Genomic DNA, 144179 nt, shown 5'->3' on the forward strand with positions numbered 1-144179 from the left:
GCTCAACTGGCAGCCAGTGTAGCTGTTTAAGGCCAAGCCTGACTGACTGCCTCCTAGGTATGTTCAAAAGGAGTCTGGCCGCCTGGTTCTGAACCAGCTGGAGGCGTTTAAGCTCTCCCATTTGGAGCCCAAGGTAAAGACTGTTTGAAAAGTCCAGCCTGGACAAAACCAGGGAGATGACAACCTGTGTGAGGGCCGCTGTGGAGAAGAAACGAGCTATTTTTTTTATTTTCTTCAACTGAAAAAAACTGGAGGACACTACTGCTCCAACCTGTTTTTTTAAAGAGAGGTCCTCGCTAATGAAGATACCTAGGCTCTTGACCGAAGATGATTTGGATGGGGGAGTGCCCATGCTGGAGGGCCAGAAGCTGGGGTTCCAACTGAGTGTACTCTGTCCAGGCAAGACCAGTTCGGTCTTGCCTGGGTTGAGTTTCAGATGATTGCAGCTCATCCAACTCAGAATGTGGGACATGGTGTTTTGAAATTCAACCACAGAGTCCTCGGTGTTCAAAGGAAAGATGAGCTGCAAATCATCAGCGTAGTTGAAGATGGTTGCCTTTGCATTCCTAAGGGAGTACAGGAGGGGGCGTAGGTACAAATTAAAAAGCAGGGGAGATAACGAGGAGCCTTGAGGTACTCCGCAGGTGGTGGGTATAGCAGGAGCCGTATAGGAGCCCAATCTGACCGATTGTGTTCGGCCCGTAATGAATGAGCGGATCCAACTCAGCGCAGGGCCCCTGAGACCTGCCTGCTCGACACGGTCGACCAAGATGGTATGGTCGACCGTGTCGAACGCAGCAGAGAGGTCCAATAGCACCAGAGCCTGATGGATCCCCACATCCGCGTTCCGCCTCAGAGTATTCTGTACCGAAAGAATGACCGCTTCAGTAGAGTGGCAAGGGCGGAAGCCAGCCTGGTTAGGTGCAAGATACTCCGATTTCTCCAAAAATGTGGAAATGCTGTCACAGACGTGAGACTCCAGAAGCTTGGCGCAGTATGGCAGTAACGATATCGGTCTGTAATTGAGCGGATCAAGCGGGTTGGCTCCTGCCTTTTTTATAAGGGGAATGAGGAGGGCTTTTTTAAAGTTGTTTGGGACTTTACCCTGTGTAAGTGATCCATTCAGTATGGAGAGTAAGCACCCGGGGAGATTGGTGCCCACTTCTTTCAAAATGTGAGGGGGGCAAATGTCATCAGGGGAACCAGATTTGACCTTAGTAAGGAGTTTGGATAAATTAGCGTTTTCAATAGGGGGATAGGAATCCAGAGTAACATCATTATGACAAGTGTCTGCAAACAAAAAAGAAGGCTGGGTGGTAAGGATACTTTGTTTAATGGTGTAGATTTTGTAAAAAAAGAAGGAATTTAGTGAGTTGCAGAGCTCCTGTGTGGGGACCATCGGAAGAGAGGTTCTGTCACTGGTGCTGAGGTTTTCCACAATATTAAACAATTCTTTTGATTTATTTTGAGCCTTGAGGATTTTTTCCGTAAAGTAATTAGTTTTGTGTTCCAGAATGAGCTTTTGATAATCCTTGCGGGCCTTGCAGTAGTTAACCCTGTCCTGACCTGAGTAGGCTGTCCGCCACTTTCGCTCCATTTGACGAACTTTAAGTTTAACGGTTTTCAAGTAAGGTGTAAACCACCTGTGAGCGTCGTTGGGGCGAGAGCGGGGAAAGTTGGTGCAAGGAGCATGAGCATCAGCTGCCTGAAGTAGCCACTCAGAGAAGGCTTCTTCCATTCCTTCAATGTCCTGATCAGGTAGGGGAGCGGAGGAAGTTAAGCACCCTATAAAAGCAGGGATGTCAACATTCTTCCACATTCTAGTCTTACCTCCTAGCTGGGGCAAGGGCTTTCTACTTCTTTCAGTGGTCATGGTAAAGCTGATCAGAAAATGATCTGACCAAATACAGGGCGTGATGGACTTAATAGCCAAGGAGATGTTTTGAGACCAAATTTGGTCTAGGCTATGCCCTTTCTCATGAGTTGAAAGGTGAATATGTTGGAGGAGGTTCATATCAAGGAGGGTCTCTTTCAACATGGCTGCCTGGGAGTCAGACTCAACCGAGTCCATCCAGAGGTTGAAATCTCCCAGCAGCACAATTTTATTGTGGGAAATTATCAAGGGGGCAAGTTGTTCTGCTAGAGATGCAGTGAAAGTGGGCATATTTTGAGGGGGGCGGTATATGAGGATCAAAAGTAGTGAACCAGTGTTCATATCCATTTTAAAAATCAGGTTGTCCGATCCTGTTAAACAAAGAGATGGTAAAGTAGAGACTTTGTGGGTGCTGCGAATAATCGCAGCAACCCCTCCGCCCCTTTTACCAGCTGGCCTGTTGACATGCAGTATGTAGTAGTTCGAAGGGACTGCAGCTAAAATGTCAGGCAAGGACCCCTCATTAAGCCAAGTCTCTGAAATAAATAAAAAGTCTGGTTGTTCCGCTTGGAGCAGAAGGAAAATATCCAAGTAGTGCTTAACCATGGACCTGGTATTTATATATAAACACTTAAGGGTGGTTTCAGAGTCATGGGGGGTTAAAGAAGGGCACGAGGGTTTTGGCTTAGAAGCTTTTTCAAGAAAGAATTCAGGCTTCAAAATACCATAAGTGGCGGCTCGCTTTAAAATGTAAGCGGGTGGGGCGAGTCCAGCGCTGTCAGAGGGTCTAAGTGACAGCAACGAAGCGGAGGAGTATATGTAATTTGGACCAGGGGTTCTGACCCCTGGCCCCGGTGACCATAAGGGGACATTGCATAAGTAAACATGCCGGAATACTCAGGGATATTAGGCAACAGCTGCAGATGGTAGAAAGGGACATCCAGACACTAGAGTTGGAATATGCTGACACCCTACAAGACTCCATCCTAGCGGATATTCGCAACAAGGTGAACAGATATCATGATTATGCGGACACAGAGATAAAATATCTATCCAAACAGCACAGAGCTAGAGCATATGGGGAGGGAGGGCGACCAGGCAGGGCACTGACGCAAACAATCAAGCCGATGTCAGGCACTTCCTTGATAACGCAAATTGCCGACGAGCAAAATGAACGGATATATGATACCCCATCTATACTGGAACAGTTCCGCACATATTATTCAGCATTATACACCACTCGAACAACGCATACACCACCAGACATACACGAATACCTAGACAACGTGGGGCTAGCCTGGCTGTCGAACGCTCACAGGGAGTATCTGGGACATCACATTACGGAAGAAGAATTTAAAGAGGCGATCGACTCACTGCCAAATAACAAAGCCCCAGGGCTGGATGGGTTGCCTGGGGAATTTTATAAGGAATTCAAGGACCTACTGATACCACAGCTGGCCCAGATGTTAGAGGAAGCATATGAAGAAGGAGCCCTCCCGCTAAAGCTGCGAGAGGCGCTATTGATAGCGCTTCCGAAGCCGGGAAAGGACCCCACGCTCTGCGAATCTTACCGCCCTCTTTCTCTTATAAACTTTGATGTAAAAATACTTGCCAAAATACTAGCTGTCATATTACAACCGCTGTTGAAGATGCTGATACTCCCAGACCAGGCGGGATTATTACCCACGCGATCCACAACCCAAAACATACGAACTATATTTACAATGTACCATAGTCTGAATCCTGAACTGCCGGCAGTGGCCGCACTGCTTGACGCGGCAAAGGCCTTTGATTCAGTGGAATGGGACTTCATGATGACTGTACTGTCCAGGATGGGTTTTCCACAAGCCCTTCTAAAATGGATCGCGCTCCTTTATGTAGAGACGAGAGCTAGAGTACGCATTAACGGGCATACCTCACAGCAATTCACGATAAGCTGTGGAACAAGGCAAGGATGCCCGCTGTCGCCGATCCTATTTGCACTCACACTGGAGCTGCTGGCCTGTAAAATCAGGCAGAACCATCCAGAAACAGCACTCCAATTTAGCCTTCGTCCCGTGAGCATATCGCTTCATGCGGATGACATAGTGCTGCATGTCAGATACCCGGACACAAACCTGAACCCGCTGATTAGGGAATATATTAAATTCGAACAATATTCAGGTCTCAGCATCAATTGGGATAAATCTGTAGTGATCCCCCTGACGCCGGAGACATCGGAGCCACATATGGATTATCCACTGAAATGGAGCTCGGACCCGGTTAAGTACCTGGGAGTCTGGGTACACCGAGACCCGGAGACGGTCATCAATGCAAATTACGGAGTGGCAGTGAGCAAACTGGAGGACCAAATTGATAGGTGGATTAAATTGCCGTTGTCAATGGCAGATCGCATAGCACTTCAGAAAATGGTGGTCTTACCCCGATTTCTGTACCTGTTCTGGAATATTCCACTATGGCTCACACAAGCATTCTTCACAAGACTGCACACAGCGCTGCAGCGACTTACATGGGCTGGGAAACAGCCATGGGTGAGCTGGAAGATCCTCACTAAACCTTATCATCAAGGGGGCTTTGCCGCCCCTGACCTACAGCTATACTATTAATGTGCACAAGCACATCATGCGCACTACTGGACGCAACCGCACTCTCGCATTCCGCACATAGCTGTGGAAACGGACAGCGTTCACCCAAACAAATTGATAAAATACATATCAGACCCGGTAGGGAACTACGCCACCGACACAATACACCCTGTCAAGTGCACCTCTAAGGCGTGGCACACACTAGCATCACGAGCGCAGAAATTACCACTTTACGCACCGGCGCTACCACTGGCACATCATCCTAAACTATCAGTCACACTAGAACAGAACATGAGGGGGCTTCTGGGCGAGATGGGACTAACAACGCTAGGCGCGATATTCCCGCACAACACCTTCATTTCCCTCCGGGACCCGTCCATGTGTGCACATCAAACACCACTAAAAACGTTTGCATACTTCAGATTGAGGGCGGCGGTGAGAGATTTATACGACGAGTTTCCGGCCGAACCCATGCCATTGCAAGCTGTCCAAATACTACTTACTGCACCAACACGGATAGAGCTGGTAACTAAACTATACAATGCATCACAGAATGAGCAACACACAGTCCAGGACAGGGCACGGGCAAGGTGGGAGGAGACGGCCGGGTCTGCTATATCTGAGGAAGAGTGGTGCTATAGTTGCGCACAGCTACACCTACTTACGCCGAATTGCAATCTACGCATTATACATTTCAGATATCTCCACCAGACATATTACACGCCGACGAAACTATACAAATATGGACTTAGAACAGATGATAAATGTGAAAAATGCTCCGCCCCGGGAGCTGACTTCCTCTATACAACATGGGCGTGCTCTGCACTAGAGGGGTATTGGCGGGAGGTGACGGACGCGCTAACCCAAATGCTGGCCAAGCCAATCCCAAACACACCCACAAACTGTCTATTAGGAACCTATAAGCTTAAACAGAATAGGCGGCGTAAACTGTTGGCAGTGGCGCTCCTGTTGGCGAAAAGACGCATAGCCATGAAGTGGGGTAGCAAGCGACCACCCCGGTTCAAGGACTGGCTGTCTGATTTAGCATATTGCAGAGAGACACTGAATACATATGAGGAAGAATTGCCACAGGCATCTAGGCCAAAAGACTTTTGGCAGCCCTTTCTGGACTATTTGCAGCATCAATCAGACGTCCTCTCAGTGGAGCATGGGGGGGAGACGGGAGTTGCTACCTCGGGTATGGTACCGGGGGAGTTGAGTACAACCCACGGACATATATAACAGGTCAAATGTAATGGTGCCCTAGTTTGTTGGCAAGTACCTGAATTCATCGGAATGGCAGAGATGTCTCTGGTAATAAGTTAATCTGCTGGTGACATCAACGAGATGATGTAATGTTGTCATAGGAGGATACATTGAATACAGAGAAATGTATTGTGAACTGTACACATATTGCAATATGATACTAGTCGGTGTAACTGTAACTACTGCTTGGTGAACCCCCAAAAAATATATATATATTTATGTTTCTGTTGGAGTGACCTCTTTTCAGAACTTTGCCCATCAGCCACTCTTTCTATGGTTCCTTTGTAAGCTAGAACTCTATTTGTTGCAAAGCTTTTTCAAGGTAAATACCTTTTTTGTCAGCTCTTTTAGGCCTGGCGGCGCCCACCATAGATGAAGCTCAGTTATCTCATGAGAACTGCTCGATGTGAGGTGCTGCATCAACTATTTTGTTTTATTTAGAATAGCGCAGATTCTTGGCTGAGTTAAGCTATGATATTGGCAACTGATTGGCACTCACTTTTTCAATCTCATGCGAAATGGAAGAGACACTGGGCATCAAATCTAAGACTTGTCATCACACATTAAGTTAATCCACAAACTTCAATGTTCTGAGACCTGCAGATGTGTGCGACCTCAAACAAGCATTTGCTGTAATGTTCTGATGAGCAGACTGAAAATATACCTTTGATCAACAGTTAGACAGGAACGTCTTTCGGAAGTTGAAAATATTTCATGAGCTAATCATTTCACAGTAGGAATTTTTTAAGAAATTGCGAAAAGGGTCGTCTTAAAATGACTCCAAAAAAACGGGTTCTAACGTGCTTGGGATTGAAAACTACGGAAGCTGCTTTTCTGTTGCCTCGCTCGTTCCCCTTTTTGAAGATCTCGGTCCCCAAGTTCCGGTTTAGTTGCGCCCCTGCTTATCAACATAGGGTCTCTTCTAAGGTTCCATGTTGTATCATAAGTTTACCTTACACTGCGGTGTTCACACAGATACAAGAGAAAGCCAGCAGGACCCTTTACTGTAGGCGCTGTACTCTGACTAGCCAGGCTTGGACTTTCACTTTGTATGTATCCAGACCGCCGAACTCATACCCAGCTTTTTCCTTTGATCAAGACAAATATCGTCTGTTTGTACACAGTCTGCCGCATTTCACTTCCATTCTACAGCAGAGAGCCTGCAGCACACTCGCATCTTCTTCCGGGTAGAAGGAGGCGGGACTTCCTCTAGTCTAACACTGTGAGCGTGTAGTGGTTTATCTGAACGGATGGGCGGGGCTTGGAGTGTAGTGGGCGGAGCTCCCTGAATAGGCAGTCGCCGAGGGGCGGAGCTGAGAGGTTCGCTGTCATAGGGGGCGTGGCCATCGCTCCGGGAGAACAGAGCGGCCTGGAGAGCCTGCCGGATGCAGCGCTTGCGGCTCGGTGAGAGGGGCGCCGGGTACCGGGGGAAATCCCCGATGGGGTTGTACCGGGGTGACACAAGGCAGCCGGGCAGGTTATGGGAATGGCCGCTCAGAGCTCAGATGGGAGGGGGTGGTGACGGCGGGGGGATTTTACTTGCATGAGGCCGGGGGTCGCGCTCAGTGGCGGCCGTCTGTGGGGTGCAGTGTCTGCACAACGGTTTAATGCGAGAACGGGCAGTGGAGCTTTTGTGTGGGGTGTCCGTGCTGTTCTACACCCTTGTCACCCCTGGAGTCTGGTCTGTGTGATCATCAGTGTCTGGTTTTGTTTCCTCTGCAGACTTGACCTCACTTCCTGCCCGGGGGGTTCCTGCACACATACTTGTCCTGTCCAACATGTCTGTAGGTTGTGGGGATCTTTTCCCTGCGCACACAACGCCCTGTTCAATATGTCTGATGATTATGGGATGTGTCTGCACACAGTACGTTTGTTCCAGACGCCTCGGGCTGTGGGGTAGTTATTCCTCTACACTATACTATAATCTGTATGTATTGGGGAAGTGAGGGGTTATGTCCTTCAGCCTGTGCCATGTTCCGGATGTCTGCGAGTTGTGGGGCAGTTATCTGCACAGACAACACCCTGTTCTGTGTGCCTGGGGGTGTGGATTTTTTCTAACAGCCATAGGCTCCTGCTACAAAGGCGAGGGTCTTTAATCCACAGTGTGTCATGTTTCAGATGTCTTGAACCCGTGAGAGTCCTTTTGAGCACAGACAATGCTTTGTCATATATGCAGATCGTGGGGGCTCGTCCTGCAGATGTATGACCATGCTAGAGATAGACGGGCCTTTTCTCCATATCATGCAGCCCGGGGGCTTGTCCTGCACACAGTGCCCTGTATAGGGGCGTTTTTCCTCCGTATAATAGTGCCTTGCCCTTCTTTTATGTTGGGCACCCTGCTCCAAGTGTGTAAATGAAAGTTTTGCTGCAGATGTGAATAGTGCCTTTTTCCACGAGTGATTTTAGGGCGCCAGAGAGACTTTTCCTACAGATGCATTATTTTGTCCACATGCGTCATGTGTTTTGGGTGAACCGGGGTGTTGTTCACAGGCACAGATTTTGCTGTGCCTCACGAATTAAAAGGACGGATCTTACCTTGCATATATAGTGTCCTGTCGCAGTTGTGGACGGAGGCTTTTTCTTCGTATTGTGACTGACCTGTCCGATTTGTAGGAAGGCTAAAAATAGCTTTTCCTGTCACCTCCTTTGAATGCAGAGGGTTGACTTTTTCAGCTCATGCAGTGCTCAGTGAACGCGTTTAGTATATTTCTTGCTCGCACACACGTTGTTACAATATATTTCATACCTGACCAGTGTAAGAATTATAGACTCCAAAGCTGGGTACACACATGTTGTACTATTAACAGTTTTAGTACACTCTCTTTACAGTCTGTTGGTTGTGATATTGTGTGTGTTCTAGGTCCTTTGTGCATTTTATTGAAAGGTGGAACATTGTGTTTTTTTGGTCTTTCAGTTGTTTCTGGTATTCACTCAAGGAAGAGGCAGTTTTGCCACTTCCTTTCTATTCAGGAAGTTCTTATTTTCCATGCAGGACATGTCTACAAATATGTATATCTTTCCTGGGGAATGAATGTGTCTATATATTTATATGGTGGCATTTATAAAGCGCGAACCATGCAGGACATGGACGTTAAATGTCTACAAATGTGTATATCTTTTCCTAGGGAATGAATGTGTCTATATATTTATGTGGTGGCAGTTATAAAGTGCGAACCTAGCAGGAAAGCAACGAGGCTGTAAACAAAGCCATGGCTAGAGACTTTTTTCTCTCTGATCACACAGTTTGCAGATTTTGGACTCCCTCTTATCATCTGCTACAATTATTTCCATTTTGTGGTCCATCCTGTATTGGGTAACCATGTGACTGTGGTTTCGTTGGTGGTCATGGTTAGTTAATCTCATGCTAGTGGTCTTCTTTCTAGGGCATGTGTTTGGTTAATTGGAGGTACTATTGTATGTGTGCTGTTTCCCATGTTGTGCACTATTATAACCATTTTCACAGTTCTCAATATGTGTATTATATGACATCACATTGCTTCATAGTGTGATGTTGACAGTGGTGCTGGCCTGTGGCTGAGTTTGGTGTGGGGTGTGCAGGGAAGGTGTACATACTGCCACTCACTGAATGTGAAATAACTTCTCTGGAAGGAAACTTTTTTGTTTTTTTAGCAGCTAATAATTGGAGAGAGGGAGTCTGACAGATATTATGTGAAATTACCTTTCCTGCAATTCCATACGTATGGGTGGTGCTCTCAAAAACACCCAAAGCTTTAGCTCGAGACTGAGTCAGCTTTCGACTTGAATCAAACAATTGAATTTGCAACTTTTTCCAGAAACCTACCAAAGTCTATTACAGAAGGGGTCGTGCATACTTCAGATGCCAGAACAGGAGTGTATGAGCTGGTTTTGAGAAGGGATTCTGCCAAGGCTAATAACTATTTTTAGCGTTTGTTCCCAAGGACAACTCAGTCGCAAAGCAGTCATAGCTGTATGGGTTGTGCATTTTTTTCATTTAATGAGCAGCAATAGCATTTTGAAAAGGAACTCTGTATAGCAGAACAATTAGACAATTGGGTCAGTATTATTTTAATTGAGACTTGGTACAAGGGTCACCCAGTCACCATCTTTGATGACCTTCCTCTACTGGGATAGAAAGTGATATTCAGAAAGAGAGAATCATAAGAGAGGCAGGGTTTCATTACTTTTCACTTCTCATTCTTGAAGCACATGCAAATTATAGACCTGAATGTTTTATCTTTCAAATGTGTAGTTGCATGCTCTAGGGAACCCCTTTTTAACAACACAGCTCAGTACCATATCAACCTCTTACTCTTCTACCTCGCCATTCTCTGTCTTCTATTTCAAACCAGTGTCTAAAAGAGGAAGTGACTAATCAGATCAATAAAGTCAAAGCATCTGGGCCTCTGTGGTTGTCCAGCTGCAATCTTAATTTTAAACTTCCCATACCCAGCTAGATCTTGAAAAGAGAAATTACCAGATATGCGCAGGAATTAGCAGAGCAGAATAACATCCAGAAGGACTGGCATTTGGGTTGCAGAGGAGGGTTTTTGTCACCCTTGCAAAGGCTAACCTGTGGTTTGGATTCTCATCTCAAAGTTGCCTGTTATACAGTAAGCCACACCCTCCTTTTGAGCAGCCGCGAGGAATGTGTAGGGTTATTGTGGTCATGCCTTGAATGGACTCAAACGTTTCTTCACAACCATAGCCGACAGCGGTTGGGGGTTTTCTTTCATCATCCCACTAGGTAAAAGGAGAACTCCCATGAGGATTCCTCATTTCCCTGCTACTTTTTAACATCTGCTTGCTTCCTCTTGCTTCAAGTATTACACCATGGGTACTCTTCAGAACATGTACAATGGCCGCCATCATTCAGTGAGCGAATTACTTGAAACACTGTATAAAAATTCAAAGTGAATTAATAATCAGTTGTGTTAGACGTAACAAAAGGGTGTGAGATTGAAGTGCAGACCATGTATTCTGTTGTTTGCGGGGATGAACACATATATTTATGCTTTAATTATCGCGAGATATGAGTGACAGGGCTGGGTAAGGGAACACTGCCTTTCGGTCCATGCTGGTGAAATTCTTGGCTCACGCAATGCTTTTGAGTCAGTTTAGATGAAACTGGTCAGAATGAGAATAACCCTCCGGGGAATAACAGTGAAGCGATTTAAGGATGGAAAACGATCTACAGCAAGGCTGTGCACAAGACCATGCCAGCATTGTGAGCAGATGTTGACACATTGTAGTGATTCAGCCGAGTTGTAGTGGGTAAGGAGCTATGAGACTGTGGTTGGGCGAACTGAGCGAGATGTTTGGACGCAGTTCAGGCCCGAGCCTTGCACGGCTTTTGCTCACGCAATTCAGTCAATTTCGAGCCAGGGAAACATGTGCGGAGACTGCCGAGTAAACTGAATCTTCAGCTGCTGAGTTTCTTGTACTCAAGAAAAACTAAATGTGCGCCAATAAAAAGTTTTATAGCCCAAACCCCGCCCTTCCTTAATTTTGGAAGGGTTGTGAGGTGAAGATTTCCCTGTAGCCATGCACATACGTGAAACGTGTTTTAGAGAATGAAAGGAGAGAGAAGGGATCCTGTATGCGCCCATGCTGCCCTTTTGCACAGGGTTTTTGCTTGGGTGCAAGGCTCTTCATGCACACATGCTGTGCTTTGCCCTGGGTGTTGCATTGTGGGATGGAGGGTATTCAGGGATATATACCTTTTCAGATATTCTTTTTTTGTTATTCTTTTTTTTTTGTTATTTTTTTTTTTTTTTTTGGACTCGGTATTGGTTTTCCCACACATACACCAACCGCTACATACACATGATACACATCTAATAAGTGGTTCCAAAGTAGACCCTTATTAATTCGCTTGAACAGTGGTCTTCAAACTTCTTAATACTGTGTATATTAGGTTCACTCGGGTCCCCTAAAATGACCAACCTATATGCTCACCTTTATTCCATAAAATGTTAAATACTATAAGCGAGCTGAAGAATTACATTGAGGCTTGAGGGCACACCTTCTAGCAAATAAAAACAAAACAGATGTGCACCGGTGCCTTTTAATTCACCAGAGTAAACGTGTATTTTAAAGCATATATGTTCATTATTTCTTCTCTTTTTTTTCTCGCTATCATACCCAGCTTGCAGTTGATCCTATGTCATATGTAGCACTATGAGCTAACCATGTCTTTTCAGCAGAAAGCACTTTGCATGCTGATTTTTTTTGATCCCCTACATATATTGTTAAATGTGAAGCTACAAGTCTCAAAATGTAATGTCCTCTGAACTTGAGACACAACATGGTACTGGGCATTTTTATCATTTCAAATATTGCAATTCTGTTCAGTGAACCTTTTTTAGAAAGCACGTTCAAAGGCATGATTGCCAGTATGCATTGGGCAGACACTTCACTATAATGTTGTCCATTAAGTGATCCTTGAGCAGAATTGATGAGATGAGGACTTAAGGGTAATATGACACGCATAGCAAAAGTTACTGATTACCTATTGGCCTCTGTGTTCTTTCACATTATCACAACAATGAGCGATGCTTGTCTATATTCTCAGAATACAAAGATCCTTTTTATCATAACTCTGCACCTCACCCACACACCCCACCTTCACAACCAGTCGCACCCCCACCCTGGGCATACCCCAATGTTTGAAGGCTACTGCATTTGAAGATACCTTTTCCCCTAGTAGAGGCGGTTTGTTTCAGATTTCCCAGTTATTGCAAAGTTCATGTTTTATGCAGAATCTCATTTTTGATGAGATGCGTGGGCATAATTTGCTGCCATTTCAGCGGTTTCTGTCAGCACAGCGTTTCTTCTCAGTTTTACTTGCAAAGGTATGCTTGTCTTTTTTTAAATAGTTTATTATGTTTCAGACTTATTTATCAAACAGCACCCTGCTCCAGTCAGCCTTCCCCAAAAACCCATGATAGTATCAATTGATATGTTCTACCTCAGTGATAGGATGTGCAACTCATTTCTTGCCATATTAGTGCTAGACTTGCTTTTCTTTGCACAGGTTTGGGGAGGGTGGGGTGTTAAGTATCTCAAATGTCTTTGTATGTGTGTCGGTTCGGATTACCGGCCTTGGTCTTCCCTTCTCCCACTCCACACTATTTGCCGAATTTGTCATCTGGGTTTCTAGTCGATTTGTGCTTGTCAATCTCTATTTCAGCCTTCAGTCGCTTATCCAGTCTTTGGTGAGAGTTTTCCATGTGTTTTTTAGCCGAGTGTTTTTTTTCCTATAGTGCAATATGGTGTCCAATAAGATTTTGAGGTCTGAGTGCACATTGTATACTGTCAAATGTTATGTTCCTGTTCACTTTTGTCGTCATCGCTTCAGTGCCACTTGGGGCAATCATTTACATCGGTGCTCCGAGCACGGGGTCGGAAGTGCTTTTTTTTTTTTCTATTTTCAGAAATGGTAACCTTATTTGCTGAGCATTATGTTGCAAATTGATGCGGTCAAACGTGCTTAATCGATGGTGAATCTTAGAGGTAGCACTAATACTAGCAGGAAAGGGAGTTATAGTGATTACATGTCCGTTGTGATACTGTTGGGCTTCAAGTTGTTTTGTATCTTGCATCTTTTCCCATTTCTTCACCCTGGTTCTCCTGGGCAAACTTATGTGTGCATTTGTGGAATGACCAGACTGAGTGCGTCTGTCATAGAACCAACATTGGACTGGTTTGAATACGTGTGTGTAATGTTGTTATTAGGTGATTGTTAGAAATTGGATTTTTGGCCGGCTAGGGCATGTGCCAAAGTCAGGCAGAAACAACCACTCTAGTCAGGATAAGGGAGTTCCACTCCCTAAAATAACCCCTGCTCACCCCCCTTGGTAGCTTGGCATGAGCAGTCGGGCTTATCTTAGAGGCAGTGTGTAAAGCATTTGCACATAACCGACAGTAATACAGTGTACACACTACAAAAGGACACCACACCAGTTTAGAAACATATATAATATTTTTATATACTTAAGACCAAACCAAAAACGATAAAAAATCCACAATACAGTACATAAAAATCTTCAGTTATCAAAATATGCTTGAAAAACAGTTCCTTGATGTCGATAGCTCCGTCCGAGGCTATCACTGCGTCGTGAACAAACAAATCCAGACAGTTCTGCGTTGCGACATAGCAGCGTTGCGGGCCAGCTGCAGTGGCGGGAAGGTCCGCAGACTACCTTTTAGAAATGCAGGGCATCGACGACCTCTCGTTAAGCTTCCGAAAGAACGGCGTCCGCAGGCGTCTGTTCCTGAGATCGGTGCAGGAGTCGTCGGGGCCCTTGAAGTCAAACGTGTTGCAGATCGAACTCCTCTCTAGTGAAATCAGGAGCGCTGGCAGGCATCCAGTGCTGCTGTGCAAAGTGCAGCGGTGCGGCATGCGGTGCCCTGAAGTCACGGTGCAAGCAGCGGCCCGCTGGCGGCGTCCGATGGCATCGTCAGTGAGACCAGGGTTGTGGTGCGAAGTGAATGCTGTGCTCGTCGCGATGCTGGCAGGTTGCAGTGTAAGCAGCGTCGTCGTTGCTGAAGGCGCTGTTGTCTGCTGACAAACTGGAGTCGATGGCGTCGGTAGGCCAAGGCTGGGGTGCGGTATGAGGGCGGTGCGCCGTGTAACTTTACGAGCAGTGCCCTTGAACCACAGTGCAACTAGCAGCGTAGATTTCGGTGTGGAGCGGCGGTGTCGGGGATACCAAGGCTACGTTGTGAAGCGAGGCGTTGCAGTGCCCTCAGGTCACGGTGCGAGCAGCGGATCAGTGGCGGCAGCAGCCCGCATCGTTGGTAAGACCAGGGTCGCATGCGGCAGTGCCTTCAGGGCACGGAGTCGGCAGTGGCGTCGTAGGCGTCGCTTAGTTGCTTTTCTTCTGTTGCAGCACAAAACACATAGTTCCCAGTGCTGAGGGCAGAAGAGCTTGAAGTTGTTGCTGTTCCTGAGACTTCATGAACAGGGGGCAAGCTCTACCTCAAGCACTTGGAGAAACTCACAAAGTAGATTGCAGAAAGTTCAGTTCAGTTCTTTCACTGCCCAAGACAGAAGCAGCTACTGTAGGCCAACTCAGCAAAGCATACATCAAAGTGGTAGGTCCCTCTCACAGCTTCTCCGGCTCTTCTTCTTGGTCAAAAGAGTTCTGAAGTTCAGGGGTCTGGGCCCCAATATTTATATCCCAGAATCCTTTGATCTCTTAGGCATAGAGTGTCTGTGCCCAGCCAGAACCAGTACTGCCTTCTCTGGTGTGACTTCCTGGCAGGAGGTGGAGACTGCATTGTCAGAGGCAGGCCAGGCCCTTTGAGGTGCGAGGAAATCTCCTCCCCCTTTCCCAATTGCAGCCCAGGTCTATTCAGCCCTTCCCTGACTCGCCTAGACTATCTAGAGCCACTCCTGCTCCCCAGCCTTCTGTCATCCAAACACAGACAGGTAATCCACATTCCAGCAGAGGCACTTAGATGACCGAGCAAGAAAATACCTACTTTCTAAATGCGGTATTTTCAAACACAGAATTTAAAGATCACCTTCACTAAAAGATGCATCTTTAGATTCTGAGTTCAGGCATACTAAACTTTAATATACTACCTAGTTCCCTGGGCCAGTTATGTTTATAAAATGTTATAAACAAACTTCCCATTCTGTCCTATGGGGAACAAGTAGCCTTGCAATAGTGAAAAACAAAATTGGCAGTAATTCTTTATCAGGACATGCCCCACACACCAGGGCATGTCCTACCTTTCAAATACACTGCACCCTGCCCAAAAGGGTACCTTGGGCCTACCTTAGGGGTGGCTGACATGTAAGAAAAGTGATGGTTAGGCCTGGCAAGTGGGTGCACTTGCCGAGTCGACATGGCAGTACCAGACTGCGCACAGGCTCTGCACTGGCAGGCCAGAGCACATTTACAGTCTGTTTGGGTGGGTGGCACAATTCAGCGCTGCAGCCCACCAACAGCATTTGATTTACAGGCCTTGGCACATGCAGTGCACTTTACTAGGGACTGACCAATGAATCCAATATCCAACCATGGAAACACCTTCCCATAACTCAATTTACTACAGGAGCACCTGCATCTTACCATTCCCTCTACATGGCACCGCTCGCCCACGTTGGCACGACCTCAACATCCTCTCCTACGCCGATGAAACCCAGCTGATCCTCTCCCTCACCAAGGACCCCCACACCGCCAAAACCAACCTCTACGAAGGAATGAAAGCTTTCGCAGAGTGGATGAAGAACAGCCGACTGAAGCTGAACTCGGTCAAGACGGAAGTCCTCATCCTCGGCTCCACCCCCTCGGCCTGGGACGACTCCAGGTGGCCGACCGCACTGGGAACAGCTCCAGCATCCACCGACCACGCACGCAACTTAGGGTTCATCCTCAACTCCACTCTATCCATGACAAAGCAGGCCACGCCGTCTCTTCCTCCTGCTTCAACACGCTCCGCAAGATCTACAAGTGGATCCCCACCGAAACTAGAAGAACGGTCACCCAGGCCCTCGTCAGCAGCAGGTTGGACTATGGAAACACCCTCTACGCAGGAGCCTCGGCCAAACTCCTGAAACGACTTAAACGCATTCTGAACGCATCTGCACGTCTGATCTTCGACATCCCTCGCCGCAGCCGCATCACACCCCACCTGAGACCTGCACTGGCTCCCCATCAACAGGAGGATAACCTTCAAGCTCCTCACCCAAGCACACAAAGCTCTCCACAACACCAGACCAGAGTACCTCAACAGACGACTCAGCTTCCACACCCCCACCCGCCAGCTTCGCTCCGCCGACCTCGCCCTCGCCACAGTCCCCCGCATCTTAAGAACGACTTCCGGCGGCAGATTGTTCTTCCACCTCGCCGCCACTTGGAACACCCTCCCCATCCCTCTATGACAGACCCAAGACCTGCTGACCTTCAGAAGACTCCTCAAGACCTGGCTCTTCGAGCAGTAGCAGCATTCCCCCCCAGCGCCTTGAGGCCCTCACAGGTAAGTAGCGCGCTTTACAAATGTATTGATTGATTGATTGATTGACCACTGATCAGCAGTGCAAAAAGTGCGCAAAAACGCTACGCCAGCAAAAAACAGAGTAAAAAACCGGGAGGTCAGAAAGCAAAAACTCAGGGGAAACGTGCCAAAAGATGCCTAGTCTAATAGTGATTTCTTCTCATGTGGTGGTGTTATGAATGTGTGTTATGGATTTTATGATTCCCTAGCCTAATCCATGAGAGTAGTTGGTTTATGACTAACACCCTCACCAGACGGGTGTCCTGCGTGTGCCAGGGTGAGTCACGAAGTAGTTGGCAGGCTACTACTCTACTAGATTAAGACTGATCACCCTACTGTCCCCACACCTCCCAGGAGTCCAAACATTTATTTTAAATCCCCAGTGGCCCTCGCAATATTGTGTCTAAATTAGAAGGAATCCCTTCTAACCATAAGGGAGGAAAAACAAGTTGGAAACAGAAGTTGTAATCAAAGTGAATAACAAACAAATGTTTACACTTAATCGCAATCTTTAATTTTGTCTGATTGTATCCATAACCTTTAGCCTAATTGTAATAAATTTGGATTAAATGGACTATATCCACTTTTTCTCTCGTTGTAGTTTCTTATTGTATATTTAAGGAAAACTTATCCAAAGGGACCTGGGGTATATAATTGTTACAGAAATCAGGGCTCCCTAAACTTATGTATACATTAATTACTTAATATATGCTTAATGGCAATTATTTAGAACGTTTTTGTTAAAAATATATATTTATTATAATTATCAAGTAATCAAGACTCTCTTTAAATATGAAATACCCTAGACCATGACACGTGATATGCCCAGCAAAAAACTAGATAGGGACCAGGCTCAGATGAGCTAGTCAAGGATGAAAGCGCATTGGCTGGATGGGTCGAAGGGTTCAAACATGAAATTCAAGTGGCATTCCAGAGCTAAGAAGGCAGGTTTTTGTGAGGATTAATACCTGTGTCCACAATATTGCCAGGTTGTATTATGCAAGGGTTATTAATTCCAGAGCTAAGAAGGCAGGTATGTGATGTGTAATACCTGTGGCCATAATGCTAGTGATTTCCTATTGAGCATATATACAATGGAAATTTCAAATAAGCATTGTCACATCCAATATCTGTGGTCTTGGCAAAAAAGTATTTTTTTTTGTTGTTGTTTAAATTGAGTTCCCCAGCATCTCAGGTACATCATTCCCCACACTTAACTGTACTAGGTTCCAAGTCATTATGCACACATGTGAAAGGATGAACTGGACCAACCCACTCATGCTGTATGATGACGTGGGCAGAAGCAGAATGTGAATGACACTTGAACAGACATATGAAGAGGGGTGACTGAAAGCCACTGTATCAACGTATACACATTATGGTTTTTCTTTTTTTAGGAAACATGAGGCTGGCAAGACAGGCTATCACTAGGTCAGAATTAAAGAGAAGGCCATAGTAAACTAATTGTGTCTGATACTAATTAAGGGTCTGTGACCATTCCAAAAAGTAAGAAATTTTCTGGTGGCAAGATCACCCCACCCATAACATACTTCTGGTCAATCATAATTTAGCGATTTTAAAAAGAACAACAACATTTTTCTCTGAATATCAAAACATTAATTTCCAATTGTAGTTTTCTTACGTGGATGTTAAGCAATAAGCCCATTCTTGTATAACAAATATATTTGTCAAATGTACGGGAGACAAGAGTATTTGCGCAATTTTGGGTGATCATACTGTAGAAATGCCTTCCTCTTGATTCAGTTGATTCCTTCTAGATCCAGATAATTCAATCATTCACTTTAAAATGTCTGTGGCTCACTTGTGCTTCCTTATTAAGACGGTAATGATGTAACATGCAATCTCATAAGGGAGTGCCCTGGGACAAATGCTCTACTTTGGTCTTGTATGGCGTGGGCATATGGTGAATATGATATCCCTCTACATTGGCTTGATTCTCCATCGATATTAGGCCTAATATAAGAGACTGTACCATGTTACTGATATAAATAATTGTGTGACTCGTACATAGGGTCTTATTGCGATGTCGGGCGGAAAGTCTCCAACTAGCGGTCGGAGGCTTTCCGTCCGACATTGCAGGTTTACAGTCTAACCGCCATATTGGGATGCCGGCGGTCGGAGGTAAACCTGCAAGGGGGGGGGGCAGACCACATAAACCCTTAATGACTGCTCCGCCGTCAGGATTATAATGTCGTTTTTTGACAGCCATTCCATGTTGGCCTTTCCAACATGGCTGCCGGAAACTGACATTGGAGGCCCTAGTAGGGCCCCCTTTCTCCCTGACTCTTCGCAATTTGGCCTGGGGGGCATGTATGGTGCCCCCCTAAACACGAAAAGGTGGAATGGACACTAGTGTCTACTGAACCATTAGTTCAAAATTGACAACCCTCATAGGCAGCCTGATTTTGCGATGCGGTATATCTGTTTTTCCGCCCCATCAGGTGTCATGGCATATTCATAGGGTAGTCAAAAGTGTGGTATGCCTGCCTCACCCGAGGCTACCTCTGGTCCAGGTAGAAGTATCCAGAAATGATAGGGAGGGTGAAATGATTATAAAAGCAGTGTATCTCCAAAAAATATATTTTAATGAGAAAGGGGGATAACACTGTCAGTTAAAAATAAGTCGATATAGATGTAATCGAGTAACTAGATTACCATATATCTATGTATATATGGGTGCGTCGTCTGACGACGCACCCATATATACATAGATATAGTTACTCGATTACATCTATATCGACTTATTTTTAACTGACAGTGTTATCCCCCTTTCTCATTAAAATATATTTTTGGGAGATACACTGCTTTTATAATCATTTCACCCTCCCTATCATTTCTGGATACTTCTACCTGGACCAGAGGTAGCCTCGGGTGAGGCAGGCATACCACACTTTTGACTACCCTATGAATATGCCATGACACCTGATGGGGCGGAAAAACAGATATACCGCATCGCAAAATCAGGCTGCCTATGAGGGTTGTCAATTTTGAACTAATGGTTCAGTAGACACTAGTGTCCATTCCACCTTTTTTTGATTAACTTCGGATCTTATCAGGGGAACTGAATGGACCGCAAATCCTCTTCCCTCCTTCTTTGATAGAAGCCCCCCTAAACACCTCTGCACAGTGTGTCAGGCACCACATGGTGCCTGCCACATGGAGCACGGATGGTTCAAAACCTCCATTTCGCAATGGAAGCTTGTGCTGCCGGCCTTTTTTGCCCGCCGAACAAGCTTCCATTGTGAAATGGAGGAGAGGTTTGCGACAGCATCGTGGGTGGTCGCATCAAACTACTGTGGTCGGGCGGTTCCTTTCCACAATGGTGTCAGCTGCCCAACATCTTAAGGCCCATCGTTGAGGCCTGTGCTGTACAATTACTTATTCACGCATCTTATTTATTGCACTAGAAGCACATATTTCATGGAAATTCACTTCACGTTTTCTGGCTCTTTAACACTTTTGTCACTGCTTGTGGTACCTGCTGTCTATTTTCACTATTTGCTATTGATTTTAGTGAGGTGAAATTCTCCTTCCCCTTTAACTTTATTGCTTTCATTTTCTGGTCTGGAGGCAGCTTTATCTGTCTCACCGGCCTCATATAACCAATAAATAAATGGGAAAACATCTATAGATACCTAGAGGGGCTTTGAGTCCGTCCTCTTCATCCATTGGTCTGCTTGGGTGTTGTTCACATTTGTTTCCTCTCTTCATAGCATACACCATGTGGCAAAGAGGGTCAGCCCATTTCGGCTGTTGAATTTTGCACTGTGAGAGACGGTATTTTGCATAATGACATATGCAGATCCATCTAAACAAAAGTGCCCGTCAGTTCCATGGCTAGTGGGCGTAAACTTTACTTTGCAAATACTTTTTTCTTTTCTTTCTTTAACCTTTTACTATTTTCTGTGATCATCATTTCGTGTTGAAGTGGTCTTCAGGTTACAAAAATTCAAAGCCAATATTACAGTTCTTTGTGCCAACAAAGATAATATTTTCCTGAGTTTTAAACTAATACGTAAACTGTTTCTATACCTCTTTTAAGTACACCTGCTAGCTTAGAAGCTCCCTTACTGTTCTGTTAAATGTTTATTCTTTGGCTAACTTATTTATACGTCTTTATTGCAAGCAGTTAGCCATCACTTGTAGGCAGCCTATTTTCTTTTTCTTATTTTGGCATACGCTTTTCAATAAAAAAAAACATTTCACCATTTGCTAAGTGCATACCTATTGAATTTGCCAAACTTGCTTTTAGTGGGAGATGAGATGTCAGTACAAGAGTTCGTCACAGTGTAGCAAAGTGCAAGGTCAAGTTTGGCAACAGCCCATATTTAGGCCTGGTTTGATAATTACTTTTCTCTGCAGACCTATTACTACCAATCCTGTGAAATATAGATAGCATGAGGAAGAGATGCTACTTTGGCAGAGCTAAAACCCACTCTATTTGGCGTATCATTCCACCTCCTATGCAGTGCTTACAATGTAACGCAGAAGGGACTAATTTACATCTCTATACTGAATTATCACGCATTAAATTCTTTATTGCATGAATACATTCTATACAGCAATTGCTTTTGGCTCTTTCACTACATGAGACTTTAAAAAAACTAAGGGTTTAAAATGCAAGCTAGACCCATTGGCTATGCAATGCTTGCTCTATATTACCACAGCGGGCCTCTTTTCTTCCTTTGGTCCTTCATCAAGGTTTTTTTCTCGGGTCCTCTGCTGGTAGGTGGGTGGGGGGGTGTAACTTTTTGCCTAGCAGCCATCATAGAGCTGTGTTTGTGACTCTTCCGTTTCCTGAATGGGATGTACTGTTCCTGAACTAGTATTAATTTGAACCAAGGCCATTCTAGTTTCTTTTTCCATTATCTCTTTTTAGTTGAGACAAATCTGTCCCCTTTACGAACTTGTTTCTTTTGCCCTGAAAACCTTTCACTCTGCGTCATTCTGTCTGATCTATTTCTGCGCGATGCCACCTTCAGTTTTGTCCCTCTTACACCACATGTCCTCTTGCTTCTCATGTTCCAGTAAGTAGTCTGGGGGACCCTAGTTTCCACGGACGGTATCCTGGTACCCGACTCCTAGAGTTGAGTGCCTGTGTCCCGTGCTGCAGTGTATGAGACAGAGTGAAAGGGGCGTTGCAGAGAGAGCCCGATCGGCATATATGGGGTATCCAAGGCCTTGCGTTGCTGTCTGTAATGACTGCGGGGTGGCTGTCCCGTGCAGTGCACATGGAGGATATCTCTGCAGTCCCAGCCACTTGAGTGTTTCGTGTGGTGCTGATGTCTCGGGCCCGGTTCCACTGCTGCCATGGGACTGAAGGGGCAGGCGGGGCTCGGGGCTGGCGCGAGAATTGACCCCATAAGACCCTGCTGTGGGAGGAGAAGGGTCTCTGGGTCTGAGAGAGGCCCTTGTCTGGGCGGAGCTCTGATTTCATTTCTGACAGCGGGCTGTGCACCTTCCAGCGTGAGTGCACCCTGTCAGAGATGCGACTACTGCCGATGCTCTGGGGAGAGCGCCAGGAGTCGGCAGAGGGCTCTGGCTGCAGAGGTCTGTCCGTCCCAGAAAGGATGCCCCCGCTCCAAGGGAGAGGTCTGTCCGTCTCCGAACGGATGCCCGCGCTCCAAGGGTACAGACGCTTGCTTCGTGCAGGCGCACTTGCTGCGCTTCGGGTCACGGCCTCGCCCTCTGTGGTAAAGGTTTTCAAACCCTGGCTCCTTTGTACTTGCGCCGTGGTCCGTGAGGCACTCGAAGAGATGAGAGCAGCGCCGCCCTGGGGGCGTCTGTTAAATGTGCTCGTATTCCCGAGCCCCCAGGCCGGCATCCAGCGTTCTTGTAACCATTGGATGGCTGCACTCGGGCTGTCCCTGCCTCAGCCTCCCCTCAAACCCCCTTCCCAGCAGGAAGCAGGCCAGCAGTGAGACTGGGCTCTGTGTGAGCCTCCTGCCTGTCTCTGTGTACCAGCAGTGCCCCCATCACCTCTGCCTTCTGAAGCTTGCTCAGTGAGCTGGCCACTCTTTGCAGTGGCTTTATGTTCAGTCGTTTCATAGATGGGCGGGGGGAGGGGGAGGATTTAGCCACAGTGGTAGTTCTGAACAACTTTTGGTGTTGTACTACCACACTTCGACGCCTCGCCAGGGGTAGTAAGCGCTATATAAATGCAATTACAATACAATACAACAGTGTCACTCTGCGTTGGGCGCTTTAATAATCGTCAGCTCGCAGAAAACACAGATTCGTTTGAGGCAGGCTGACTTCAGCACTATGCATGAGCGCCCAGTGCACATAATGAATGCACATCACATAGCAGCCATAAATTTCAAAGCAAGAAAATGGACAAAGCAGCTGGACTGGTGCAGACTGGCACAGTGGGAGCTGCCCCTACGGTAGTGACGCCAGTTCGAGAGCTATTACTTCTGCAGAGGCTGAACCCTACTGCAGTGACACCACACTGGGTCCTCTCCTCACACTGAATTGACACCATTTTGGGAGCAGCCCTTACTGCAGTGACAACACACTGGGTCTCCTTCCCACACTGCATTGGCAGCATTGGAGGAGAAGCCCTTACTGCAGTGACACCACCCTGTCCTCACAATGTAGCAACACCAGTTGCTGTCTTCACTGCTTTCACACCACACTGGGTCCTCTCCTCACACTGCATTCACAGCATTCTAGGAGCAGCCCTTACTGCAGTGACACCACACTGGGTCCTCTCCTCACACTGCATTCACAGCATTCTAGGAGCTGCCCTTACTGCAGGGACACCACACTGGGTCCACGCCTCGCACTGCATTGACAGCATTCTAGGAGCAACCCTTAATGCAGTGACACCACCCTGTCCTCGCAATGCAGCAACAGCAGTCGCTGTCTTCACTGCAGTGACACCACACTGGGTCCTCTGCTCACACTGCATTGACAGCGTTCTGGGAGCAGCCCTTACTGCAGTGACACCACACTGCATTGACCGCATTCTAGGAGCAGCCCTTACTGCAGTGACACCACGCTGGGTTCTCTCCTCACACTGCATTGACAGCATTCTAAGAGAATCCCTTACTGCAGGGACACTACAGTGGGTCCTCTCCTCACACTGCATTGACAGCATTCTAGGAGCAGCCCTTGATGCAGTGACACCACACTGGGTCCTCTCCTCACACTGCATGACAGCGTTCTGGGAGCAGCCCTTACTGCAGTGACACCACACTGGGTCCTCTCCTCACACTGCATGACAGCGTTCTGGGAGCAGCCCTTACTGCAGTGACACCACACTGGGTCCTCTCCTCACACTGCATTCAGAGCATTCTAGGAGCAGCCCTTGCTGCAGTGACACCACCCTGGGTCCTCTCCTCACACTGCATGACAGCGTTCTGGGAGCAGCCCTTACTGCAGTGACACCACACTGGGTCCTCTCCTCACACTGCATGACAGCGTTCTGGGAGCAGCCCTTACTGCAGTGACACCACACTGGGTCCTCTCCTCACACTGCATTCACAGCATTCTAGGAGCAGCCCTTGCTGCAGTGACACCACACTGGGTCCTCTCCTCACACTGCATTCACAGCATTCTAGGAGCAGGCCTTACTGCAGTGACACCACCCTGGGTCCTCTCCTCACACTGCATTCACAGCATTCTGGGAGCAGCCCTTACTGCAGTGAAACCACACTGGGTCCTCTCCTCACACTGCATTCACAGCGTTCTGGGAGCAGCCCTTACTGCAGTGACACCACACTGGGTCCTCTCCTCACACTGCATGACAGCGTTCTGGGAGCAGCCCTTACTGCAGTGACACCACACTGGGTCCTCTCCTCACACTGCATTCACAGCATTCTAGGAGCTGCCCTTACTGCAGGGACACCACACTGGGTCCACGCCTCGCACTGCATTGACAGCATTCTAGGAGCAACCCTTAATGCAGTGACACCACCCTGTCCTCGCAATGCAGCAACAGCAGTCGCTGTCTTCACTGCAGTGACACCACACTGGGTCCTCTGCTCACACTGCATTGACAGCGTTCTGGGAGCAGCCCTTACTGCAGTGACACCACACTGCATTGACCGCATTCTAGGAGCAGCCCTTACTGCAGTGACACCACGCTGGGTTCTCTCCTCACACTGCATTGACAGCATTCTAAGAGAATCCCTTACTGCAGGGACACTACAGTGGGTCCTCTCCTCACACTGCATTGACAGCATTCTAGGAGCAGCCCTTGATGCAGTGACACCACACTGGGTCCTCTCCTCACACTGCATGACAGCGTTCTGGGAGCAGCCCTTACTGCAGTGACACCACACTGGGTCCTCTCCTCACACTGCATTCAGAGCATTCTAGGAGCAGCCCTTACTGCAGTGACACCACCCTGTCCTCGCAATGCAGCAACAGTAGTTGCTGTCTTCACTGCAGTGACACCACCCTGGGTCCTCTCCTCACACTGCATGACAGCGTTCTGGGAGCAGCCCTTACTGCAGTGACACCACACTGGGTCCTCTCCTCACACTGCATGACAGCGTTCTGGGAGCAGCCCTTACTGCAGTGACACCACACTGGGTCCTCTCCTCACACTGCATTCAGAGCATTCTAGGAGCAGCCCTTGCTGCAGTGACACCACCCTGGGTCCTCTCCTCACACTGCATGACAGCGTTCTGGGAGCAGCCCTTACTGCAGTGACACCACACTGGGTCCTCTCCTCACACTGCATGACAGCGTTCTGGGAGCAGCCCTTACTGCAGTGACACCACACTGGGTCCTCTCCTCACACTGCATTCACAGCATTCTAGGAGCAGCCCTTGCTGCAGTGACACCACCCTGGGTCCTCTCCTCACACTGCATGACAGCGTTCTGGGAGCAGCCCTTACTGCAGTGACACCACACTGGGTCCTCTCCTCACACTGCATGACAGCGTTCTGGGAGCAGCCCTTACTGCAGTGACACCACACTGGGTCCTCTCCTCACACTGCATGACAGCGTTCTGGGAGCAGCCCTTACTGCAGTGACACCACACTGGGTCCTCTCCTCACACTGCATTCACAGCATTCTAGGAGCAGCCCTTGCTGCAGTGACACCACACTGGGTCCTCTCCTCACACTGCATTCACAGCATTCTAGGAGCAGGCCTTACTGCAGTGACACCACCCTGGGTCCTCTCCTCACACTGCATTCACAGCATTCTGGGAGCAGCCCTTACTGCAGTGAAACCACACTGGGTCCTCTCCTCACACTGCATTAACAGCATTCTAGGAGCAGCCCTTGATGCAGTGACACCACACTGGGTCCTCTCCTCACACTGCATGACAGCGTTCTGGGAGCAGCCCTTACTGCAGTGACACCACACTGGGTCCTCTCCTCACACTGCATTCAGAGCATTCTAGGAGCAGCCCTTACTGCAGTGACACCACACTGGGTCCTCTCCTCACACTGCATTCACAGCATTCTAGGAGCAGGCCTTACTGCAGTGACACCACCCTGGGTCCTCTCCTCACACTGCATTCACAGCATTCTGGGAGCAGCCCTTACTGCAGTGAAACCACACTGGGTCCTCTCCTCACACTGCATTAACAGCATTCTAGGAGCAGCCCTTGATGCAGTGACACCACACTGGGTCCTCTCCTCACACTGCATTCACAGCGTTCTGGGAGCAGCCCTTGCTGCAGCGACACCACCCTGGGTCCTCTCCTCACACTGCATTCACACCATTCTAGGAGCAGGCCCTACTGCAGTGACACCACCCTGGGTCCTCTCCTCACACTGCATTCACAGCATTCTAAGAGCAGCCCTTACTGCAGTGACACCGCACTGGGTCCTCTCCTCACACTGCATTCACAGCATTCTAGCAGTAGCCCTTACTGCAGTGACACCACACTGTCCTCGCAATGCAGCAACACCAGTTGCTGTCTGCACTGCAGTGACACCACACTGGGTCCTCTCCTCACACTGCATTGACCTCACACGAGGGTGAGGCTACTGTGAGCTGTCCTTCCTCCAGTGATGCCACGCCAGAAGCTACACTCCCTGCAGTGACACATCACTCAGTCTTTTCTTACTGCAGAAATATCACATGGGGGAGCCGCCATCCCTGCAATGGCATTGCATGGGAGAGCCACTATTCCTGCATTGATGATTTCACTGGGAGCTGCTCTGTGTTCTGACATTGCACTGGAAGCCGCTCTCTGCAGTTTCTCTGCAGTGAGAATTGTCTTAATTGCATCAGCAATATGTAGAACAGGAGTCGCATATAGACCTAAGTGGAGAAGGATACCTTTTATACGTGCAACCGAGTCCAACAATGTATCATTTAAGAGCTAAGTCTCACCAGTCATGCAATATTTGCCCTAGTCTCTTAAGTGAGGGGTTAGAGTGTTGCTCCTATTCGGCTTGTCGTGGTGGTAATTATTGATGTTTAGGAGGGTTGTGCTGAATGAGTAGACTACAGTTGTTGATCGCTGGGTGATGTTGGGTGGGGTTAGACAACTTTTTCTTGTATGGAGGGCACTGACTTAGTTCGTGGGTTGGTGCTTGTTGGATGGTGGGTCACCACTTGGCAGTGTGTCTGAGAGCCATTAAAAGAAGTGAATGCTTTTGGAATGCACTGTCTTGATGCTACGTTGGTCCAGTGGGCGAAGGAATGGAGGTTGGGGGGCGATATTGCAGATATGCTGCAAAACCAGCCCCAGAAACAAAAATGATCCCCCCCCAGGTGTCTATAACTGGCCCCCACCCTGGCGGCCCACCGAGGAAACGCCCAGTGCCCGCTACAGCCAGTCCGGCCCAGTTTATAGGCGTTGTGGGTCTTGGTGATATTCATGTGTGCATTTGGCTCTGGTTGGATAGTATGACTGATCTCCTGTGCCTTTAATATCCCTCTGTTCCGCTCCTCAGGTGATGGCGTCGGAGGCTGTGGATGTGCAGCAGCTCAGCGCGGATATGGTGACCGGAGATGGTGTTCTCGATCTGGGAGTGAGCCGGGAGCTGCTAGGCCGGCTTCGGGAACTGGAGGTATGTGTTTCTGGAATGTTAAGGGTACAATAACTGTTTAAACTCCCTCTCTCTGAAAGCACAGCATTGGAAACCCCATGTAAGAGTACCTTCATATGGAGGTACTTTCGTGGTTTAGGAATCACTAGTCCAAACAGACTTTGGCCTGGTGCAATCTGTAGACACAGCCTGATGTCATTGCATAGTAGTGGTAGCTGATGGATGTATGGGAGGAGAAAGACTGGAGTCAAAACATTTCTCCAACAGGCTCAAAGTAGCCTGTACTGGTTTTAGTAAATGTGAAATCAATTATTGGTATTTTGGGTCCTCTGCACCTTTGATTGAGTCAGCAAGCTACTAATTGTAAACGACTTTCAAACAAAGCAGTACATTCTTCATACGGAGTCTCTTTGCCCCCATTATCAGCATTTAATTTGTAATACCAGAGTGAATGGTTCTGCAGAACTTAACAATTTCCTTTTCGAATTGGTGATGCAGAAACAAAGTAATAGTTTTATATAACTTTGATAGATATGATTCAAAGACCAAGACTTGATGGCAACATGCCAGTTGCTTGTAAATTCCCACTTTTAACATTTTAGGACCAATTCTTTCCAGCGGATTTATTTTCATAAGGTTGAGAGGCTTTACACAACGCACCAAGGCATGAACAAGCACATTGTATAAGAATACACTCTTATGAAATTCCTCAAACACACAAGGAGTTCCCTTGTCCAGGGCTCTTAAAATAGTAGGTCACAGAAACAGTCATATGTGGAGACTTAGAATACAATGCACAGCAGTTCTCTTTTCATCTCACTAAGGGCGTACTGTCCTGATTACATGCAGCATGGAAAATATGCTTCCTCCACTAATGTGGTGGAAAGCACTGGCAATTCTACTGACACTCAACTACTTTCCAACTCCCGCCACTGTAGACTGTACCCACCTCCTCAGCAGGACTCCCTGTTTTGGTTTCTTAGCCAACTATAGTAATTCCTTTGATATAGGTTGGGCTTTTTGGGTTACCACCCACTCTTCCAAGAAGCTCCCTTCTGGTTAATTCAGTCTCACCACCCTATATTCTCTGCACTGTTCACCAATTGGTACCCATTAGAAGAGGCGGATAACAGGCCATAAAACAATTGCAATTGCAGGAAAGTAGAAATGGAAGTAAGCTTGAGGTAGGTATTGACCCATGCGAGTCAGCCGCTATTTCCATCAACAGCCAGGCACACTGAAGCAGGAGTCATCAGATATGCAAAAGATTGAGTTACACAACACATGCAGCCATGGCATTTTCGGTTCCTCTTCTCCCAGGTTTCTGCGGCCATTAAACTGAACCCACAGCCTGTTAACAGATTTTTATAGCAATTGTAGCAGAGTATTGCCAATGAGGAGCCTTTAGGCCTTGCCATGTTATCTTGTACATATCTGAAGATTTGTAGCAAGGATCGTTGTAAGAGATGGGTTTAACAGGACTGATGATTACAAGATCTAAGGAAGGTTTCAAGACGGAGCGGTCGATGTCTGGAGCGGCTCCGGTGTGCCCCTTGGTGTGTTTTTAGCAAGGATTCGACGGAGGACCTCCCCCCCCCCCCCGCCGTCCAGTGGTTCGGTGAGTACCGAATGGGGGCATCTGGAGCGGCTCTGGTGCGACAGTGTTTGGATGCTTGTGGCAGCGTTTTGGGCGGGAGGCTTCCCCCCCTCCCCCCCCTCACACGGCCGGTATGCTCTGTTTACCGGTGTGTTGGGGGCACCCTCTGCGCAACTTGGGAGAAGCCTGATGGGAGCAGCAGCGTCAGTGGTGATGTCTAAGGTAATTGTACGCTGAGCTATCCACCAAAGTTCCATTGCAGGTCTTTCCACTCCCTGCCTGGAATACAGCACACAAAACTTTTTAGACAGCCTTTGGGGCGACGCGAAGGGCAACTACCTGTATTCACATCATATCAAACATTCATGCAGGCTTTGTTTTACGCTTTGCCCGGACTTCTATGTGACTGGTATTTGCGCGGGCTTTTCACTCTTCATTGCTAACCTGGCTGGGGCCATAAAGCTGGAACCATAAATCGCCCCCCTGCCCACCATGAAGCTACATACCAACGCGGTCAGGGAGCAGCAACACAGAGATAAGCCACCATCTAGCAGCATAGAAGCTGAACTCTGCTCCCCCCCTCAATCAACATGGAAGATGGACTAATTCGACATCCCCAGAGTAGAAAGAGAAACCAAACTCTGGAATCCTTGCATTTTGGCTGCCATCTTAGACTGGTCTCTCCCTCTCTCTCTACCTCTGTCGGCCATTCTGGACTAGTCTTTTTCACCACTTGAACTCACCCTTGGGAAACACTCATTAGGCTAATTTTAACTAGCGAATGTTTGCCACTTTGCAGTAACATACCTCCAATCACTCTTAATGCACCGATAGTTAGCCCATATAGCATCCTAAGAAATACTACTATTAATTAGAAAGACTACTATTAATTAGCGTGTGAATGCCTTTTTTTGTAGTACTATACTTCTATTTGTTTATAATGCACCGATCGTTAGTGGCGCCGCGGCCAGGGCGACTGACGCTGGAATCTGGGGACCACGGTTCGATCCCCGGCTCCGGCGGCAGGTTAGCCCAGCACCATGTGACTCTGGGCAATAGCTCGCTTAATCTTCCCGACGGCCCCCCAGCGCCTAGAGACCCTAACGGGTGATTGTGCGCTTTACAAATGTGGACTTTACTTTTACTTTATATAGCACCCTAAGAAATGGCCTATGTTAGATTATTATCAACTAGTGAATGTATGCCTTTTATTGCAGTATTATACCTCTATTTGTTTTTAATGCACAGATCATTAGATCATACTGCACCCTATGCATGACCTATCTGATTGTACTGATTGCTTCTTTTGATTTATTTGTTTGACGATGTTTTATCTCTGAACTATGATCCCTCATGTACTCCTTCCATGTAAAGCGCTCTGATATCCGCAAGGATCTTGTCCGCGCTATATAAAACTTTCAAAATAAAATAAAATAAATAAATAAATAAGATCCTTTAGTCTGGATAGAAGAATGGTTGTTTGTTGTGTCAAAGACTGGTAAGAGGCTGAAAAGAAATGCTATCTCTGGGCTGTTAGTGTCGCCTTTTAACATCAGGTCATCTTACATTGACAACGATGATGGCTCTTTGCCCCGCTTTGGTTGGGAACATGTTAGGTAGGGATGGAGTCGTTTGCTTTGAGGAAATGTGCTAAATGATTGTAAATGGGTTGTACCAGGAGTTTAGCTGGGTATGTTATTTTGAAGATGGTTCTGTAACTTAGGGTGCTGATTGGGGTCTAGTGTGGTGTTTTCAGTAGTGTCGAGTTGGAACAGAGTACAGTATTGTTGTGTGATAAAGCATCAGCAAAGGAACTTTAAAAAAAATTCTAGTTGGCACAGATGAGGGGCGATCCCGCCGGCCCTGTTGACTTGCCAATGTCTAGTAGTTCTTTCGATTGGGTTAACCCCGTGTGATTTGTGAAGTATGCGAGAGGAATAAGCACAGGGCTGGAAACTGTCCCTACTCAATTACCCATACTACAATCTTGTAGCTACAACAGAAACTACTCTTTAAAGCTACAACCTACACCAGCACTTTACTCCTACACCAGAATGTTGCACATAAACCATTACATTATACTACCATTTACACGTATCCTTTCCTCTTGCATTTTTACTTAAACATATTTGCACACTGCCACACTCAATCACCTACAACTTAAACATTTACGCTATACATTATTATTTACTATTGAATGCATAATTCTTGCAAATGATGACCTTACTAATCGGACTACAGTGACCTATGATGATATTTGTAAAACTTTTCACAATATTAATCATTTCATACAGCGATCCGCAATCCATTCATTACTGGTAAAAAAAAAATTATTAACAGAATAGTGACCAAACTTCTTATCCTAGCTCTTGTCCTGAATATTTAATAGATTTATTAAAGATTTTTCATCAAGATTAAACAAGTACGGTATCCTAGCATCTAGATTTTTTTATTAAAGCTCTATACAAACAATTCTTACAGTTTTTGATTGCTTTCTGCCTATCAGATATATTTCTTCTGTTCAAAGGAGCTCTTGACAAATGCCCACAAGTACCAAAAAACAAGAAACATACCCAGGCTAAATAACATAAACAACTATTTTTATTTATTACTGAATAGAATACTTCCCTCTAAGTAATTGTCAGGCAATTAATTGTCACGTGGAGCATTATATTCCAAGTGTACACATAGTGTATGTGTGTGTTCACATACTCTGTATCTAACTGGTAGTCGTTTCCTCCTCCCCCCCCCCACTCATTTAGCTCTGCATCTTTTTATGCTGCTTTCTTTTGTTAATGTACCTTTTGAAGACCGATTGTAGGGCATGGAGTTTTATCCAGTTAATTTTTTGACTAAGCCGTAGTACCTTTTTAAAGTCTTATTTAAATATGCAGGTGACACCTGACTTTAAGTAAAAGTCTCATCAGAAAATGTAGTGCCCTAGTTCAACGATTACCTCACCACAATGCAGGCCTCCATGTCAAACTCTAAATTGAAACTTAACTCCTTAAGGCAGAGTTTGTGTTAATTTCCGGCACAAACCAACTGGAACATGTGCAGGAAAGGATCTCTACAGTAAAGCATGACATTCACCCCTTAAAGAGGCCATCTTTCCCAAAGACCCAGGTTTCCATCTCAGTACATCCTCTGCCTCAGAGCACACGTCTCCTCCTGCTTCCAACTCTTTACTCCCACAAACCAGTACTTACAACTATGCCATCCCCTACATTCTCACGTACACTTCCACAAACACCCTATATGCCCCCACACTATCAGCAAATCTCAAGGTAGGGGTAGTTCATCCTTCGCCAAAATGGCCACCAAAGGTTGACCCAAGTGGCTGGTAGTCTTGTCGCAGGAAGACCTGAAGATCAGCTGTTGGTACCTTCACACACCTGTTAGGGTGTCATGCTTCCTCATTGGGCGCTCCTCGTCAGTCCGACGCTGCAATGCCTGACTGGCCTGGGGGCTCTTTGTCAGAGATCTTTTGATCTGAAGACGCCGTATGGATGAGTGCAAGTGAGGGAGCTAACTGACCGGGTAACTAGTGGAGTGAGTGAGTTTGTGGCTAAAATAGGCTCTGGTATCCTAAAAACGAATTTTTATAGAGTAAGGGTACCAAGTCTAAATAAAAACAGTGGTGCTATCATGTGGTCTTTAAGTACCAGGATAGCTTTTAGTGAAGAGTGGTCAACATGTGTCGTGCCTCGAGAGCCAAAGGATCTGGCGGCACTTCATCAGGACCAAACAAAAACAAAAAAGTCTGCCCCAATCTGGGGCTTCAGGTCTCCCTTTTAATAAGGAATGACTTAACAATGTTCACCAGCTTACCCCTGAATGTATGCCTTATAAGCAACAATGTCTCATCCGGATTTAATGAAAAGATAGATACACAGTTATGTATGCGACATTACAAGGTAGCAAAGAAAGGAGAGACTCCCGGTATTTTTTCAAAAGTGCTCATTGCATCCTGTATTTAAAAATAATTTTTCACAGTTCATTTAGGGCAGTTATAACAGCTCCGTTAGCATGAGATGCGAAGGCAACCCAAGGGGGCTTTGTGCATGTAGTTCTCTTGGATCAAACCGTGACGGCGCGAGTGGCAGGTGGAAAAACATCGGGGGACGCAAAGTGACGAAGTGAAAAATAATTATATACAAAACAATGGTTCCTCTTCAAACATTGGGAGACAAATGATTATTCATGAACCAAAGTTGAGGCTGCGCCGTAAGTTGCGCTGTATGATCGGTTGATGGCGTTTCGATCCTCCCAAGTTAGGATCATCATCAGGACCGGGTTGCCTTATTTAAACGTACTGTATAAGAGAGGAAAAGGCAAATTGAGGGCCAGGGAGTGGCAAGATGAAGGTTGGACGAAGCTGGCAAGGTGGCGGTGAGAGTGGGAAGAGGTGATGGGACGGTACAACTGGGGAACTGTAGAGGGGGCAGTCCAAGGGGGAGAGGAGACAAGGAGTACTAGATAGAGGAAGGGGGGAGTGTGCGAATAGGAGCTAGGGCGGAGGGAGGCGGTGTCTAAGGGATGGGAGAAGGACAAGTGATTGGCCCGTGCAGTGTCTGGAGTGGCAGGAAGGGGGGGGGGGCTTGGGAAGGACCTAGGTACGTATGTATGTTGGCATATGGTTCCATCTCTAGAGAGGCAGAATACTGCTCCTTATGAGAGATGGAGGGTCCTGGTCAATTTGAGGGACACTTGTTGGTGGTCAGGACTCTGTGGTCTCACCTACCCTCCACCATCATCCCCCACACTATTAGCTACACAATTGCTCTACGTGAGCACCTGCACAATGCACCACCAGTTACATCATTCATATCTACATCCCTCACTACATACCCAAAGCATATCCCCATCTACACCCTCTCTACCTCCCCCACTACACCAAATCATATCCTCTGTTAACCACTTAGGCCCTACCTCACGATTCCTACCCACACTCGGCTAACCGCCTCAATTATCCAACGCCTGGTGCCATGCCACGTGGCCCTGCACCACCTGTACCCTCTACCATTCAAGACCTACACTTTCACTCCTCCACCATCATCCATAAACACTGTACTTCCTGCCCCGTAGGTAAATGGTTGCTACCGAGCCACCCCGAAACGGACCCACGGACCCTTCGCCTGCCAAGCCTGCCGTTTCACCTGCCTCCGGACCTGCACCACCCCCGCCAAGCCAGACACCAGCAACAACCACCTCAAGTGCATCTTGCTCAACACCCGCTCCGTCCACAGGCACGCTGTGGAACTCTGGAACCTGCTCGACACGACAGCACCAGACGTCGCCTTCCTCACAGAAACCTGGATGAACGCCTCCTCAGCACCCGACATCGCAATAGCCATCCCGGACGGATACAAGATCACCCGGAGGGACCGCGTCAACCAGACGGGAGGAGGCATCGCCATCGTACACAAGAACACCATCCGCATCTCGACCAACTCCGACGAAACCTTCACCGCCGCCGAACACCTCCACTTCCAGATACACACCAACCCCAAGACCACCCTCATCTACAGACCCCCGGGACCACCACACAATTCAGCGAAGACATCGCAGACTTCATCAGCTCGCACGCCCTTCCCTCCGTCGACTACATCCTCCTAGGGGACCTCCACTTCCACCTGGAGAACAACAATGACAGAAACACCACCACCCTGCTGGACAACCTCGCCAACCTCGGACTCAAGCTACTGGTGAACACCCCCACCCACTACGCCGGCCACACGCTTGACCCAGTCTTCTCATCCAGCAAGCACATCTCCTTCAGCCACTCCACCGGACTCTACTGGACCGACCACAGCTGGGTCCACTTCAGCTTCAGAAGGACCACGACCCACCACCACGTGCAACAGGTTCCCCGCCGGAGCTGGAGCAAGATCACCGCCGAGCAGCTCACCGCCTCCCTCAGCCAGAACACTCCCACCAGCACAACGGACCCCAACGAAGCAGCCAGCAACCTCACCAAGTGGCTCACCAACTGCGCTGACGACCTCGCACCACTAAAGAACCCTCCCAGCAGACCCGGCAGCAAGAAAACCCCCTGGTTCACCGACTAACTCAAGATCTCCAAGAAGAACTGCCGCACCCTTGAGAAAGCCTGGCGGCTCGACCAGACCACAGACAACAGGACCGCCCTCAAGCACGCCACCCGCAAACACCATCAGCTGATCCGCGCCACCAAGAAGACGGCCCTCAAAGAACGACTGGATAACAACGCCCACGACAGCAAGGAACTCTTCATCATCGTCAAAGAGTTCTCCAACCCCAGCGCCGGAAACAACGACATCACTCCCTCGCAAGACCTCTGCAACTCACTCGCCTCGCTCTTCCACCGCAAGATCACCGACATACACAACAGCTTCAACGCACCAACCACGCACCCAACCATCGAACCAACGACCGCCACCACCACCCTCTGCAACTGGACCCCGATCAGCACCGAAGACACCACCCGCACGATGAACTCCATCCACTCCGGATCACCAACCGACCCCTGCCCACACCACGTCTTCAACAAAGCCGACGCCATCATCGCACCCCATCTCCGAGACGTCATCAACACCTCCTTCCACACCGCCACCTTCCCGGAGAGCTGGAAGCACGCCGAGCTTACCGCCCTCCTGAAGAAACCAACGGCGGACCCCACCGACCTCAAGAACTACCGTCCCATCTCGCTCCTTCCTTTTTCCTGCCAAATTCATCGAGAAGACCGTCAACAGACAGCTCGCCACCTTCCTCGAGACGAACGGATCCCTCGACCCCTCGCAGTCCGGGTTTCGGGCCAACCACAGCACCGAGACCGCCCTGATTGCAGCCACCAACAACATCAGAGCCCTGATCGACAACGGGGAAACAGCGGCCCTCATCCTCCTGGAACTCTCTGCGGCGTTCGACACTGTCTGCCACCGCACCCAAGTGCAACGCCTCAGCAACATCGGAATCCAAGAGAAAGCACTAGAGTGGATCATCTCGTTCCTCGCCGGAAGAACCCAGAGAGTCCGCCTCCCCCCGTTCAGATCCGAGGCCAGCGAAGTCATCTGTGGCGTACCACAAGGATCTTCTCTCAGCCCAACCCTCTTCTACGTCTACATGAGCCCCCTCGCAGCCATCGCACGCCAACACAACCTCAACATCATCTCCTACGCCGACGACACCCAACTGACCCTCTCCCTCACCAACGACCCCGCCACCGCCAGAGCCAGCCTACACGAAGGGATGAAAGACGTCGCCGATTGGATGAAGAACAGCCGCCTGAAACTGAACTCAGACAAGACGGAAGTCCTCATCCTGGGATCATCACCCGCCGCCTGGGACGACTCCTGGTGGCCCCCTGCCCTGGGCACCGCTCCCAAGCCAAAGGACCACGCACGCAACCTGGGCTTCATCCTGGACTCCTCCCTCTCGATGACTAGTCAAGTCAACGCAGTTTCCTCATCATGCTTCAACACCCTGCGCATGCTCCGTAAGATCTTCAGATGGATCCCCACAGAAACCAGGAAGACCGTTACCCAGGCTCTCGTCACCAGCCGACTGGACTACGGGAACACCCTCTACGCCGGAACCACAGCCAAACTTCAAAAAAGACTCCAACGCATCCAGAACGCCTCCGCACGACTCATCCTGGACATCCCCCGACAAAGCCACATCTCCGGACACCTGAGAGACCTGCACTGGCTCCCCGTCGGCAAGAGAATCACGTTCAGACTCCTCACCCACGCACACAAAGCTCTCCACGACCTAGGCCCCAACTACCTCAACGACCGCATGACCTTCTACACGCCAGCTACGATCGACCAGCCACGCCCTCGCCACCGTACCACGCATCCGCAGAGCCACCGCCGGAGGTAGATCCTTCTCCTACCTGGCAGCCAAGACTTGGAACTCCCTCCCCACCCACCTTCGGTGAACCCAAGACCACCTTTCCTTCAGGAAGCAGCTCAAGATCTGGTTGTTCGAGCAGTAACATACCCCTCTCCCCCAGCGCCTTGAGACCCTCCCGGGTGAGTAGCGTGCTTTACAAATGCCGTGATTGATTGATTGATTGATTGATTGATTATGCACACACCACTCTCACACCAGGGCTGCTTCAATCTAATATTTTTTACTGCATAAAGAAAGCAAGTGCTCTTTATTAAATTGTTTTTAAATTACTTAAATCTGGGTTCCTTAGATGTTTAGAATAACTTGCTAAAGAAACCTAGTTTATGTGAAAGGCTAAACTGATAAACCTAAAGGAATCCAAAAGATTTGGGGAAGGATGCCTCACCCACAACTTATCATGGCATGCTTGATCATTGGTCATTCTCCACACGTGGGTAGGTAAATGCCACCTCAGCGGACTCAACCATTGCTAGGAGTTATTATATAAATGCTTGCTGGATTGATTGCAGGGGTCCAGATACATATTGAAAAAGACCTCAAGGTAGACCCAAGGGTTTACCTTTATTGTTGAGTACCTTTGGTATGATTAAAAAGAAGTATGCTGGGCCTGTGGTGAGCTTTAGTGACTTATCTAGCCCTACTTTCATGTCAGCATGTTTCGGCCAACCCAAAAAGCCCAGGTGGGTTTATGGTCTTGTCAGGGCACCAATATTCCCTGCCTGTCTATGCATTAATTCCATGCAGCAATCATGAGGCCTAATGCTTTCATACCTTTTAATGTCTAATGATGTATGGTCAACTCCTGTAGAAATAACAGGAAGAGAAAAACGTTTGTTCCTGAAGAGAAATATGAGCATCACTCACCAACAGCAAGTAGGAATTCACAAGATTATCATGCATGTCACCTGCTTCCCGTTGATGAATATACCATTATATCTGTAGCCACCTGTGCTGTGAAAAAAGGGTAAAAAAAAACGCAGCAAAAGCACTCCACATGTGGGCATGCCATAGTGTCCCTCACCATGCATACATGTATTCTTGTATCCAACACTTACCCTAATTTTTGGATGGGTTCAGAGACTTTCCTTTTACATTGGGGAGGCTTCTCACTGTAGTTACAAACTTTGTAAAATTAAGATTTCAGGATAACTTTGAAGGACATCATAAATCCTGTTGAGATAATGGTATAGTTGTTTTTATTGAAATAGCTTTTTTATATTGAAACCCATATCTACATATTTCCTAAGAGAGTCTATTAGTCCACACTGGGTAGGATCACCAGGACTAACATAAAAAAACGCTTAACAGACTGCTTGTTATGCTAGCTCTCCTTTCTGTTAGCCAAACTAAGAGAGGCTCTTGCCCTACTGTGTGTGTGTGTGTATATATATATATATATATATATATATATATATATATATATATATATATATATATATATATATATATATATATATATATGTTCGAGGCATGTGGGCTGCTGAATTTATATCTATGCATAGATCGCCGCCTAGTGTTGGGTCCGGATGATTGCACATTGTTGTCCTGGAAGAGTATTCGAAGTATCACGAGATAGGTGGCTCCTCCCCTGGACTACAGTGCGCATGGGCATCCTCTCCATGCTCAGATTGTTTTTTTCCGCCATTGGGTTCGGATGTACCTTCTTAACTCAAGTTCGGAATATATATAAATACTCTTTCTTCAGGCCAAAAGGCCTTCGGGGCATCTGTATTGTCTTTCGTTCGGTGTCTTCTACTTGTTTCGAGTTTCTTGGAACACGACGTCGAAGACTGATTGCCTTTCGACACCAAAGGCCCATCGACGATCGACGATGGAACGGAGTCCGTTCAAGCGCTGCCCCGTTTGCAACTCAAAATACCCTCACATCGGTGTACACCCGGTGTGCAATAAATGTCTATCACCGGACCACGACGAGGCCAGCTGCATGGCCTGTTCAAAATTCAGATCGAAGAAAACTCTTCGTCTTCGACGCGCGGCTCGACAGCGCGGGAGTCGGCACCCGATCCAGAAAACATCTTCGGGGGTGACGGCGAGGAGGGTGTACAAGAAGAGGATCCTGCTCAGCACTCTGATCCCGCATCGGAGCAAGACTCACCATACAATGAGGACGAGGAAGAACTCTACGTCCATGATGAAGACATCGTCGAGGTAGGAGACGACGTACAACCTCTCGGAGCCGTCGACGACGACTCAAGCGAGGAGCTAGGCCCAACCGCAGTAGCGGGGCCTCATACAGACTCTTCCACGGCTCAGGTCAAGGCATCGCCGGAAGGCCTTAGCCAAGATCTTCATACAAGTTCTCTAGTCCCGCTTCGAGGCCCGACTAAGAACATTTCTAATGAGCCATCGGTCGAACGCCCACAGTCAGTGGACAAACAGAAACCGAAACATACAGACACTAAAACAACACCGAAAGTGGTGAAAACTACCATCGGCTCGACGACTTCGGAACCTACCAAGTCAAAACGTGTGCTCGACCCCTCTGGGTCGACAGGGGGCGTCGACCCGAAGATCGGAGCGACAAAGCCCGTGTCTGCAGTTAAACACGTCACGCTCACATCGACGTCGACGTCCGGCTCCAAAGATGGCGACTCTTCCAAGGGACTCAAGGCACAAAAAGCCATTGAACCGAAGATTCAGAAGCCGCAGTTAGTCAAGGCCTTCGAGCCGAAATCCAAACTCGGCCCAAAGGAACAGACCTCGTCGAAGCACACACGCGTATCTGCTGCGCAGCAACGGCCCGAGTCGACAAAGAGCCACAAGCCCACGGACCTGTCGGAGTCAGTCGGATCGAAGACCAAGACTTCCAAGCAAGTAGGCTCATCTCCTATGCTTCCGGCGCCGATAAAATATGGCCTGCCACCCACGGCACGGCCTAAAACTGTCCAACTCCCAAAGGCTGCCAACTCATCCAAGTCCACAACGGGAGATGCACCCACCCAGCCTCGGACGGAAGACGTTCTGTTCCAACCGCCGTCCTATGACGAACAGTCAAAATTGTACATCGACTCCGCTTCAGGTCGACTCACCGTTTATAAACGAAAAATCAGGCCTGAAACTCCCATGGAGTCTTACAAAATACCACTAAAAAAAAAGAGGGACTCTACAGCCTCTCCTACACTCTTTGAACCCATACAGCCCTATGGGCAGGACTATGCCTACTCTCCCACACCTGTCACTGAGGATGTGGAGGAAGGGGACAATGAGGACCAGTTTAACTATCCCATTGACACAGATCAGGATGAGTCCCAGCCATGGGCTGACACTGTTGACCCTGATGAACCACACACCACCCCTGACACTCAGTCTTATGCAGTCAAAATTTGCCTACTGAAGATACTGCTGCGTTTAACGCACTAATTGAAAGGGCAGCCCTTAACCATGATGTCGACATGCACGCTGACCCTGTGGAGGAAGACTTTCTCTTTGATACGTTCTCAACATCGGAAAGATCTGTAAAGACTCTGCCTATGCTCAAGGGTGTGCTCAAACATGCTAGCGACATTTTTAAAGAGCCCACTAAAGCGAGGGTGGGGAACCCCAGGATTGAACGGAAGTACCGGCCTGCGCCAGTGGACACTACGTATATCAGAGGCCAACTCCCCTTAGACTCCTTGGTGGTGGCTAATGCTTGTAAAAGAGCAAACTCTCAGACAACTGGTGATGCTCCTCCTCCGGAAAAAGAATCCAAGATCTTAGAAGCTTCTGGGAAGCGTATAGCAGCACAAGCAGCTAATATTTGAAGGATCTCCAATACACAGGCCCTGTTAGCAAGATATGACAGGGTCCACTATGACACGTTAGAGCAGCTCCTGCAAAACCTGCCAGATGCTTATAAGGAGGGAGCAGAAATGCTTATACAGGAAGGGAAGTTGATCTCCAACGCCTGCATTAAGTGTACGTTGGATGCAGCGGACACAGCGGCTAGGGCCATAAACACTAGCGTAATGCTCAGAAGGCATGCCTGGCTCCGCATCTCTGGTTTCAAGTCAGAAATCCAAACTACTCTACTTAATCAGCCAGTTAACCCTGACTTCCTGTTTGGTCCAGAGGTAGACACCACTCTGGAGAAGATTAAAAAAGACACTGAAACTGCTAAATCCATGGGAGCTCTGCAGTTTCAACAGTTCAGAGGCAGTTCCTTTCGTCGCTCCGGTAACAGGGGAGCTTCTAGAGGTCAAACGTCGCAACAAGCCCAATACACCAAGGGAGGCACACAATCCACCTATAACAAGAACAATAGGGGTGGATACCGTGGAAACAGAACCAAAGGTAGAGGACGTGGAAATAATAATGCCAGATCCTCCGCCACTAACAAACAGTGACGTCTTGTCACTGCCCCCGACCATACCACACCGGTCGGGGGGAGACTTCAGCAGTTCCTGCCAGTCTGGGAAAGCATTACCACGGACAGGTGGGTGAGACAACTTATGCATCACGGCTATTGTCTAGAATTAACCTCCACTCCACCCAACATACCCTCAAGGCACTGTCCTATGTCCGCAGAGCACATGCACTTATTGCAGCAAGAAGTCATCTCCATGCTGCAGAAAGGGGCCATAGAACTCGTGCCTTTAGAACAACAGGGTACAGGGGTGTATTCACTGTACTTCTTAATCCCAAAAAAGGACGGGTCTCTCAGGCCCATTCTAGACCTCAGACCCCTAAACCAATACATCCCATCAGAACACTTTCACATGCTCACTTTACAGCAAGTTCTGCCGCTGCTCAGTCAGGGGGATTTCCTAGCAACCCTAGATCTGAAGGATGCCTATTTCCACATTCCCATGCACCCCAGTCACAGGAAATATCTCCGGTTCACCATCAACAACCAGCATTACCAGTTCAAGGTCCTGCCTTTCGGGTTCACTACTGCCCCCAGGGTGTTTACCAAATGCTTGGCGACAGTGGCCGCGCATCTTCGGAGACAACACATCCATGTCTATCCGTATCTAGAATACTGGCTTGTCCAAGCAAAATCGGCCCAGCAGTGTGCCAGCCACATGTCCCGCACAATTCACCTCCTACACAGTCTAGGATTTTCACTCAATTACCCAAAGTCTCATCTTCAACCCGCCCCTGTACAACAGTACCTAGGTGCGGAAATAAACACTCTCACTGCCACAGCGCGACCAAACTCAGCGAGAGTCAACAGCATGAAGGTGCTGATTAAAAAATTCAGGCCACAACACTCACTCCCTGCACAAGTGTTCATGCAACTTATAGGCATGATGGCCTCCTGCATCTTTATAGTCCCTCACGCGAGGCTACACATGCATCCGCTTCAGGAATGCTTAGCACACCAGTGGAACCAGGCTCACGGACAGCTGCAAGACCTAGTGTTGGTGACCGGTCGTGCATACAACTCTCTGTATTGGTGGAACACACAAAGCCTTTGCAGGGGACGACCGTTCCAGGAGCCTGTACCACAGGTGGTGCTAACAGCGGACGCATCTCTCCAGGGCTGGGGAGCTCATGTCCTCCATTATACTGTGCAGGGACTGTGGACCACACAGCAGAAACGGTTGCACATCAACCTCCTGGAATTGATGGCAATCTTCATGGCGATGAAGGCATTCAAGTTGCATCTCTGCAACAAAGTCGTGCTTATCCGGACGGACAACATGACTACAATGTATTACATTCAAAAGCAGGGAGGGACGCACTCTCCACAGTTGTCCCACCTAGCACAGTGCATGTGGAAGTGGGCCATTCAGAGGAACATGTTCCTCATGGCGGAACACCTCCCAGGCAAGGACAACCAGATGGCGGACCTGCTCAGCAGACACAGCCATCAGATGCACGAGTGGGTGATCGATCCCTCAGTGCTACAACCGTATTTCCAGCAGTGGGGTCATCCAGAGATAGACCTCTTCGCCCCACCAGAAAACGCAAAATGCCACACCTTCGCCGCCAGGTTCCCACACCCGCAGTCTCAGGGCAATGCGAGATTTGCGTACGCTTTTCCTCCGGCACCACTCATACCGCTAGTGGTGCGCAAACTGAGGCAGCACTCCATGACACATCCTAGTTGCTCCAACGTGGGCGAGGCAAGCCTGGTACACCACGTTCCTAGAACTTTCAGTGGTGCCCCATCAGCGACTAAAACTCACACCCAGGCTCCTCACTCAGAGCCATGGAGACATTCAGCACCCAGATCCGCAACAGTTAAGCCTTGCAATCTGGCTCCTGAGGTCATAGAGTTTGGCTACCTAAACCTGCCCCCTGACTGTATGGACATCATCAAGGAGGCTAGAAGACCTACCCCCAGGGCATGCTATGCGGCGAAATGGAAGCGTTTTGTCATCTATTGTTCCAATAATAACATTAATCCACTAGATGCTTCCACGCAAAACATCATATGTTACTTGCTGCACCTATACAGATGCAATCTAGCGTATAGTTCCATCAGGATACATTTAGCTGCAATGGCCGCTTATCTTCAAAATAGACAGCATCTCTCCCTTTTCAGAGTGCCAGCCATTAAAGCTTTTACGGAGGGACTCAAAAGAGTCATTCCTCCAAGACACCCGCCTTCGCCTGTCTGGAACCTCAACATAGTCCTCACCAGGCTCATGGGTCCACCATTTGAACCTCTTCACTCTTGTGAGATTCAATTTCTCACATGGAAAGTGGCTTTTCTGGTGGCGATTACGTCGCTCAGACGGGTTAGTGAGCTGCAAGCACTCACTATTCAAGAGCCTTTCATTCAAATTCATGCTAATAGGGTCGTGCTGCGTACCAACCCTAAATGTATGCCCAAGGTAGTGTCACAGTTCCACATTAGCCAAACTATTGAACTACCAGTATTCTTCCCAAATCCTGATTCAGTAGCAGACAGAGCACTACACACACTAGATGTTAAAAGGGCTCTCCTGTATTACATAGACAGGACTAAAGGTTTCAGGAAAACTAAACAACTGTTTGGGTTGCCCTTGTGCTGTGTAGAGAAGGCAACAATTTCAAAATCAGGTATAGCCAGATGGATTGTTAAGTGCATACAGATCTGTTATCAAAAGACTAAACGCACATTAACAGTTCCCCCAAGAGCGCATTCCACACGCAAGGTAGGGGCATCCATGGCTTTCCTGGGTAACATTCCTCTAGAGGATATCTGTAGAGCACCCACATGGACCACCATACACACATTCACCAAACACTACTGCGTGGATGTACACTCAAAACAGCAAGCTGCTGTAGGTCAAGCTGTTCTCAGAACTCTTTTTCAGACTGCTGCAGCTGGCACAGGCAACCGCCGCTAGGGAGGGTACTACTATTTATTCTATGCATAGATATAAATTCAGCAGCCCACATGCCTCGAACGGAATATGCTACTTACCAGTATGCATCTGTTCTTGGCATGTAGGGCTGCTGACATTTATATCGCCCACCCTCCTCCCCGGTGCCTGTCGCAGCTGTAGCACTCAGAATTATTCACAAGCATGGTCATCACTTACTGTATCATACTCCATCTCTGGCACAATGGCGAAAAACAATCTGAGCATGGAGAGGATGCCCACGCGCACTGTAGTCCAGGGGAGGACCCACCTATCTCGTGATACTTCGAAGACTCTTCCAGGACAACAATGTGCAATCATCCGGACCCAACACTAGACAGCGATCTATGCATAGATAAATGTCAGCAGCCCTACATGCCAAGAACAGATGCATACTGGTAAGTAGCATATTATATATATATATATATATATATATATATATATATATATATATATATATATATATATTGCTTTACTGATGCAAATCACCTTGTGCTTATTGTTTGTGTAAGCTGTATGAAAGTAGTTGGACAAACAGACAATACATAGGCAGGTGACATGCATTTCAAGAGAAAGCAGTGTTTTCAGTGTACCACTGTCAGTGCACAATTCTGACTTAGGAACCTTAATTACTTAGAGGCACCAATTCGATTTACTGATTGCATATGCTTTGTGTCGAAACCCCAATTATACTTTAGTTGCGTACCCAATAGTCAGGGGGCGTCCCCACAGGCACAACAAGGCCCAATTATCTCACTGTGATGATTGAAAAGTCACTCGTCTATCAACTTAGTTGAATCAGAAAAAAAACCCTCCCCCGCGCAAGCATGCGGGAAGACATTATCCACTACAATTGTTAAAAAACCCAGAGCCCGCCTTATTTCATCAACAGAAAATGCCTTCTGATGCACCTATTGGTTCCCTCCCCGCCGGTCACCGAACAGTTCCAGACAGTGGGTGATACGTATTTCTGTGTTCCAGAGTGGGCGTGTAGGAGATGACAACATCAACGTAATGACGTTTGGGGCAGCGCCGCATATTCTGGACGCTAGACCGCTACTACTCAATACCATTGCACATAGAACAGAGCCCACGTTAACGTGGTGACGTTGGCCCAATGTTCGTTATCTTGACACTAGGCCAATAACCACTGGTCCTGCGTGGTTAATCTTCGTAGAAAGTATAATGATTACTCAGCTCGGAGGCCCCTAGTTTGTTGATGCCCATACAGAGCCAACTGCCTAAAGGTTTCAGACAGGAAACTAAATGTATCTACTTGGGGAAAGAATGAAATACTTACGTTTGGAAGAACGAGTGGAGCCCTTCAGACAGACCATGACAAAACATTAAGCATTACGGATCTTCAGTGCCTCCAGGATCCAATTGGGCCCCAGGAAATATGTTTCAGTACTTGTATAAAACCATTGAGGAATGTGTATCCTATGGAATGGCAACTCAAAAATATTTGAAGAGAGGACATACATGTCATTATCAAAATAGCTAGGCTGGGCTGATATAGACTGTTTTTAGTGAACTCTTCCTTACATGTGCGTACAGCTGAAAACTGGAAGATTGAGCCGTCAAACATAAAATTAACGTTGGTCTCTTATTAGCTGTAACCATTGAATGTCTTCATTCAAACCTGTGGCTGAGCTATTGAGACGATGTATCCAGCACTGCTAACAACGGAACAGTCTTGCTTTTGTATTGTTTCCTCCAGGGGGAACTCCGTCTATAACATACTATTCTAAGTCCATCTCCGTGTTGTTCTTTCCCAGAAAGTGTCTCATCAATTTAGTCACCGTCCTCCTGCATCTTATTGTGCTCCTGTGCTCATTTATCCTAATTCAAACTTTCTCCGTTGTCATTCCTATATATTTAAGGCGGCACAGGCAGATTATCATATTGATGACATTAGTCGAGTCACAGTTGGTATGGTCTTTCAAGATCGAGGGAGTTTTTAGACCTATATCCAGCTCTTTCACTTTGCTCATTAAGGGCAGACATTACAATGTACACATGGGAAGTTTCCGAAAACTGGAAGAAGATTCTACATTGTCCTCAAAGGATTGTTACATGAAGTTACTTTTGGTTTAGTATGGACCAAAACATATTTAATGACTTGCCTTTTTTGTATGTGAATATTGGTTTTGCTAAATTTAAAGGGCCATATGGGAGTATTCCCCATTTTTATTAATTACCCTTCCTACGTTATTTGAATGTGTGTTGTACGTGGTAACTCAAATCAGACCATCACATTTTGGTTTCTAATAAGTTTGAAGTGCTCACAGGGGTTATTAAAGCCTCTTTTCATTGTCTTTTGAATTATCTTAGTGGGGTGTATCTTGTAATTTTTTTGTTAAGTAGGCCTGCATAGTAATTACAGTTATTTTTGTTAGTGCAATTTCTTCTAAGTCTGAGGAACGGTCTATTGGTAAATAATCCCGTAAGGCTCTCGGGTGGAAGCTGTCATACCGCAGAAAGCTATTTTGATTAGTTGATTGGTAAAAAAAACAAAAACTTTGCATATCAAGCTGGGGTCTCGGGCCTGCATACGCAAATCTATGAAAGACATTTACTTTTTGTTTAAACTCATGGTAAATCTTTAAACTTGTTCTCTGTTATTATCCCATTTGCAAAGTTTTAGGCCGCACTCTTGCTCCTCCTCCATATGATAAAAATAGAAGCAATTTTTAGCACTTTTATATTTTGATATTTGTTAGAGATTGAATGGGTTAGAGTGATTGAGGATATGTGTCACCTCAAAAAGACAAACTATCCTAGGGGCGAATGTGCTGACCATGAAAGTTCTTTGTACTGTAGGTAAAAATCTTCCTCAAACTTGAAGTAGTTCATTGTCGGCCATATGGATGCAGACTAATACAAAATCTAAAGGTATGATTGAGTCCCATAATGTCTCTGATAATAACCTGTAGAGAACCTTTAATGACTCTTCTTGTGGAATACTTTTATACAAAGCTTCGATATCCACTGTCATAAGTATGTCATTTGTTGGGTCTAACTTCATGTCTTCCAAAATGTTCAGGATGTCTTTCGTATCTTTTTTTTTTTATTATTAATTTTTTAAGATGAACATACATCTTAATAAAACACACCAATTCCACATGTAATCGGCATACACAGGTGTCACACATCCTAGATCAGAGGTACATAGGCAGTGCACAGTAGCAATAGCATGCATATATTCAGAGCTTTAGCATACATATATCCATGTTGAACAACAGACTGAGAGGGGGTTCACTGGTCATAGCTCAATCACTGGCCTGTCCAGAAGACATTGACTGAGTCCCAGCAGGATCAGGCCCAGCAAAGGTAGGCACTTATCGGTTCCCATATGTCCCTTGGTCGTGCCATAGGCAGTTGTTGCTCCGCATTTTGTTCTTCCATATTACCACAGTAGGCCACCAATCGTAACCATGCTGTTGCCACAGGACTCCTAGAGCTGAACTATACCATTGCCACCTCTCTTTTATCCAGGGCGAGTAAGATGGATACTAAACGTCTGTTTGCCGCAGACTGCGTATCCGCTAACACTGCAACCGGAGGAGAAGATTTAAGTGCAGTGCGGACAATTTCATGTAATACTTGAAAAACATCTTACCAGTATTGGCGCTCGTTCATACAAAACCAGGACACGTGTAGAAAGTCTGCAGCTTCTAACCCACACCTTTTACATGCACTATGTTCATTACCCCCAAATCTTAACAAACGTGTGTGTTTATAATAAAATTGACGAAGAAACTTAGTGTATCAATTTATGCCTATAATTCACAGGAGTATATTTTACCTGCATGCAACAGTATGCCCATTTTTTAATCTAGAATTTCATAGCCCAGGGCTGCCTCCCACCTCCCGCTGGCCTCTGCCAGGCTGTTCTCCGTTCACTGTGAGGACAACAGAGTATAGTAAGGATATGGAGCAACATCCCTTCACTTAATATATGCAGTTAAAACCAACATTTCAGTTAATTCTGCAGTATGAGTAGTGGAACTGGCCTTCACCGCAGATCATAGTCTATGGTCAGCTAAGATCGCCATGGTAGACTTGTCTCCTCAAGCCATGAAGTTTGCCAAGGACAAGAAGCTTCAGTTTTCAAAGAGATTCACACGCGTCACTAGATTGACTCTTCTCAGCTGAGCTTTGATGCCATGTTCACAAGTTGGGGGCAGCAACAGGTTATTTAACTGGGGGAAGAGAGGCGACTATGGATAGTCTAATTGGAGCCTCTACGCCTGGAGCCACCATGCCTGGATCGGGCTGGCAAGCAATATCAGCATCCTCCCTCACCATACTGGGCTGAAGGGAGATCCGAGCCAACACATCCCTAGATCTAGCAAGTGCCCTCAACTCTGCCATGCGTAGCAGATGGTGCAGCAGGGGTCCATTAGCGCAGGTAATGCGCCTGTGCAACTAAACCTATTGTTTACACCGAGCAACTCAAAGTCCACAAATTAGTTTTGCAATTGTAGTGGTTTTTATTTTCTGTTCTTGAAGTGTTTCAATTCACATCTTCATGGAAAACATTCTTGAATAATTTCTTTAATTCACATGCAGCCAACACGTGTTTCGTCTGGTCATATACGACCCAAGACTTCCTCAGGGCTGCAACCCAAACAAAGTATAGCAACCATTAAATTTTAAACCATCATAGTTCATGGCAAAACATTATAAACAAAAAGTCAAGAGGGAGTAAATCCCAGAAGAGTAATCGTGCCCAGTAAAGATATGAATCATAGTATTGAGCTTTTCACCAAGTAATAGCTTAAATCACCAATAAGTGATATTATTGTAGGGTGGGAGAAGTAGCCTCCACCTATTCTAATCATGTTAGGTTTATTACACCTTGTCAGTTATAGTAGATCAAGAACGGAGTAAAAGTAGCGACCATATAGCAAGACTTCATACCTATATGCCTCCACGACACTCAATTCTGTTTGTAAAGTATAGTTCCAAATTCATAAATATCTATGACAATCGATATGAGCATGGTGTCACATGGACAGTATTCTTAACTGAAGGGGGATATTCGTAGTAGTAATGAACATTCAGTGCTTTGATTTAACTTTATCATATACAATTATTACACACCTGCATCAATTAGCACAAGCTTACATATCTGTAGTTAATAATCATGATATGTAATATTTAATCGTGCCCATAATAAATGTTCAGTCTGACTTATACTAGTCAATTATCTAACCTATTTATTCTATGGTGATATCTCATATAGTGGGCCTCAGTGTCAGGGTACCATGTGTAGCTATTAAGGATCAGGTTCTTCTATAAAAACAATACACAGAAGACTAACATATCTGTTTCACCTCGTGGCCATTGTAGCTTACAACAGGTGAAGAACATGCAAACGTTTCTTCAAAAGATCTCTCATAAAAAGGTTCGTAGAGGGGTCTAAAAGAATTGCCCCTCCCCAGGAACAGCTCCAGCCCCCATGTGAAGTTTTAGTGCAGTCCTCACGTAACTTATGACAGAACCATTTGAGCTCCTGCATAAAGCAGATCTCAGACACATCCCTCTGAAGACCGCATTTCTAATTGCCATTACATCTTTAAGAAGAGTAAGAGAGCGACAAGCGTTAACCATACAAGAACTATATATGCAAATCCATAAAGTACGAGTTATCCTAAGAACTAATCCACAATTCTTACCAAAGGTTGTGTCCAAGTATCACTTTAATTAAAGCATTCTCCTACCAGTCTTCTTCAAAGACCCGCAAACAATAGGGGAAAGGAGCCTCCATACCCTGAATGTAAGGAAGGCTCTACTGTTTTATCTACAGAGAACAGAACAAGCTCGCAAAAGCAAACCGCTGTTATTTGCCTACTCACATACTAAAACAGGGACGCCTGTCACAAAAGCAACAATTTCACGATGGATAGTTTAACCGCATGCGTGCGGCCGCTATTTTTGCGCTGCGCGGCTTTTTTAAAAAAGCCGCGTTACATGACGAGCTGAGCTCGTCATCAGCGTGCGAGCGGCACAACTCATGACGAGCTCAGCTCGTCATGAGCGCAGAAGGGGTTAAACCATCCAACTTTGCTATGCCACCACAGGGAAAATCCTAAGCGTACGACCACAAGGTCACTCAACTAGAAAGAAAGGAGCAACTCTTCAATTCATGGCCAATGTGCCTATAGACACTATATGCTGCAGCAACAGGGGCATCCCCACACACTTTCACCAAGCATTACTGTGTGGACATGCAAATAAATAAGGAAGCACAAGTAGGACAAAAGGTACTTCAACACCTGTTCGCATGTTCTTTCTCTTACCACAACCTCCACAAGGATTGAGAAACCGCTACATAATCTCATGCACAGCATGTGAATCCAAGAAAAGGAATCGCGCTGCAAAATGAAATTTTTACTTACCAGTAGGAGTAGTTTTGCAGCGTGAAGAGTTTTCTGGATTCACATACGATCCATCCAGCCTCCCCTACAAGGAAAACAAACAGGTGGGGTAACATAACTAACAATTCTCTAAAGTACCATCTAAAGGACTAAGATAAAACAGAAAAAAGAATCAGAAGATGGCTACCACATACAACGACCTCCAGGGCGACGTCTGATGTCATGCAGGGGACGTACCTGGCACCCAAATGGTGTTTGGCGATGCCCAGTAGAAGAAAAAAAAACCAGACTATTCCGGACCCAACCACTAGATGGTGGAATAAAGCACGGCATGTGAATCCAGAAAACTCTTAAAGCTGCAAAACTATCCCTACTGTTAAGTAACCATTTCGTATTGTCCCATATCATAGATTCAGTTCACTTTTTGTCAGTGCCAGGTGACAGGGTTGCCCAAAGCAGGCAGAAGTTGCTCAATAAAATTCAAAGCCTGCTCAGGGTGCAAGAAGACGCGTGTCTTTCCCTTATGTTCCAGTCGATGCTTAGCCTGATATAGCATAGAGTATTTAAGGCCCCTTCCTCACAACTTTCATTTAAACCTCTGTAAAGGTGCACCTCACCTATGGACAGCTTGGGTGAAATCCAGATAAAAGAAGATGGAGGAGTTCTAAAACTGCAGGTCAGGGTTGACACTGTTGATCCTCAGAACGAGATCCCCATTCCTGTAATTGAGGAGCCTTGCAATGATAGGCTGAGGAGGCTGGCCTGGTTTGGGAGCCGGAACCAGGGAGCGATATGCTCTCTCGACAACAAAAGCACTGAAGAAATGGAAGTGCCCAAAAAGGGATATTGAGCTCCTCCGCAAAAACTTCCATACGGCCAGCTGTGTCTGGGCCAGGGACCCCCAGAATCCATGCATTGTTTTGCCTCGAGCGGTCAGCCACATCTTTAATCTGGGCGTGAAGTATTTTCAGTTTGCGCTGCATTTGTGTCAGGGCACCCTCCATGCGGTGCTGAAAATCTTCCACATCTGATATCCGAGCTTCTGCCTGGGTCAGCCTGGAGTCTTGAGGATCCATCTGCTCCAGGAAAACCACCAAGCCGGGCTGCCAAGGAGTCAATCTTTGCATCAATGACACGCAAACTAGCCTTCACATCCAGCAGGCCATGGATGACATGATCCGCCTGCCACAGATCCGTCTGAAACCTGCTCAGGACTAGGCATGGTTGTGCTCCTTTTGTCAGAAGACTACTTTTTCTGAATTCCGCATCACGAAAATACGTGGCTCGTTTGTTACTACAAGTCCCCGTAGAGCTGCATGTACCTTAAGGTTCACTGTCATAACTGCTCTATTAAGATGAGTTTTGACTTGGTTTCTCTTGATATCTGTTAATGACTCCCTTCTGCCATACATTTGTCAATGCTAAATTAATACTATGGCTGACAGTATACTGAGGATTTTTTTCAAATATTTGCCTTTGGGTCTCCTTGAACTGGTAGTGTCTGATATTTTTATCAAGAGGGTTAAAAATCTGTCCCATGTCTGCCTCTCTTAACCATTGTTATGTTATTTTTTTTAATCTGCAGGCAGAAAATTCAGCTCTGGCCCTGGCCAATGAGAATCAGCGAGAAGCTTATGAACGCTGTTTGGATGAGGTAATAGATGCTCATTCGGGGTAGAGGTCCACTGTACGGCTCCCTATTGGTGATCGGATCCGATTGGGGGACTTTGGGAGGGGATCTGGAATGCTAAGAGAAGGGGACACTAGGTAGTTGCATGAATCAGTTAATTATTTCCGTTTACCATGGTCTCTAACACTGTCCCTCTGTTACAGGTTGCAAACCATGTTGTCCAGGCACTACTGAACCAGAAGGTAAACACCGTTCATATAGTCAAGTCAAGTCAAAGAAGTCTTTATTCGATATTTCATCATAAGACATACTACACCGTTCATATAATTCCAGGCCTTTGATACTTTTACTTCTAATCCGATTTGCCGAAACATGGGGAACTTGTTCTGCCACACTGAGTCGTCTCCCACTAGTCCTGATACCCATTTCTTGGACTTGCGCATGCCCCACTGTCTCAAAGGTCCACTTGCTGTTGCTAAATCTAGTGTTCATACAAAGCACATTTGGAACCTGTGCTATTTTTGCTCTTAAGATGCTGTCACCCCGTCTCCAACGCAAAAACCCTTGAGGATTAACAGGGCATGTGCTTTGTCTGTGCATCAGAAGGGGTAAGTGCTATTTCAGAGCACCTTCATGAAGCTTTTTTTTTATTCACATAGGACCTGCGAGAGGAATGTCTCAAGCTGAAGAAGAAGGTTCTTGACTTGGAGAGGCAAAACAGGACGCTCAACGACCTATTCCACCAAAAACTGCAGTTCTCGTCCGGGGCAGTCCCACAGGTAAGAACATGAGTAGCCAGGGGAAGCACTCTTTGCAAGACACACATTAGAATCTACTGTCAGCACATTACTTCCTACCTAGTGTGTTCTGGAAAGCACCTACATTGTATGTTTTGGGCATCACCAATGAAACAACATGACAATTGAGGAGCAAAACGTTGACTGTGTGTTGTAGTGTGGTACTTGCCCATGTATTGACAAATACTTGATCGCAAATCTATGTTTCAGCTCCAGGCCTGTCCACCGCTTTCCACGGATCCTCAAATGGGAGTTTTGGAAACGCATCTGGTTTCTGCCCCTGTGGGACTTTGCACACCCCAGGTAAGATATCAAACCCGGGAAGAGGGGGAGCAGCAGTGTTACTGTTGTGCTGTGAAGTATTCAAATGTAACTTTCCATCTACCTGCAGCCTTTCTCAGCACACAACTACAGATGTTGTTTTTGCCCAGAGCTGACCAGCGAGGGAGGGGGTTGTTGAGTGTGCTGACTTGGTGAGAGACTTTCTGGAAGCATTGGGAACTCTGTGAAGGATATGTTCTGTTGATCTCGATCTGCACTACGCCCGCTTCTTGATCTGGTCTTTGTCTACTGTTCTCTGTAGTGGAGAAGATTAAAACCCAGGATGAAAATTATTCTGCACTTTATAGTGGATGCATTTGAATGCCCTTGTGAGCATGTGGACATCCAGCTAGTACGAATACCTTGTAGGAAGCTCCTGATTCCCCATTATACAAAACTGCTCTATCTTCATACAGTGGTCTTGTCTTTCGCCACCAATCAACATTACCCCACCCATCCAATCTGTGGTCTTGTCTCTGTCCTTCACCCCTCACAAGCTCTTCAACCTCCTGATTTCCCCAGATTCTTCTTATTCATTCTTTGCATGAACACTAGCTTAAACTTCAAAGTCTGTAAGAGCTTGTGACCGACTCTGTAAGCGTGAGGTACGATAAAGCAGAAACATTATGGTTTTGCATGAATTTGGCCCAGTCTTTAAAACACACTGTAGGAAGCTCGCTCTTTATATAGTGGAACAAAAAGAGGAGCACTGTGTAAAGAGTCCAAGCTAACCACAGAGGAATTATAGAGGCACAAATGACACCCCAAATGCTCTCTTTTGTGGTAGTGTGGGCGAAGAGTTAGGCACATCAGAGGGCAATGTTAAGCATTTATTGCACACACAAAGGCAGTAAATGAGACACATACGCAATAAAGAAATCTTACACAATTTTATAAAAATAACACATGCTTTTATATGAATTTAGATACCAAGATCATCAGAATGAGGTAAGTACTTTTCCAGATATTAATTTTTACAGTTTTCAAAAGGTGATGCTACAATTTTTGGAAGCAGTATGTTAGCCTATGGGGTAAAAACATATACTGCATTCCTGCAGTTAACAGTGACTTACAGGACTGCTCTCCAGGACTTAAGGTGAGTATGAGGCAAAGTCCAAGGCCACACCAACAGGTTATCTCGGGAGGCTCTGAGGTGTCTGCATGCAGAGGTGTGTCACAGCTTTGTGTGCTCCATTCACTACAACGGGGAATGGTCTGCTTGAAAAGAGTCTGCAAGCTGGGGCTGGGGGGGCCAGTCTGGGCAACCCACAGGGAGACTCGACCCTTGGGATGCTCGGGTATGTGGGGACACCTTTCGTCCACTTCTCCTCAGGCTGTGGGGCTCTGGTGCAGTGGTGTCTTCTGGCATCAGGTCCTTTGCTTGAGTGTCTCATGGTTGGAGGGGACCTGCAGAAAGAGGCTCCAGGTGGTGATTGGAAGTCCAGTCTGGCCAGACTCAAGAATGGGCTCGGCTCTAGTGGTTCTGTGGACCCCGGTGGCACCGTCACCTACCTTGTGCTCGGGCTGCGGAATGCATGTGCACAGGTATTTTGAGACGTTTGGTGGCACGGTTGCAGACTCGCTCTTTTTGTCTTTGTTTCTGCTGCAGGTGGGCAAACAGGACAGCTGGGCCACTCTCATTGTGGGTCTCACTGTCCCTGGATGTGCATGTTGGTCGTCCTCCGCGTTAATGTCCGGACTGGACACAAGCCTTGACTACTGCAAAGGGTCCAGTACCCCAGATATTGTTGCCGTGCGGCTCCTATCGGCCCTGACGTCCTCACACTTGGAGGGAGGAGAGATCTGACATATAGGACCACATCTTCCTCTTTCTGGGCGGCTGCTGTGTCAGTGGTCCCCGTAGGCAGCAGGTCGATGTACCGGGTGTTGCTTCTTTGGTGCACGCGGCTGCAGGAGAGAGTAGCTCCCCTACTCCAAGGGAGTTTCTTTGGCAATTGGCAAAGCACTGGCAGCTCTCAGAGTTTCTTGGAGTCTGCACAGTGGCAGGGCGAGTCGGTTGCTCCATGAGGGTCAGGTGCAGCAGGCTGGCTGGCAGGGTTGGCGCTAAGTCAGTCGTGCGCCTTGGTTCTGCAGTCTTCTTCTTTGTCCACTTCTTCTTTTTGTCCATCGAAACCTTAAGTCCTGGTATCAGGGTGTCCCCTAAGTACTCAATTTAGGAGTGTAAAGGGGAGTGAGGGTAATAGTCAATGGGCTATTTACTCATGGGGTTGCTACAATTCCTAGATAGTCATTTCCTTTGGGGAGTGGGCATCACCTTGTTCTAGAATTCCTAATTCCACCATAGACAAGATGGTGGAATCTCTAAATTCGTGTTTACTTCTGACTTGTTCACCCTAGAGGTGTGTCAAGCCTGGCAGTGCATCATGCCTCCTGCATAGCTAATTTTCCCACCTACCCTGGCGCCAGATGGGCCCAGGGCAGGGGTTATTTATTTATTTATTTATTTATTCAAGAGTTTTATATAGCGCTGGCTAGACCCGGAGGTATCAGAGCACTTTTCATGAGGTTCCACAAAAATTACATTACAAGATTACATCAGTTGCTAGACAAACAATTGCGAGAGTATAGACGGCGAGATAATTGAAGTGTAGAGGGGAAGAGGGTAAGGGTAAAGGGTTAAGAGGGAGATACGGCAGAGAGACGAAAGGAAAGTCTGTGTGGGGAAGCCTTGGGTCGCACATCAGAGGTGGCAGAGGCCTTTAAAGCCTCCTGCTTTGATATGTTGATTTACCATCTTTCCTGGAGGAGTCAGTGATAATGCCTCTCTCCAGAGCAGGCATTGTTCCTGAGAGGTCTCATCCATGGGTGTCAGAAACTCGACTGTGGTGGCAGTCTGGATAGGACCAGTCAGCCAGAACTCTAGAGGGCTGGTAGGTTTCAGGGGGTACCTCTAAGGTATCCTCTGGGTATGTGTATTAATAAACCCATCACTGGAATTATTGTGGCTTTAATAATACGAGGTGTTTGATAACAAACACCATAGGTTTCAGTTAAACCATTATGTAGCTGGAAAACTCGTTTCGACCAGTGCCCAGTTCATACCTTAAGATAGCTTCCCTGTTCACTTGTACTGTCAGTAATTGAACTGACCAGCCCAGGGGCATATCTGCTCATGACTATATGTCCTCACATGTGATATAATGCACCCTGCCTTAGGGCTGCAAGGACTGCTGTAGGGGTGACTTATAAATATTACATGCAATGTTAGGGGACAATGCACACAAGTGTGTGTGATATTGTGTTTTCACTTTTTGGAGCCCTCTTTCACACAGCCTGCAGTGGCAGTCTGTATGAGTTTGTTGCTGGGCCCCTTAGAGTTGCACAAGTTATGCTGCAGCTTTTGGGGACCCTCTTCTGTACCCGTGCCACTGTTTACTAGGGACTAGAAGTGCTAAAGGTCTGGTCACTTCGGGATCAAGTTATCAGTTGTCTTGTTTTGGGGAAAGAACACTGGCACAGGGCGCCTGGTTAGCAGGAACCCAGGGCACTACAGTCAAAGTTAAATCAAATATCAGGCAAAAAGTGGGGGGCTACTGCAAAAAAATCCAGTTTCCTACAAACACCAGCAGTAGATTAATATTCAGCAGTGGCGAAAGAGCGCATACTTTGAAACATATCAGCAGTAGATTAATACTGAACAGTGGAAAAAGCATAACATCCTTTGAAATACTCCAGCACTAGATTAATAGTCCGCAGTTGAGAAATGTTGAGATCTTCTGAAACCTGCTAGCCCTTGATTGATTAAGGTATTAGAGTTCAGGCACCTCCTTAACTGATAAGTTGGGTGAAGGTGGCCCTTTTTCATTCTGCAGGCTATAGAAAATGCCAATTAAATGTGCGAATGTAAGGGGAAAAAGCAAATTAGCTGAGCTTCTACTTCTGATTGCAGACAATGTATTGCATGACTGCACACCCAGGGTCTCTTGTAGCCTGAATTTAGCTGCTTATTTAAGAGAATATTTGTCCTCTTATGTGTCTGTTATGGCACCACAACAGTGGCAATGATATCCCAGATTGATATGAGAAAACAAAGCAAATACATGCGGTTATATAGAAATACAAGACTCTGTGAGGAGGTGGACTGAACTGTGATTGGTTCAGAGCTCTAATCCCCTTACTAATTTGCAGGTTAGGTAAATTAAATCCCAGGCATATAGTGGGTTTATTTCTAGAATGAGGCTTGTTGGTGTGTTGAAAAAAATGTTTCTGGCAATGTGAGTGATAAATTAAATGTCATGCTAAATGCTAGGTTGCGTTCTCAACCCAACTCCGTCTCCTACCATAAAACACTCCACATGATCGAATATCAATTTGAGCTTAGATTTATACTCCCTTACCTCCGACACACTCCAATTCAATGCTTTTAGTTTGGTTTCACCCCTAGATGCTATTCTAGCTTTGGTCTTTCACCTACCCCCTGTTTTGAGCTTCAACTCAATCCAACTGTCCTCTGATCATTTTCCATTAGTGCCTTATCCCCTGCTTTGGGTATGGTCTCAAAAACAACTCACCTGCTCATAGTCTTAACGACATCCCGTGTAATCATGGCTACCAATGCCCTACTGCGATCATGGTCTTGTTAAAATGTGGATTGCTTTGCCCATTGTCCTCCATGTATCGTGTGCATCTTATGTTGGTGTAGCTCACAGGAGAGACTTGCTCTAACGTTAGGAGGCATTGAGCCGCTTCAGTGTAGCTGGGTGAATTTATATAGAACCTCTTTCTGTACAACTGCCATGATTTCACCGTGAACCCTGTGGTTCTAATTGGACATGTCGGTGGGGCAATGAGGGGCAAGACCGGAAGCCACAGACTCCTTGCCACTGCACAACCCTTGCAGTGGAGCATGCAATTTCAGAAACTTGGGGAGAGGTTTCATTGCAACCCACCCCATTCACCACATTCTCACTGATGGTGGAAACCCAGCCCCAGGAATAAGAGGGTAATTGCGACGTATCTTCTGTCTCTCCTTCCCCGGTATTCTCTGTACAGAGCACAGTGTATGGAGGAGGGGAGCAGTCTGCAGAGTTGCATGAGCTATGGGAGTCTTCCTTGCTGATTTTCTCTTTGGAGTCTCCTAGGTCTTTGCCAAACAGTGTGCTATTTATTAACCTTTTTCACACAATTTCACCTAAAATATCCTTCAATATTGATCAGTCTGCTGCCTGAATCTATCTTCTATTCTCCTCTGGCCTCCGTGTCTTCTGATGGCTACACCTTGAGACAATTCAACTTGAAATTAGTTGCAACACAAAGCTAACATTGAGGCTACATGAGACTGTGTAGTTTAGTCAGGCAGACATGTTACTGCTCTCTGAATGCACCTTACTGCATTGCTAATAATGAATGTCCTAAAATATAAAACAAGTTGTAAGTGCCTAACGTGGCTTAAGCACTGAATAAATAAACTGCTAGTGTATAACCATGACCTCTTCCATCCACCTCCTACTCTGTATCTCTGTCAATCTCTGTTCTGAATTTGATCATAGCCCTATTCTCAGCTCTGACTTTGGTATCCTCTACACTCCACCTATTCTGGTTCTGGCCGTGCTGCATGTTTTGCTTTTTTCTTGGGCTTCTCTACTTACCAAATGTTCCAGATTTGTTTACTCTACTTTCCCCATGTTGCCTTTCTACCTTTACCCTACTTGGATAGTGTTCTATCCTGTTTACCCCTTAGCTTATTTTATCCTACCCCTTGCTGTAATCTTTGTCTTGCCTCTCAACCCTCTGCTTTTGCCAGGGTACTCTGATTTCACTAGGAAACACTTTCTTTGCTTTTATTTGGGCTGGTGATTATGTCTCTCCAACGTATCCTCAGCTCTCAGGCTATGCTCTCTAACCTACACCTTGCTCTGATTTTGCTTCTTGCCACATACCTCTTGCTCTGATCATTGTCTCTACCATCTTCACCCTTGACCTCACTTTTCCCATGGTCTGATTATTGTTTCACCCCATCAATCACTCGAATCTTGTTCTCAATCCCCACTTATGACTCAGTATTGATAGGGTTCATTCACTCTGTGACCTCCTCGTAGCCCCCTAACCCTGTTGGCGTTGGTAGAGGTTACTCCTGGAACATATCCAAAAACGTTACCTTACTTGCTTATGTCCCCTGTGTATTATTTTCACATGATTGGCCTTTTGCTGAGTGTCACTCTTACTTCTGTCTTTCCTCCAGGGGAGCCGTGAGAGGGCCCGCGGTGGCAGCCATGCCTCTTCCTCTTTAGATGCGCTATCTCCATTCCTGAAGAAGAAGGCTCAGATCCTCGAGGTGCTGCGCAAGCTGGAGGAAGCGGATCCCCTTCTAACATGTCCTTCTTCACACCTGCCCCTGGCTGGGCATACTGACTTCTCCCTGCAGTGGAAAGCGGAGCGACGCTGGGAGCTTTCCACCACCTCCCCAGGTTCAACCCCTGCGGATGGAGTGGTACCGTCCATCACCTGTGGCCCTGAAGCCTGGGCGTCCCGTCTTCTCGTAGCTCAGAATGGCCTGGAAGATCTGTTGCGGTGGAAGACAGCAGGGCGGGGACCCACTCAGGAAAACCTTACAGTTGAAGGCAGCAACATTATAGAGCCAGAGAGGGCTGATTGTGGGGACATTGAGCCATCTGAAATGATGCTTCTGCCTTCTCACTGTTGTCATGATTCATCAGGCCCCAGCTCCTCTTCCTCATCCGATGACAGTGGTGAGCAGGGGGACATGACTGCACCAGAAAAGGATTCACCATTGTCTCTGCTGAGCATCATCTCTAAGCAGGAGAGTGACTTTCTGCAGGGTGCTGACTCCTACCTATCTGTCATGATTGAAAATGGCATTCGTGGCACTGTGACCGGCGACCAAGACATGGTCATCACTGGAGAGAGCAACTGTGATACATGGGCTTCAAAGGGCGGGTGTTCACTTGCAGGCTCACTGAGCAGAGCCCTAGAAAGGGAGGTTCTGCGAGAAATCTCCAAAGCAGGAAAATCCAAGCTGGCCCAAGAACCTGAGGGAACCTGCCATGTCATGCCAGAACCTGCACAGAAGGAGGCAGAGCTGAGCAGCTCTACTTCAACGTGGCAGGAGGCAGATAATGTAGCAGAGATTCCTTCGACCAGTTGCAACCTTGCATTAAAGCAACAGGCGAATGCTCTTTTAGAGGCACAAAGTCAAAAACACACCTTCATTAGCACTTACGTACCCAGTGGGTGTCTTGACACTTCACAGGAACCGGGCAACCCGGCTTGTAAAAACCTCTACCCTCCCACTGAGCTGGGAAACAACAACAAGGTGACCTCTGACATTGACACTTCTCCTTTCCATGGGGAACCAAGGCATATCCCCTTGCCTTCCCCGACAAAGATTCTCAAGTTCCTGAAGATGCCGAGTGCATCTGATAGGACACAGAGTCCCAACCATCTGCGACTCAGCCCCCAACTCACTCGGAGCTCCAAAATTCCCTGTAGGAACAACTATGAGGTCTACCACTCACCAGTGCCATCCAGGAGGTCCTGTCGGGGAGAAGAGCTTTCCCGATGTAGTGGGAGAGGCCAGCTACCTCTTGATGGGGATCCTGCCGCCATCTCTGGCAGTCCTTTGGCCAGTAGTGCCACCCCAGTACATTGCTCCCCTGTGTCTGTCCGTAGTCCTCCAGTCAACCCATCTGAGCTGTTTGCCCAACAAGTTCAAAAAGCACCGAACTATGAAAATGTTTTGGAGATCACAAATCGTGATTCGACTAGCAGCTTACAGACCTCCTCTTCTCACCTCACACATCACCTCATCCGGCCAGTTAGAGAATCTGAGGTTTCGGAACCTCACAATCCTAATTCCATCGCCCTCTTAGGAAGCCCTCCAGGTTCCACAGAGAAAGGAACACAAGGTTTAGAGCTTCCTCACAGCAACGTAACAGACCCTTTCCCTAGCAGTGCAGAGTCCAAGCCTGAACTGGAGGCCTCAGAAAGAGGCTCCTCGTCTTTGCCATCAGAGTCCCCTGGCAGCAAGTGCCCCTCTCCTGCTTTGAAGTCTGAAAGTGGAAAGAAACATTTGGAGACTCCTGTGGGCCACCTTCCTTTCCAGGTACGCCTGACTGCTTTGGGCAAGCTGAAGAGTGCAGAGAGCCTGCAGCCAGCAGTATTCGCGCAATCTGAGGTGAAGGAGGAGCCAGGCGCAGAGAGGGAGAGCCAGGTGACCGCAAACAACCAGAGAAACCGAGCTTTGTTAGCAAGGCCATGTGAGATGAGTGAGAGCCCTCCTGACTACGTGTCTGAGCCACGTGTGTACCTGAAGCGTGGTTCGGGCTCCAAGAGCTTGAGGCAGGCAGATGTGTGTGTGAATGGGGAGCCAAGAGTTAAGTGCTACCACTCCAACTCCGTGGGTTCCAAAGCTGAGGCAGCCAACTGCTCTCCCAAAAGTGACCAATCCTCTAGACACCGGGCTCCACCTGGGTCTCCACAGGCTTCTCGGGCCCACGGTAGGCTCCCAGCAACTGGAAACAGTAGCAGAAATGCGAGGAGCCCTCATGGGAGCCCCACGAAGATGCCAGCAAAATCCCCTCTGAAAACTGTGGCACCCAGAGGGCCCTTTAGTGAGGAGGCCAAGTCTTTCTCCCCTCCTGCAGTGCCTACGCTCCTTCCAGGTCAGGAGGAGAAACAAAGAGCTCAGCAACTAAGCATGAGTCGGAGGAGTGTAACATGTGCAGACTACATGCCTAGGACTCCGCCTGGAACCAGGGCCACAGAAAAGGTTCCACTGAGCTCCACGCTGCACTCTGCCATAGAGGAAAAAGTGATGAAGGGCATAGAAGAGAACATGCTTCGCCTGAAAGAGCAGGACCGGGTACCGGTGGTAGAGGTGAAACAGAAGAACTCCAGCGGCATTGCCAGTTGGTTCGGCCTGAAAAAAAGCAAATTGCCTGCGTTGAGTCGGAGACCTGAAGCCTTCAAGGTAAAGGACGAAAAGCGGGGTGTTGCCTCTCCACCAAGAAGGGATGGAAAAACTGCCAACAAGAAGTTGGAGGTGGAGAGCCTGAACATCTCCATGCTGATGGAGAAGGCAGAGGACCTTCGCAAGGCCCTGGAGGCTGAGAAAGCATACATGAGAGGTGTTTCTGCAGAGAGAAGCAGAGCTCATCCTGGTGGTATCGTAATGGAGCAAAGCCAGAATGAGCTGAAGGTGATCTATTCCAAGGAGGTGACCCCTGACAACTTCATGCGCCAGCTCCTGAACAGGTGAGACTGCCGTTTTTGCTGCTGGATTGTTCCTGAGAGCTCAGGTGATCGATTTATATAGTAATTTCACAAAGTTTAGGAATTTATATTTTGGCTGATTTATTTTTATCTAGTTGCTTCAGCATGTTGCCCTATAGCAATAATTAGAACCTTGTTTTGTATGCATCTTCAATATAGTTCTGTGTAAAAATATGTTTATAATCTACTGAGTACTCCTGGCAGGGACCCATAGCACACCTTCCATTTTCTTACTTTCATTGGTGCTTCTTGATTTTTTGTTTCTAAAATATGTTTTTGTGAAATCTGCCTGCTCTAACGTGTGTGTGTGTGTGTGTGTGTGTGTGTGGGTGGGTGTGTGGTTCAAACAGATGTCATCTGGAATGCTTAGAGTGCAGCCTAGCTTGATAGAAACCTACTATGCAGAAAATAGCTGAAAGTGCACACCGTATGGATTCATGTTAAAAAATATTTGTCAAATGTTGGCTGCACAAAGTGTGACAGAAAACTTGCCTCAGGATTGAAAGGTACAGCAGGAGTCTTCAACCTACAAAAGATGGCACTGATGGACCCCACAAAAACACAATTCAGTGGGAATACTAAAAAGAATTTATGTTGAATGTATTAAGTAGGAGGGTTGTGCGGAGGCCATGATGGTGAGTACCCTGCAGTGCAGTAGAAATGTTTAGAGATGGAAGTTCCCCTTTAAATATGGTAAAATTTCTGTTAGCCAGTGGGAGTAGATCATCTAATATAGTAATTTATTTCTGTTTTTGGAGACAAAAAGCTCAAGCATGAAGTCAAAAAAGGAGGAACGCAATTAGTGTTGTAAATGCAGATGTATTGAGCAACATGGGTAATGTCTGCGTATGTAATTCAATGCAAGCGGAATTCAACGTTGTTTCTTTTTTTAAAATCTTATATAAGAAAAAAATACCATTTTCAACCCAATACAAAGTTTAAGCCAGTACGTTACTGAGCAAATTAATTTGCCAAACTGCTATACAGAAACAAAAACTGTTTTCATCCTCTATTCAGATACACATGCAATTTTATTGCAACAATCTAAAATTTACTGCCAGAAATTTAATAGAAGAATTTTTCTCACTGGCTACTAAACAACTCTTATAGTTTTTATTGCTGGCAGCTTTCTTGCTTGCATCACTCCCGGAGTCCATTCCTGAACGTAGTTTTCAGGTGCAGTTTTAGCCTTAGCATTCCCTACCTAAAGAATCTGCTTTTCAATGTCTATTAAGGCTCATACATACAGTTTTGTTGACTCATTGACAGACTAAAAAGGGATTGAAGCAGATTTAGGATCGTTGTAATATACCCATATTTATTTTATTCCTTTGTATCAAATTTTCGGTTACCAGATTTATTCCTGAGATGATACTACTTCAGAAGTGCTGAATCGTGTCACGTTACCATAGCAAGTGGCCATTGGCAAGACTTACACTAATCAGAAACAAGCAAAGCAGTATTCACAAGTATTGTTGGTGTCTGGTTCTCTCAAAATCGAATGTTGTAATTATAGTTTTGATATGGTTGGCTCAGTCCCAAATGGTTTATTTCCTTTATCTCAGTAATGATATGTTTCATTAAGCTCCCTCTTTGAACAAAATTATTGGTTATGCAAACTGGATGTGGATGTACCTTTTTCAAAATTAATATCTGGGGCGCTATAATGTAATTGTCCATTACATAAATATTCATATCTGAAAGAAACAGGTTAGTATTAGATTCCTTACCTTAGAATATCCCCAGGCGTCAGTCTGGATCCGGAAACTTTTGCGTAGCAGTACCCCTGCGCGTCGGTAGGCGTCGTCTGCAGGCGTCCCCTGCGGCTCCGCGTCGTCGGCGTCGTGCGCCGTGATGACGTCGCTGGAGTATATAGACGCCGCCTCCGCGCGCTGACGTCAGTTCTTCTTTTTTCCGCGCCAGTTAGCGCAGATCCGAAGAGCAGTACTCCGGTCTTTTGACCAAGTTTTTTGTTAACTATAAATCTCTACGGTGCCGGTAGGATGCCCGGTTTCAAGAGTTGCGACGACTGCGACCGCATGATGTCGGTCACCGACCACCATCGACTCTGCCTCCGGTGTCTGGGCGCGGACCACGACGTGGAGTCCTGCGTCGACTGTCGGGCCTTGACTAGTAAAGCTAGGCGGGAGCGGTCCCGCAAGCTTCTCGAGCTCCGAGTGTCGGCCCCGCGTCGAGAGCGGTCCCGGTCCGGTCGGAGGTCGAGGGAGCGGTCGAGGGAACGATCGCGGAGCCGCCATGAGCGCTCTGGGAGTCGCCACCATTCCTCCGGTTCGTCAGGTAAGCATCGCAAGAGGTCGGGGCGTCGTCCTCGCACCCCCGACTCCCCCCGACGCCCGCGTGATGCGGCCGGGGGTTCGGGTGGCCCCACCCCCGCGTGGGTCGCCGACGCCGTCTACCCCATACCCGTCGGTCCCTGGGGAAGGCGCGTCGCGCGAGGAGATTGAGGTGTTCCCTCATGGCTATGAGGGCGAGGTCTCCTCCGGCGCCTGCAGGCCCGTCGGTCCCGTCTGGGGGCCCGAGCGGTTCGGGTGCTCCTGCCCCGACGCCGCCGGTGGCTCCGGCCCCGGCGCCGCTGGGCCCCTCAGGTTCGTCGCCGGCTGGTCTACCGGCCTCTCCGGCGTCGATTCCATTGTGCCAACCCGTGGTGCCGCCTCCGCGGGGCGCCGTGACTCCGCCGTCGGTTCCGGCCGGCGTCGGGTCCCCGGCGCCGTGCGGCGCCACCCCCATTCCCTCTCTGACTCCTGCCGTGGAGTCGGACCGGCGTCGTCCGACGCCGGATCCGGCGCCGATGGGGCCCATTGACCCCGAGGAGCCGATCTATATCGTCGACCCAGACTACGGCGATGAGGACGAGTATGGAGAGGGTTGGGAGGGGTCTGAGGACCCTTTATCCCGTGCCTGCCAGTATGACGTGGACTGGGTAGGTGACTTGGGTGATGCCAGTGGTCTGGACGAGTCGCCCAACCCTGGGTTTGTCTCGCCTTCCCCTGTGGCGTCTGATGCGGGGGCTGCCTATTCGGTGGTCCTGATGAGGGCTGCCAAGGCCTTGCGCCTTGAGCTCCCCGTCGCTAAGGTCAAACCTAACATTCTGACCGAAGTGTTTAAACCGCAGTCATGCCCTCAGGAGCCTCTGCTGCCGTTTAATGAGGCCCTGACGGATGTCCTTTTGGGCACCTGGTCAAGGCCCGCTTCCGGTGCACCGGTTGACCGGAACGTTGCCAGGCGTCACCGTCCGTGCTCGGACGACCCTGCCTTCCTCTCCACCCATCCCTCCCCGGAGAGTCTGGTGATCCAGGCCTCCACTTCACAGTCCGCATTCCCGTCGGCCCCGCCCGATCGGGAATCAAAGCGATATGACCAATTTGGCAAAAAGGTCTTTTCGTCTTTGAGCGCTGGACTGCGGTCTTGTAATACCGCGTGCCTGTTGGGCCGCTACACCCACTCCCTGTGGGATACGGTCGCGGAGTGTTTGCCGCAATGCCCGCAGGAAGTGCGGGACAAGCTCAACCAGGCCTTGGTTGAAGGCCGGGACGCGGCGAGGTACTCGATCAGGTGTGGTCTTGACACGACCGACTCGCTGGGACGGGCTATGTCCACGACGGTGGCGATTCGTCGCCATGCTTGGCTGAGATCTGCCAACTTCTCGCCGGACGTCCAGAATGCCCTCATGGACATGCCATTTGATGGCAGTCGCCTGTTCGGTGACAAGGCGGACAACGCGCTTGAGCGCTTCAAGGACTCCAGGGTCACGGCCAAGTCCTTGGGTCTTTCGACCCAGCGCCAGCAAACGGGTTCGTTTCGCCCCTTTCGTGGCCAAGGAAGGGGCGGTCCCACGCGTGCTGCCAGCCACGCGCCGCAGAACGCTCCCCAGCGCGGTGGCGGCCGTGGTTTCCGCCGTGGTGGCGGTAGAGGGCAGCAGCGAGGTCAGTCCACACCTCCCCCCGCTGCAGCCTCCAAATCTTCCTAGTCCGAGCTTTCGGGCTCACGTGACGCCAGTGGGTGGCAGGGTTCGCCATCACCACTCCCGCTGGCGCACGATTACATCGGACAGGTGGGTGCTGCAGCTCGTCCGAAGGGGCTACTCCCTCCCCTTCGAGTCCACTCCTCCAGCCATGCCACCGCAGAACCACCGTGTGTCGGGGGACCACTTGACACTTCTGCAGGAGGAAGTTACGGCCCTCTTGGCCAAGGGGGCCATCGAGCGCGTTCCTGGGCCAGAAGTAGGGTGTGGTTGCTACTCCCACTACTTTCTGGTGCCCAAGAAGGACAAAGGAGGCCTCCGTCCTATCTTGGACCTAAGGAACGTCAACGGCTTCCTCCGGAAGGAGAAGTTCAAGATGTTGACTTTGGCTCAGGTCTTGGCTGCTCTGGACCCACAAGACTGGATGGTAGCGTTGGACTTGCAGGATGCGTATTTTCACATCTCCGTCCTGCCGGCCCACCGGCGTTACCTGCGGTTCACGGTAGGCCACGAGCACTTTCAGTTTATCGTGCTCCCATTCGGCCTTACCAGCGCCCCACGGGTGTTCACGAAAGTGATGGCGGTGGTCGCAGCTCATCTGCGCCGGTTAGGGGTTTCAGTCTTCCCCTACCTCGACGACTGGTTGTTGAAGGCGGGCTCGCCCCAAACAGTCGTCCACCACCTTCAGATGACGGCAGACCTCCTGCACGAGCTGGGGTTTTCCATCAATGTGCCGAAATCACACCTGTGTCCCTCTCAAAAGCTCCTTTTCATCGGAGCGGTTCTCGACTCGGCGCAGTTTCGGGTTTATCCTCCGGAACGGCGGGTCCGGGATATTCAGGCTCTGATTCCCATCTTTCAGCCGTTATCCCGGGTTTCGGTCAGGTTGACGCTACGGCTTCTGGGGCTGATGGCCTCCTGCATCCTACTGGTGCATCACGCCAGGTGGCGGATGCGGGCTCTGCAGTGGGACCTGAAGTTTCAGTGGGCCCAGCATCAGGGCAACCTATCCGACCATGTCCTGATCTCGGAGGGCACTGCGAGACAGTTGCAGTGGTGGCTTACGAACCGCGATTGGGTCAGAGGCAGATCCCTCTCCCTTCCCCAACCGGAGCACGTAGTTGTGACGGACGCGTCCCTCCAGGGCTGGGGTGGCCACTTGGGAGAGGCGGAGATCAGAGGCATCTGGTCTCCGGCGGAGTCCCGGCTCCATATCAACCTGTTGGAGCTGCGGGCGATTCGCCTAGCACTGAAGGCATTCCTCCCCTTTGTCAACGGGAGTGTAGTGCAGGTGTTCACGGACAACACCACCGCCATGTGGTACTGCAACAAACAAGGCGGAGTGGGGTCGTGGACCCTTTGCCAGGAGGCTCTGCGCCTCTGGCAATGGCTGGAACGTCAGGGCGTGACTCTGACGGTTCAACACCTGGCAGGTTCTCTGAACGCCAGGGCGGACGAACTCAGCCGTCGGTGCTCGGTGGATCACGAATGGCGTCTGAACTCGGACGTGGCGAACGGCCTCTTTCAGCAATGGGGAGAGCCTTGGTTAGATCTATTCGCCACAGAAGAGAACGTGCAATGTCATCAGTTCTGCGCGTTGGAGTTTCCAAGACGGCACTCGCTCGGCGACGCCTTTCGGCGCGAGTGGAGTTGCGGTCTGTTGTACGCCTTTCCGCCTATACCACTTCTGCCCAGAGTGCTGAAGAAGATCAGGCGCGACCGGGCCCAAGTTATCCTTGTGGCTCCGGACTGGGCTCGAAGATACTGGTATCCCGAGCTACTCAGCATGTCAGTCGGTCCCTCGATCCGCCTGCCCCTTCAGGAGGACCTTCTGTCGCAGCAGCAGGGGACGGTCCTCCACCCGAACCTGTCCAGCCTCCACCTCCATGCGTGGAGATTGAGCGGCGACAGTTGAGGCCATTTGACTTGCCTCCTGAAGTCTGTGATGTCATTCTGGCAGCCAGGCGTCCCTCCACAAAGCCGGTATACGCCTGCCGGTGGAACAGATTTGTGGCATGGTGCACAAGCGAAGGCTGTGGATCCCCTTTCTGCCCCTCTTTCCGAGGTTCTCCTCTTCCTTCTTTCTCTTGCCCAGCAGGGCTCTGCTCTGGGCACTATCAAGGGCTACCTTTCTGCCCTTTCCGCCTTCTTACGGCTACCTGATCAGCCATCTTTATTCAAGTCCCCTATTGTACTGAGGTTCTTGAAAGGCATCACGCACATGTATCCACCTGTTCCGTTCGTGATGCCTCAGTGGGACTTGAATCTGGTTCTGACATTCTTGATGTGTGCTCCCTTTGAGCCGCTTCATTCCTGTCCTCTCCGTCTTCTCACTCTTAAGACGGCCTTCCTGGTTGCCATCACCTCTGCCAGGAGAGTGAGTGAGCTCCAGGCTCTTTCTGTCAAACCTCCTTTCATGTCCGTCCATCCTGACAAGGTGGTTCTTAGGACTAGGCCTTCTTTCCTGCCCAAAGTAGTTTCTGCTTTTCACATCGGGCAGTCCATCACCTTACCCTCCTTCTTCCCGCCTCCGCATCCTTCAAAAGATGAAGAGCGGCTCCATCGTCTGGACCCAAAACGTGCGCTTTCATTTTATATGGATCGCACACGCCAGTTCCGGGTGGATGACCAACTGTTTGTTGGCTACGTGGGTGAGAAGAAGGGAAGGGCGGTACAGAAACGTACCATCTCTCGGTGGGTCGTCCTGTGCATCAAGGCATGCTACTCTTTGGCTCGGAAGGAGCCTCCTGTTGGGCTGAGGGCCCATTCCACTCGGGCCACGGCGGCTACTACTGCCCTGGGCCGGGGAGTCCCTTTGCAGGACATTTGCCAGGCGGCTACGTGGGCCTCGCTGCACACCTTTGCGAGGCACTACTGCCTGGACAGTCAAGTCCGGAGGGATGGCTTCTTTGGCCGTTCGGTCCTCCAGGACTTTCTGGTGTAGGTTTGTATTGGTTCGCAGACCCACCACCGGGGTTGGTATTGCTGGGGTATCTATTCTAAGGTAAGGAATCTAATACTAACCTGTTTCTTTCAGATGAACAAGTTACTTACTTTCGGTAACGATATATCTGTAAGAAACAGTAGTTAGTATTAGATTCCTTACCGCCCCACCCGTCCTCCCCGTTCTGCGAACTGATACCTAGGGTTAAGGACATCCCTTTCAGGGCCCTAGTTTCAAATGGCACCAGTGTTAGTTCTCACATGGCTCTGCGTGTTCTGGCGCGGAAAAGCTGTGTGCAAAGAACTGACGTCAGCGCGCGGAGGCGGCGTCTATATACTCCAGCGACGTCATCACGGCGCACGACGCCGACGACGCGGAGCCGCAGGGGACGCCTGCAGACGACGCCTACCGACGCGCAGGGGTACTGCTACGCAAAAGTTTCCGGATCCAGACTGACGCCTGGGGATATTCTAAGGTAAGGAATCTAATACTAACTACTGTTTCTTACAGATATATCGTTACCGAAGGTAAGTAACTTGTTCGTTAAGCAACCTGATTCGCTCTTCAAATATTTTGCTCATTTTCCTGCATATATTTGAATTTTCAAGATCCCAAAAACTAACAGGAACTTGAGACCCAGACAGCACTAATTTTCAGAGTTTCTAGCTTTGGTGATTCTTTCCAATATTTCTATTTTTTTGTCTTTAAAAATGTCCTATTCTAGTTAAGCACATCGGCATGAAAGAAATAATTATTATATATCTATATATATTCCAGTATTTATGCCATATTTAGTGTTGACATTGCAGTTATTGCCTATTTGCCTCCTACCCCCCCCCCCCAGATATCCAGTCAACCTAAATTAGATTTTTGATCTTTAATATGATTTTGGCTTTTTATCCCACTGACTCTCCCCTACCACACCCATTCCCCAATCAAAATTAATAGCTTTGTTTCCTACATTTACTGTGTTCCTTAGGTGAGTGGGTTTTGTAAAGCACAGATTACCGTAAGAGGTCACACTTTTGAAAATGTTTTCGTATCTGTTCCACAACAATGTTTACTATTGTTGACACAAGATATTGTGTATTTGCTAATTTTGACGCTCTGGTGTTTTACCCTAATATGGGACTGATTAGGATTCTGCTATGACAAGTTTGAGAGATCGCAAATATTGGTTTTCCTTCATTTTTTAAATAGCTCTACATCCTCATCCTCTACCCCATAAAAACAACAGACCATGATAACACCCTGTGTATGCCAGAATGCAATGGTGTTGCTCCAAGACAAACTTGCTGTAATAAGTGGGTTGTGTGTCAAGTTCTGTACTATGTGGACGGCTACTTTACCCAAGCACAGGGATGACTGGCACTGTGCAAAATCCATTTTCTGAGTACAGCTGTACATGTATTTTACATCATCTCTTCCATACAGGGTGGATGGAAAGGATGTTTATGACAGTCCTCTTGATTTGAAGAATCAGTTGCCAGATTTTCAAAAGGTGACAAGAGAGAGCAAAGAGCCTCCAACCTCCAGGCCGCAGAGAAATGGCATTGTCAGCCATCTACAGCACTGTGAGGATGCGCCAGAGCAGGTGAGTATCCATGCAGCGGATACCAGGTCCTGCACGTTCTATCACCCAGCCTATGATCCCCCAGTCACCTGTTCATTTATGCTTTCAGTTTCTCGGAATTGCCCCCGAGTGTATTTTGCAGCATGGAGGTTGTTGTCCTTAAACGAGTCTCAGAATTGCACCTCTTTTACCAACAGATTGAAGATGGGAATAGCCGAGAGGAAGTGCCTTCTGATGACAGCCTAACAGAGTCTGTGACTTCCCAGCATTTTACAGGTATGAGAGCGGGCCTTTTACTAAGACGAGGAGACTTCTCATTGGCATCTCACTGAAACAAGTTAAGATCATTGTTTTGCAGCATGAATCTTTTCTGGATTCACATGCTGTGCATTTTTCTGCCATCAAGTGGTTGGGTCTGGAATTCTCCCCAAAACGTTTGTCCTTCTACTCTTTGTTTTTTGTTGGTGGTGGGCGTCAACGTGCCTCCATTTGGTTGCCCCCTTGTGACGTTGTTGTGGTTCCTCTGGAATCTCCCACCTTTGGTCGCCATCTTCAGATTATTTTTTTCCACCGTTTGCTCTGGATGCATGCAGTAGGCTCTCCAACAATTGGAAGGAAAAAGATGCCTAAAAGCGAGAAATATTCGCCAGAAGTCTGACAGAGCGAAGAAGTCATCGGAAGAAGGCACCTGAGAAGTTCTGGGAGCAGGACAAGGTGTCCTCCGCTACGGTTCCGGAGAATGCACATGCATGGGTCTCCCTGAACATGGTGATGGATAAAACACCATTACAGTTTTGCAAAAACTTCCACCATAAGTTTGCAAAGAACGACCAACAGCGGGTCTGCAACCTCTGCCTGCTGGTAGATCACCGTAGTGAAGGTTACAACGCCTTGTTCAGCGTTCACCCCAAAGACTCTGAGGGCAAGACAGCGACAGAGAACAGCCTAAAGCCATGCATGACCAACATCTGGCTCCATCTCTACAAGACTTGGGCCTTTCCAGCGATGAAGAGGAGAATATCGCTGATGATCCAGATGGGAGTACGAAGACTGAAATCCAGATTATGGACACTGACCAAGGGGGCAGGAAGACTTATCGAACATAGGTAAGAGACACATTGTCCTTGAAGATCTTACCAGAGTCACGAAAGTCTGAATCTAAATCCTCCAAGGCAGCATCAGCGTCGAAGCACCCGACAACCTCAAGCATGACCAGAAAGAAAAGTACCCTCAGATCCTTTGGAAAGGACACAGCAGTGGTAAAGACCCCCAAAAAAATCCAAGCTATCGAAGGACAATTGATGGAAAAAAACACATGGATGTCAAAACAGAAGCAGTCGAAAACAGAACAACACGGTTTGCCGAACTCGTTGTCTTCGAAGGACTATTCATCATAGAAGAGAGAGCATGATAATCTCGACGACCAACAACAGACAGCCGAGATGGAGGAAAAGAAATGACAGCTCGAAGCCAAAAGGGCCATTCTTTTACAAAAGAAGAAAGACTTTGACAAAATTCTCACAGTTTTGCATCCCAAATAAGTCTTCAACGTCAAATGATTAAGGGAGCGAATGCCTCGAGGAAATAGATCCCCCTTTAACTCCTGAATCTCAACAAGTGCAAGAACAAGATATCTTCTATGTGGAGGAGGAAGAACAAATGTACCAGGGTTCTGAGGCTTCAGAATACCAGGACACACAATGACAAGATCTGGAAACCGACTCCTCAGAAGAAGGTGTAGACACTTCTCCTTCAATACCATCACCACTTGATGATATTGGGATTCATAACTAGGTCATAAATAAGGCAGCATGTAGATATGGGGGTGCAATTAGAAGAGGAAAGACAACAGTCATGTTTTCCACTAGAAACTGTCTTGCCCACATAATCAAGGAGCCAATTTTTATCTATTCTCCCAAGTGTTTTGGATCAACAAAATAAGGAATTTAAAGAACCAGCAACATGTAAGGCTGTCCCTTCTAGGGCAGAGAAGAAGTATAAACACTCTAACAAGGATCCCAGCTACATTTAGGGAACATTTCCCACAGATTCAGTAAGAACGTCTACTGCTAGGAAGAGGGCTAACGTCCCAAGCACAATGGGACCTCCTCCAGATAAGGAGGGTAAGAGGATTGACCTCATGGGGTGAATGGTTGAAAGGAGTACTGCAAACCAGTGACTTATTACAAATTACAATGCACTACTTAATCATCACACCTATCCACATTGGGAGGAAATTGTTGAATTTATGAGACATCTCCTAGAGCAGTACCAAAAGAGGGCAGCTGGTGGAGGCTAGCAAAAACATAGCCAATACCGGTTTAAAATCTGAATTGTATGCAGCAGAAACATCAAGCCGACAAATGATGATGTGCATTACAGAACAATGTCATGCCTGGTTAAGAATTTCAGGTTTTAAACCTGAAGTATAAGCTAACATACTAAATGCACCATTTAATGGGGAACAACTATTCAGGAGTGCGGTTTATGAGAATCTGATTCAGTTGAAAAAGGACAACGAAACTCGAAGTCAATGGGGGCTCTCCTGTTCAGAGGCAATATGCGTAGGGGAACAGTAATCTCAGAAGACCAAGAGGCAGAGGGGCCTTCCATCCAAGAACATCTGAACAGGTGTAACAACAGTCGTTCATTCGTTCAAATAACTTTATTTCGATTTCTCAAAGGAAATCATAAAAGTATACAATTATTTAAAAATATACCAGCAATAAATCACAATACATTTCCAAATAATCAAAGAAAAAGGCAACATCATAATACATTATTGCATAATTCCACGAAAAAAATAGAAAATAAAATCAGTAACGATTTCTCTCAAAAAGGAAAAAGAAGAAAGAAGGAGACATCATAATACATTGTTACACAATTCTGATTTACACAAAATAAAATCAATAACGGTTTCTGATTGCAAGAGCCGATCTAATAAAACTTAATACGGCATTACAGATCTTGTCAGTTGACAATGATAACAAATATTCATAACCTTCTTTATAGTAAGGCGTTCCAAGGGATAATAATAATGGTCTAATGAAGGAATTTCTTGGATCTTTGTACAAAGTACAAAATAAAATAAGATGTAAGGTATTTTGTGACACTTTATTATTACAGGGACAACAGGGTAATGTCACCTTCCAACCCCCCTGCTTTGGAAAAGCAAAAAGGAAGTGTAAGGTTCCAAGACGAAACCTAGTAAGATAGAAGCGCCCTTGCATATTCAAGATGTATGTTAAATAAAATGGGCGCACTAATTTTCCCTGTACACGTAGTACCTGTTCATTCCCTCTCAAGGATCCCAATTTTTGGCTATATGCTTTTTTTATGATAGTCTTAGAGTCCTTTTTCAAGGTATCAGGATTTTTAAACATAATGTCTAGCCCGATTTTATCAAAGGTATCTCTGACATATCGGAGCCAAGGGATTTCCCCAAGATGCTCAAGTTTGAGACAATCTGTGAGAATATCTTTCGTCAATTTCAAATCATCAGATTGCCAAACTTTAGACCATAGTACTAAGGGTGCAATATGAATAGTATCACAAACAAACTCAATTCCAACCTCACCATGACAGAAAGAATTTGAAGTACCCGAAGGAACGCATAATAGGCGTTTTAAGAATTTGTTCTCCATAATCTGTATTTTGTCGCAGTTCTGTGACCCCCAAACACCAGCACCATATGTTATAACAGAGACACATTTAGCTTGGTACAAAGATATCATTTCAGCAATACGTCGTTGTCCTAGCTTACTGGCAAAACGAAAGAGAGCCTCATTTAGCTGTGAAACCTTTTGAACTCTGTTTAACAACAACGGTTCCCAATTCAATTTTTTATTAAAAAGGTTGCCCAGATAATTGAAGTTATCAACTTTCTCTATGCTAAACTCCCTCACCTTGAAGTTGCGGATTTTGGCATTCTTTTGACCACACATCATGGCAAAGGATTTGGTAAAGTTGACCCCAAGGTCTAATTTTCCCATAAATAAATCAAAGGCATTCAGACAAGTCTGCATGCTATTGGGGGTAAGGGTCATTAGCACAGTGTCATCAGCATATGACAACATTGGGATCTTTTTACCATTAATCTTAGGAAAATCAGCACCAGTTTCAATCAAGAAACTTTCTAAACCGTTTGTATAAACCAAAAATAAAAGGGGAGCTAGTATACATCCCCGACGGACTCCTTCAGTGGAAAAGATATGCCTGGTTTTTTCACCTCCAGGACCATATCTAACCCTAACTGTTGTGGCAGCATGCAACCTGCGGAGCAGAGTTACCAAAGGCTCCTCAAAGCCCATAACCTCCATCATGCACCACAATTTCTCCCTGCATACAGTGTCGAAAGCACTGGACAAGTCCATGAATGCCAAACAAATAGGACTTTTTTTGGCACCCATGTACTTGCCCATAATCAGTGCTAAATTCAGGCACTGCTCAGTAGTACCCTTCCCTCTTCTAAACCCATACTGTGACTCTACAATAATCCCCGATGATTCTGCCCAAGTTTCCAAACGTGCCAATATCACTCTACCCATTAATTTACAGGCGGCATCTATTAAAGATATTGGCCTATAACATCCTGGATTCGACTTATCTCCCTTTTTAAAAATAGGGACCACAACAGCCTCCGTCCATGAAGACGGTACCCGCCCTAGCACTACCGCCTTAAAAACATTCAGAAGCAATGGGCACCAAACCTTAGGATTATGTTTAAACAAGTCTAAGGGGATAGCATCCGGCCCAGGGGCTTTTAGCGCCGCCCCCTTAGTGAGAGCTGACTCCAATTCCATAATTGTTAATGAATCACTAAGTGTTTTTGCTGATTCAATATTGGAGTCATCATATTCACCATCTTCTAAGGTAACAATTTGAGTTAATTCTTTGGGATTAAATATTTTATTATAATGCTCTACCCAGGAGTTTTCAGGGATGTGTGTCCTGATTGTGTTATCTTCCCCTGTTTTTAAAAAAGGTCTATTAATTATTTCCCAGAAAAGCCTGTTATCCTTTAGTGCCGCAGCTTTGTCTAGGTCATCCCATGCCATAATCCTCAAATCTTTTTTCCTTTTTTTAATGGCATCACTGTATTTCTTTCTGGCCAACCTAACCATATCCTTGTCACGTGGGTCTTGGTGAAGAGCCTTTGTTAAATAAGTTTGGGCAGATGAACACTCAACATCAAACCATTTGGGGCCTTGGTGTCGGTTACTGCCCCCTGTCTTAACAAGACGTAAGGCAACCTTTCTCAGCAGTGTCTCAAAACTTTTTATTGTGTAAGTTGGGTCAACTATAGGTGTCAGGCAAGCTTCTATATGATCTATATTATCCTTAAAAATGTCCATCTCTAACTGCTTTACATTTACCTTATCCCACCTTACGGTAACACCCTTATTTTGGTTGTATACTATTGGCTGTTCTTGGCGCGTTTTTTCCCCAAGAGCCAAATCAAAACTCAAGATTAGGGGATTATGGTCACTAGCAGGGTTCACCTCAATTTTAAAGTTTTTTACAAAACGGGAGAACTCCCTGGAGACCATAGCAAAGTCAATTGTACTCATTCTACCGCCTATACCTTGAAAGGTGGGGATACTAACTAAACCCGAGAAGTTGGACATATCCAAGACACACAGGTCATTATTCAAGATAATACTGTTAAGAGCTTCTCCTTGTTTAGAATGTTTAAAATGGGCCATCGGTTGGTCTTCTAAGTCCAACAGGCCACACACTCTGGACCCACTAAACTTACATAACTCACAATTGTAATCACCTAGCCATATGATTGCCAAAGGAAAAACACTATTTGTCAATTTTACTATTTCCTTTTGTAGGTTATCAATAACTCCAGTTTCATTGGGGTCAAAAATATTATAGTACCAATTAATTAGAAGCACATCTAACGGAAAATGGTCCTTAATCATAATTAGCTGGTACCAAGGTGATTCCAACACTCTATTCACACGCATTGATTTGTGCCTTACAGAAATCGCTGTCAATAACCCACCCTTTGCTCTCCCTGATTGTGATGGTATTGCAGGGACAGTAAGCGTTTGGAACCCATCCAGGCTCTGATCTACAGTACTCCATGTCTCCTGTAGGCAGACTATGTCAAAAGAGTCAACATAATTCAACCACACTGGATCCTCCAGTCTGCGGGAATAACCGGCTATATTCCAGGATATTAAACGAAAGTCTCTAGACTCCTCTTGCTTCTCTACCTTTTCCTGTTCTGTTACCATTATAGAATGTGCTTGCTCACCCCCCGCAAGCTCATTTCGTTGAACATCATCTCCTCCATCTATTTCCTGATCATTGTTTAGGTCTTTATTTGTCTCTTTAAATGTACATGTACCCTCCACGCTACTCCTATCCGGCTGAGAATTACATTTCACGTAGTCCAGGGGGATAGAGATGGATTTATCATCGCAAACCGATATTAATGGTGGAAAAATTGGATACAGTCAGTCATTGAGACTCATAGGGGTCAGTGGATGGAACATATTTGATAGAGGAATATTCCAAAATTCTTTTGGGTTTGTAGGAAAATAGTTATCTAACCCAGGGTATACCTCTCGATAGCCCACATGTGAAAGGAAGTCAGTATTTCTGTTAGGGATCGGTTGTTTCCTTAAGTGTTTCAATTGGGAGGAAATATCCAACCCAGGACAAAACCGAGCTTCTTTCACGGGGGGTAACATATTTTGTGGATAAAAATATGTTAAGTTCCGGGTTGACACTCCCCCATTGCTGGTATTCACAAACCAATCACTTATATGGGATACTACCCTGTGATCCCGGAAGTTAACTATAACCAGGTCACCTTCTATGTCCTTAGGGCGTATACCCACCCAGTGACATCTTCTAACTGAGACTATGTCTCCATTCAGATGTGGCGGTAGTGGTCTATTCGAACTTAACCAGTGAATCACTTTATTTTTTAAACTGGTATTCGATTCAATTACTCCCTCAGAAACAGAAGGGACACCCGTTAAGACAATGACAAAATTAAAAGAGTCCGGCGGTAGATCTACAATATTTTTGTAACTAGACTTACTTCTACTAGGGTATTTGGTTTGGGTGACAGGGATCCTATTTGGGACTGTCTTTGCCAGCACTAAAGGCACTTTTGCTTTATTTACTGTTTTTGGAACTGTCATAACGATTGGGCCCACTGGAGCACTACGCTCTTTATTAGTTGGATCACTGACATTTTTTTGGGGGGAATTATTTTGGCTTAATCGAATATTCTCAGGTTTTCCAGCTTGGTTTAGGGTTTTATTTATATTCTCAGTTGTTTTCAATGGGGAGGTAACATCTGGTAAGAGGCGATCCAGTTTTGCGTCTATCCTATTAAGTCTTTCAACCAGGGGAAGAACAAAAGCCTTTAAGAGACTTTCAATGGCCTCCAAAATTTCTTCTGTAGATGTAGTTTTATTTCTAATATCTACATCCCTTTGTTTTAATACTGCCTCATCTATACCTTTGTTCCCAACTTGTTGTGGGACAATTTCTTTAGATGTTGTAACGTGTTGAGGCAACCATGGGTTTATAGACCCATTATTGCCTTTCCCTCCCTTCCTCCTTCTTTTCCTAGCTGGCGAAGATACCACGCTTTTAGGCTTTTGGTTGTCACATGCTCTGCTTTTTTTGGTACTTGGCTTAGAAGCACGCAATGTCACAACCTCAGTTTGTATCTTTAATGGTGGAGGTAAAATAGTACTAATATTATGAGAATCTAACTCCTGGGGAAGGGGTGTATTAAGATCAATAAGGTTATCGGATGTTACTGAGGACAGGTCGATAATACCATCCACAGCTTCATCCAAAACCCTTGGTGATGTCGGGGTTTCTTGAAAAATTAAAGGTATGCTATCAGTATTAAATAGCTCCGCATCCAACTCCATTTGTTCTGCAATACTAGCAGGTGATTTCGATTTACTAGGAGGAGGAGCTTGTTTCTTTAAGGACTCAATTGAGAGACGACGTTCCGCCCTCCTTTCTGCTAAAGCTAACTCTCGGTCAATTTCTTTAGTTGCCTTAGCAAAAAATGTATCCAGGGGGCCAAGAATAGATGTATTTACACGATCAGGAAGGGGGTTAGGACCAGAGCTAAACATTACTAAAAAGATTAAAAGGGTATCACCTAAGTAAATAACAGTTGTTGATCGAATAAAAAGAAATACCCAATAAATATAAAAACTTCACAGTTTCCCCTGAAAGCAGTTGGTAATATACAGGATTGACAAACCAGTGACCAGTTAAATAACTTTATCAATTTAGTCAACAAGAAGCCACACCTTGTAAGGAACTTATCAGAGGGGGGGGCCCAGCCCAGCCTCTGCCGGCCCTGACGGCAACGGACGGCCCGCCCTTGTCCCGGGCTTCTCCCGCGCGCTTCCGCGCAGCGGTAGTGGGAATATCTATTTATGAATCTATACGGGAAGGGGAGGAGCAGACAGGGAGAGCGGCCCAGGTGTTCTAGATTGGGGCTGGCAAGCGCTCCTGGGAACGGTAGTCCCAGCCCAGCACCTGCTCTCGCTCGCAGCCCCGCCTGTCACTCGCCTTCAGTGGGACACAGTCAGAGTTCTTGGCAATCCGGTGAACACCCCACACGAAGCGGGACCCGCAGAGCGGGTTCCGCGAGAGGTAGGAGGGTTTTGAAGAGATCAGGAAAGCTCCGTCCAAACCGCTGCTGTGAGTTGCAAAAATAGCGTCCCCAACAGTCATATCAGAAAAGTAGTCAGGCAAGTCAACAACAGTCACAAAACTGGCAGTACCAACAGTGAGAACAGTCCTTTCACAGGCACCCATGCGGAAAAGGACAACCACAAAGGGTAGGGGCTCTCTGGCAAATAAGTGACTTGTCAAAGTTCACAAAGGACAATCATCTAACATCCAAGAGTGCAGCAGTAAAAGTATAGACACACAAAGGGACAAAAATAGAACTTTTACATTCTGCACCAGTAGGAGGCAGAATAACAAATTTCCTCCAGGAGTGGAGGAAAATCACCACAGACAAGTGGGTTTTAAACCTAATACAATTCGGATTATGTATAGAATTAGACAAGACACCTCCATGCAAAAGACCAAAGAAAGATACATTCAAAGGAGGAAACATCCCATCTACTCAAGGAGGAAGAGGAAATGCTGTCAAATGTTTGTGTAGAATTGGTACCATCACTAGAAAAGAAACAAATAAAACAACTTAACATGATTCCTAATACCAAAGGCAGATAGGTCACTTAGGCCAATTCTAAGCTTTAGTTTTTTAACAAATGTTTAAACACGTAAAAATGTCACTGTAGCTTTTTATAAAGTGTTCAAAGAGCTACTCATTCCGCATTTGATCTCTCTATTCGAAGAGATGGGAGAGGATGGTAGGATGACCCCCTCAATGAGGGAGGCTCTAATAGTTACATTATTGAAACCAGGAAAGCCCCCAAACGAATGCTCGTTCTTTAGGCCACTGTCACTTTTGAACGTGGCTACCAAGCAGGCTTGCCCAAGTAGTGCCGCTGCTGGTTGGGCCAGAACAGACTGGGTTTGTGCCGGGACGCACTTTGTCATATTTTCTTAGGACTGTCTTTAGGACGGTAGAGCATGTGAAGCCTAAAATCAAAGCTGCTGCGGTCTTTCTCGACGCAGAAAAGGCCTTTGACTCAGAGTGGTTCTTTATGAATGCTGTGCTGAGACAGATGGGGTGGGAGAGGTTTTCCTTAAACTGGTGGCAGTACTATACAGCGCCCCTGTCGCTATAGTCCGGCAGGGCTGCCCATTATTCCCACTATTATATGCCTTAGTGGCAGAGCCCCTGGCATGCGCCCTAAGGGAATACCACGGGCGCAGGGGGATTCATTTCCCTAAATATAATCTCATTGTGTCGGCCTAGGCTGACGATACTCTTTTATATGTTAGCGATCCAGGGACCAATCTAACCCCTATTCTGAACGAGGTGATGCGGTTTGGTGAACTCTCTGGCCTCAAAATTAACTGGGCTAAGCCCACTATTTTTCCCTTGACCCCGGCCATGGTGCCTATTGAATTGGATTATCCTCTGTTGTCCTCTGACCCGGTGTGCTATTTAGGCGTGCAGTTCCATACGGACTTGGAGCGGGTGCTCAGTGAGAAATATGACAAAGCGATTGCTAGACTGGAGGAGTATGTAGATCGGTGGATCCGCCTGCTTTTGTCATTACTGGGACGCAGATCACTTATGAAAATGGTAGTACTTCTGAGATTTGTTTTTGTTTTTTGGGTTTTTGAACGTCCTGATGATGCTCCCTGGGCACATGTTCAAAGTCATTCGTTCTCTATTTGTGCGGCTGGCCTGGGCCGGGAAACATGCACGAGTTACATGGGATATCCTCACATTGCCCTTCTCCATGGTGGGCCAGGGGCCCCGGATTTAGAATTATATTACAGAGTGGTGCAGAGCTCTCATGCATATCACTGAATCCATGACCCGCAGGGTCTCCCACATTTGCAGATCGAAAAGGTGGCGGCAGCTCCCTCCCCTCTCCCACTACTGTTGTTTCAAGCCTCCTCATAAGAATGCAGAAGGACCCATTTCACCAAGGCTAGGTTGGAGTGGCAGAATGACCTGGGGGTGGCTCTGGATGGCGCTATTTGGCGGGACTGTTGTGAGGTTACTCAACATGTCTCACTGAACGTGAGACACTGTCTCATCCACTTTAAGTTTCTCAACAGAGTTTATTACACACCGGAGAGGTTGCATTGTTATGGTCTGTGGGACACCGCGGACTGAGAGCGATGCAAGGCTGGCCCGGCGGGGTTCATGCCTGTCGCCTGGTCATGCCCGGGGAGTGTGGTATACTGGGAGCAGATTTTTCAAACATTAAACTATATCACAGGCCTTAAGCTATCACCAGACCCGCTATTGGCCTTACTGGGCTACACTAGGCATTTACAGAAAGACATGCACGGATTGGTATGGGTTTGCTGCTTGCTAAGCGTAGAATTGCGATGCGCTGGGCTTGCGCCATCTATTGCGGACTGGTCTAAAGATATGGTGTATTGTAATATGCAGTCTGAACTGTATAATAATCGGTTACCCCCTCAAAACCATCCTAAAGGTTTCTGGGGATTATATCAGCACTACCTGGTTGGGAAGGCAACAGGCGCAGCGGAAGGTAATGATTCTGTTTAACCCAGCTAGTCTGATTGAGATATAACTCCGAATTTTAAGGTCCTTTCCGTGTTAGCTGGGTGCCATGGTCTTTAGTGCTTTTTTATGCCCAATGTAATCGATGATAGCGATCAATTATATAAGGCTGAGTGTATGTTTAACGATAACCCCGCTAAAAGTGAGGTTCAATTCCTGTGTAACACCTATGGTAGATAATCTGTAACCATCTCATGGCACTGCACACAGTGTGATGTTAATGTATTACTGTAATTTGTTTAAATAAAATAATTAATAATAACCCTACAAGTAGGGGATTACTTGGCGACAGGAGATTTGAAGGACACTTATTTACACATTTCCATGAACGCAAGCCACAAGATATTCCTCCGATTAGTGGTAGACAACAAACACTGCCAGTTCAAAGTGCTAGCATTTGGAATAAAATCAACACCAAGAGTATTTACAAAGTGTCTGGCTGTCTGGGAGAGGATGTGGCCTAATGGCTAGAGCGGTCGACCTCAGAGCTGGAGAATTTGGTTCAAGACTCTGCATGTATGCTCAACTACCTGTGATTCTGGGCGAATCATTTAATCCTCCGGCGCCAAACAAAAATGAATGTGTCCGTCTGTAATGCAACTGGTGCTCATGTAAAGCGCTCCGATACCTTCAGGTCTAATTCGCACTATATAAAACTCCCCCCAAAAATACCTAGTAGCAGCACACCTGTGAAGGCAGCACATACATGTTTATCCTTACTTTGACGACGGGCTATTAAGGGCATACTCATACGAAAGATGCAAAGAGCACATGCAGCAAGTAATAAGTATGCATTACCAGCATGGGTTCTCAATACACATGGAGATGTTATCGCTGGACCATAAGAAGAGAAAATGTTCTTAGGGTCCAGAATAAATTCAATCCAAGGGAAAGTATTCCCCAGTGAGAAAAGCACAGTAGCACTAATAAATGATACCGCTGTACTGCAAGGGGCAAGCTCTGACAGCACGGTGGGGAAGCTACTAGCAATGAGGGCGTCTTGCATCCCGTTGATACCAAATACCTAACTTCACATGAGACCATTTCAGGAATGACTAAAGAGCCAATGGTCACAGGTGACGGCGAGTTGGGATGGTCTAGGGGTTGCCATGCAAAGGATAGAGGAGGAGATAGCGTTGTGTAATAGGTCACATATAACACAAGGAAGGCCATTTAGACAACCAACTCCCAACTGTGACCATAATAACAGGAGCCTTACAGTTTGGATGGGGATCACACATGTGCAATCTCAAAGTAAGGGGAGTCTGGAAAGACCGGGATGCAATACAACACATCAAAATCCTGGAACTAAAAACGGCATTCCTGGCCTTAAAAGCCTTTAAAAAAAAAAGCTCTGGGGAAAATCGGCTTCACGACCACCAAACGTTTTACATAACCAAAGAGGGAGGGACACAGTCGCTACCACCGTCAAGATTAGCACCCAAAAATGTGGTACTGGGCTGTTCAAAGGAAGATGGAGATCTTAGCTGCCTACCTATCAGGGAAGGACAACATAGTGGCAGACAGACTGAGCAAACAAGCCTCGTGATCTCACAAATGAGAACTTAACCAAACAGTACTCTCAGAAAATGTTTCAAAAAATGGGGAAAGCCAGAAATAGATGTTTGCAACCCCCTAGAACGCGAAATGGCAACACCTTGCTTCCAGACAACATTGCCACCAGTCCATGGGGAATGCACTATTGATAAATTGGTTAGGGAAATGAGCTTACGCTTTTCCCCTGGTACCACTACTTCACAGGTTTATTAGCAAATGCAAGATCACCAACATGACCCTGATACTAATTGCACCACTGTGGGCAAGATGAAAATGGTTCTCAGAACTATTAGAACTATCACAGGGAAAGATTTTCAAATTACCAATCAGGCAAGACCTGTTGTCAGTGTAGGAAGGAAGGGCGCTTCACCTAGAACCAGAGTCTTTAAGTCTGGCAGGGTGGCTCCTGAAGACTTAGAATTCAGATACCTAAAGTTACCGGAAAGGACAATGTAGTTCTTAAGAGTTTCAAGAAGACCAACAACAAGAAAGTGTTTTACATAGCTAAATGGAAGAGATACTCCGTCTGGTGCAGAAAAGAAGGATTATTAAAAAAGATCACTAGAGATAAAACAGTGCTAAAGTACTTAACACATCATCTTGATTGTAAGCTGACCTATGCCGCTTTAAAGGTTCCTTTAGCAGCAATAGTGGCGTACAAAGTCATCACATTGAAAGAAGATTCTTCGCATCGCCAGTCATTAAGCAGTTCTTAGAAAGAGCAAAAAGAATTGCACCTCTGAAGAAGGTGCCTGCATGCTTGTGGAATTTTAAGTATGGTGCTCACAAGATTGATGAAGGCACCTTTTGAACCATTACACAAGGGTACATTACAAATGGTCACACTAAAGACTGCTTTTTTTAGTGGCCATAACATTACTCCGCAGAGTTAGTGAGTTACAAGCACTCACTTTACAGACCTTATTTTCAAGTTCACAGAGACAGAATTATCATGAAAACCGACCAGCAATTCATGTCAAAGGTTCTCTCTCAGTTCCACATGAACCAAAGTATTCATATGCCAAGTTTCTTTCAAAGACTCACGAAGAGAGGAAGTTACACGGAAATGAAAGGAGTGGTTCCTTTCATCGATCTGGTGAGAGAACCTAATGGTTGGATTTCTTCTTCTAGCTAGCTTGATGTGAAAATCACGGATATGGACACCCTTTATTGTTTTTCACCTCTTATCTTATGTAACAAATCTACCAATCTTCTGACTTAAGACAGCGTATGTTGCTGACACAGGTGGTCCGTTTGAATGTCACCATAGCCAATGACTGTGTAGATGGGGACAGCCTCAGAAACCCTACTAGATGTAGAAGAACAGTTAAGAATATACTTGATTTATATTTTTATGAATTACGTATTGACTACTTTGAGCACCCCTATTACAGTGATCCTCTAAAAGCCTTGGAATGAACATCAGCTATTGCTGTTTTTTATGGATTGGTCCATTGAGCATAATGAAAACTGACAATAAAGCATGTAGTCCTCTGTGGTATCCGTGTGTATGGAACATGCAGGTTGTTTTTGGTTGGGATTTGTTGTTGTGGGAGTGGTTTGAGAAAAATAACTCAACCTGTCACGGTTTGATCAGAGTATGCCAAAGATCATGTTTTCAAGGTTCTATCAGTAAAGTTTCTTTACCTTCCCTACGAGAAAACGGATGCGTATCGAAGATTAGATAGATGTAGCTCTTACTAGAACTACATCTGAAATAAATGATTCTGAAATGTGCATAGTTAGATAATAAAGTGAAACCAAGTTCTGAAAGAGCACCACCGAAGCAATGAAAAAATCAAACTAAGGGGTCTTGTGTCCTCTGTAACAAGGAAACCCAATCCTTCGATTAAAAACGTCACCCCTCACCCAATTATTCTGATTAATCAGCCATTTATTTGAATAACTCCAAACTAGATCCAAGGGTAATCTCTTGCACTGAAAGTCTGCGAAAGATTACTCTGACAGATTTTTCAATCCAACAGTTTCTAAACTACATGAGAGAGCAAGAAACTCAAAGGCACTAAACCTAGATGGGTTTACCCATGTCAGTAATATAAAACATTGTACCATGGAGTAGACAGAATTACTGTACCTGTATTAAAAATGTGCTCTTTCTTCAACTATTATGCCCGGCTGCACTGGGAGTGTAATAGTATGTAGCTTCAAAAAGGGCCCTTAAATGAATCAAAAAGTTATAGAATGATCACATTTATAGGCATGTCTGGTGAACTGTTTGTCATGCATCTTCGTACTCATTTAAAAACAGTGGGTTGAACAAAAAAATCTGATTCCAGTTGAAACCGGTTATTTGTTTAATGGAACAGTCTAGCTTTATACGTTAAGTTACTAGCTTTGTTTAACTGAGAAATATGTTCTTCAAAGAAAGTACCGACTGCATGCTTTTATGGACCTTCCAGATGCCTTTGATAAGATAGACAGCAAAAAGTCTATACAGTACCCACCTGGCCATTAATCAATATTAATCTAAAGGAAACACAACATACACATTAATCCAGTGTGTTTGAGTATTAATCGCGTTCTTATTTCAAATTTTTTTATCATAATTATGTTTTTCAGTTTTTGACAATCTTATCTTTCCCAGTACCGACAACGAAAATACATCAATCCATAAACGCAAATTACAAGACATAAATCAAAATAAATATGAAGTTGAAAACAACATGGTCGCAGACTAATGTCCAGTGCAATCTCAATCAATAGGGGACTGCTACGTTTTCGTTTCTTCATGTGAACATTCTTATATCAATATATGAATCCAAAATCTTACTAGGCCTACAGTATGGACTAAAATGTTTACTCTCACTTAATGTCAAGATGCTGAATGGAAAATATGGAAGCAGTTTCTGCTCCCATGTCAAGGGCTTTCAATAGAAGCATTCTGCTCAAAGTTGAGTTTGAGGGGAGTGGCAGCACAGGAGCATCCACTAATAGCCAGGTGTTTGGTGTTCCTTATTCCATGCTAAGTCAAATTTCTCAAAGGTTTATATATTCTGAAGTGAAATGAGTAGCAGGAAAAGCTAAAAGTACAACTCAGTAGCCATATAATGCAACTCACTGCCGTACGGTAGAAAAACTCATGACCTGGAACAACTGCAGTTTTATTTGGGAGCTGCTGAAACGTTTTTTTTTTACATTTCAAAATGGTTAGTGTAATACATTTCTCTGGAGAGACTGATAACGCAAAAGTTGTTCCCCGCAATAAATATTTCCTGCTATTTAAAATCGATATGAAAGGAATGGTATATATTTTTTTAATTCTGTGTTCTTATTTGGAGGTTGTTCAAAAGAAGCATGCCTGACCTATATTTTTAAATAAACTTATATATGCAGAACAGTCTGCAATGAAAATGTTGCCTTCACTACAACTGTAAATATCTGCTATTGATTGTATCGTTTTTAGAGCCTGTATTGATTCTATTTAATTATGGCGTGTGTTGTAAAAGCCCTCTTTATGTGGAACTGGGATACTAAAAAAAAAAAAAGTTTTAAAGAAATGAAACAATGACGTTTTTCAGTTTTTGCCTAAATTGCTAATACTTTAGAATCATAGTAATGGCCTGCTTCAAAGAATTCCTAAAATGCAGTGAAGAAAGATTCTTCTGCCTACAGAATTTTGCTACTCCTTTTGTTGGAATAGAAAGAGTATACAAAGGCTAAGATTCCGATTACATCTTTTTGCAGGCTAGCTGTTCCTGAATCTTGCTTCTTTTTTCTTTTTCTGCCCTCTGTACTTTTACTATTTTTAATACTGTTCCTCATCCCCTGTTCTCTTATGTTACTTCCTTTTTTGTCCTCCCTCTTTCTCTGAATATTTTTTTCTGCCTCTTTTTTCCTAGTATTTTCCTCTTTGCTATCTTTTGCTCCTCCTCAGGTCATCTACTTTTCCATCATCTACTCTACACTTGTCTCCTACCTGTTCCATTTTGTTTTTTTCCCCGGTCTCCCTATCCTCCTCTTCTCTCTTCCTCTCTGTTCCTATCCCACTTTCTCATCTCAGATTCATCTTACTCGTCTAGCTTATTCTCCTCTTAAGAATCCTCTCTTCTCACCCTCATGTCTGTTCTATTATCCCATCTTACCATACCCCTGTTCAACCAGGCTAGTTTCAAAGCTCCGAGATGGCTTCACATGTTATGCTCTTGGTAATGTTTTACTCTTCACTCCTGCAGCCTGCGGATCTCTGACACGTACCCTGGACAGTGGCATTGGGACTTTCCCACCACCGGATTACTGCAGTGGAACACCAAATCGGAGCGTGCCACGTTTGAAAACTAATGTGGATGTAGCACCCATCATGCCTGTGGGAGGTCCACCAGCACCTTTCAAGGTGCCACGTAAAGCGAGGACACTAGAGCGAGAAGTGCCCAGCATCGAGGAGACCTTTCTGCCCGGGCAACACCACAGTGTTCCTGCCTTCCATGCATTGCTGTCCACGCAGGAACCCAGTGGGGGACCACGTGCTCGCCGCACAGGCAAAGGTTTGTTTGTGTGTGCATGGGTGCATGTTTGCCTTCATGCATCTGTTTGTGTATGTGCAATATTGGGTTTTTTCAAAAGTGCATACATGTTCTTTCTCATGTTTTTTCTCCTTTTGGCTGTGTGTGTCAAGGTGTATGTCTGTCAGATTGCTTACATGTGTGTTAGCTTGATTTCATGTGTGTCAGACTGTGTGTATTGGGATCTGTATGTCTGAATGTCTTTGTCTTCTGGTGCATCTTACATGCAGGCTTTAAATCTTCTTTATTGGTTGCATCATTGCATGTATAAAGGAATATGAAACCCCCCATTCTCTGTTAACCTCCCTGTTCCACCAATGTACAAATGCATTATCAAAGCAGATCCAAAGGTCTGTGTAATTTATCCACTACAGACTATTGCATGGTTGCAGAATTTTAGAATATGTGTAGTGCATTTGTAGAGGTCATTGCTGTGGGTTATTCCTCACTAACCCTCATGTACTAAATTGAAGTCGGTGCATGAAACAGACAAACTCTCAGATGAGTAACCCTCAAACGTAGAAACTGTTGAGACCGTGTGTGTTGGGGGGGATAGGTTCTCAAGAGATATCTAACCTTCATGTACGTACTGTTGACTGGGTAGGCAGCTACTCAAGAACTATACTATGCAATTTTTGTCTAACGTAACGTGTGCCAGTGACATGATCATACCATGAATGGAGGGATTTGTCTGTCTCACAACCTTAGGCTGAAAGGGTGTGCATGAGGTATGTGTACCTATTCATCAAGTTACTGTAATTTCCTGTCAATAGCATGTTCCTTTCTACATTTTAGTGCTTTCTCACGCCTTGTCAGATTCCACTTTGAGGCAATATATTCTCGCTGTTCTTCAGACTGTTTTCAGCTCTGCGTGGGCCATTTTTAGGTTATCTCGGAGAATGCCCTGATCCTCCTTTCTTCAAATCAACACTGTGGCGATTGAAGGTTACTTGTGTGGATAGTCGTGGGTGCCAGAGTAGTTTGGCTCAATGCATGAATTGGTATGTGTTTCATAGTCTGAAAGCCTAAAAGTGTGTAAGGAAGTCTGTTCTTTTGGTCTTGGTGGTTGCCCTATGACTATTGTTTTGTTTTAGCAATAATCGTGTCTGTCTTGTCAATGTCCTTTTGAAGTTCTCTGCTTGTGAAGTGTTTGCGGTGAGAGGAGTAAAGAGATCATGTCGAAGTGGAAGAGGGAAGTTAGAATTTGGAGAGAATATATCATGTAGAGGTTATGGAATTCTTGGGAGAGCAGTGCAGCTTGTAGATAGTGGGGGTAGAGAGTATGGATTACTAAGCCAATCGCAGTGGCATGGTTCCTTGATTATATGGATGTCTGTGTAGCACTATCCTACTGTGGGAGGCTGCAGCTCCTGGTCCCAGCTCAGAGATGGCTGCACCTCTGATTTCAACTGTGCGATTCTCATTTTCGTCATCTGTGTCTCCTTGGAGATGTGTAGTTGGGTCATGTACAGTCGTTCTCCTGTATCCCAGACCTCACCCGGCGATTCCTCCGATGTGTAGTCCGGTCACATACATACTTCTTGTAGATGGTACTACAAGTAGACTTGTAATGTTTCAGCAGGCAACCCCCAATGAGGGAGCATAGCTTTCTGAAGCTCTGTAACCCTTTCATGTGCAGACTCCTTTGGGAGGAGTTGTGCAGTCTCTCAGTGTAACTCTCATATTCAGATTATTACAGGGGACGGGTGCTCTAGAGTCCTGTGACCCTCAATAAATAAGGTGCAGTAAAGCCTTCTGGAATGTGCACCCCCCTCATAGGGGCTGTTGCAGAGCGAGCAGACCACAGGAGCTGTGTAATCCTCTTACCATTTTTGGCTCAAGCTCCCAGAGGGGGAGGTTGCAAACTCTCAGGAAGTATGTATCCTCTCACTCATTGACTCTTAAAAGGGTGACCTGCAGGCTTTCTACAGATCCATAACCTTGTATACAAACCCCTGTGGATGGATACAACTGGCAAAGGCCCTCCAATAACTTGTAATGTTGTCATATTTGTGTGACAGACTCCTGCATCAGTCCAGGTCCAAGAACCCAGCAGAGCAAGAATTGGACCTTTCCCAATGCGAAGGCACCTGTGGGCTCAACAGAAGTGTTCCTGTCCAGCAGCCGAGAGCAGTTGTCCGTGAGGGTGAGTAGCACTGTGGGGGTGACTGATGTTTTTTAACTTAAGTTGCAGGAGTATTGTAATGTATTTATTTTATTCCTAGGATGTTGAGTACTTGGATTAATGGGATCCTTGGGAGATTATCCGAGAATCATTTACGAAGTATTCAGTATTGACCAGAGTTGATTAAGCATCAGCTACTTGGCAATCTGAGTGCACTGGGATCAAAATTTAAATTTTTCAATGAACTATATGCCCTAGAGATGAGTCTCATGTGTTGCTCTCACGTGGAATGTACTTGCCTACATATACAAAATCTAGTCATCTCTATTCATCTAGGTTTTGCGCTTTCTGCAGGCTGTCGACATACATTCGACCTATCTAAACTGTGACATGGGTGTTGGAGACATTGCACGCTGGAAATGGGATGTTGCCAATGCTCAGCATAGAGAGAGTTTCTCTCACCTCCTATTTGGCACCAGGGAAATAATTGAATTAGTGTCCTAAAGCATAGCTCAACTTGTGATAATGGTCCTTGTTAGCCCTTAGGGGTCAGCACACTCATTGCAGTTTGTCTGATGGAGAAACTATGCGTTGTGGTTCGTTGTTGGTACTGTGCTACCTTTAGCCTGGTGGCTGAGCTTGATGTCCTAGCTCATGAAAATCTGGCCAGATAGTAACTCAATTTAGAAAAAAAACGAGAGGGGCTCCCCTTAACACCAAAGGACAGGGCACCAAGTAGACTGTCAGTCAAATTGAAATTTCCTCTGGGACTCTATCAGATATTCTAATCATAATTCATACATCATTCATTCCCTATTCACACCAATATCACCAGAGCTTTCTTATGGAATTGCAATTTCAATATGTGATTTTATTCCTCATTAAAAATGGTTAAAAATAATATATCATAAGTACAGAGATCACATTAACAAGAATATAAAATTACATGAAATATATCACAATATTACAAAAACAAATCCACACAAATATTGTAATAGGAAATGATACCACTGGTACCTAGGGCAAGGAGGCTAAAGAGGGTCCCTCAGGGCTGCAGCATGACTTGTTCCACCCTTAGGGACCCCTCATTACAAAACTGCTGTTGCAAGCTGTGGGCCATGGTGCAGACAACAGTGAAGACGCAACATAACACACCTGTGTGCCGTGCCTGCAGACACTGCCTGCAGTATAGGTAAGTCACCCCTACAGCAGGCCATACAACCCCAAGTCAGGGTGCCCTATACTACACGTGTGGACATATCTGCTTGAGCAGATATGCTCCTGTGATGTCCAAGTCGACTCTTAGATATTACGAGTGAACAGGTAAACCATTTTCAGTACATGTGCTGGACACTGGTATTTACGATTTCCCCAGCTACATGATGGCTTCACTGAAACAAAAGATGTTTGGTATCAAACATTTCATATTAATAAGCCCACACTTATTCCAGTGATGGATTTATTAATAGATGCACCCAGAGAGCCCCTTGGAGATGCCCCCAGAAAACCTACCAATCTCTAGTGTACTGGCTGACAGGTGTAGACCAGCTGCCACCACAGACAGGTTTCTGATCCCCTGCAGAGAAGAGACCACGCTCTCTGAGGGCAGTAACAATGCCTGCTCTAGCCGGAAGTGTTGTCACTTAGCAGGATGGCTAAGTAATCAGAATGTCAAGGCAGGAGGCTTCAGAGGCCTCTGCCCCTTTTGATATTCAACTCAGGCTTCCCCCAGATAGAGGAAATGCCACCCCATGCCCTGAGCCCATTTGACACCCAGCCAGTCGGGAAAATTAGCTAGTCAGGAGGCGTGTTCCCTATAAGGCTTGTTCCATCCCTAAGGTGGGCTACTTGATGTGAACACAATAACTAGAATTTTGCAGCGTGAATCTTTCTGTATTCACTATGCTGTGCATATTCCGCAATCTGGTGGTTGGGTCCGGAATCGTAGTATTTTTTTTTTTTTTTTTTTTTTTTTGTCGTAGCCCAGGTGGGCGTCGACGTCCCACCATTTGGTGTACCTTCGGTGACGTCGGCGTGCTTCCAGCGGAAGCTACCACCCTTGGGCGCCATCTTCAGATTCTTTTTTCCGCCGTTGGGTCTGGATCGTCGCGTGAAGCTCCAGAAGTTTTGGAGAAGGAAAGGAGAAAATACTGCAAATCTTTAACCGAGAAGACCTGAGAAGATCGGGAGAAGAGGACCTTTAGAGAGGAGACGACGAAGAAAGGAGAAAATCTCGAAATCTTCGACGTACTTCGAGGAATGCACACACAGGGGGCCCCCTGAGCGCAGGGATGTACAAGACGCCCTTTAAATTCTGCAAGAACTGCCACCACAAGTTCGCACAGAAGGACCAGCACCCAGTCTGCAACCTCTGCCTACCTATCGACCACGAGAGCAGAGACTGCAACGCCTGCTCCGTCTTCAAGCCGAAGACACTCCGAGTTCGAGAAAGACAGAGGACGGCTCATCACACGATGCAGGGCAAGGGCCAAGCCCCGACTTTATGAACTTGGCCTCTCCACAGACGACGAGGACAACATCGCCGAAGGCCCAGATGACTTCACGGTCGCTGAGACCGATAAGAAAACGCCTGAAAAGGTAGGAGAGTCTACAACCCCGAAACTCCCACAGGGCCTCGAAAACCAGAGGCAGACTCTGGAAAGTCTGAGCCCAAAGCCTCGAAAGGAGCACCGGCGTCGAACAAATCGACGACCAAAGCTGCATCCTCCGAAAAAGAGCCCAGCGGATCCTCCGAGAAGGACTCCCGGCGGCAGAAGACCAGCGAAAAGCAAAGGTCATCGAAGCAAGCACCCGAAAGAGGGCCTTCGACTTCGACCTCGACTTCGACTTCGAAAGAATAGGAGCCAAAGAAAGCTTCGATGTCGACGGCGCCGCCGAAAAGGGCGGCCGAAACGCTCGATGGCGAACAGGCCGCAGAGATGCAGAGAAAGAGAAAGAGGCTCGAGGCCGAAATGGAGAACATCCTTCAGAGAAGAAAGGATTTCCATGAAAAAATGAGAAGCTACAAGATCCCCTCGAAGCCGGCAACGACCGTCGCTGAGGTACAGGCGCCTGAGGAGTTCGACGTCAAAGAGCCCCCGAAAACCCCAGAACCTTCGGAGCACGAAGAGGAGGAAGACCTCTACTATACAGAAGGGGATTACGGGGAACAGCAGTCAAGCTACAGCTCAGGTTCCTCGACGGCCCAAGACCAGGAATGGCAGGACATTGAGGCCGAAAACCCAGAGGAGGCGGTGGAAACGTACCCCTCGAGGCCTTCACCACCGGATGACATTGGGGCATACAATGAGGTGGTAAGAAAGGCGGCAGCAGCCTATGGGGTTAAGATGGAAGAGGAGAAGCCAGAAGCAGACTTCCTGCTCGAGACATTGCTCCCCATACAGACAAGAAGCCAGTTCCTGCCCATGCTCAAGAGTATCACAGACCAGGGGAAGGAAGCCTTCAAGGACCCGGCTACGTGCAGATCAGTAACGCCGAGGACGGAGAAGAAATACAAATTCTCCTCCCAAGACCCAGCTTACATCAAGGGATCCGTCACAGCAGATTCTATAATCGCTGCAACAGCCAGAAAAAGGGCAAACGTCCCAACAACGTCTGGACCCCCACCTGACAAGGAAAGCAGGAGGATGGATCTAACTGGCAGGAAGATTGAGAGGAACGCCGCAACGCACTGGCGGATGGCGAATTCCAACGCCCTCCTGAATAGGCATCAATACCAGCACTGGGAGGAGATGGGACAGTTGCTCAAGCACCTTCCGGAACAATACCGTGAGAGGGCATCACACCTTGTGGAAGAGGGGAAGAGCATCTCCAATTCGTGCCTGAAGACAGCCTTGGATGGGGCAGAAACATCCAGCAGACTGATGGCTATAGGCATCACAGAAAGAAGGCAAGCCTGGCTCAGGATCTCAGGATTCAAGGCTGAGGTTCAGAACAATATCCTGAACACAACCTTCAACAGTGAAACACTGTTTGGAGCCCCAGTTAATGATAAGCTCACCCAACTGAAGAAAGACAACGAGACGGCAAGGTCCATGGGGGCCCTGCAGTTCAGAGGGATGAAAAGGGGCACTCCTACACGGAGGCCGAACGGCAGAGGTGGAAATCAGCGAGGAGATTCTCACCAAAGTTTCCACCAGGGGCAACAGAGTGACAACCAGGGCCACCAGGGCCAGCAGAGGCAAGGCTGGAACTACCAAAGCAGGGTCCAGTCCTTTCGGCCAAGAGGAAATGGACGAGGCCAAAGAAGGAGAGGCGGTGAACAACCCCCCTCTAAGTGACTTCAGACGAGAGAAGGTGCCCCACCACCCAAACCCTCCGGGGGAGGAGCACGGGAAAACAAAGAGGGGAGGGCTACACGGACAAGACACAAAGGAACATGTAACACCGGTAGGAGGAAGATTAAGATTTTTTTCTCCAGGAGTGGAGCAAAATAACAACAGACAAGTGGATACTCCATATCATGCAGTACGGATACTGCATAGAATTAGAAAAGAGGCCACCAAACAGAAAACCAAAGAAAAGACAGCACTCGGGAAAAGAGCTGCAACTACTGCAAGAGGAAGCCCAAGAACTGCTCCTCAAAGCGGCCATCGAACGAGTTCCTTTCAAAGAACGGAACAAGGGAGTGTACTCAAACAACTTCCTAGTGCCAAAAGTGGACGAAAGTCTAAGACCCATCCTGGACCTACGGTTCCTGAACAAATACGTCGAAACTCAAAAATTCAAAATGACGTCCCTACAAGAGGTCATCCCACAAATAAAAGCAGGGGACTTCCTGTCTACAATAGACCTCAAAGATGCGTACCTGCACATCCCCATGAACAGGCAGCACAAGCACATGCTAAGGTTCACAGTAAACCAGGATCGCTACCAATTCACGACCCTGGCGTTCGGCCTAAAGTCCGCACCAAGGGTGTTCACCAAATGCCTCGCAGCAGTGGCCGCACATCTAAGAAGAATGGGGATACACGTGTACCCCTACCTCGACGACTGGCTGGTAAAGGCAAGCTGTTACAGGACATGCAAAGAGCATGCAGAACACGTGACAAGAACGCTAACAAACCTGGGGTTCTCCATACACTGGGGAAAATGCTCGATGGAACCAGAGCAGGTGAAGATCTTCCTGGGAGCCCAGATCGACACCGTCCAATGCAGAGTCCTACCGAGCGAGAAGAGAACGCTCAGTCTGTTGAGGGAGAAACGTCACTACCAGAAGGGGCGAGCTCTGACAGTGAGGACTGTGAGCAAGATCTTGGGGATGATGGCATCATGCATACACCTGGTCCCCAATGTACGCCTGCAAATGAGACCACTCCAAGAGTGGCTGCAACAACAATGGTCACAAGCTACAGGAAGTTGGGAGGATCTAGTGGTTGTAACGCACAGGGTGCAGGAAGAGATAAGGTGGTGGACCAATGAGAGAATAACAGAAGGGAAACCTCTAACACCACCGGACCCAACAGTGACCATCACCACAGACGCATCCCAGAAGGGGTGGGGCGCACACATGAACAGACTCAGAGTGAGGGGTCTGTGGAGCCCTACAGATGCAGTCAGGCACATCAACTACCTGGAACTGAAAACTGTGTTGCTAGCCCTCAAGGGCTTTCAGAAACACCTGTACAACCAGAAGGTGCTAATACAAACAGACAACACCACAACAATGTTTTATATAAACAAACAGGGGGGAACTCAATCGTTCCCTCTGTCAAACTTGGCACAGGAGATCTGGAAATGGGCTATACCACTAAAAATAGACTTGCTAGCCATACACCTGCCAGGGAAGGACCATGTAGAAGCGGATTGGCTCAGCAGGCAGACTTCAGCGTCCCACGAGTGGGAACTCAACAGTCAGGAAACAGAGAGTCTATTCAGGAAATGGGGCACCCCAACAATAGACCTATTTGCAACACACCGGAATGCAAAATGCCAATACTTTGCATCCAGGCAACCAGAGGCACTGTCCCAGGGGAATGCCCTATGGATAAGCTGGTCAAAAACATTTGCCTACGCTTTTCCCCCCGATACCACTGATCCCCAGGGTTCTCAACAAATGCATGAAGAGCAACATGACGCTCATCCTTGTGGCACCACAATGGGCCAGACAGACCTGGTTCTCTCAGATAATGGAGATGGCGCAGGGGCCACCCCACAAGTTCTCAAAAAGAAGAGACCTACTCTCCATGGAAAACGGAGAAGTTCTACACCCAGAGCCAGAGAGCCTCAACCTCTCAGCCTGGCTCCTGAGGACTTAGAATTCGCACACCTAAAACTACCAGAGAGCACCCTGCGGGTGCTGCGAGAGGCAAGAAGGCCCAGCACACGCAAGTGCTATGGGGAAAAATGGAAAAGATTCACTCAATGGTGTTGCAAGAAACAGCTCCAAAGGAAACTGACCAATGAATCCACGGTGCTAAGGTACCTCACGCAAATTATTAAAGCTAAACTAAGCTCATCGTTGCTGAGGGTGCACCTGGCAGCGATTGTGGCATACACAAGAGGAGAAACAGGGAGAAGCTTCTTCACATCCCAAGTCATAAAAAGATTCTTGGAAGGGGCTAAAAGAATAGCGCCGCCTAAAAGAATGCCGCCGCCGGCCTGGAACTTAAATGTGGTACTGACGGAGCTCATGAAAGCACCTTTCGAACCCATCCATAAAGCATCACTGCAAATTTTGACAATGAAGACGGCCTTTCTGGTAGCAATCACCTCGCTACGAAGGGTGAGTGAGCTGCAGGCTCTCACACTGCAGGAACCCTACATCCAGATACACAGTGACAGAGTCGTGATGAGAACGGACCCTCACTTCATGCCAAAGGTGGTGTCAAGGTTCCACATGAATCAGAGTATTCAGATCCCTAGCTTCTTCCAAAACCCCACCACAAGCGCTGAGAGGTCGCTCCACACCCTAGACGCAAGAAGGGCTGTGATGCACTACATTGAAAGAACGAAGGAGCACAGGAAGACAAAACAGTTCTTCGTGTCCTTCGCAAACAGTTACATGGGCAAACCAGTAACTAAAAACACCATAGCTCGATGGATCGCACAGACCATTCAATTCTGCCACAAACAAGCTGGCCAGGAGCTAACAGGAGGGGCACAGGCCCACTCCACCAGGAAGAAAGGAGCAACAATTGCCTTTCTGGCCAACACACCAATTCAGGACATATGCCTGGCGGCAACATGGGCTTCAGTGCACACTTTCACTAAGCACTATTGCGTGGATGTACAGATGAACAAAGAAGCACAAGTAGGGCAAAAAGTGCTTCAACATATTTTCAACAACCAACGCTCATCTTCCACCCAACCGCCACTAAAGTAACGAAAACCGCTACAAAATCTATGCACAGCATAGTGAATCCAGAAAGATTCACGCTGCAAAACGAATAGTTTCTTACCTGTCGGTGTACTTTTGCAGCTTGAAGATCTTTCTGGATTTTCTGGATTCACTAGCAAACCCACCCGCCTCCGCCAGAAAGATGAGGCTGGAAAAGAGGGTGGCAACAGATGGAAAAGAAAGCAAGTTGGAACAATTACATGATACGTGGAAATACTAACGTTGAAAAACGATTAACAAACATAGCCATGGATTCACTACAAAGACAAAAAAGAAAAAGCGACAGAAAAAAAGAATCCGAAGATGGCGCCCAAGGGTGGTAGCTTCCGCCGGAAGCACGCCGACGTCACCGAAGGTACACCAAATGGTGGGACGTCGACGCCCACCTGGGCTACGACAAAAAAAAAAAAAAAGGAGAGAAAAAAAAAGACTACGATTCCGGACCCAACCACCAGATTGCGGAATATGCACAGCATAGTGAATCCAGAAAGATCTTCAAGCTGCAAAACTACACCGACAGGTAAGAAACTATTCGTTCCACTATCTTGGTTTTTAGTAGAATTAGGCTCACTGGTTCAGGGTTATGCCCACTTGCCACAGGAATTAGTCATATAGGGGGTGTAGTAACCCTATAGGGAATTAGCCACTAGCTACTATCTGTCACTCCCCTTAATGCCCCTAAATTGAGTATTTAGGTGGCACCCCTGACACCAGGAACTCAGATTCGACGAATCAAGGAGACAAGGACAAAGAAGAGCCGCAAGTAAAGCGAGTACCGAAGACTGCTGTGGACTTTTGGCGCCAAACCCTGCCTGCCTGCATCAGGCTCAACAGTCATGACCAGCAACTCGTCCTGCAACTGACCAGCTTCCAAGAACCTCGGTAGACGGCCAGCCCTTCGCAAATTGCCATTAATCACCCTTGAATTAGAGGAGCTACTCCATAGAGTCCTCAGGCACTGAAAACGCAATGTCCGGCTTACCGAGTTGCCACTCCCCTGCCAGCCCAGCACAGTAGCCTCCTAGTAAGAGGACCCTGTGCTCCTGAAAGTCAGATCTGTCCCCCCACCAAGTGAGAGAACACCAGGACCAACCAGAGCCGCACAGGACCAATACCTGGGGTAAAGGACCCCTTGCAGCAAACAGACCAGTCCAGACTCCCACTGCACTGCCAGAGCAGTCGTCGAGGGACATCAGCACTGCAGAAACACACTTTCAGAGTGGCCCATGCACGCGCAATATTCCTCTTTGCCACTCCATCTGCCAAACCAAGCCAACTTTTAGTGTTTTTTTGGCAAGACTATCTCCCCATCACTCCTAGTATATGCCACAGTGCATCGACCAGGACCTGTGCACCTACTACTGGCATCATCACTCAGGCAATACCACTCCAATATTGTTTAATTTTGGGACAGGACCACAGGATATGGAAGAAAGTGCCTGTATCACTGCACTCTAGCACACCCGTCAGAGTCACAGCGAACCATATGGTACTGCACTGTCCTTGGGGCATACGATCTGTGAAGAATCCTGAGCTGAAACAGTCTGACCCGCTCCCTCTTACAGATTTCCCTAGGGTACTGCATGGCTTATGCCCAGTCATCATCCTTCAAATGTCCCATGTCTGTTTCCCATGCCATCTGTAGGGGGCCATATAATCTGGTGAGTTATTCGTGTTTTTTTTTTTATATGTTAGGGAGATGGCTTTGTCTAGCATTGGGTCAAGTAGGAGTCTGTCTCCTAATGGGTAATACTCCGGAAGTGGTTCCCCTTCAGCCACATGGCATTTGAGGGCATGCCTCAATTGTAGATACCTGAGGTATTCCCCCCCTCCCCATCTGATATTCTGTTTGGAGGTTTGCAAAGTCAATCATTGTCCTGCTGCGCCAATCATCTTTCAGAAGTTCTATCCCCATGTGTCCCCATTTATGGAATCTTTGCAGGCGCCTGACCTCACCCAGTATATCACCCTCCCAGAGTGGGGTCAGCTCCGTGACCCTGGCTTCCATCCTACTATTTTTGTAGTTTTCTTCCACGCGCATGTGTGTGCATCGCGAGTGACTTGTTGTGCTTTCTCCTGTATAATTCAGCTAGATAGCCACCTTTACCCATAGCTAAGCAGTGTACTCGATAGGCAGACTCAGTGGTCGGGGGGGAAAAATCCAGCCATTAATCTTTACAAGATGTGATGCTCAGTAATAAGTCCTTATGTCTGGGACCGCCAGGCCTCCCTCAAAGACCCCCGCTGTAACTTACACCTAGCGATATGCGGGCTGCTGCCCCCACAGCAGGGTGCGTTGTTCTGCCTCAACCGCCCGAAAAAAAGCCTCTGGTATGGTGTGTTCTTCAGGACATATAGCAGGCGGGGGAGAGCCATAATTTTAAACAGGACCACTCTGCCCACTACATAATACTACACCTTCCTACAGTTCATGATCAGCAACGTTTATAAACTGATTCCTTTGAAAACATGAGGACCAGGTACCATGAAAGTACCAGTGCAGCGGTCTGCATTCATAGTTTGCAAGTCAAGCTCATGTGGATGAATATGGTCACAGCATCTGGTTTTCAGCTCATTGTAGTACAGAATTTGTTTTTTACAAAATTGAATGTATCAATAACTGTATCATATGAACAGATTTCAACCCATTTACTTTGAAATCTGCCAGGTATGACCCAAAGGAAGTATTATTTTTATGGTAAAAGAACTCTCACCCAGTAGTGCTTCTAGTGGCATGCTTTTTCGAGTTCACCCCAGTACACAATTTATCGCGGTGTGCTCCTAACTTGACGTTCAAGGGAATGCTGGTAAGGTGGGGGGGCATCTAAAGGTTAAAAATGCTTACAGCAACATGTCTGTGACTTTAAAGGGGGTCTATTTGGCAAGCTGAAGAATACAAAGGGCAGTGCTCAAAGTTTCTTATATGGCACTACTCCAGTGCACTGACCCCAGTTCATATTCTTTTCTATTTCTGCAGTGTTAAAAGGAAGAAATAACACCTGGCAGGCTGTCGGGCTTTAATGATGCCACCCTTGTGGCAGGTAGATGTCACTCTTGGGTCCACATGATGTATGCGTATGACTTTGAGGCTTGTGAGAACTGTGGCTACCTTAATTTGAAGGGCATCAAAAAGTGAGAGGCTAAACTTTTGCAGCGTGAGAATTTTCGGATTCACACACTGCATTATTCCGCTTTCTAGTGGTTGGGTCGGAATTTCTTAGAGGTTCCTTTTAGTTTTTGTGTTTTGGTTTTTTTATATGAGCAGTGTTGACCTGTTGGTGGCTTCTCCATCCATCTGTGATGTCAGTGGCCTGCACCTTTAGCCCCTGTGTGTGGTCAGCATCTTTGTATGCTTTATTCTTTTTTCTGCCGTTGGATGTGGAAGCAGAGAAGGACAGCCATGAGGTCGGTAACCTCTTCACACCAAAAGGTCACAATGCAAAGGGCTGTGGCACCTGTGCTGAGTTCCATCCAAAGACCCTAAAGACAAGGGAGAAGCAAAACAGGGGGCACTATGCCATAGCACCGCTGCAGAAAACCTCGCTTAATGACCTTGGTTGTGGAGTTATGAGGCAAACCCTAAGAAAAAGGAGGTAGCACAGGGAGCAGGTTATGAAATCGAGGAGGTTCTTGGCAACTGCAATCCACGCAGGTCAAGGTTGTGTACGGTTCGGGCCAGCAAGGTCCCGGAGACTCCCCAAACACAGGTGAGTCAGGGCAGGCCTGGAGCAACCAAGGGAGCCCAAGAAAAGAAACGTTGATCCTCAAATGGACTCACAGGCCGGAGGTACAGGAGTCGCGAGAGGACCTCGAGCGATTTCACCAAACAGCAGCCCACGGAGCACTTGCGCGAGGAGGCCGGACTTCTTGGCAGGAAATGGTGCCAGAGGTTGGGGCTACTCGGAGCCCAATGCACTTATTCGGGTAACGGCAACAAGCATATGCACTTGCAAATGTACGAGGTGCACAGGTGTTTGGGTATTGCAGCTCCCACGAGGGATTCTGAACTCCAACTTGGTGAGAGGGCAGCCTAGACCTTGAGGGACATAGAAACCCACCTCCTGTGTTGCTGAAGCTTTCGGAGTCTGTAGGAGCTTGGGGTCAGCGGACTAGACAGCAGTGTTGCGGTGCTTGCGAATGCAGGGGAGTGACTCCTTCACTCCAAGGGAGATATCTCCGGTTGTCCTTGATGCTTCACAGGTCCTACACGGATCTTGTATGGTGCACGGGCAGAGACGATGCATCAGACTGAGAGGAGACAAAGTCGGGCCCAAACAAAGTCCAGCGAAGTGTCCAGACGGTCGAAGCTGAGTAGTTTCTGGTTCAGAATCTTATCACATTTGATCTAGGGTCCTACAGCCAGGTAGGCTCTTTTGTACCCACAGGAGAGGGTTGAAAAGATTCAGGGGACCCTCCCCGGGGAGGGTCTGGACAGTGAAGAGGTTACTACCAAGTCCTTTGTCCAGTTTTGTGCCAGAGCAAGAGCCAACGGGTCCCAGGACTGGTTTGAACTGGACTATGCACAGGGACACCAAATGTGTCCCTCATGCAGACTTTCAGTCGCTGGCAAGCGCGCCCACCAAGCCTTAATAAATCATGTCTGGGAGGTGGTCACACCTCCCTGTGACAGGATGCCTATTGTTCTGCCTTCCCCTACCCGAGCTTGGCTCAGCAGCAGGAGTACAGAAATATGTCTCTGGTCAGCACAACCATTTTGTATTGCCCGAGACTAGAAGGCTAGTACTGTTAACACCAGGAACCCAACAAAGCTAGCTTCTGAGGGGTTGAATCATACCTTACACACCGGTTACCGGTGTGGGGGTATGATTTCAACATGTTTCACACCAAAAACAATATGGTTTGTTTCAGCCATTGTTAGAGTTGGTCATCACGCGGTTGCATAATGCCACTCTATATGTCGTAAATGGCTGTCTCTCTGACAAAGCAAGAATGGACTCCGTAGGCTGCAGGGGTGTTCTGCTCATGCAGTGGCACCCTCTCACTTAAAACCAAGCACCCTGCCTTCAAGATTGTAAAGGCCTGCTATAGGGGTGACTAATAGGTTTTAAATGCAGTGACCCTTAGATGGAGTAAACCTATATCTTAAGTAAGTGGTGCATGTACCAACTTACACAGGCTGTAATGGCAGACCTGTAGTGCCATTTTGCATGGCCTCTCATGGGTGTCCTAATGCATGCTTCAGCCCATGTGAGGCCTCTGGGGTACCTAGGCCCTGGGTACATGGGTACCACATACTAGGGACTGACCAGGGTACCCCAGTATCCAATCTGGAGTGTACCGAAGTACATAACATAACAGTTTAGGGAGAAAGCAGAGAGACTCCGGTCCTGATTAGCAGGATCCCAGTCAGACTAGTGAAAAACAGTGTCACATTTAGCAAAAGGTGGGGGTAACCCTAAGAAGCAGATCCTACTTTCCTACAGCACTACAAATAAATGAGGGTTCTGCAAGCAGAAAGGTACACCCTCATGATGAGAGGAGTTTATCCATTTCTTTACCTGCTACTGAGACCCGCTCTGAGAGAGAGAACAAAAGGTGTTACAGGTAGAACGTGAACCTCCAGCCACATCTGAGCCCCAAGAGGAGGAAGAAGGAGAGCTCTTCTATGAAGAGGGAGCACACAAAGAAGATCTGTTCGACCTCTGGTTTCTGCCAGACTCAGAGGCATCCGAAGAGGGGAGGCAGGATACAGAGACTGACAATTGCCACCCAACAAACTTGTGGTGTAGAATGCCCTGGTCAAGAGGGTGGCAGTCTAGTATGGGGTGCAGCTACAGGAAGAACAAAGCGAGTCCTGTTACATTCTTGGAGGCCCTCTTAGCACAAAAGAAGAACCAGTTCTACTGAGTGCTACTGAGTGTCTTAGATTAGGGCTGGGAGACCTTCAGGGAACTAGCAGCCTCCAAATCTGTGACACAAGTATTGGAGAAAAGAGTCTAAGCGCTCATCTAAGGATCCACCTTTATTAGAGAAACTGTGATGGAAGACTCCGTCACAGGGGCCACTACACACAAAAGGGCCAATTATCCCACCACCACTGGCTCACCTCTAGACCAGGAGAACAACAAGATGGAGGTTGTTGTGCAAAAACTGGAGAGGTCAGTGGCCATTTAATGGCACATAGCTAACTATAACTCCCTCGTGAAAAGAAATTGGCCACCAGCAATGGGAAGAAAAGGAGGAACTAATGCAGCACTTCCCATGGTAGTGCCAAAGCAGGGCAAAGAGACTCATCATAAAAGGGAAAGCAATTTCCAACATGTCCCAAACACCGCGAACTACCAAAGCCATGGGAACCCTCCAGTTCAGTGTGACTTTCAGGGGAGTACCAATGCAAAGGAGAATACTGTCCGTAAAGGAAGGATCACAACCAGTAACCCCTCCTGTCAGATTTGTGCCACAATTCAGCTCTCAAAATCCATCATCTCAGTGACAACACTTGAGCACACCAAGACAGTCATTTCGAGTTAGAGCCACGGAAGGGGTGCCATTAAGTGAGGAGCTGGTCATCAAAGAATGTGGCTTGCCACAAATTATCACACACACCACACTTACGCACACTTGCACTTAAACACACACACACCTCCCTCTCTCTTTTGTTTTTTTAGGTGGCAGAATCAGAGGATTTTAAGAATCATACAACATGTCTATTGCATAGTATTGTTAAAAACCCCACCCACAAGACCAAAAATAAGGTTGTGCAACAAAAAGATCCTGTGGCAACGGATCTAGGACCTTTTAAGCAGATACCAAATAGAAAGGGTTACAAAAGGTCAGGATATCCAAGTGACTTTCTCAGTATATTTTCAGGTACCAAAACCAGAAAAAACACCTTCAACCATTCCTGACCTGCACACCTTGAACAGATTCATAAAGATGCAACAGTTCAAAATGGTCCCCCTGTAGGACTTTTTCACCTGCACAAGAAAGACAACATGGCCACCATGGACCTCAGGGCCGCCTACCTGCACAGACTGATGAACAACAGACACAATACGTTCCCTAAGTTTATCGTGGAGAAGGTGCACTACCAATTCAGGGCACTGCCTTTTGGGATAAAATCTACCCCAAGAAAATTCACAAGGTGCCTAGCTGCAGTTGCAGCACACTAGGGAAGACAGGAAAGACCTGTCTATCTATACTTAGATGGCTGGCTAGTAAAGGCATGGCCATTCACACAGCTGCAGGACAGCATAAACACAGTCATACAAACACGCCATAAATTGTGGTTATCCCCTAAATGGAAACATTTTCTGCTTCTCTTAGGGTCCACCTCTCTCCTATAGTGGCCTACATGAGTTGGGCCCTAGAAATAAGTTTCTTTTATTCTTCAGTGATAGAGGTTTCTGGAAGGGGCATTTACTGAGGGTCAGTGAGTTGCATGAACTCACAGCGCCAATACTTGCCAATACTTGCAAATACACAAGGACAGTGATGATAACAAACCTGTAATTTTGCTAAAGGTCATCCCACATTTCCATGTCAATCAAGTTATACAGATGCTGGCTTTTTTCCAAAATACAGAAACACAGGCAGAAAGAGCCCTGTGCACGTTGACGTCAGAAGGGCAGTTATGTATGACTTGCACGAAACCTGATGAATCAGGAAAGGAAATACATTTCTCATTTTTTCACATCAGCAAATACTAACTCATCAGTCAAAAAGTAGACCTTGTAGGGTGGATAGTCCAAAAAATCCAAACATTCTATCAGGCACCTGGTGTAGCTCCTGGGCGGACTGTGGAAGGGCACTCAACTAGTAAAAAGAGGTCACGCTAGCATTTGTAGCTAATATCCACAGAAACTACATCTGTACAGCAGCCATATGGTTGCTGTACAGAACTTTACAAAACATTATTTTGGCAGACTTGATGAGCTGTTTGGTTCGAATTTATCCCCATTCAGAGGCCAAATTTCCTTTATCATAACAGTGTAAGGCACACCGTCTCCTCTGACATCCCCGAAATCGCCCCCTTCCTTTCCCCCTTGCGACGGATGTTGGTAACTGCTTGACTGTGCAAAATGGAAGTTGCCCAGACACCTCTCTGGCAGTGTACCTAGAGTGTTGTTCGGGCCACTCACTGAGAAAGTTGCCCCATCCATAGTGGTCCTGTGCATAGCTGCAGAGGTCTTCAAGCTGCTATTGCATCTGGAAGAGAACAAGGCCAACTTCCTCACAGGGATTTTGAAGCTGGCCCATTGGACCATTGCTCCACTTCAGTGAGACATTTATGGACCCCACTTCGGAGGCATGGGGCAAGCCAGCTTCATCCTGGCAGTAAACGGCAAGGATATCTGCTGCCATTGCTTGCTGCCTAGTGGAGAGTATTTCTAACTGCTGATCCCGCCACAGAGAGCCTTGAGGTGCAGGCATCCTCTAACTCCAAGGAAAACTCTGGCTCCTTCTCCTATCAGGGAGTATAATAAAATAAAATTTGAGGCCATGGGTAAGGTCTTTTCATCCAGGAACCTTGCCCTTTGCTCCACAGCACAAGCACTGTTTCCCCTTTACAGTGCGCTAATACATGTTTATGATCATTTTGCAGACGTTTTATGTGATGGGAGAGTTGTGGCTAAATAAATCACTGGCATGGAAATAGTGGATTCAGTGGCACCACCCATGGGCTCATGCCATGCTTGGATGCCCTCTACTGGGTTCTGGTGTGATGTTGAAGCAAACCTTGTGGGAATGCCCTTTGCCAGTGCTCACATTTGTGGCATCAAGCACTCCCAATCCCTGAGCTCCTCAGGCAGGGATGGGCCTGGCCTGACCCTTGGCACTAGCTTCCCCTACAGTCCAGTCCCACTATCCATTACTGCAAGTTCAGGGTCTAGCCCTGTAGTCTGCCCTTTTGAAATAATTAGCCCTCATATCCTGTGCAGTAGTCCAGCAAGCTGTTTCAGACCTGTGGGGGTGTGGCGTTTCAAGAAGTTGAAGTGAACTGAAGCAGCAATTCAACAGCTACTATGCATTTGCTTCCATTCCTCTGATACTGTGCATTTTGAGAAACTACTTTATGACCGTAAGCACATGATCTTCATTACACTGGGCTGGTCGTGCATGGAGTGGTTCCGATTTGCTTCATCTATCCATGTGACCTCCAGTTCTGCTTCCACTCAGGATAGACCTCTTCGCAGTGGGAGGGGCAGCTCTGCAACTGAACCTCCAGAACATCTTTCTTCATGCCTAGAGATTGAGTTGTGCAATTTGAATTGTTTGATCTACCTGCTGATGTGGTGTCAGCTCATTGCCAGTCGACCAAATCTTTTTTCCTAAATGTTGATATCGTTTTAGATCTTTCTGTACCGAAGCAGATTTTGACCCCGTTAAAGTGCAGTTTATTTGATGTGTTTCTCTTTTCTTGACATGAAAAGACTTTGCATTAGATATTGCACATAGTTATTGTTCCATTTTGGCTTTCCATTATTTTTCAGATCAACTATTGTTGTTTAAGTCTGCTACTGTTATGTTTTCTGAAGGGGGTGACCCATTTGTTTGCCCTTCTCCCATTGTTCTGCCTTAGTGGGACCTTAACTTGGTGCGTCCTTTTACCCAGACAAACTGGTTGGACTAAGGACTTTTTCCTGCAGAATCTTGTCATGTGGGTCAGTACATCACTCTACCAACATTCTACCTGCCTCCTCATCCAACTGCAGAGGCGTAGAGACTGCACTGCATGGATCCTTGCGGGCCCCCCACTTTTTACACTGACATGACATGAAGTTACAGACCGATGATGAACTTTTCCTTGGCTATGCTGGTTCCTATAAAGGCAAAGTGATTCAGAAGCGATCATTCCTCAATTTGGCATCCCCTAAGGATCCTCACTAGGCCCCACCCTGTTCAACACCTTTATGGCTCCCCTGGCCACCCAATGACAATGGTATAAAGATCATATCATAAGCTGATGACACTCTGCTCATCCTCTCCCTATCCGCAGACCCTGCAAACACCAAGGCCAGCTTCCACTTGTGCATGACCAGGGTCGCCAACTGGATGTAAAACAACTGCCTCAAACTCAACACCGACAAAACGGAGGTGGTACTGATCTTCGTGAGCAACACACCCCTGTGAGACGACTCCTGGTGGCCATCAGAACTAAAACCATCACTCACAGAACACACCAGGAACCAAAGCACCAAACTTGACAGCAAAGGCACCATGAAAAAATGGATAAACGCAGTATCCTCAGCCTGCTGCCTCACTCTCTCCATGCCTACACCAAACACACAGTCACCAAGACCTCGTCACAAGCCGCCTGGACTATGGCAACACCCTCTACGTGGTTATCACCTCACAGTTGCTAAACAGACTTCAGACCATTCAGAACTTGGTGGTCGCGCTTGTCCACGATCTCCCGAGGCGGGACCACATCACCCCTCACCTCAGAACAATTCTCTGGCTCCCCATTCATAAATGGTGCCACTTCAAAAAGCTAACCCACACCTACAGGGCCCTGCACAATCAAAGGACCCACCTACATCAACCACAGGTTGAACTTCCACAAACCCGTCAGACAACTGGGTTCTGCCTAGCTCTCCCTGGCCCACATTCCCTGCTTTCACTGAAGCAGAAGCGGCGGCAGCTCATTCTCCTACCTTGCAGCCAAGACTTGGAATGGCCTCCCCCTCTGGACCCCTCCACCCTGCAAGAATTCAGAAAAGGTCTGAAAACCTGGCTGTTTAACTATACACAGCAGCAGCAACCCCCCAGCGCCAGGATACCCTTACAGGTGTTGAGCAGAGCTTTTCAAATCCAGCTTAATTTGATGCATGGATGTCAAAGGTATCAGTACCTGTATGTATCTCATATAATATCAGCCTGAACACTTCAGTTTTCTTAGGGGTTTGTCCACCCTCAGAGTTTTGTTCACCATCCTGTTCACTAATTCAGTTTCTGCATTGCAACAACTTTCCCTGACAAGAACCACGCACCCTAGTGGCGTATCCGAACCAGTACTGATTTTGATTCAGCCCCAACCGGATGTTCACAGCTGCTACCGGTCATCTGTGGTGTTGTGAACAGATTGTGATATGAGGAACAGAGGCCCCTAAACAGTAATATAATAAAGAATACACTGGTAAAAAGAGTGATGCCCAGGTAGCGTTCAATCAACTGTTTAAAATGAATGCATTTTTTAGTTTAAAATAATTTGTAGGGGTAAACACCCCCATGGGGCACCCTACTACAAGTATCAAACAAACACACAGGTAACAATAAGTGACAAAAAATATACAAAAGTACAAAGTCACAAATATATATACAGCACGACACAACTGAACCCAAAATTAATTGTACGTAATCAATAGGATCAGACTATCTAGCTCAACAAAGTTTCGATCCAACTAACATTATGGGATCATCATTGCTGTTTTATGGGGGCTCATACCCACGGGTCACATACTCTCCTGGAGTGCTCCAGTGAGCCCTGCTCTGGGGCCACAGTGCCCCTTGGGAATTGATCCTGCTCTGGCAATTAGAGGATTCACTCCTTGGTTCTCTTGTTGATCAATGTGCATCTTACCCAGGCATGAATTATTATGTCCTGATGATAATACCATAATTTTATTATATTACTGCTTAGGGGCCTCTATTCCTCATAACACTATAACACCCTTGGTCACTAGATAGCCTTGAGTTTTCCTTGTGTATGTGAACAAAGTGAACAGATTGTGAGGATGATGTGATGCAGAGACCCAGAACACATCCCTTCTTTGTCAGAAAGATCTCTTAAGGCCCCAGCTCTTTTTACGGTCTTAAAGCCTAAACGAATCACCAAAGAATATACGAACACCTGAGGACGTAGGCTTTTTGTGACTAAATCTAATGATCTAGATCAATCATTTGAAAATGGCTACTAAATTAAACCATTATTTTAAGTGAAATGCAAATACTCCTGTTTGACCTTGGATATGTACTTGTACCGGCAGATCCCAGACCTCTTCAATCAATTTCCAATTTGTGATAGAAATTGCTGTATGCATACAGGAAATCGACCTAGAGTCTGATTTTCTGAAGTTTGTGTTAAAATGGTGCCTACAGCGCCAGGGGTTGTGGATTTTGTATTAAGTCATCATGAGTCACTTTGGCTACTCTTGTAGATATCCAAAATGTTTGGAGTAATGTAGTTTCCGTTTGTTCCAAGCCCATCAGTAGGTGGCAGCGTATTGTAAAGCACATGAAACTAGGATATTTTCACGGTACAAAACTATTTTCCGCGGAAAGTGACAATGTATTACCCACCAATTAAACCGTTTTCGCTTTCTCTGGTTTTTAATGTTGTTTTTATTTAAACTTGCGACCCTGCCTTTAAAACTATAGCAAAATTTTATATAACATGTATTACTTTGAAAGTAGCATTAATTGTCGCACCCTTTTCACCTAATATTATGTTATTTGTGCCGGTGGTTCGTTGAGTGCCAATGTGCTGGCATACACCCTTTTTACAACAATGTTACCTGACTGGTGGTCTACTTTGCTTTAGAGCTGCATTTAGTTGAAGATGAAGGTCATTGTTGTTGATGGTACCATTTGTTGTCCTGCTTTTCATGGATAGTCACTGCAACTGTCATTTAAGCTTTCTGGTGCCTTCCTCAAGATGCAGTGGGTAGTCTGAATTAGCCTAAGTAGGGAAGGCTTTTTCCTTGAATAGTGTTCTTTTCAGGTTGACCTTGAAAGAATGGAGGGTAGGAAGAGTTTTCAGATGGTTGGGAGAATGTAAGTCTGTCCACTTGCTCTTTTGTGGACTTGTCTCATTGCTTTCTTTGCTGTTCTTTGCCATGGAAGATCCATGTAATATTGTTGGCTCTTTGGATCAGGACAGAATGTAGTTACTCTCTTGAAGTTGTTCCTCTGTTCTCCTGGAGCCAATGGCGAGCTTTCAAAGCAAATGGAGTGCCCTGTTATTTTAATTCCACCTAGAGTCCTGGTGTTGGGTTTTTTATTCTTTGACATAAACAATGTAACAGCTCGAGACCCTACTGGTCAGATTGTGCTATTGACAGCCAGTTGTTAATTTGTGTGCTTGACACCTCGGTTTCTCTGGTAAATAATTGCTCTGCACCAAACCACACACCCAATTTTATTTCTGTCCCTACCTGTGAAGAGGCTGCTCCTGAGGCCGGTGGCCATTTGTGCCGGCTTCCGAGTGAGTTTCCCCTACCAGTAGGATCTCAGTGCTGATAAGCTTCAGACACTCAGTGTTGATTCTGTGGTCCCAGATTCATCTTTCAAGCTGAGATGGACCTAAATATCATCAATGTGCATTTGCAGGTTAAGCAATTGGAAGATCAAACCTCTAAGCAGATAGTTTGTGGTCTTCCTCAGTAGTGTGTGGTTAGGCTGTTTCAGAATGGTTACTTTTGTGAATTGTTGTAGTTTGCATCGTATAGTGCTACCAGTTAACTAACCTTTCGTTCCCTTCCTGCTCTTGGAAGTGTGCCTCAGTAGTGTGTTGTAAGGCTGTATCAGAATGGTTACTTTGTAGATTGTTGTAGCTTGGATCATATAGTGCTACCAGTTAACTAACCTGTATTTCCCTTCCTGCCCTTGGACATAATTCATGAGAACAAACCGCTTCAAGAAATTCACTCTTAGGTAGTTTTCTACCATGTGAAATATGACCTGGCTGAAGTTTGATGGAGTCTGAAACCTGAGGTCAGAGCCTTAATGCAAAACACCAAAGGAAGTTGAGATTTGCCCCAGGAGTCTCTTGACATTACATAGCGTAATGCAGGATATAAGGTTAAAACAGGTACTGCAGTGAGGTGCAGGAAATAGACAGGGCCCTTTTTACATGGGAAAGGACCTTTTGCAGAAGTCACAGAGGTGGCCATTTTGAGTTCCAAGTTAGTTTCTTTGAAAACTAGGCCAGGAATGTATACTGACAGACCACATTGTGTGCGTGGAAGATGGTGCCTCAACTGAGTATCTCCGCCTGCAGGAAAGCTTTAATGACACAGGTCAGGCCCATAACAGATGCAAATGGAACCAGTACCTGAGACAACCCTGGTGCTGTGGTGTTAAGGAGGAAGATCACAACGCCTGTCCCAATCGCCAGGGTGCTAGCCGTAACAACTAGAACCTCAGGAAGACCAGCTGCTGACTTGACAAAGATCTAAGGCAACAGACAGTGAGCCCCCACTTCTTTATATGTGGTCATGAAAGCCGCTAGACCGTACACTGGCATATTTAACAATATTCTTAGATAGGCCATGTAGCTTTGAAATTTATTTGAGCCTTGTGGCTTTTATGGTCTACTTTCTACTATAGTAATTGCTACTGTTTAGAAGCATATAATGAAAATATGTGCTGCAAAAGCAGTAGCTTGGCTGTGATTTTGATTTGCAGGTAAGTATCCGTTATTGATTCACAAGTGTGCCACCCAACCTTACTATGAAGGGAAAATATGGCAAATAATCTGTTAACTAGACAGTCTTGCAACTGAATAACCCTGGCTTTATATCACACCCAGGCAAGATCCTATGTTCCAGCTAGTGTCATTATGGGGACTCTGTGGCAGCTGGCTTAAAAAGGAGGCCCTGACCAGTTCTGTTGCAGATGAAACCATTTGAGAGGACAGCTTCTGAAAGTATAATATTTAGTATCTTGCAAAATTAAGTAAAGTCTCAGCGTGTGTTTTTTTTTTTCTGAAATGTATGGGGGGTTGATTTTCCCAAACTGCGATAGGACGTGGTGGGAGCAAAGCATCAAGTAAGTTGCCAACGTCTTTAAATGCTTTTTGTTCCTCTTTTCTCTCTCAGGTTCAAGCAGAAGGCAGAAAGGGCTGTGATCTGCCACACTTGACTCCTCATGCCCCCTTGGCCTTCCCCGGCAGCATCACCAGACGCACCCCCAGTGCGTCTGACGTGGGAGAAGATGGCACACCAGATTTGAAATCTCGTGAAGCAGCACAGACTGGACTGGAGAGCTCGGAGTCTCTGAGTGACTCTCTTTACGACAGCCTGTCCTCCTGTGGGAGCCAAGGCTAGAAGACTTTACCATGTTTACCCGCTCCCCGAACAATAGCACAATCCCGGGGAAGCAAGCCTGAAAGACCTTATATTGCTTGTCTCCTGGATAATAGCACAACCCCAGAGGACAAGGTAAGGGGAAGTTGGTGCTTATTCCTTCCCCCAACATTTCATCACCATGTGGGCAAAGGCTGGAGGACCTTATAGCGTTCATCACCCTGTGCCCTTCACCCACTAAACCAGGATTCTGGGATCGAAGTCTGGGGGTCTTATGTTCTTCCTTACCTGCCCAAATGATTCCACCACACCAGTAGCCAATGCTAAGAGAGCAGCAGGCACACCTGAAATAACGCTTCGTCTGCACACCCCAGAAGAACTGCCACATTGATGTACTAACTGGGTCAGTGTCCCAAATGACATTGGTCCTAGAGGAGTTGCCAGCACCTCTGCCACAAGGGCCCAACTGTAGGTGTCACAGGTAAATTATGCAACGGTTTTCAAACCGATATTTTAGCCACCCCACCCACCTCAAACCACGTCACTCTCCTCTATTGCACTCTTTCCTTTGATGTTCTGTACATCAGAGTCACAACTATTTCCCCCGTACCACTTTCACAGTTGTCCAAAAGCAGGCTCCTCCATCCCTTGGTATAGAAACCATGCATCAAATAAGCATGACTGAGTCTGCCCCCACCTGAGCACTGACCCAACCCCACCCCCCACTAATGAGTTACGTGGGCCGCGTCAGATGGTAGTAGGTGAGGTGACTTCAGAACCCAAGTCTCTTGTTGTAAAATTGTTCACTTTGACCAAATTCATACTTAAGTCAAACAAATTACATGGGGCAGTTCTGGTCAGGGCATGCAAAAACACCCATGTCCCATTACGCGAGACACATCACGGAGCGACTGCTAGAGTCTCCATCACCAGTGCCACCCAGGATATCTTTGTCATTTTGTCAGGAATAAGTCCAGACCGTGAGGGAAAACATTCCCCCGCCGCAAGTATTATCCTCTTGCGTAGATTTGATGGCGACATAAACACCCCTGCTTTTGGACGAGGCGTATTCGAGGCTTGCTAACATCTCTGCGACAATGGATGGTGCAGCAGGCACTCTCAAAGCCTGGTATCTGGCCTTTCAGCCCCTCTGTGGTGCTAGAATGTGGGCTGGGCAGTGCACCTACCCCTCCTTGCTCCCTTGGCCTGCTGGCCCTGTATCTCCAGCATTGAGCCATGGTCAGTGTTGACCTTTTCAGGTCTCATTTTCTTCTCCAGATTTCTTTATTTTATGTACCTGCTGCTGTTTTATTCCTGTATTTTGCGTCTTGTTCCGTTTTTAGAAGCTGCAAATAATTCAAATGGTGCTGAGGAGGCTGAAAGGAGGGGGTGTTCCCTCCCTCCCACTCCGATATTTCAAACGCTTCCATTTTTATACCAATGTCTTTTTTTTTATTTATATAAGTTATTGTTGTGAAACGTGCTTGTTGCCTGTTTTGAGTTATGTTTCCTTCCAAAAGTAAATAATGATAATGTAACTGGTGGTTCAGTCAATTCATTTCTCTTTGATACTATTGCATGGAAAATGAGCATTTTATGTGCTGCGTGCCACTGAAGGTAAGTGTTGTGAGCATGCGACAATAGGGGCTTACAGCCCATGGGTGGGTTGGTGGATACACTCTGTGTGTACCCCTGGGTAGCCTGTTGAAAGTGAGAGCCGAACTTGAGCTAGCTGATGTGAAGTGTGCGCAGAACTGACGTGAGCTTTTTCTGTGTCAGCGATTCACAGAAATAACTAAATGGACCTGGAACTCTCTCTGCATCAGTAACATAATATTTGCCTTTTGTACCAAGGCATTGCTCCTTTCTTTCTGTACAAGGACAGAACAGATCCTGACCACAGAGATAATGCTTTTGAACCCAGTGGCAAAAAATATATTCTGACAATTGCAGTCATTTTATGGTGCATTATGGGCTAAACAGTATACCTGTAGTCGACACACATCAAAACGCTTAAATGCTTTTCAGATTCCAATTTCTAGATGGCGGAAAACTGCATGTTCATCTTTTTTTCATAGCAATACTTTGACAACAATATTTTGACATTGCACAAGCAGTAACTGTAGAATTGCCTCTGTATATGCTACACCAAAAAGAGGTATAGTGTGCACAGAGTCCAGGGAATCCCACAGGTTTGGCAGGGGTTAAAGTAGATATTCCTTACTCTCAAGTTAGTGGAATCTGTGCTGAGCAGTTGGGTTTATTGGAGGGTAGTGTTAAGAATTTGTTGTACACACTCAGGCAAGAAATGATGTCACACACTCCAAGACTGAATCCAGACCAATTGGTTGTACAAAAAGTTGTTACTTTGTTGTTTTATTACTAGAGCCAAGAATCACTTAGTGTAGGTACGTTTTACAGTTTGTAAATGTAGCAATACTTTTCACGAATGCAGTAATGTTTTAAAAATGCAGTAGTAAGAATGCTTTCTGTAAATGTCAATCAAGTACAGTTGTAGATTTTGGTAGTGATACAGGTAAACAGTTCAGTGCAATAGATAGACTTACAATGACATCCTATGGAGGACAACAATGTTAAACATTTTGCAGGTAAGTACTCTATTTACTTCCCCAGGCTTAGGAGATTAAGGACAACACAGGGCAAGGTTCAAGATCAGGTAGGTACTGCACTACCAGCGCCACTGAGGCGGCCGGGTGCAGAGAATACTGGGCCTAATGTTATCCAATGGAGCCGGGCGGTACCTCAAAGAGGCACGATTTGCAGGTAGGCACCTGCGGTCTTAAGGCACATGCCCCAAGGGTTGAAGTGAGCAGGGAGGTGGGGGTGGTTGGCGGCCACAAAGCAGCACCAAAGCTACACCACAAGTGTCACGGTGCGGCCGGGTGCAAGGTGTAAATCATCGTCTGGCGCCCAGTGCTTTCCAATGGAGATTGTCGGTTTTGGAAAGAGGCTGCAGGCTTGGACCAGGAGGCTGGCCAAAAGCGACCAATGGCTGGGTAGGTAAGTTTGATAGCTGGGGGACACGTGTGCACTGTCCGCTGGGCTCCCCAAAGTCGGGGGGTGGAGGTTGCAGGGGTGCCTTTTGGGGTCTGGTTTCCTCAGCTGGATCCGGTCGCGATCGGGGGGGCCCTTCAAACGGAGATTGCAGGGTCAAAAGGGAGGTGGTGTACTGGAGAAGTCAGGTGCAGAGTGGTGCAGTGTCGCGGATCCACCAGTATCCGGAGACTGGTATTAGTTTCTTTGCTGGTCAAATCCAGTGTCCACAGGAACAGGAGTCTTTTTCGAAGACAGAACTGGTCCTCCGGGGTTCTTGCGGTTGCTGGCTGTAGGCTACACCGGTTTCTGGAAGCAGGGGCGCTGGAGGAGGAGGAGAATGCCGGTAGGGCTGGGGCCAAGTCAGTCATCAGCTCTCTTCTGCTGCACGGCTCTTCAGTCTTTCTTCTTCTTAGGTCGTTGAATCTAACGAGCAAGGTTCAGGGATGCCTCCAAATACTAGATTTAGGGACGTTACAGGGGTGTGCAGATCAGGACCAATGGGTACCTTCCCTGGGGTGTCTTCACCCCTCCTTATGCCACCCTCCAGAGGGAGGTGGCATATGCCTCGTCCTGACTGGGGGAAGTCTTCTCATCTCTTAGATGGAGAATACTGAGATTTGTGCTTCACTTCGGCTCCCCCACCTTGAGGGCTGGGGTTGGCAAAGGTGGGCACACCTCCCTTTTGCTCTAGGTTTTTCCGCTGATTCTCCTGCCCAAAGTGGGTGGTCAGAATTTGTGGGAACCAGCAGCTGATGACAGCAGAGGCTGGGGGTAGCTAACAAAGGCAGCAAGCCTTTGACACTTAACCTTCGTGGACCCTGCACATCTTAGGGGAGAAGGCGTGACACCTCCACCCAAGATATGCTTTGTTTCGGGACTCGGAGAGCAGGGGACTCACTACCCAGGGGCCCAGAAATATGCTTGGTGGTGGCAGATGGCTGGTAGCCAGTTAGAAACCACACCAGGGCTGGTATTTTTTCAGGGGACATCTCGAAGATGCCCTCTGAGTGCATTTTACATTAAATCCAACTTTGGCATCAGTGTGGGTTTAATGTGCTGAGACGTTTGATACCAAACTTCAGTCTTAGGTAAAGCCATTAAGGAGCTGTAGAGTTTGTGCTGACAAACTACCAGCTCCTGTACTCAAAATGACTTCACTGCACTTACAATATCTGTGAATGGCACATGCACTGTAGGGGAATAGTGCTTATGCAGCTATGCCCTCACCTGTGGTATGGGGCACCCTGCCTTAAGGGCTGTAAGGTCTGCTAGAGCGGTGACGTACCCATGCCACAGGCAGTGTTGGTGGGCATGGCACACAGGAATGTGTGCCATATAAACTCTTCAGTTCGGTCTGCACCAAAACATGCAGCCTGCAATGGCAGTGTGTGGGTTTTAAGGTGAGGGGTCTCGGACGGTGGCACTATACATGTTGCAGCCCTCTGGTCACAAGGCCCTGGGTACCAGGGGTACCTTTTACAAGGGATTTACATGTGACCCAGAGGTGGGCAATTGTGGAGACAAAGGTACAGTTTGGGGAAAGAACATAGGCCCTGGGAGCCTGATTGGCAGGGACCCAGGGCCCACTCAGTCAAGTTGGCATCATGTATTGGGCAAAAAGTCACAGTGCAACCATGCAAAAAGGGGCACTTTCCTACAGTAGCTAATGGTGAATATATTCAGTCGTTGCCCACAATTTACCTCAATCACTCCTACACGCTTGAAACTGGCACAAGTCATTCACAAATCCCTCCACCTTAGTCTCCTTTGCTATCTTAAGGACAGACTGCACCTTTTAAGAGAACGGAGCAATATCAGAAATAAATCTCACCTTCTCTTAGAAATTCCTAAAACAGTCCTCATCTTTCGAAGTACATAAACTTTGGCACCACCTATTTGGATGATGTAGAAAGTCGCCCCTAACCTACTGCCGTTCTGGAAGGGCTTAAAGACGATCTGCTCAAAATGTACCTCAGTATCGAACTTGTGTTTTGTAAAGCACCCACCTACCCCTGTGACTATGGTCCCCGCATTGGGGATGAGGTGAGTTAATTCCTCTAAATTAGGATTTCCAACAAAGTGGAATCTAGAAAGTGCTAATACGATTACATTCGAACATCTACACCACATTATCATCAATGACCACCAAGCATTTCTCAATCTCTGTTCCACTGTTTCACTAGACGTTTGCTTGATAGTGTGAGAAAGTGTCAGCTGTGAAGTTCCCTGCATGTTTGACACATGTGCTTCTACTCTAGTGTGATTATGTAGAAAGTATTTCTTTAATGTATAACATGCTTTGTGGTTTGAGTTTTTACGCAGTGGAGTTTGAACAAGGACACCATGCTCTTTCTCTGGAGGCACAGGCCTGCCCCTAAATATTTGAGGATTTTTTTCCCCAGCATTTGGCTATGGTAACTATGCAGCTAGCCATGAATAGAAGTATTACAGTATGTAAATCCACTCAGTGAGTTTGTGCACTGTGCGCAACCTAACTGCAGCGCACGTTCTTCTACAATGTACCCTCGGCTCCTCCAATGAGCATGGCATTCATGCCTGATGGATGCTCCTTTCTTCCACTTGCACATACTTCCAGGCAGCAGAATGGACCTATAATTTTTCAATTTTGCAATGTGAAATCTCTGCTAGATTCACAGGCTGTACATTATTTCGCCATCTTGTGGTTGGGTCCGGAAGTGTTTATTTACAAACTTCTGTCCTCTGATGGACTTTGACCTAGGCAGAGCTCTGATGGACTGTGTCCTCTAGGGTAAGCCCACAATACGCCCTAACATGACCTCCATTTTAGATTGTTTTACCGCCATGGGTTCAGAGTTATTTCGATGGTGCTCCCAAGCGATTACCAATCCGGGTTCATCAAAAAGTTGTCAGACCAGTGACACTAGAACAAATTTCAGGTTTTTCTGGGCGTCTTTGATGTTGTCTAAAAATTTTATATACTGGTGGTGGTTTACCCGAGACTCCTCAATGCCATTTTGTAGCCTGAGCTCAAGCTTTAAGTTCTGCACTAATTGCCACTTGAAGTTCGCTATTATAGACAAATACCCGGTATGTGTGTTCTACCTCCTAAAGCGACCATACGTCTGAATGTTATGCCTATTTATTTTTTTCAACTAAAGTCCCTAGTGCACAGGGCAACATAGTGGTTGCGCTCCAGGCTGCTGCAGATATCTGGACTGTTGTAATTTGAGAGGCAGAAGAAAAACGCTCCATGTTTAGAGGAAATGTGCTTCTCGGAAGTAGTACAGGAGGATCAGTGTGGACCACCAGTTTGAGTCAGACTTTGAATTTACATTACAAGACACTGAGATTCATGGATCATCTCACAAGAGCTCCGAACCTATGCGTGCAGTGACCCAGACTGAAAGGCTTTTGGAACCATCGATGGACAAAGTGTGCAAAACTTTGATAAAAACTTAGAACTCAAAAACATCGAGCCATCATAAAAGGTTGCATACGGGCAAACCACACGAAAGAATGTAATCCAGGAAGTTTGTTAATATAACCCATCCTACTGCCTCCAAAGAAAAGGCATCAGGGAAGGAATTGCCTAAGAGCATCAGCTCGACTTCAGAGGTCGAAAAGGAAAGTACAGCAATTCAATCTCAAAAGAGAAATAGCAAGTACATACAATGGCATCTGACTCCTTCGAAGTAGAGGTAGAAATTGAAAATGTAATAAAAAATAGTTTTTTTTTAAAAAAAGATCGATTTGCTGAGCACTAAACACCAAAGCCACTGGTGATAAAGAAATATAGGGTGGAAACCGAAAATCTCAAACAAAAGGATAGACATAAAATAATTTAAACGGAGCCTGAAACAGAAGAAATACACAGGGAATAAATAATGTAATTTAGCATAAGATGGACCAAGAGAAAATATTGTATGGCATTTTTACTGGATGTTGATGCAGACTCCCTAAAGGAGGTTGTTGTCTTCTATTCCTAGAGGGCATACAATATGTCCAGGTATCACAGAGTAGTTAAGGGAGCAGCAGTTGCCTTTGGAGTATAAATCTGATGTAGAGCAGGAAGAGACTGGTTCGCTTACTAGAGAACTTCAGTTCTCTGCAGAGGAAAATCATTATTTGTCAATGTTTCCAAGTATAGTGCAACAGAGCAGAGAGGTGTACAGTAGACCTACAGCCTCTGAGACCGGCATTGTGAACAAAAACAAGGCATCACCCCAGTATCCTAAATATATTCGAGCATATTGAGATTCTGATTTCCCTTATAGTCTGTAAGGCAAGGAAGAGAGCACAATCCCCAGGTACACATAGGTCCCCACCAGATCAGGACAGCAAGAGACTAAGGCTTTAGGAAGAAAAGTCCTGCAGCCAAGCAGGGTTGCATAGCTGTCTTTAATGCAGTGTTAAATATATATGCCCTCCAGCAGTGGGGTGAAATGGAGGACCTTATAAAATACCTCCCAGATGAGTTAAAAGAGGGATAAATGTATCTTGGAGGGGGGAAAAATATTGCAAATGTATTTCTAAAGTCTGCATTACATTCAGCTGACATGGTTATCAGACATCTTTCTACTGAGAAAGTATTACTCCTTAGGCATGCTTGGCTGTGCATCTCTGGTTTTAAACCAGAGGTTGAAGCAAACATAGACATCCCTTTTACAGGTAACTACTTATTCGGGGCTGAGGAAGCTCAGTCTCTCAAAAGTATGAAGGCCAATACAGCGAAAGGAGTGATAGCATTGGAGACCTTGAGGGGACTTGAGCATAAAAGGGATTAACCTCTAGCTAGAGGAGGTCAAGGTAAACCTATATGGGCATCCGAATTCCAAAAACAAGCCACAGGGGCACAATTCAGCCAGCTATCACAGTGGCAGCAATTACACTACGCCAAAAGTACATTTTGTGGCAGTGGAAAAAGCAGAGGTCAGATCTTTGGAGGGTCTGTCCTTTAAATTACTCTGCACACCACCCCCCACTACGCTCATCACCAATCATGGAAGAGTAATGGACTTCTTAAACGCCTGGGAGCCATAATGATTGACAAATGGGTGCTAAACTTAAGCCAACACAGATATTGCATAGTATTTATAGACCAATCTCGAACAGTAAAGTCCATACTACAGAGGTGCACGAGGGGACAAATACAAGATATTCAGCAGGAGGTATAAAAGGTGTTGGAAAAGAATGCAATAGCATGGGTACCTCTATAGCATTGGCCCTTAAACTTTTTAATGGCCCCCATCCCGTGGGTAAAAAATAATAATCTGGACCACCACCCGAATTTTTCACAAGTATGGTATTAAACTGTCAATGTTTAACTATGTCTAGACTTATTTAAGTGCAGTGCAGTTCGGTTAAACGTTTAAAACTGCCATCCAATACATGATTGCCAAACATACTATTCTGGTGAGGCAGACCTTACCAACATGTAATCAATCAACAGTGTGTGATTATTAGAAATGGGTTCGGGGGTTTTGAAGAATACTTGGAGCCTCTTCCCTTTTGACGCATACTCCCAGCAAGGGTATAAATGACAAAAGATGTTAGTGATGGCCCATTACAGAGAGGCTTACGGCTGCTCATATTTGTGACTTCATGAAAGAAAGCACGGTTATCATGTAATACTTCTTTTGGCCAGAGCCTGGAGCTCCCCCGGATCACGTGAGGCTACCCGCCACCCCCCCCCCGTGGTGCCCGCCCCCAGTTTGAAGGCCCATGCTCTTTAGGAAGGATACAGGCAGTGCTTAATTTGAGCCGGCGGGGTCCACTGGCCCTTACTTTAGGGAAAACACACACAGGAAAGGAGGAAGCGAATGATGGTAAAACCGTAACATCGCGAGAACGTAGGAACCTACAAGAGTGAGATAAAGTGGTAGGGAGTGTCTGGCATAAGGTGGATGCAAAACTACACATTTGTCTCACCAGCACTCCATAGCAGCAGCTACAGGCTTATGAGCAGCACTCTGGGCACTGGCACTCATTCTTTTACAGATTAGGCACTGCAGATATGACTGTAATTCATGCTATTCTTAATCCCACAACAAGGAGCCTTGCAACCAATATTGGACCTGTGGTTTGTAAACACAAACGTTCCAAATGACAACCTTGCGAAAGGGCATACTGTCACTAGAGGAAAGCCAACCGGTGACAATAGACTTGAAAGGAACTTATTTTTCCATACCAATGTATCCTCCACGCTGAGAATACCTCAGCTTTGTGCAGCTTGAGGTACATTACCAGTTCAAAGTTTTGCTATTTATCATAAAGTCAGCCCCAAGAGTGTTCACGAAAGCTCTGGCGGTGGTAGCAGCTCACCTTAGAAGGCAAGCCAGTCATGTATACCCTCTCTTAGATGGCTGGCTGGTGAAGGCAGAGACATTCCAACAATGCCAACTGAACCTGATGGCCAGGGCCGGACTGGCTACCGGGCAGTTGTGTGTGCTGCCGTGCTGGGGGCTAATTTCGTTGATGGAGACCTGCGTGTGCAAAACTAAATAAGTTTTGCTTTTTCTATTTGAAATCGCACACAGGTCACCATCAACGAAATAAGCCCCCCACCACAGAGAAATTAGCCCCTAGCTCAGCAGCACACACAACTGCCCGGTAGCTGATGGCAGAAGCGAACCTACTAAATGATCTGAAAAAACGTGGTCCATTGGAAACACAAATCCTGCCCCTTACTGCAAAATAAAGAGACATTCCAGTGACAGAATAAGACACCAGGAGGGCTATAACCTACCCTGTAAGGAAAAGGGTGCAGACCGTCACCTTTAAGTGGAATCTCTCTCTGTTTGGCGTGATGAATCCAAGTATCCATTTGTCTCCAAATGCAAGGCTGCGTATGAGACTGATACAGCAATAACTGAACAATCAGTTGTCACAGATGCAGGAGCTTTGGAGGATCAGGTGGTTGCAAAGGGCAAGGTCAATGGGGAACAGAAATGGTGGATAACGGGAAGGTTGTTCAAGATAACCGTTCCAAAACCATCTTTACTACTTATGCATCCCACGTAGGATGGAGTGCTCACACTGGGTGCCTATAAATAAGGTGACTTTGGCCAAACGCAGAAATTACCTGGATCTCAATCAAGACTATTGTGGATGCACTGAAGGTCTTCCCAAGTAAGATCCCCAACAGAGGTGTGGAGATTTTGATAGCACAACTGTAATGCTTTACAATAAATAAACAGGGAGGTACAGTCTCGTATCCGCTTTCAAAACCAGCGCAGGAGACTAGCGGGTCTGCAATTGCAAGAAATATCTTCATTGCGGCCTGTCGCGTACCAGAAGTAGGAAATGTTAATGAAAAGAAACTAAGTTAAAAAACGAGTGCAGGTTATGAGTGGGACCTAAAGCAGTCATTGGGGAACATGTTGCTACACTGTGGTAAAACTAAGGCAAATTGGTTTGCAACGGCAGAAACAAACGCCAAAGGCTTTAAATTCAGGCTTACCCATTCTCGGTCTGATGGACTTGCACTGTCAATAAGGACGTTTGCTTACAGTTTCCACTGATACCCCTGATTCTTGTAATTGTCAAAAAACGTAAGTTTGCAACTTTACACTGATTTTAATGAAGCCAAAGTGGTCCCTTCCTACATGGAATTCACATCAGTTGTAGGTGGTACAAGTCAAAATCTGAATGCACAGGGGCACGGTGACGATGCAGGGGGGTTGTGGGGCAGAAGGTATTTCATCCCAGCCCAAAGGAAATGCAGATAGCGGCTTGATTCCTGAGGTAGCTGAATTCAGTTTCTTGAACCTCCACCAAAAAAGTCTAGCTATAAAGGAGACACGTAAAATGTCTGTGAGGAAATGAGGTGTATTATATGGTGTAATTTTCCAACCTCTCCAGGTAATACGCTTACCAACCCCTTTAGGAACCTTATGTTTTGTTTGTTAAGCCTTCAGCTCAACCCTAGGAAGCTGTGGCTCTGAGCAGCAAGGCTTACACAAAGGAAAAAGTATATAGCATTTAAACAGAACCAAAACAATTAAAGAATAAATCTACCCGACACCCGAAATCTGACACTAATTTATAAAAATAGACTGTATTTTTAAAAGAATTTAGACACCAAAACGAAAAACATCCATCAGAGGGTTCCGGAGATGTGGAATTTACAAGAAATAATAAATCAAACCATTTCACACAACCGCGAACAAGCATTTGCAAATTCAACAAATTTGACGATTTGACACTTTACCAGGTTTTCCTTGAAAAAGTTTCTATGTCGTCATGTAGCGTTACTTAGGGCAACCAACTCTGGCAGGGAACCAGTCAGTGGGATCAGCAAGGTCGTACCTCCACAGAAGAAGCAGACATCAAACAATTCCAGGCACTTTATGCGCGTTGCCATGGATTTCTGGTGGTCCTGATGTAAGGGAAGAAAGATGTTGAAGATGCTCCAAGGATGCTGTGGATGCGATGGGGTCGACGGTCCCTCTGCTGGATGAGGGGGTCCTGGTCACAGGGTTGACGTCCTGCGTAGTCCCCTCCAGGCTCAGACGTCCAGTCGCTAGTGGGCTACTAGTCGCAAGTTGTCGCAGTCACAGACCAATCCTTCCTGAGACAATAGCTTGTCCTCTGAGGGTCCCAGCAACTCAGACTGCACTCCTAGGTTCAACAAACTCGGGTACAACTCTGTGTCAGGTCTTGCTCCCAGATGCTGCACGGCATTGGTGATGATAGCTTGAAGACCTATGGCTACCAAGCTGTCCCAGCAGGCTTCTTCAGCTGTTGTCCCTGTGCTGCGAACAAGAGGGCAGTCAGATGGCCCTTGGAGTCTCTAGTCATTGCTGCACTTTGGCGGCAACTCGTCCTTGAGCAGGAAACAGCAGACGCAGTCCCTCTGTTTGCTAACTACCAAGGGCAGCAGGTGCGGTCTTTGACGGTGCAGGCTCTCGTTGCTGGACCCTAGGTGCAGAAAGGCAGCCCCTCTTTGGTCCCTCTTCCAGCTCAGTTAAGATCTGAGATCAGGTTGCCAGAGGCAGCCCCTTTATGCTTTGAAAATGCCCCCAGGGCAGGATGTGGTTGGTAGCCAATAGACTACCAGGTTCCCTCCCACCTGGTGACCACTTCCTGTGAGGTACTGCATCTAGCTATTCCAGGATGCACCACTCTGTCCACTCTCAAGATGGTGAGACCCCTCTCCATTTGTGTGGACCTTATTAGCCCACACCTGGGGTGTGGCTACCTCAGAGCTACACACCCCTGGGAAACTGTTTTGATAAGTGGTTTTCCTTCTGCTCCCTGTGCCAGCCTTTCTGCTTAACAGATTTGCCCTTCAAAGATGCTTTCCCTTCGAAGTCAACTTTTTAGAGCGAACACCCATGTTGCTTCCTGCAGGAGGGAGATAACGCCTCTCTCGCCTGTAATTCTTCATTGTTCCCCTTCCTGAGACGCGGTGTCATGTCTCCCCTGGAGGGCAGAAAGCTGTCTCGTGGAACAGGCTCCCTGTGTGCCGAGGAAGGCACAGGAGGTTTAAAGGCAACAAAGTGTCAGCTTTGTAAAAGCGGCACAATGCAACAAGTTTAATTAATTTCGACTTGAGATTCAAGTTGAGTATAATGTAACAAGTTGATCAATACCTTGGAGTGTCCACTTTGGTCACACCGTTCAGGAGTTAGCACGGCTGAGGTCCATTGTGTAATCCTGCCCTTGTCAATTGGGTGACCAAGTGTCCTCAGTAAAAATGGCTGTTTCGCACTTTTACTGTCAGAACATGTAAACTACATGTCCTGCCCATGTAATATGTTGTACCCTGTCCTTAGGACTCGGGAGGCATGCAAGAGGGGTGACTAGCACAGATGCACAGTGGAAGTGGAGGTTTTATCACTGCTTTCCATGGCAAAGTCGGGCTAGTCGTACACGCCTGCTCTCCCAGTCTGTAGTGGCGGACTGGGAGGTCCATTTTATCTCTGGTAACTCCAGGGTGGCACAACCAATGCTCCAATCCCTATAATACAACTCTAACATACATGCACTGGGTACCATATAATAGGGGCTTACAGATAAATTAGCCATTTCAAGTTGGGTACAGCCAACTTGACATACACTTTAGAGTCAGGTCACTGGCACTGAGGTCTGGTAAGCAGGCCTCAGTGCAATCTGAGTCGAAAAACCAGCAGCATCAGTCCAAAAAAGTGGGGGTGACCATACAATAAAAGGCATTTCATTAGTGTCTACTTGGAGTTCTGCTCCAAAATGGGCCAGATACAGTAAATGGTGTGCAAATAAATTACATTGTCTAACAGACAAATTTGTAATAGTAAGATATTTAACAATTTTTTTAATAGACTATGAACTTAGCTATATGCAGTTTGACCGCTGCAGTGGAAACTGAATCTGGTTTTAGCAAGCCTCATGATAACACGTTTTGAGTTTATGCTTATGGCCTCATTGAAGTATCTTAATCTAAAAGCAATGTTTTTATTGCTATTACCTTTCGGAGAAGGGTAGGTGGTATACTTGACTATTTTAAAAGATGAGGCTATTATGACAACACATACAAAATTTCGACTTAAGGTAGTCTAACCATTTAATATCCATCAAATGATAAATGTGTAATCCTTCTCTCAGAAACCAACCAATTCATCAAAATAGTATTGAATATGTTGAATGTAAAAGCTGGAATGGATCGTATATCCATCAGACAAAATATTATCAAGTAATCCAAACATTTCTCTGTGTTGCATGTCTTTACAAGACATTTTTATTGCTGCAACATGGTCATCTGCACACACAATCACTAAACTACTGTGTAGATAGTGAAACACACAGAGAGAAATCAGTGGGACACTCCGTGCTAAGACATTGGGTTAGTACCATTCCCTATTCACATCTTCTTCCTCAAGGTAAGTAATACCACTTAACAATCTATGCATAGCATGTGAATCTAGAGATTTCATGCTGCAAAACCATTCTTAAAGATGTAAGAAACAAATTACGTACTCGTAAGAATGGTTTTGCAGATTGAAGCTCTTCTAGGTGGACATGCCCCTTCCATCTCCCTGGTGAAGGGAATGATTTTTTTTTTAAAGGAATGTATCTATAGAAATAAAAAAACACTAAAAGGAAGGGTCTCTTATGGGGCATTGTGGGCTTGTGGTTGATACAGTCTCTGCCTATGTAGACTCCTTTCAGGGGGGAAAATGGGTAAATAAACCATTCTAGACCCAATAACTGTTTGGCAGAATACAGTTAGCATGGGAATCTACAAGCAGCAATACCATTTGTACAGGTAAGTAAGTGGTTTATTTTTCCACCCAAAGTAAACACCATAGGAAACATAAGGAGACTGCCCTGATTCATCATTCCAGCTTATGCCAGTATTGGAGAAGCTCAGCTCAATCAGAGCAGTTCCAACCCTTGTCCAATCAAATAACTAGTTCTAGTCCGATTAAAACATCTAGACAATCCACTGTGTAAATCTTTCATTATTTTCTGAGAAAGAAGCCCCAATGTGCCACCTAGAGTTGCTGCTTTTTCTACAGTGCATTTGGCTTCACTGAAATTGCATGCCACCCCTGTGCCAGTGCTGCTCTTGGAATATGACCCTGCTGATTTTTCTAGGTTTGTGACTTTGCTCAAAGAGAAGAATTTTGCCCAGGTTGGACTTGTTTGTGGGCAGTGTGCACCACCAGAGAGTTGAGATGTATATGGCTCCTGATGTATAAGGCGAATGGAGAGGGCTTAAACTTCTTCTCTATGAAGGGTGTTACTACCATGTCTGCCTGGCTCGGCAAAAATGTCAGAGGCCGTCTTAAGCATCCCCTTTCACATAAAGGCAATGAATCCCATAGACAAAGGTGGCATGGGCTGCCCAACCTCGATATGTATTATTTGGTGATCCAACTGACTTGCGTGAATCGGTGGCTGGTATCAGAGATTGACCCTGAGCAACAAGATATGGTGACCGTATTGGGAGATACTAATCCAGTGAAGCAGCTCTTTACTAAACACAGTTTTGAAGAAATTTTCCCTAGAACCCTGAAGACGATAAAAGTCTGGTGGGAAAGGTAATCCAGAGTACAGGAGACAACCGCCCGCACTCCCCAGATCTACCACTCTGGACAACTCCACCCTTGATGGCAGTGGCGGGCAAGCATTCAATGTTCCCTTGGAATCAAGCAGGGATTGAAGCTATGGGAGATTTATATAGTGGAGGCAATCTACACACTTTTGAAAACCTGGGTAAAGACCATGGCCTACACAGAGGACAATTCCTGACATACAAGACAGAGGTGGAAGCCTTCGGGGAGACGTGGGGTATGGGAAACGCAACTTAAAAAGTCAGAAGCATAGACAACCTTACTACCCCACGGAATATATCATAAGACCGTGACATGCATTATCAGAGCCTTCGCTCTGGTATTCAATGCTTCCATGGCAACACTGAGGACCACATGGGAGCAGAAAACTGACACAGCTCTGTCAGTCGCAGATTGAAGACGTATCCTAGAATACACAAAGACAGTAAATAGAAACCTCTGATTTAAACTTACACAATTGATTTCTTACATTGTACATATCTGTCCCTGGCTTGGTTGACTAAAATGTGCCCTGGTGTCGCCTTGGAGTGTCCCAGGTGCCGCGCCACACAAGCACACTTCTTCCACTTGGTATGGGAATGCCCACATATACAAACCTACTGGTCATCCCTCCTCACCGAAATGACGGAACTGACAGGGAGGCCATTGCCCCAAAAGCGCCACAGCATGCCTACTGGGTAGATTCCCCAAACCAACTAAAGCAAAACGCTCGTCTCGATTCGTAGACCTGGCATTACTCCTTGGGAAACGAAGCATCGTGATGAGATGGAAAGTGACTAGTGCTCCCACGATGACACACTGGCTCAGGGATCTCGTTAAATCTGCTTACAAAGAGGGAGGAAAGCAGGCTAGTGAGCATGAAATCCTGCTGCTAGCTCTACAAGCTGAAACAGATGGCATGCCCCCTAGATCCGATACGGAATAATGGCCAATGTAAATTATTGTACAGTATTTAGGACACGCCTGTGATTCATTTACTTAAAACCGAACGACAACACGCCACATGTACCAGAGGTAGGGGGTAACATGGACAGAAGTGCGAAGGATGGGGAAGCGTGAGTGTGGTGACAGATGTGAGGGGTAAGGATGTGAAATTACCAGTAACGGGAGACCTCTGAAGGGTGTAGGATTTTCAGTCTCCTTAGTTTCATATACTTTAAGCAAATGTTATGCCATTGTAATATTTCCTCGAATATCTCCTAATAACATTTGACCCATCTCTATCTGTTACTTGACCTGCGCACAAATCACATGATGCCAGGTTTCTGGAAACATACTATATGAGACTCATGATTGTATTAATATCAGTGATGCAGTAGAGTGCTGATGATAACTCATGAGAATATGTTGAATTGTCAATAAAGAACTATTAAAGTATCCTCTTAGACATAGTAAGAAACTGTAAAGAACACTTCGATTAAGAGAGCGTTTCGAAGAGGAAATCCTCCTCTTGTGGTAGGATGTGCATATCTACCTTATGGTAGGCAGCTGCGCATTGTATTGTCCAATGACAGATGTTAGTATCATCGGTGTGGACTAACCTTAATAGCACATACTCTAAGTCTGGGTCCCCGGTGGGTCGTTATCGTAGTGCTCCCATGGATTTTCCATAGGGTGATGGTAGAGATAATCACTTGAAGGGCTGTATCCCCCCTGGTGCTCTGAATTGGAGTGTGGTTTCCCATGAGGTGAATCTGGTATACCTAAAGGGTGAGGTGCAGGAAGCGGAGGTGGTGGAAGTGGACGAGGTGAGGGGGGAGGCAAAGGAGGAGGGCTAATAACTGTGTTCTTAAACCTTTTTTGGGTTCGAAAGGTCACTGTAGTAGGTTCTTCCAAAAAGGCAAGTCTCTTCTTCCTTGTCAAGGTGTTCTATAGACTCTGACAGGAAGACCTTGGCAGTGATTTCCCCCGTCTGAGAACAACCTTTTCCTTGACGTGTTCCAGTAAATTCTCGAGATTTGACTGCTTCGCTCTGGGTCATCGGAGCCTGCTTTGTAATGTGGTTTTGGCACCCGCACTTTTTTTTTTATTGCTGAAGCAGCTGCTCGAAAGGTGCCAAGGCGTGTTGGTGACTAAGGTGTCTTTGGATCCGAAGGCCGATCTGTGTCGTTGCATTTTGGATCATACTCATTTCCCTGGGTTTGGTCTACGTGGAAGGCACCAAGTCAACCTAAGTGGATAGATAGTCTCCCATTGTTTTTTCTCTTCATTGGTTATAAATACACTAGAGTTGATGGCTTCTGGGCTGGCCTAGTGGGTGGAAACACCTGAAGACGTGAGGTCTTCCTCCTCATCGGGACCAAGAGAGTACGCATTCCTGAAGATGTCAGTTGCTTCTTCCGCCACTTGTCCCCACACCCTGATATGAGCCCAGAGTCTTTCTGCAATTACGAAGCGTCTTCCTACATCAAAAGCTGAGAAAAAAAGCATACTCTGTGTCGTTTAGCTCATGGGAGAGACAAAGGTTGCACCCGCTGAGGTCATGTCAGGATATTTAGTGTGTCAACGCAGGCATTTTGTAAGGGGGATCCATTCCATCATCTATGCTTGGGCATTCTATGACCTCCAAGATGCAAGACCAAGGGCAGTGGGCCCTGGAGCGCCACCCCAAGGGTTGAGCACCCAAAATTATGTGACAGTCTCCAAAGTACACTAGAGTAGGGAAAATATAGGATTTGCTGATAGTCTTTCTCAGAGGTGGAAATGGAGGGAAAACTGTGAGGCCCCGAATCCGAAAGCCCTGTCAGAGCACGTTCAGATCCACTGATTGAGGAAAAATAATCTAACAATGGAGTCCCTGCCCATGTGCAATTACAACTAAGGGAGGAGTCACAGACTACTTTGTGATTCAGACTTCTTCGAACAAAAACAGCTTGCAGCGTCAGAGCCCAACACAAGGTGGCAGGAGAATACAGAGCATGTGTATCTAAAGCCACATATGCTGTGAACATATATATAATGCAGTGGCCACTTTATAGGTAGTGGGCATATATATATATATATATATAACGCAGTGGCCACTTGGTCAGAGTTTCCATAGGAAGAGCTGTATTAGTTTTCCTGAAAACATTGGCGCCGTTTGACAAATCTGCATCAAACTTTTATAAACAAACGTTCATCTACCTCCGCTCCTTCATGGAAAGTTTCTCACACATCCGTCAAGTAGGGGCCAAGAAAAGGAGGCGTGGTCCCAAAAGTGCAGTTTCTGATGTTAATTCTCATGTGAAACTTTGCTCTCCTATAAAGAGAAAATACCTTAACCGAATTACACCAAATCTGGAAGAGTTAGAACTTTACTTGTAAAGCATGCTTTTTGTAATTTGGTGTATATCAGTAGTTCAAGTTCAGACATTTATAAAGCGCACTACTCACCCAGAGGGTCTCAAGGCGCTGGAGGGAGGGGTTTACTTTTTATCGAATAGCCATGTTTTCAGTTCTTTTCTGAAGGAGATGTGATTCTGAGTAAGGCGGAGGTGGGTGGGGAGTGAGTTCCAGGTCTTGGCAGCCAGAAGGATCTGCCACCCATGGTGGTTTTTCGGATGCGCGGGACTGCGGCGAGGGCTTGATTGGATGATCTTAGTTGGCGGGTGGGATAGTAGAAGGACAGTCGGTCGTTGAGGCATTCGGGTCCTAGATTATAAAGGGCCTTGTGTGCGTGGGTAAGAAGGCGGAAAGTAATTCTTTTGTTAACGGGAAGCCAGTGGAGGTTTTTTAAGTGACCGGTGATGTGCTCTTGGCGCGGGATGTCTAATATGAGTCTCGCTGATGCGTTTTGGATGCGCTGGAGCTTTTTCTGCAGTTTTGTTGTAATTCCGGCGTAGAGAGTGTTGCCATAGTCCAGACGACTCGTGACCAGTGCATGGGTGACAGTTTTTCTTGTTTCGAGGGGGATCCAGCGGAAGATCTTTTTGGGAATGCGAAGGACGTTGAAGCAGGAGGACGATACGGCGTTGACTTGTCTGGACATTGAGAGGGAGGAGTCTAGAATGAAGCCAAGGTTATGTGCATGGTCTGTGGGTGTGGGCGCAGATCCCAAAGCCGAAGGCCACCAGGAGTCGTCCCAAGCTGAGGGGGAGGATCCTAGGATGAGCACCTCCGTTTTGTCTGAGTTGAGTTTTAATCGGCTCTGTTTCATCCATTCGGCTACTTCTTTCATACCTTCGTGAAGGTTGGTTTTGGCGGTGGTTGGGTCTTTGGTGAGGGAAAGGATTAGCTGGGTGTCGTCGGCGTAGGAGATGATGTTGAGGTTGTGTTGGCGTGCGATGGATGCGAGGGGACTCATGTAGACGTTGAAGAGGGTGGGACTGAGTGAGGATCCTTGAGGTACGCCGCAGATGACTTCGGTGGGCTCTGAGTAGAATGGGGGGAGTCGGACTCTCTGTGTTCTCCCGGCTAGGAATGAGATGATCCAGTCCAAGGCTTTTCCTTGTATGCCGATGTTGTTGAGGCGTTGTATGAGGGTGTTGTGACAGACAGTGTCGAAGGCGGCGGAGAGGTAGAGTAGAATGAGGGCCACTGTTTCACCGTTGTCCAGGAGTGATCGGATGTCGTCGGTTGCCGCAATGAGGGCGGTTTCGGTGCTGTGTTTGGCTCGAAAGCCGTTCTGTGATGGATCCAGGGAGTTGTTGGATTCAAGGAAGGCTGCTAGTTGGCTGTTGACGGCTTTCTCGATGACTTTGGCCGGGAAAGGGAGGAGGGAAATGGGTCGGTAGTTTTTCAGATCTGAGGGGTCTGCTGTTGGTTTTTTCAGAAGGGCGCTGAGTTCGGTGTGTTTCCATATTTCTGGAAAGGTGGCGGAGTCGAAGGAGCAGTTGATGACATCGCGGAGTTGGGGAGCGATGATGGAGTCAGCTTTGTTGAAGATGTGGTGGGGACAGGGGTCAGAAGGTGAGCCGGAGTGGATTGAGTTCATGAGGCGAATAGTGTCTTCAATGGTGATTGGGTTCCAGGAGTTGAGGTAGTTAGTTGGAGGTGTGGGATCTGAGGGGGGTGGGGTGAGTTGTTCATTGGGAGTATTCTTGAAGCTGTTGTGGATGTCGGCGATTTTGTTGTAGAAGAAGGAGGATAGCGCATCGCAGAGGTCTTGGGAGTTTGTGATGTCGTTGGATGCTGCGGGAGGGTTGGTGAATTCTTTGACGATATTGAAGAGTTCCTTGCTGTTATGAGAATTGTCGTCGAGACGGTCCTTAAGTGCTGATTTCTTGGTGGATCGAATTAGTTGGTGGTGTTTGTGGGTGGCTGTCTTGAGGGAGGCCATGTTGTCTGAGGTTGGTCCTTTTCTCCAATTCTTCTCCAGGGTGCGGCATGTCTTCTTGGATTTTTTAAGGTCATCATTGAACCAGGGAGCTTTTTTGCTGGATGATTTCGACTGGTGTTTTTTCAGGGGTGCTAGTTCGTCCGCACTGTGGGTAATCCATTGTCTGAGGTTGGAGGCCGCTAGGTCTGGATCCGTTGCCGGGGTGGGAGTGTTTTGGTTGAGTGATGTGAGGAGTTGTTCGGTGGTGATTTTGTTCCATTTTCTTCGGGGAATGAGTTGTGGACGGTTGTGGGTCAGGGTTGTTTTGTAGCTGAAGTGAACACAGCTATGATCCGTCCAGTGGAGAGCTGTAGTATGATCGAAGGAGATGTGTTTGCTGGAGGTGAAGATAGGGTCGAGCGTGTGTCCGGCTATGTGAGTGGGAGTGTCAACAAGTTGTTTGAGTCCGAGATTGGACAGGTTGTCCAGAAGGGTGGTGGTGTTGTTGTCGTGAATGTTGTCAAGGTGGTAGTTGAGGTCTCCTAGAAGAATGTAGTTCTCGGAGGCGAGGGCGTGCGGGCTGACGAAGTCAGTGACGACGTCGCTGAATTGAGATCGGGTGCCTGGGGGCCTGTAAATGAGGGTTCCTCTAAGTGTGGTCCTGGGGTCGGTGTGGATCTGGAAGTGGAGATGTTCGGCGGATGCAAGATTGGCGTCAAAGCTGGTTGTAATTTTGATGGTGTTTCTATGGACGATGGCGATGCCTCCTCCGGTTTGATCGGTGCGGTCTTTTCGAATAATCTTGTAAGTGTCCGGTATGGCTATGGCGATGTCGGGGGCAGAAGATGCGTTCATCCATGTTTCAGTAAGGAAGGCGATGTCAGGTGACACAGTGTCGATCAGGTCCCAGAGTTCAGTTGCATGTCTGTGGACCGAGCGGGTGTTAAGTAGGATGCATTTCAAGTCGTTGGGTACGGAGCTGTGTGTGGAGGAAGTGTGTTTGGTGGGGGTCCTGAAGCAGTTGAACTTACAGGAGAGGCAGGAGAATGGGCCATGGGTACGTCCTGGGGTTGCTGCGCAGCAAAGTGGGGAGCGTCCGGCGTTGAGGGCGAGGAGAGTAGCGGCATCATAAGTGACTCTGGGGCGTTGGGAGCGGCGTAGAGCAGGGGGACGGGCGCTGGGCGCGGTCTTGGCGCGGACGGGCGCAGACGGGCTTACCTTTGGCGCACCTTTGGCGCGGCTGCAGCGCGTGGACGCTGCGCGTTGGGGCATTGGACATAAATGGATAGTGGGGGGGGCGGGGCGTGGGAGGGTCAGCTGGGAGGTGTTAGCGGGGAGGGGAGGCGGGACAAGGGAGTAAACAACAAACCAGGTTACAAAATGGAGTTTGGATAGTGAAACTTGGACAGACTTAGGTTAGTTGAAAGCTAATTCCACAATGTAATGAACACAGTCGAGGTGGCACAAAAATGCAGATAATAGATGGCGGCAGTAGCTACAATCACATGAAGTTGCACCAAAATGCAGACAATAATGCGGGGTACGGCGCTAATAGTCAATGCGCTATGTTCAAATTACAATTTCTATTGTGCGCGATGTTACCGAGTCAAATACACTCAGGCGCTGTGTATATATGTCGAGCGCGATGTTGAAAATGCAATTTAAATGCTATTTAAATCGAGCCCGATGTTGAAAGCTACTTTCAATCACGCGCGAACTTCTAAATGCTAATTCAGTCGAGCGCGATGTTAAATGCTGCTTATTAGATATGCGCGATGAAAAAAAAATGCAATTGCAATCAAGCGTGATGCTTATATGACTACGATACCACAGAGTGCAGCAGATATCTCTGGTCAGGGAGCGTGGGGGGAGCGACCGTCCAGGAACAGATCCAGATGGTCACCGTCGTGTTTGAGAAATTAGCGTTTAAAGATAGGCTAGAGTTGGGCATGAAGGGGATAAAAAGATAGTATATCTGACTTGTTGGTGTAGAGATTTGCTCCCAAAGGTCTATTTAAAGGGAACTAGTCAGTCCTGATTTGCTGGCAACAGTATGTTGTGGCAGCCATTACAGGACTCGGGGACATGGTTCCCCTGTCCTGGAGATGTATAAAAGAATATAAATATTTAAGGTAGCAGAGTGAGCTCACCCTGACCCCCAGTTGTATGTTGTGGTGTCCCAAGGGGACTCCACATCCTTGATTAACTGGCCACTACAAGTTTTGGGAGCCATTACAGGACCCAGGCTCATTATCTGAATTGAAATGCATTGTAGTAAAAACGTGTTTATGAGGGTCACAAAAAGGAACACATATCATGTTTGATAACAGATTTTTGTCGCAATATTCTGGCGAGCTCCCAGTTGATTATACTCTGTGAATAATTCTGACCCTGTCCCGGGATTTGATGAACCATATTGGAGAGAAAACTTATTTCATAGTGGTTAAGGAAGGTGCTCCAGAAGTTAAAATGAGCTTACTTTTGCAATAAGTTCACACTATCTTTCTCAGTTATGCGAGATTAAAGTCTTATATTTTGAGTTAAACATTTACTTCCAGCAGCAGCTTATTTGTGAACACCTCTCGAATGTATTAGAGTGCTTTACATGAGCACCAGTTACTTTACTCAAGGATGTGTTACTCTTTGTAGGAAAAGGGAGATTGAGTGATTTGCCCAAGATCACAGGATGTGCTGAATGCAAAACATGAACCCTGTTTCTCAGCACTATAGTCGGCAGCTCTGGCCTTACCTCACCCTGTCATGAACCTCTGACTGCAATGACTTGGTTCAAGGTACTGCAGTACACTAAGTATCACTCTGTCATTTTAGTTATTAATAGTTGTTATTGCCTTCTGGTGAATTTAAGCACTCGAAAGAAGAAGCTTTAGACCAGCCTTCCCTTCTTAACATAAACCCAGCTTACCCTCCTCAACCCAGCCCTACTCCCTCATACTAAGACTCTCTCCCTCAATGACGGTCATTAAATCACTCAGTCCCAACACCAGTCTTTATGGGTTATCATTTCATAACTTAATCTAGATTGCCCTCTGTATCTGTCGTTGCGGACACGTCTGAAAATCATGCAGAAAGAATGAGCGCCAGTTCTGTGGAGCAGTTGAGAGATGGTGACCTAGATGGTGATGAATATAGTGTTCATGTGCAATAAAAGTAACAGCCAGGTAGGTATTGTGAAATGGAGCTGCCAGTTTCCAGTTACTAATGGATTCTGATAAACGCTAACGCGAGATGCTCGTGTGATGTTTCCTTATAAGGATTTGTACTAGATGCAACATGACTGCATTTCTTTTCTCCTCCCCTGTCTTTTACTATCCAGTGGCCTGCAGTCCCAAGGATATCCGTGATGGTTAGAACCGGAAAGCTATACAAAAGGGGATGATGGACGGAGCGTTTGTGCAAATCAAACACTCACCCCCAGTCAACTGATCTGGGTTTAATCCATCACCATTCTTTAGCTCACTTGGCCACCCCAGTTCAGACATGGCCATATGCAAATCAGTCTGACCCTGTGCCTCATGGGAACAGTCCAGCCCGAACTGCCAAGCCATGTCTTCCCTGGACCGGAAACAAGCATCCTGGGACCGGTTTCGGATTCATAATCCTCATCAGCCCGGCTATCTTGAATCCAGTGGCCAAGTGAGCAAGGGACTCACGTCTGAGCATACCCTGCCACACTTAGGGCGAACAAAGCGATACAAAAGGGGATGTTGGACGGAGCGTTTGAGCAAATCAAACACTCACCCCCAGTCAACTGATCTGGGTTTAATCCATCACCATTCTTTAGCTCACTCGGCCACCCCAGTTCAGACATGGCCATATGCAAATCAGTCTGACCCTGTGCCTCATGGGAACAGTACAGCCCGAACTGCCAAGCCATGTCTTCCCTGGACCGGAATCAAGCTTCCCAGGACCAGTTTCTGGCATTACAGCCGTCTTCAGCCGGGCTTGCTTGACTCCAGTGGCAAAGTGAGCAAGGGACTCACGTCTGAGCATACCCTGCCAACTTAGGGCGAACGAAGAAAAACCAAAGGTGGTGATGGACGGAGCGTTGACAATACAAACACTCACCCCCAGTCAACTGATCTGGGTTTAATCCATCACGTTCTTTAGCTCACTCGGCCACCCCAGTTCAGACATGGCCATATGCAAATCAGTCTGACCCTGTGCCTCATGGGAACAATCCAGCCCGAACTGCCAAGCCATGTCTTCCCTGGACCGGAAACAAGCATCCTGGGACCGGTTTCGGATTCATAATCCTCATCAGCCAGGCTATCTTGAATCCAGTGGCCAAGTGAGCAAGGGACTCACGTCAGGACCACCCACACTGCTGCACGCCACACACTACTGCATGCCACACACTGACTGCTGCACGCCTCACACTGCTGCACACCCCACACTGCTGCACACCCCACACTGCTGCACAACACACTGCCGCACACCTCACACTGCTGCACGCCTCACACTGCTGCACGCCTCACACTGCTGCACACTGCCGCACACCTCACACTGCCGCACACCTCACACTGCTGCACCTCTCACACTGCTGCACACTGCTGCACGCCACACACTGCTGCATGCCACACACTGCTGCACGCCAAACACTGCTGCACGCCTCACACTGCTGCACACCTCACACTGCTGCACGACACACTGCTGCACACCTCACACTGCTGCACGCCTCACACTGCTGCATTCCTCACACTGCTGCACGCCTCACACTGCTGCACACTGCCGAACACCTAACACTGCTGCATGCTGCACACTGCCGCACACCTCACACTGCCGCACACCTCACACTGCTGCACCTCTCAGACTGCTGCACACTGCTGCACGACACACTGCTGCACGCCACACTGCTGCACGCCACACACTACTGCATGCCACACACTACTGCATGCCACACACTACTGCATGCCACACACTGCTGCACGCCTCACACTGCTGCACGCCTCACACTGCTGCACGCCTCACACTGCTGCACGCCTCACACTGCTGCACGCCTCACACTGCTGCACGCCTCACACTGCTGCATGCCTCACACTGCTGCACGCCTCACACTGCTGCACGCCTCACACTGCTGCACGCCTCACACTGCTGCACGCCTCACACTGCTGCACGCCTCACACTGCTGCACGCCTCACACTGCTGCACGCCTCACACTGCTGCACGCCTCACACTGCTGCACGCCTCACACTGCTGCATGCTGCACACTGCTGCACGACACACTGCTGCACGCCACACACTGCTGCACGCCACACACTGCTGCACGCCTCACACTGCTGCACGCCTCACACTGCTGCACGCCTCACACTGCTGCACGCCTCACACTGCTGCACGCCTCACACTGCTGCACGCCTCACACTGCTGCACGCCACACACTGCTGCATGCCACACACTGCTGCACGCCACACACTACTGCATGCCACACACTGACTGCTGCACGCCTCACACTGCTGCACACCCCACACTGCTGCACAACAAACTGCCGCACACCTCACACTGCTGCACGCCTCACACTGCTGCATGCCTCACACTGCTGCACACTGCCGCACACCTCACACTGCTGCACACTGCCGCACGCCACACACTGCCGCACGCCACACACTGCCGCACGCCACACACTGCCGCACGCCACACACTGCCGCACGCCACACACTGCCGCACGCCACACACTGCCGCACGCCACACACTGCCGCACGCCTCACACTGCCGCACGCCTCACACTGCCGCACGCCTCACACTGCTGCACGCCGCAGACTGTTGCACGCCGCAGACTGCTGCAGACTGCCGCACGCCTCACACTGCCGCACGCCTCACACTGCCGCACGCCTCACACTGCCGCACGCCTCACACTGCCGCACGCCTCACACTGCCGCACGCCTCGCACTGCCGCACGCCTCGCACTGCCGCACGCCTCGCACTGCCGCACGCCTCGCACTGCCGCACGCCTCGCACTGCCGCACGCCTCGCACTGCCGCACGCCTCCCACTGCCGCACGCCACACACTGCCGCACGCCACACACTGCCCGACGCCACACACTGCCCGACGCCACACACTGCCCGACGCCACACACTGCCGCACGACACACACTGCCGCACGCCACACACTGCCGCACGCCACACACTGCCGCACGCCACACACTGCCGCACGCCTCACACTGCCGCACGCCGCAGACTGCCGCACGCCGCAGACTGCCGCACGCCGCAGACTGCCGCACGCCGCAGACTGCCGCACGCCGCAGACTGCCGCACGCCGCAGACTGCCGCACGCCACACACTGCCGCACGCCACACACTGCCGCACGCCTCACACTGCCGCACGCCTCACACTGCCGCACGCCTCACACTGCCGCACGCCTCACACTGCCGCACGCCTCACACTGCCGCACGCCGCAGACTGCTGCACGCCGCAGACTGCTGCAGACTGCCGCACGCCTCACACAGCCGCACGCCTCACACTGCCGCACGCCTCACACTGCCGCACGCCTCACACTGCCGCACGCCTCGCACTGCCGCACGCCTCGCACTGCCGCACGCCTCGCACTGCCGCACGCCTCGCACTGCCGCACGCCTCACACTGCCGCACGCCACACACTGCCGCACGCCACACACTGCCGCACGCCACACACTGCCCGACGCCACACACTGCCGCACGACACACACTGCCGCACGCCTCACACTGCCGCACGCCTCACACTGCCGCACGCCACACACTGCCGCACGCCACACACTGCCGCACGCCACACACTGCCGCACGCCACACACTGCCGCACGCCACACACTGCCGCACGCCACACACTGCCGCACGTCACAAACTGCCGCACGCCTCACACTGCCGCACGCCTCACACTGCCGCACGCCTCTCACTGCCGCACGCCGCAGACTGCCGCACGCCGCAGACTGCCCCACGCCGCAGACTGCCCCACGCCGCAGACTGCCCCACGCCGCAGACTGCCCCACGCCGCAGACTGCCCCACGCCGCAGACTGCCCCACGCCGCAGACTGCCCCACGCCGCAGACTGCCCCACGCCGCAGACTGCCCCACGCCGCAGACTGCCCCACGCCGCAGACTGCCCCACGCCGCAGACTGCCCCACGCCGCAGACTGCCCCACGCCGCAGACTGCCCCACGCCCCGCACTGCCGCACGCCCCGCACTGCCGCACGCCCCGCACTGCCGCACGCCCCGCACTGCCGCACGCCCCGCACTGCCGCACGCCCCGCACTGCCGCACGCCCCGCACTGCCGCACGCCCCGCACTGCCGCACGCCCCGCACTGCCGCACGCCCCGCACTGCCGCACGCCCCGCACTGCCGCACGCCCCGCACTGCCGCACGCCCCGCACTGCCGCACGCCCCGCACTGCCGCACGCCCCGCACTGCCGCACGCCCCGCACTGCCGCACGCCCCGCTCTGCCGCACGCCTCGCTCTGCCGCACGCCTCACCCTGCTGCTCGACACACTGCATTACTCACACTGCTGCATGCCTCACACTGCTGCATGCCTCACACTGCTGCACGCCTCACACTGCTGCACGCCACACACTGCTGCACGCCACACACTGCTGCACGCCACACACTGCTGCACGCCACACACTGCTGCACGCCACACACTGCTGCACGCCACACACTGCTGCACGCCACACACTGCTGCACGCCACACACTGCTGCACGCCTCACACTGCTGCACGCCTCACACTGCTGCACGCCTCACACTGCTGAACACCACACAACACCACCACATCACTCAGGGACACCACCACATCACTCTGGGGCACCAGCACATCACTCTGGGGCACCAGCACATCACTCTGGGGCACCAGCACATCACTCTGGGGCACCAGCACATTACTCAGCCCAACCACATCATCACTCAGCAACACAAAAGCATCACTCAGCACCACAACAGCACTGTCCTTGCTTGCTACCAACAAGCATTGCCATAGCCAATAGGACTCGCATTAGGAAAGTGTAAGCTATTGGCTTTGTGAATAACAATGCTATTAATTTATATATTTTCAAAGCCAACACATATTTTTAAAAATTTTTTAATTTACAATACTAATAGCTCACACTTTCCTAATGCGAGACCTATTGCATTGCAAATGCTTGTTGTAATTTGGTGTATATCAGTACTGTCGTGTTTGAGAAATTAGCGTTTAAAGAGAGGCTAGAGTTGGGCATGAAGGGGATAAAAAGATAGGTATATCTGACGGGTTGGTGTAGAGATTTGCTCCCAATGGTCTATTTAAAGGGAACTAGTCAGTCCTGATTTGCTGGCAACAGTATGTTGTGGCAGCCATTACAGGACTCGGGGACATGGTTCCCCTGTCCTGGAGATCAATAAAAGAATATAAATATTTAAGGTAGCAGAGTGAGCTCACCCTGACCCCCAGTTGTACGTTGTGGTGTCCCAAGGGGACTCCACATCCTTGATTAACTGGCCACTACAAGTTTTGGGAGCCATTACAGGACCCAGGCTCATTATCTGAATTGAAATGCATTGTAGTAAAAACGTGTTTATGAGGGTCACAAAAAGGAACACATATCATGTTTGATAACAGATTTTTGTCGCAATATTCTGGCGAGCTCTCAGTTGATTGTACTCTGTGAATAATTCTGACCCTGTCCCGGGATTTGATGAACCATATTGGAGAGAAAACACTTATTTCATAGTGGTTAAGGAAGGTGCTCCAGAAGTTAAAATGAGCTTACTTTTGCAATAAGTTCACACTATCTTTCTCAGTTATGTGAGATTAAAGTCTTATATTTTGAGTTAAACATTTACTTCCAGCAGCAGCTTATTTGTGAACACCTCTCGAATGTATTAGAGTGCTTTACATGAGCACCAGTTACTTTACTCAAGGATGTGTTACTCTTTGTAGGAAAAGGGAGATTGAGTGATTTGCCCAAGATCACAGGATGTGCTGAATGCAAAACATGAACCCTGTTTCTCAGCACTATAGTCGGCAGCTCTGGCCTTACCTCACCCTGTCATGAACCTCTGACTGCAATGACTTGGTTCAAGGTACTGCAGTACACTAAGTATCACTCTGTCATTTTAGTTATTAATAGTTGTTATTGCCTTCTGGTGAATTTAAGCACTCGAAAGAAGAAGCTTTAGACCAGCCTTCCCTTCTTAACGTAAACCCAGCTTACCCTCCTCAACCCAGCCCTACTCCCTCATACTAAGACTCTCTCCCTCAATGACGGTCATTAAATCACTCAGTCCCAACACCAGTCTTTATGGGTTATCATTTCATAACTTAATCTAGATTGCCCTCTGTATCTGTCGTTGCGGACACGTCTGAAAATCATGCAGAAAGAATGAGCGCCAGTTCTGTGGAGCAGTTGAGAGATGGTGACCTAGATGGAGATGAATATAGTGTTCATGTGCAATAAAAGTAACAGCCAGGTAGGTATTGTGAAATGGAGCTGCCAGTTTCCAGTTACTAATGGATTTTGATAAACGCTAACGCGAGATGCTCGTGTGATGTTTCCTTATAAGGATTTGTACTAGATGCAACATGACTGCATTTTTTTTCTCCTCACCTGTCTTTTACTATCCAGTGGCCTGCAGTCCCAAGGATATCCGTGATGGTTAGAACCGGAAAGCTATACAAAAGGGGATGATGGACGGAGCGTTTGTGCAAATCAAACACTCACCCCCAGTCAACTGATCTGGGTTTAATCCATCACCATTCTTTAGCTCACTCGGCCACCCTAGTTCAGACATGGCCAAATGCAAATCAGTCTGACCCTGTGCCTCATGGGAACAGTACAGCCCGAACTGCCAAGCCATGTCTTCCCTGGACCGGAATCAAGCTTCCCAGGACCGGTTTCTGGCATTACAGCCGTCTTCAGCCGGGCTTGCTTGACTCCAGTGGCAAAGTGAGCAAGGGACTCACGTCTGAGCATACCCTGCCAACTTAGGGCGAACAAAGAAAAACCAAAGGTGGTGATGGACGGAGCGTTGACAATACAAACACTCACCCCCAGTCAACTGATCTGGGTTTAATCCATCACCGTTCTTTAGCTCACTCGGCCACCCCAGTTCAGACATGGCCATATGCAAATCAGTCTGACCCTGTGCCTCATGGGAACAATCCAGCCCGAACTGCCAAGCCATGTCTTCCCTGGACCGGAAACAAGCATCCTGGGACCGGTTTCGGATTCATAATACTCATCAGCCAGGCTATCTTGAATCCAGTGGCCAAGTGAGCAAGGGACTCACGTCTGAGCATACCCTGCCACACTTAGGGCGAACAAAGCGATACAATAGGGGATGATGGACGGAGCGTTTGAGCAAATCAAACACTCACCCCAAGTCAACTGATCTGGGTTTAATCCATCACCATTCTTTAGCTCACTCGGCCACCCCAGTTCAGACATGGCCATATGCAAATCAGTCTGACCCTGTGCCTCATGGGAACAGTCCAGCCCGAACTGCCAAGCCATGTCTTCCCTGGACCGGAAACAAGCATCCTGGGACCGGTTTCCGGATTCATAATCCTCATCAGCCAGTCTATCTTGAATCCAGTGGCCAAGTGAGCAAGGGACTCACGTCTGAGCATACCCTGCCACACTTAGGGTGAACAAAGCGATACAAAAGGGGATGATGGACGGAGCGTTTGAGCAAATCAAACACACCCCCCCAGTCAACTGATCTGGGTTTAATCCATCACCATTCTTTAGCTCACTCGGCCACCCCAGTTCAG

General features: G+C 47.2%; 1 protein-coding gene across 1 annotated transcript; it reads left to right on the plus strand.

The window, feature by feature from the left end:
* The first annotated feature begins 7065 nt into the window (after positions 1 to 7065).
* Positions 7066 to 114655, plus strand: NCKAP5L (NCK associated protein 5 like). The gene is made up of 12 exons (XM_078685945.1): positions 7066 to 7128; positions 27603 to 27719; positions 52461 to 52529; positions 52709 to 52747; positions 53165 to 53284; positions 53513 to 53605; positions 59826 to 62857; positions 71236 to 71395; positions 71572 to 71650; positions 88316 to 88624; positions 90664 to 90788; positions 112911 to 114655. Exons 2-12 carry the CDS (start codon positions 27606 to 27608, stop codon positions 113136 to 113138), a joined length of 4368 nt encoding a protein of 1455 aa, XP_078542071.1. The 5' UTR covers positions 7066 to 7128; positions 27603 to 27605; the 3' UTR covers positions 113139 to 114655.
* The last annotated feature ends 29524 nt before the right edge of the window (positions 114656 to 144179 follow it).

The sequence above is a fragment of the Lissotriton helveticus genome, chromosome 1_1, assembly GCF_964261635.1.
Source record: "Lissotriton helveticus chromosome 1_1, aLisHel1.1, whole genome shotgun sequence".
Taxonomy (NCBI): Eukaryota; Metazoa; Chordata; class Amphibia; order Caudata; family Salamandridae; genus Lissotriton; species Lissotriton helveticus.

Bases quoted from the DNA above. Each gene is read 5' to 3' on its own strand.
- NCKAP5L (XM_078685945.1), top strand. From the start codon at position 27,606: ATGGCGTCGGAGGCTGTGGATGTGCAGCAGCTCAGCGCGGATATGGTG. The intron at 52,748-53,164 runs GTAAACACCGTT...TTATTCACATAG, and splicing joins AGGCACTACTGAACCAGAAG to GACCTGCGAGAGGAATGTCT. The intron at 53,285-53,512 runs GTAAGAACATGA...TCTATGTTTCAG, and splicing joins CGTCCGGGGCAGTCCCACAG to CTCCAGGCCTGTCCACCGCT.